This window comes from Sarcophilus harrisii, chromosome 1, assembly GCF_902635505.1.
Source record: "Sarcophilus harrisii chromosome 1, mSarHar1.11, whole genome shotgun sequence".
NCBI classification, from domain to species: domain Eukaryota; kingdom Metazoa; phylum Chordata; class Mammalia; order Dasyuromorphia; family Dasyuridae; genus Sarcophilus; species Sarcophilus harrisii.
The window spans coordinates 235,447,272-235,591,450 of record NC_045426.1 but is presented as its reverse complement, the minus strand read 5'-3'; positions in this window follow the sequence as shown (position 1 = coordinate 235,591,450).

The window sequence follows — 144,179 nt, the reverse complement described above, 5'->3', positions numbered from 1 at the left end:
GGAAATAGGAGAAGCTGGTGGTGGAACAGGAGAGCCATGAAGAAAACAATATAGTTTAGCAGTAGCATGATGCTAAAAAAGATAGAAATAAAAAAAGAGAGAGTCCTTTCTCTGTTAGATAAAAAGTTATCAAGACAGAACAAGAAAGAGACAGACAGACAGCAAGGGAGTGAGAGAGAAACAGATAAAGAATTACAGAGACAGAGATAAAGAGCAAACAGAAAAAGACATGCAGGGATAGATACAGTAAGACAGAAGCTGACAAACAATCACAGAGACATAGACAGAAACAATAAGAGAGAAATAAAGGCCCTGAGATGGAAAGAGAGAGTTTAGCCCCTGTGAGCCAGACCTGCAAACTCAGCATTGCTATTCTATCTAACCCAGACTCATAGAAAGAACCTGAGGCTAATGACATCAAATCTTAAGCTACATCACCAGTGCTGGGGGTCTGAACAAACTGAGTTTTCTTCCTGTTCCAGGGAAATAGGAAAATTGAAAAGGAAACCACATAGCATTTATCTGGAGATTTCATAGATTAAAGCATGAGTGAAGACATCACCTAAATCATTCTCTGATTCAATCCCTTTTTATTCACCTTGCTATTTTATTATTTTATTAAACACCTTTTTCTTTTCACATATGTAATGGGACAATAAGAGAAAATTCTGCCAACAGAAGAGAGGTCTTTAGCACTTACATGCTTCAGCCTCTAAAAACAGTGAGGCTATTATTGCCTTGGGAAAAGACAAGTCTTTTCTTTCTTCATCTTGAAGAAAAGGAAAAGGGGAAATCTCCTAAAATAGAGGAAAATAAGCAAACATAAATTGGTTTGAACTGAGTGCCTCTCGGGAGCATGGACATTCAATTTTGCTTTCAGTTGAGGATGAAGAGAGAGACTTAAAGAAAGTAGAACAGAGATGCTGCATGTGGAACTGCTGTGGAGTGCAGCCATCTCCACTTTCAATGAGCAGGTAGAACAATGTACAGCATCAAGAGAAGCATCCCATTCAGGAGAATAGGTAACACATGGTAAAGTTTATGCACCCTCTCAATATACAAGAGACCATAAGTGAAATCTAAAGTTTTTCTATTCCTTAAAGTTCATTTACACTTTGAATTTTTGTTTGCACTATTTCTAATTTACACTAATAAAAAACTAGAATGATCATTACTATTTGGTTTGCTTGAGTCTTCATTTGGAATTAGGGAATTGAAAAACTGTCAGACACAATGGCTAGATGTGTATGCATAGAAATAAAAAAAAAGTCTCTGCCTCAATCATCAGCATTTTATTTCAGCTGGGGTCCCAGAGTTTTATGAAGAAGAAATATATATGTGTGTATATACAATTATATACATATACAATAATATATATATATATATATATATATATATACATACATATTACACAGAGGGAGAGAGAGAGAGAGGCAGAGGGGAGGAGGAAAAGAAAGCATCCTCAAAGCAGAAAAAATTCAAGCCATGTGAGTGGATCTGGTCTTGTTTTTTCCTAATAGGTACTATTGTGGTACTATTTCTCTTTTCCATTGTTCCCTTTCTATACATATGCAGGGAAATCCATCTGTAGATTTTAGCTGAGAATGGCAATTAGAGAATAGGTCATGCCTTATGGGATGAGAAGAGAACTAGCTAGATGAGGCTAGAAAAACCCACCTTGAAAAGACAAGAGTCAGAAGAGGAGGGAGTACCAATTCTTTTCCTGTAGTAGCTCAATAGGTTAACCTTTATTTCCTCACCTTCAATCAAGCAAAAGTACTTCCAGTCCTTTGCTGTGACTGCCTCACTTCTTGTATCACTTCTCACAACCTTTCATTAAGTATCTTATGCTGGTCTGATAATACTCCTTGAAAGTGTATGTTTTGGTGTAGTTCTGGAGAGAGAAACTTCCTCCTCCTTCCTTTGTAGGGTTCTCCCCTCCACAGCTCCTGGTTTGCAATATTTCTCCCTCACAAACTGCCAAAATTCATACAGGGTTTAGCTATTTAAAGCTCCCATAGGCATGGTTAGTTTGTTTGCTCAGCCAACTGAATTGTTTCTTCCTGACTCAATCAGAGAAGTTTTCAAATCTTATAAAGGAATGTTACACATTGGTAATACATTAAAATCTCATCACAAATGACTAGATTCTCTTATTATGTTAACTGAGCCAAATAGGGAATAACTTTCCTTTAGTTAAGTATAGGGAAAATGTGGGCATAATTGGAGGGAATAGAAACCAGTAGATAAGAGGTTAAAAGGGAATAAAGCAGGAAATGAAAAAAAAGGCAGATATAAAGCCAAGTGCTGAAAATTTTTAAGAAAGAAAGGAGAATGATGGGGGGACTAGTATACAATAGCCAAAATGTTCTGTATCTATTAGGCACTTCAGAAGTATTTTGGTGAATGACCCAGGAGAGGAAAGAAGGAGGAGAGGAGAGAGGGAAAAAGGTAGGAAATTAAACCAGGGGAAACTTGCCATCATGGGTACAAATCACTTTAGAAAGACATTCCTGGATTTCCCCTTGAAGCAATGGAAACAGTGAATTTGGAATCAGAGAACCTGGGTTCTAATCTCAACTCTTTAATTCACTATCTGCTAGTAGTTGACAATTCACTTCAAATTTTATGAATTAAATTTCTTTATCTATGAAATGAAGGGAAGAGATTTTTTTAAGTCCCTTCCTCCTCTGGAAGTGGCAAGTCCCTTGAATATAATCTCAACCCCCTCTTATATTTGAGGCTTGTCAACCTAAATAGCCTCCTTTGTGAGCAGGTAAATTGTTTTTAACAATAATTAGTGGCATGCTTGAATTAAGCACCTTCAAGAAACAGAAAGTAAGTAATTACTGTAGAGAAGCAGGAAGAGAGTTCAGATCCCAAAGGCCTGCATTTTGTCTAGTAACTTACCAGGCTCTCAAGCCAAATTTCCTTCATAGCTTGATGTGAACCAGGTTCTTTCCACAATGGCATCTGTTTTGACAAAGTATTGTCTTTTCTATTCTTCCCTTCTATCCTTGATAGTCTGATATACTTGAATTCTTCCCACTGACCTTGCCTTTCCTCTTATTCACCATATTATTGTTTTTTTCAGCTTTTTCCTATGGAGTTTTAACTTCTCCACATTCCTGCTCATCACCAGTGCAGAATTCTCTAGGATTCTTTTTTCTCACCTTTGTAGCACCTGATTGTCCTTGCATAATCTCCTCTTCTACAATAATCTCAATGCCTTCTTATTGATTTCTTCTTCTCTAGGTAAATTCCACTGTGTGAACACCAGGTGTGTTACATTTCACCTTTATGCCAGGGTTCTTGAGTACCCTGAAGAGACAGCCCCTCACCCCAATACACTCCCAGTACACAAATTGCTTCCATATAGTTTGTGTGTCTACTTGGTTCTATCCAGATGTGGCTCACAGGGAGGTATGAATAAATATCTCTAAAGTCCTTCGACTACCTCTTTCCAGGGGGACATTTGATTCTGGTTAAGAGGGAAACAGGAGATTAGTGCCACAAAACTGGACATTCTACTCTCCTCAGAAAGGGATTACTGGAATAAAAATTATATCTATTGAAACAACTCCAATATTGTTAGTCAAGGGGAAATCATTTTTAAGTTTGACATTCTTGTGATTAATGAGGAAGAAATTATTAATGCTTCAAGCTATATCAGAAGTCACCTTCTTTCCCACTAATGCCAATTAATAAAGACTATGATAAGTAATAAATAAAAATAAATCTACTCAAATGACAGCAAACAGAAATTAGAAAAGTTATACAGACTAGAATTTACCAGACAATACACAGAGTAAAGAAATTCTCCCACTGGAAGCTTGATATCTCAGTTCAACCCTTTTGATTCCCCAATATCATCCCCACTCCTCAAAGTGTCTAGTATGGTATGCTAGAAACGGGGAAATGATCAAGGTGTGTTAGCTCTTTAACATATCAGCTTCTTCCTAGTCTTTCTGTAGGGAGTTTTCTCTCTGAAGAGAATCTAGGAACACATATTTTCTCTGTCAGTTAGAAGCCAGAAAAAAGAAGGATCTTTCCTCTGCCAAGCTCTCACCAACTCTCCCCCTCATATAAGCATAGAGCAATAATCAATCTGCACTTATGAAGAGAGTCTTTCTATGCAATTAGGCTTGATCTTGGTGTTATATCTATAAAGGAAAAGATGTTTAGAAGGGAAAAGTGATACTACCCTTTTCTCCTAATAATAATAGCTTACTTTAATGTAGCTTCATTGTAGTTTAGAAAACACTTTTTCCCATAACTCTGTGAAATTGATAGAAAATTTCTCTCTTTACAATTGAGAAAAATGAGACTCAATGATGTGTTTTCTTCACAATTACATGATGAACAAATAGCAAAATTTCAAATGGAAATCAGGTTTTTCATTACAATTCTAGTGTTTCTTCCCTCTATGCAACATTGGCTATTTCTAAATTGTAAGCTTCTTGATGACAAGAATTTACCATATTCATTTCAATGGTTCCATTTCCCCAAGGAGACATCTCCTTGTCACTCTTCAAAGATAATAGATATAGTCACTTTTGTGACTTCGTTTCAACCTTCACTGAACTGTTATTCTAAACTACATAGATAGTAGCTTTTTCATATCTTTCATAACACTTACCACAGTGCCATGCCTGTGGTAGTTTCTTAATCAATATTTCTTGAGTGAATCAATGAATGACTGTCATTTATGAATGTGGATGAAGTGTTTTGTATTTGTATTTTTGAGACACACTGACAGAGGTAGCTTTCTGAAGTAAAAAAAAGTCTAATAGATTAAAATAAAGGGAGACTGGAGAGGCAGAGAAACATATTAATCTGCCCTGGGCTTAAGCTTCAGAAGAAAGGTAGGAAAGAAAGAAAGAAAGAAAGAAAGAAAGAAAGAAAGAAAGAAAGAAAGAAAGAAAGAAAGAAAGAAAGAAAGAAAGAAAGAAAGAAAGAAAGAAAGAAAGAAATAGAAAGAAAGAAAGGAAGAAACAAAAGAATAGAAAGAAAGAAAGAAAGGAAGAAACAAAAGAATAGAAAGAAAGAGGAAGGAGGGAGTAAAAGAGGAAGGAATGAAACAAATAATAGTTAATTAGGAGCCTCGATTGGGCCAGGTATTTTACCATACTTTACCATACTAAACACTTTACAAATATCTCATTTGATCCTCACAACTATCCTGAAAGAAAGATTATATTATCTCCACTTTACACTTGAGGAAATTGAAGCAGGCAGAACCTAAGTGACTTATACAAGATCAAAAAGCTAGACAATATCTGAATCTGTATTTGAATTCAGGTCTTTCTGATTAAAGGTCCAGTGTTCTATCCACTGTGCAAAAAAAGCAGAACAAAATGGGAAAAGAAAAGCATTTTCAAGAAAAATTCTACCTGTATACTTTTATTAAAACTTTTGGAGTTAATTTTTCAGTGTATGTGAGAAGAGGGGGTTAAGTTATTTTCTTCTGACAAAATTTGTTTAGTCACGTTCAATTCTTCATGACTCTATTTAAGGTTTTCTTGGTGAAGATAATGAAGTGATTTGCTGTTTCCTTCTCCAGCTCATTTTATACAACAGGAACTGAGGCAAACAGTGTTAAACAGGGGTGCACAGAGTCATACAGCAGGTCAGTGTCTGAGGCCGGATAGTCTTGAGGATTCCAGATCTATTGTGCTACCTAGCTGCCCTTCCAAAAAAATAATTTTATTTCTATTCTCTTCTATCATTCAGGAGGATTATAAGATAAAGTTAATATGCACATCATAGAGTGGACACTTCTGCAGACCCCAAAGTCCAGAAAATATAGGATTGAACCCTGAGATGTATAGAGATCAACAATGTGATCATCAGCTCTCCTCAGGTTCAAAATCCTCAGTGGTGCAAACAAGGAGGATATTTGAATTAAGTTAGGGCATATTAGGAGTGAGGGAAGATTAGGAGCATAGCAAGGGAGAAGGCCCTAGGTCTAGTCCAGAACCAGAACTATTTAGCCTGTTTTACTTTAGGGACCTGGGAGAGCTGACACTGACTCCAAACAAAGTTACCCAGAAGAAAAGTAATTGGCAGAGACAAATACCAATCAGGACAAAAACAAAGAAATGCTTCAGCCTACAGGCCATAAGTGAGAGGGTAGAAAATGAAGGGAGACTGGAAAAATGTTTGGATGAGTTTCAGAGAAGCATCCATTCAGGCCTTGTAGGGCATAGCTATTCTAAAACAAACCCTTTGCAGTTCATCCATCACTCATTAAAAGTTCAGCAAATGAGCCTTAAGGGAGATGAATGACCTTTCATATTTTTCAATGAATGTTAGCAATGGTGTCTTTCATCTTCCCTCTACTGCTCAGGGCCTAAAATAATTCCAAAACCTCAGTACTCTTAATATGGAATGAAGTTTGAGGCCCTGCAGTGAGGAGCACTGGGAATGCTGAGCAGTAGTTTACGATTTCATCTGAACCAGGGCACATAGTCCCCAAAAATCAGGGCCAATTTTAAGATTTTCATGGCAGGTCAATGCATTGCTAGATTTTTATTTTAGGCCCTGTCACAGATGCTAGGTTGGTAGAAAAATATAGTTCCCCAACAGTGAGCTATAGAATTATAGTCTTCATTCCAGACAAGAAGCACCCCAAAACTCTAGAATCTTTCCCTCCCTCAAATCATAGTAAAGCTTGGTAGACAGAAATCCAGTTACTTAGGATTAGTGAAACTTGAGTAAATTAACTTAAATTAATAAAGAGAATTAATTTAAATGAAATAGCACACATGAACCAAACTAATGAAAATTATACAAATTATTTGGAAATTATATCAAAATCCTGTTTACATCCCCTTCTGAACATCTTTCTGCTCTATTCTGTGTAGTTTTAAGTGTTTTACTAATATTCTTTTCTTTCTTTTTCATTTACATTACTATCTCATCCATGCCAAAACAAAATCTTCTCAGAATAATTAATTACAATTATTTTTATTAATCTAGTTAAGCAAAACAAATTCATACATCAGTTGTGTCTGAAAAGATCTTATTCTGCCTGAATAATTCATCCCCTCTTGCCAACAAGTTGGAATAATATTTCATTTCATTGTAAGTCTTTTGAAATCATGATTGGTTGTCATCTTTCAATATTCTTTCCTCTGTGTTATGTTTTGTTGTACAGTCATGTCCAACTTTTCATGACCCTATAGGGTATGCCAGACCTTTTTATCCCCCACTAAATCTCAAAGTATGTCCAAGTTCATATTTGTTGTTTTCATGACACCTTCCATCTATCTCATCTTCTGCTCTCCCCTTTTCCTTTTGCTTTAAACCTTTCCCAATACCAGGGTTTTTCCATTGAATGTTGTTTTCTCATGTGACCAAAGTTCTTAAACTTCAGTTTCAGTATTTGACCTTACAATGAATAGTTTGAATTAATGTCTCTAAATATTGACTATTCAAGGGACTCTCAAAAGTCTTCTCTACCAACATAATTTGAAAGCATTGATTCTGTGGCACTTAGCTTTCCTCATAGCCCAGTTCTCATAGTTTTATATTGCCACAAACCTTTGTCAGCAAGGTGATGTCTCTATTTTTTAGTATGTAATATCTTTCCTTCCAAAGAGTATTTTAATTTTATGACTTTGATTGTCTTCTATAGTTTGTCTTTATTTCATTCTACTGATCTTTCTTTACTTTGGAAATTTGTTATTTTAACGATTTAATAAATTAAAACTTTTGTTCTTTGATTGATATGACCTAACCTTAAGCAAATAATGTTTTTCAAATTATTTTTTTTTTCTGTAAAGGCCAGTTTGTACTTGTTTTCACAAAGTTCTCATATGTGTCTTGGTGGGGGAACTCCCAAATATTTTGTGCATTATGTAGTTATTTTGAGTTGAATTTTTTTCTATCTTTTTCTTCTGGGTTTTGTTGCAATAAAAGGCTCTTGATTTGGGGTGGGAAGAACATTTTATATGCTCCTAATTCATTGAAGTCATTGTTTCAATTAAGTTTTTTTTTTTAACAATTTTTGGAATTCTCTAAGTAAGTCTTCATGACATCTTCAAAGAGTAATAATTTTTCCAAGAACTCTGGGAGATGACTAAAAACCATTACATTGAATTCCCAATCCCTATATTTATGCACACCTGCATTTTTGATTTCCTTCACAAGCTAATTGTACAATAATTCAGAGTCTGATTCTTTTTGTACAGCAAAATAATGTTTTGGTCATGTATACTTATTATGTATCTAAGTTATATTTTAATATATTTAACATCTACTGGTCATCCTGCCATTTAGGGGAGGGGGTGGGGGGGTAAGAGGTGAAAAATTGGAACAAGAGGTTTGGCAATTGTTAATGCTGTAAAGTTACCCATGTATATATCCTGTAAATAAAAGGCTATTAAATTAAAAAAAAAAAAAAAAAAAAAACAAAGAGTAATAATTTTTCCCCTCTGCCTGTGGTTTTTTCCTTCAAATTATATTTCTTTCATTATTGCCATAACTAGCATCTGTAGTTTTGTATTAAGTAAAAGTGGTGACAATGAACATCCTTGCTTTACATTTGTTTCAAAAGACAACTCTACCTCTTTATTTTATACTGATACTATTTATCATATTAAGCAATTCCATTTGTCACAATGCTTTCTAATTTTTTAAATGTAAATGGTTTATTATTCATCTCTATTTGTATAGCCATATGATTATTATTATTTTTGTTATTAATCTTTAGTATAACCTATTTATAGTTTTTTCTAATCCTAAAATATTCCTGTTTGAGATGAATAAAAACCAAATCACAGTGTTTAATTTTTTTAACATGTTATATTCTCTTTACTAATTTTTAAAAATAGTTGTATTATTATTCAGTAGATAGTGGTTTATTGTTTTCTTTGTATCCTTAATTTCTCCATGATTTAAGTGTCAGAATCATATTTGTTTTGTAATAGTGATTTCTTATGATTTCTTGAGGCAACAAGGTGATAAATGGAATAGAGTTCTTTTAGTCTTCAATCCAAGAAGATCTAAATTTAAATTCTGCCCTTATACTTACTAACTGTGTGACTTTAGGGAACTCATTTACCTTCTCAGAGCCTTACTTTCCTCAGGTAGAAAATGAAGGAGTTAAATTCAGTGAACGTTTAAATATTTCACTTTTTATAAATATTCACGGAAATTATTTAAATTTTCAGTATCGGTCAGAGGCAGAGCCAAGATGGCAGAGTAAAGGCAAGGAACTCACCTAACCTCTTCCCCAAACTACTCCAAATTCCTTTAAATAATGACTCTAAAAAAACTTTAGAACAAACCCAAAAAATACCCAAACAAGTCATAGTAGAACATTTTCCAGCTGAAGACAAATCAGAAGATAAGAAGGAAAACTCTATGATGTCAGAATGGGAGTCCAGTGCACAGACTGCACCAGTGCAGTCCCAGCCCCATGCCAGCAAAGGAGGGATGGCTTTAGGGACCTCTAAATCAGCAGCTTCCAGACTTTTCATCCCAGAGATACCAAATACAATTTGGAATGTCAGCAGAAAAAGTCTGTGGCAGGGGTTCTCAAATTATGTCCCGCGGGCCAGATGCGGCCCACTGAGGACGTTTATGTGTCCCGCCGGGTTATGGCAAAATCAGACCCGAAGTGCTGTTAGGCCTAAACTCGAGTTAGCAGTGCTGAGGCTGAGGCGGCACTGGGCTGAGGCAGCAGAGACAGAGTGTGAGGCTATACCAAGGTGAGGTGAGTCCCCAGGCCTAGGTGTATGGTGTAGGGAAGGGAGAGAGATGCAGAAGACAGAGAACTGATGGCCTTGTACAGTAACGGCAGCCACCACAACAGACAGGCACGGGGGATATACAGTGCATGCTGTGCATGCCACGACCACTGCAGGGGGAATTCACTGCAGCAGTGAAGGTCAGAAGCGGGAGCACGAAGAGCAGGAGAAAGAGTCCGGGAAACAGGCATCACATTGCAGAGGCAGCTTGGAGGAAGTTGGGCCTTGCAGTCTGTATGTCTCTATGTGGGCAAAGTTATTGCTGGTATATTGTTTTTTGTAGCACTGTATATATATAGATAGATAGATAGATAGATAGATATAGATATAGATATATAGATATATAGATATAGATATAGATATATAGATATATAGATATATATTGGTATTTTACTAATAGCAATTTGGAATCCCTAGGAAATTAGGATGTCAAGAAAAAGAAAAATTGACTCGGAGTGTAGGATATTCAAAGAACAGTGGACTTATGATTACTTTTTCATGCAGTTCAAGGAAAGAGCTGTACGTCTGATATGCCAGAATATAGTGTCTGTGTTCAAAGAATATAATTTGCGTGAACACTAAGAAACTTAACATAAAGATAAATATGATTGTTTGGTTGGAGAAGTGAGAAAAGATAGAATATTAAAACTGAAAAATACATAGACAACTCAGCAAAATACTTTTGTGAAGCAGAAGCAGCTAAATATTTCATCACTGTGAGCAAGTTTTCAAGTTGCCAAGCTAATAGCATGCACTGGCAGACCATTTGTGGAGGGAGAATTTGTTAAAGAATGCCTTCTCTCTGTTGCCAAAGAGATGTGTCCAGAGAAGGCCGATTTATTTAGTACAGTGAGTCTTTCAGGATCTACAATTACACAGACAATTGAAAAAATGGGAGACAATCTGCATCAGCATTTGCAAAACTCCATAAACAAAATTTCATATTTTTCCTTGGCACTCAATGAAAGCAATAATGTTCATGATTCTGCACAACTTCTAATTTTTATTTGTGGGACAAATGATTATTTTGAAGTCATAGAAGAGCTTGCTGCACTGCAAAGCCTCAAAGGAACAACTACAGGAGAGGATATCTATGAAAAGGTTTGCCAAACTATAAATGGTTTGGAGCTGGACTGGGCTATACTAGCCAGCATGACAACTGATGGTGCTCCTAGCATGGTGGGGTCTAAGAAAGGAATAATTGCTCTCATTAACCAAGAGATGGACAAACATAACCATTCTCATCCCATAACCATACACTGCCTCATCCACCAGCAAGCACTGTGTAGTAAATCACTGAAGTGGGACTCTGTTATGAAAATTGTGGTATCTTGTGTTAACTTCATTAGCACTAATGCATTAAATCACAGACAATTTCAGGAATTTCTGTCTGAGCTAAATGTTGAGTATGAAGATGTTCTGTATCACACAGAAGTCCATTGGCTGAGTTGAGAGAGAGTTTTGAAACATATCTATGACTTACTTCCACAGATTACAACTTTTCTGCTTTCAAAAAACAAGGAAATACCAGATCTCAATGATGCAGAATGGAAATGGCACCTTTCCTTTCTGACAGATGTAACAGAGCTACTCAACAATTTCAACATGCAACTTCAAGGAAAGGGGAAGCTCATCTGTGATATGCAATCACATGTCAAAGCATTTGAAGTAAAATTACGCCTCGTCATCAAACAAGTGAAGGAGGAAAACTTCTGCCATCTACCCACAACTCAAAATCTGTTAGCTGAAAAAGCGCTGATTGCATTCCCAAACAAAACATTTGTGGATTCACTGGAAAAATTGCAAAAGGAGTTCCAATTTAGATTTAGAGCTTCATCTCCATGAACAGAACATATAGCTTTTCCGTAACCCATTTTCTATTGACATTGAAAATGTGGATACAATTTACCAAATGGAACTGGCTGAACCACAGAAATATGACTCTCTGAAAGACACATTCAAGTCAATCAGCCTTCATAATTTTTATGCATCTCTCCCCTCTGAGACATATCCTCATCTCAGGAATCATGCACTCAAAACTGCAACCATCTTTGGCAGCACTTATGTCTGTGAACAGACTTTTTCTAGAATGAAACATTTGAAATCTCCAACCAGATCAAGACTAACAGATGCACACTTGCATCACTTGTTACAACTAGCAGTGACAAATATGGATCCAGACATTGACCATCTCATTAGCCAAAAGCAGGCCCATAGTTCCCATTGAAATACTGGTAAGTTTGTTGATTTAACTTTACTTCATTTTAAATATTGTATTTGTTCTCGTTTTGTTTCTTCACTTCAAAATAAGATATATGCAGCATGCATAGGAATTTGTTCTTGGTTTTTGTTTTTTCTATAGTCTGGCCCTCCAACAGTCTGAGGGACAGTGAACTGGCCCCCTATTTTAAAAGTTTGAGGACCCCTGCTCTGTGGCATCAGGTTGGAATTTCAGGATGCAATCCTGGTGCACCCTCTGGAAAACTATCCTGATATTCTAGAACCAGAGGGTAAAATAGAAATTTCAAGAATTCACCAATCACCTCCTGAAAAATATCCTAAAATGAAAACTCCCAGGAATATTATATCCAAATTCTAGAACTCCAAATTTGAGGAGAAAATACTGTAAGCATTAAGAAAGAAACAATTCAAATAGAGTAAAGCCATAGAATAACACAAGATTTATCACCTTCTACATTAAAAGAACGCAGGACGTGGAATATGATATTACAGAAAACAATGGAGCTGAGATTACAATTTAGAATCACCTTTCCACCAAAATGGAATATGATCTTTCAGGGGAAAAGATGGAAATTCAATGAAATAGAGGATTTTCAAGCATTCGTGAGGAAAAGGTCAGAGATGAATGTAAAATGTGCTTTTCAAATATATCTCAGGAGAAGCATAAAGAGGTAATCAGGAAAGGACTATCATAAGGGACTTAATAAGGTTTATCTTATGCATTCCTACATAGGAATATGATACTTGTAACTCAATAGAATTTCCTCATTACTATGATAGTTAGAAGGTGTCTATATATAGACAAAGGACAAAAGTGTGAGTTAAATATGAAGGGATATCTTTAAAAAAAGAAAACAAGGAGTGAGAGAGGAATGTTCTGAGAGGAAAGAGAGAAGTAGAATAGTGTAAATTATCTGCCATAAAAAAGGCAAGAAAAAGCTATTACAATGGAGGGTAAAAAAGGGAGAGAAGAGAGTGAGTGAACCCTACTCTCATCTAAATTGACTCAAAGAGGAAATAATACACTCAATATGGATACAGAAATCTATCTTACCCTGTAGGAAAAAAGCAGAGGAATGGGATATCGGAAGGGGAGAGGGTGATAGAAGGCATATTAGGGGAGGGAGTGGTCAGTAGCAAGACACTTTTGAGGAGGGACAGTGATGGAGAATAGAATAAATAGGAGATGGGGAATACAGTTAGCAATAGTAATTGTAAAAAGAAATTTGAAGCAAAGTTTCTCTAAGGCCTCATTTTTCAAACATAGAGGGAGCTAAGTCAAATTTCTAAAAAAAAAAAAAAAAAAAAAAAGAATCATGTCTCAACTTATAAATGCCCAAAAGATAGGATCTATGCCCAAAGAGTTGTAAAATCATGCATATCCTTTGACCTAACAACACCACTCCTAGGCATGAATCTCAAGAATTTTTTTTTTTTTAAGGAAAAGGAATTATATGCACAAAAATATTTGTAGCAACACTTCTCAAGGCAAAAAAAAACTAGAAATTGAGGGGATGCCCATCAATTGGGGAATAGTAGAATAAATTGTGGTATGTGATTATAATGAAATATTGTTCTATGGGAAATGAAGAGCAGGATGCTCTCAGAAGTACTTGAAAAGTCCTCCATGAATTCAAACAAAGTGAAATGTTCTGTGTACAAAGTAATAGCAATGTTCTGGGATGATGAGCTGCTAATTATTTTGTTATTCTTAGCAGTACAAGGATCCATGACTATTCTGATGGACTTATGACAAATCCTATCCATACTCAAAGAAGGGATTGATCGTGTCTGATTACAAATTGAAGTATTCTCTCTGTCTCTCTGTCTCTCTCTCTCTCTCTCTCTCTCTCTCTCTCTCTCTTCAGGAATTTTTTTTCTTTTAGGAAAATTCATATTTTCTCTCACTACATGACTTAGATGAAAATGTTTGCATAACCTCATATGTGCTTTCTGAATGAGGACTGAGGGTGGGGGTAAGAAAGAGAATCTTAAACTCAAAAGTTTTTTTTTTTTTCAAACAAATGTAAAAAAAATTCGTTTTACTTTAGAATTCTTAATCAATCTATGGTTCATTAGACAAATTATTTATTGAACAATAATCATATAAAATTGTTTTTTATGGTTGGTAAAGGACACATTAATATGGCAACTGAAATTCTATATTTTGAGAAAACAAATTTTTTTTATTGGTAGTCTCTACAGACTCTATTTCACTTGTTCAATAATGACTATTCCTGATTATGTTTTAACCTGAGTACCAATTTTAAAGTCCATATGGATTTGTCCTGAGTCATGTTTGTTTTTACAAATGACTTAATTGACATATGGAGATAATGTTTGTTGAGCTTATGCTTAAATAAAGAGTGTCATCTTTTTAAAAATTGTGTTAAATGAAACTGGGGAAAATATTAAAAAAGTAAATTTTCAGTTTTATTTCCACATAACTGGGAAAATTATTTCCAATAATTTCCTTTATTTCCTTTTCAACTCATGAATTCTCCTTTTTTTACTTTTGATTTTGGAAATTTAGTTTTCCTCTCTTAAAAAACTGTTAATAAACTATTCATTTTGTTAGTTTAAATCAAAATTCCTGGTTTTGTCATATCATTTTTAAATTTTGTTTAATCTCTTCATTTATTTTTCAAATTCCTATTTTTGTGTTTAATTGTTTTCTGTTGGTTTTTGACTGTTTTGACAGCATTCTCAACAGTTGTGGCATAATGACTCATAATTTTCTTGAATGAAATTACCTTATGTCTCTATTATTTGTCTTTCACCTAGATATTCATTTGTTTTAAATTATTTACTCTTGATTTAAGTTTGAATATCTTCCTCAAATGCATCTTGTTGATTAAGATTTGTATCGAATTACTATTAACAAAAGATATTATTTCTATTTTTCTAAATTAATTTTTATATTCTTATTTCCTAAGAATCAGAATTTATAAAGTTGCCATGTAATTACCATTTAGTAACAGCCAGAGATCTATTATATTTAAATTTTCTCAAATTCTATTTATGTCCTTAACCTTCATATTTATCCATTTATTTGATATTTTTAGGTCCAAAAGTGGTAAGCTGAGGGTCCCAATAATGGTATACTGGCTAATTTCACCTGAAATAATTAACTTTTCTTTTAAGCTATCTCTTTTAGTGCATACATGATAAGCATTGATGTGATTTCATCTTCTATTATGCCTTTAAATATATCATTTTTAATCCTTATCCTCTTTGACCATGTTTTTTTCTCTTTTCTTACTGAGATAATGATTTCCTCCATTGCTTTTTTAATGTGACCTAACATATAATATATACTGTTGCAACCACTCATTTCAGTTCTTTGTGAGTTTTATCTTTCAAATGTGTTTCTTGAAAACAACATATGGTTGAATTGTTTTCTAAAACATTCTGCTATCCTTGATTTTGTGAATGAGTTCATCCATTTGCCTTCATAGTAATGACTGTGTGTGCATGTTTTTCTTTACTTATTCTCCCTTTGCCCTGTGCTGCTCTCTTTATAAAGAAGAAAGATAATTATAACTAACATTTATCTAGCACTTACTATGTACCAAGCACCCCATTTTATAGATGAAAAAACTGAGGCAAATAGAGAATAAGTGACTTGTTTTTGCTCACAAAACTAATAAGTGTCTAAGAGAACAGATAAGTATGCTATTCTTATATTTAAGTGTTTTTTTAATTTGTTCTAATATTTCTTTTTGAATTATAGAATAAATTTTATTTGCTCTTTTTAATTTCTCAGGAAGTAACCACTTAGTTAAAAATTTCCAACATTGTTCTAAACTAATTATTATTCCATTTTTCCTCTTTTAGCAGCTCTAGTTTTAGTTCCAATTCCATTTCTTTTTTAAATCTCTTGCTTCATTTCTTCTTGTCTTCTTTGAGACCTGTGGGCCAAGTCATCATTTTGCCCTCTTGGGTTCAGCTTCTACTTGTTGGGGAGTTATTCTCTTCTATCTTTGTCTCTTTTATTTTATAACATTCTTAATTTATAACATCTATAACATTCTTAATTTATAACATTTATTTATAACATTCCTCAACTGTGTTCAGTATTTTCTTGTGTTTATTCATATATCAAACATCTATTTCTTCATACAAACTTTGTGCTTCTTGTCATTGTCCTTGGCTTCTTCCCCTGGGGGTCCAATGTAAAGATAGCCTTAATTTCTCTATTTACTTCTACTTGAATAATTCCCAGCTGGTTGTTGATTCCATCTTCTATTGGACAGGTCCTAGTCAAATGTGGAGACGCTGGGTAGCATAGTGGATAAAATGTTTAGACTTGAAGTGAGGAAAACCTGGGTTCAAATCATACCCTGGAAACTTATTGTGTAACCTCAAAGAAGTTATTTATTTTACTCAGCCTTAGTTTTCTCCCCTGAAAAAAGTGAGATAATAATAGTACCTCTTTTGCAAGGTTGTGAAAACCAATGAGAAAATTAAAAGTCTTTGCAAATCTTAAAGTACTATAAATACTATTTGTCAACATCATCATTATTTTATTATTATAGTTGATATTATGTTGGAGATTATTTTCATCCCAAGGCTATTAAAAGATCCTCACAACTGTGTGACCCCATTTTCTGAGCTGATCTTATATTTTACTATCTTTCCAAGTATTCTGAAGAGTGCAGTATCCCTCCCTGTTATGGGCTAGTTCCTTTCCCTATGATTACTCTGATAAATCAGAAATGATATTTTGATGGCTTCAGGACCCAAAAACCAGAGTCCTTCTTGGCTATAGTCCTCCAGGGCACAACTCAACCTGGCCCTAATACATCACCACTCATACCCTTAGAGGGTTCAGAACTTTTACAAAATGCAGTTTCCGCCTCCCCTCTCTGACTTTTCTCTCAGGATCTATAGGCTCCCAGATAGCTTTTTGTTAAGTCTTGAATTAGATAGAGAAGTTTATTGCAATTTTTTTTTTGGTCTCCTTGAGCATTATTCTATCTGGTGTCCTTTTAGATCTTTGCTGGGATGTATGTGACAGAACTGGGTTCCTTTTTGATTTTTCAAATTACTATTTTAACCAAAATCTGTGGGTGTTCCCACTGAGGGCCTTCATTCTGATCTTCCAACTCAATATCATTGGCAATTTCCTAACCATTTATGGATCAAAACATCCCACTGGTACTGCAAGTGGGCTTCAGTATTAATGGGAAGAGGGAGATCAGAAAGAAGGTGAGGGAGAATCTGTCCCTTTATGAACTATTACTAAAATTCTCTTTTTTTTATTCCACTGACAACTGGGTCAGAGAAGTTAAGAATTGTGATTTTAGAATAGAAAAGCTGTGCCTGGATCTTTTTTGAAGCCTATTTAGCACATGATCTATTCTTCTCAGAGCAAATCCCCAAAGGACTAAGCGTTCAATGTATTGGAAGTGGAACAATGTCATCTTACACATTTCATGTATTCAGAAATAGGGCCATGGTGGGATTTTTCTGTATTTGTGATAATAACAGTTTTTCTCCTGTAGCAAAATCCTGGTCTTCTTTCCTGTCCCTTAGCTCAGTCCTAAGTCCAGAGCTCTATTCACCTGGCAGCTTGAACTACAAAAGGATTAGACTTTGGTGGGAAGTAAGGATGGTGCTGACAGGGTCTTTTCCTGAACTCCAATAGCCTGAACTGCTTTCTTGAGTTACTGATCCAGTGATTCTGGAAAGGGATTTGTAGTTTATATCCCTTTTATTTTTGGATTATGTGTTTTAATGCTTAATTATTAAAGTAGTTTTTAATTGGATTTTATGGTCCACAAGTGCCTATTGCATTTTTTTAAAACCTTGAAACTAATGGACTAAGCTAAGTTTAGTCTTAGCTCATAATAACTCCCCTCCCTACTCTCAGAGTATATTTTTAAAATCTTCTTTTCCCAATTTTCATGCAAGGCTCAAGTTCAGAACAAGATTGTAAAGCAGGAATAGCAGTAAATCTAACCTTATGAAGTACACAGTACTCTTCTCACCTCTGACTCTGTCATCACCCTAGTGTAGTTCCTCATTTCACACCTAGACTATTACAACAGCCTGCAGTTTAGTCTGCTTTACATAAGCCTCTTCCTATCTCATTATGTCCAAAGTGTCCAAAATTCATCCACCAAAGTGACTTCCCTGAAGTACAGACCCAATCCTGTTATCCCACTCCCACCTCCAACACTCAGTAGACTCCCTTGGCTTCCTATAATCTCTAAGAAAAAATAAAAATCCTGTCACTTAAAGCTCTTTATAACTCGGCACTCCCCACCCTCCCCTCATTGCTGCTTTCCTACACCTCTCCCATGATCAGAAGGCTGTCCCGCCTGACTTGCTTCAAGTCCTAGATAAAATCCTTTCTTCTATGGGAAAAGAAGGAACAGCAAAGCAAGGCAAGCCCAGGACCAGGGTTGCATAGCTAGTAAGTATCTGAAGCCATATCTGAACTCTGATTTTCCTGACTCTAGACCCAGTACTATACTTCTCCACCTACTTGCCTCACACCTGTTCTAAATGTTCTTAATTCTAGTTATTGTTGTTGTTCACTCATCTCAATAGTGGAGTGTTTTGCCATTTCTTTCTCCAGCTCATTTTACAGGTGAGGAAGTGAAGCAAAAAAAGATTTAGTAACTTGCCCAGTGCCACACAGCTAGTAAGTGTTTCAGACTGGATTTGAATATAGGAAGAGGATTATTCCTGATTCCAATGTTTCCAGGTGAAAGAGAGATGGAGACAGAGACAGAGACAGATAGAGAGACAGACAGACACAGACATAGACAGAGACACAGGGACAGAGAGAGAGACAGAGAAATAGAGACATAGATAGAGAGGGACAAACAGAGAGACACAGAGAGAGACAGACTGACAGAGACAAAGAGACAGACAGACAGAAGGAGATACAGAGGGAAAGAGGAAGAAAGGAAGGAAGGAAGGAAGGAAGGAAGGAAGGAAGGAAGGAAGGAAGGAAGGAAGGAAGGAAGGAAGGAAGGAAGGAAAGAAGGAAGGAAGGAAGGCAGGAAGGAAGGAAGGAAGGAAGGAAGGAAGGAAGGAAGAAAGGAAAGATGATAATCTGCTCCCCAAATCATTTTTCTTTTTCCAAATACTGTAACTCACTGTATTAATTCTAGTCTTTTACATATCTTGTTTGTACATAGTTATTTGCATATTGTCTCCTCCATTAGAATAGTAAGTTCCTGGAAGACAGAGAATTTTTTTTTTTTTTTTTTTGCTTTTCTATGTGTCCTTAACACAGTGCCTGACACATGGTAGGAGCTCGACAAATGTTCATTGACTGATTGACATGAAATAATCTGAATGGACAAAGATCTTTTCCATATTTCTAATGTATTTCCTTCAGTCTGAAATTCTACTACTAGAAATTCACTTCTTTGTATCAAAAGTATCTAAGAATTCATTAATCTCTTATCAAAATGCAAATAGACTGGGAAAGTTAATTCCATTATTATAATTGCATATATACACATATATGCATACACATATACATACACATACACACACCCCTATTTCACTCTGGCTAGAAGTTCAATGATTACTCAGAGGACTGATTCCACTGCAATTTGATGCCCTCCCCCACCTCCCATGGGGTCACCATATCAATTTTGAACTTAGTGTGCACTCTTGATTAGCAGAGTACCCTGTCTCATCAGAACTCCTCATCTCAAAAGATCCAAAAGATCAACAAGCTTTGGCTTCCCCAAGAGCTGAGATTAGAGTTGTGAAACACTATAACTGATATTTAGATTGATTCTTATGAATCCTCTTCACTACAATCATGAGAAAATCATAGCTAGTGTTAGTCAAGACTCCTTATCAGAGATAAAATGTTCACAGCACTGAGAGAAAAGATTTACTCAGCAGAAGACGCAGGATTAATGATTACAATGGAAGAGGAAAAGAGGGTATAAGTGTGAACATTGGTGGAGAAAAAGATTCTGAAAAAAAAAAAAAGACAAGGAGGTTATATTTAGTTTTGCCTATTGCATACCCTGAGCAGCAGTGGCAGGAGTAGAAAGGCAGGGAGATAAACAGTGAAAAATAGCAGTTCAGGAGATGGTTTTACCCTTTCTTGGCAAAAAAAAAAAAAAAAAAAAAAAAAAAAAATCCTTTCCCACAGTCAGAAGGGAGGGAAATAATTTCATCTGTTATTCTAGAGGAGGCATGATTTTGATAAGTAAATCCAAATTTCTTCTAATGTGAAACAAAATAAACTTGTTAGGGGTGGTTGTATGAACAGAGAGAATTATTTTATATTCACAGATAGAATCCTATTCATTTTCTATTTTGGTATGGATGAAAAAACTAAGAAAAGATTAAGAATCCATTTTCTACTGCATGTAGGTTATATGAAGGTTATCTATAATTTGAAAAATCTGAATTTTTATCTTATTCATAAGGGGATACATTCTGCTGCACATTTCCACATCATAAAGAACATTTGTTATCTAATATTTTATCTACCAAATGTAGATAAGATACTAGAGTCAACATACATGAATCAAGCTAGAAATTTAGTAGAGCAAGAATGAAACCATTTTTTCTATTGAAACTGAAGCAAAATGATTATATTGAATGCAAGTTAATTCCTACCATAGAGAAAGGTACCTTCAAGTTAACAGAACCAAAGTTTTGGGGTTTGATTTGGTTATTTTATTCTTTTTTTTTCTTAGTGAGAAATAAAGTAACTCATCTAGTTGCATATGAAATCATAAGACCTATATTAGAATCCTAACTTTGCCATTTATTAGCTGTGTAACCTTAGTCCACAAATTTTCTGTTTCATCTACAAAATATACATTTTATTATTTCCATTATCAATTGTGTGTGGTTGTTGGGACCAGATTAGATTTCTATATGTAAACTATGAAGCATTATACATTTATAAAACATCATTATTATTAAATAACTGATACATGCTTATGTACATTTTGTTGTTGTTTAATCATGTCTGACTTTTCATGACCCAGTCATTTTCAATCATGTTTGACTCTCTGCGACTCCATTGGGGTTTTCTTGGCAAAGATACTGGATTATTTTGCCATTTTCTTTTCCATCTCATTTTACAGATGAGTAAACTTAAGCAAACAATGTTAAATGATTTTCCCAGAGTCACACAATCAATAAGTGTCTGAGGCCAGATTTGAAACTAGGTTTTCCTGCCTCCAGGCCTGGCATTCTACCTACTGCACCACATAGCTGCCCTTACAAACATAAATATATACATATATACATACATATGGTAGGTAAGTAGGGAAGGAGAGAGGGAAGAAGGAACAGAAACCAATAAGGTATTTATTAAGCATTTACAAGGTACCAGCCACTAGACTAAATGTGGTAGATGTGGAAAAGGAGTTTCTACCTCCAAAGAATTTATATTCTAGTGGGAGAAGATAAGGTCACACAGGTCTGTAGCAGAACCAAGATTTGGAACCTAGCCCTCTAAGCCAACTCACTTTTTGCTATGTCATCACCATAATCATGACCATCACCATCAATATCATCTTCATCATCTAATACCCATGATCTAAAATGTCGCATATTTTCTGGCATTTAAAATAAGGTCCTAAAAGATCCATTTTAATGACAATGACATATTGAGAAAATAGTCTTTGTCCTTTCAAAGAGCACATCCAAAATGACCATAGAAGATAATATTAAATATTGAGATAAAGAGACAGGACATTTGTCAAATTGTTGAAGATTTATGCTTTAGAGAAATCTAATGTCATGTTGTGAAATCATTAAGAGGATATATATGTTCTCTAGCAATCTACGGCACTATAAAGACAGTGAAATATGCTTGTATCTTGTTTGATGGCACTTGGTAAATATTGTTCATTTAGCAGACACTATAAATTGCTCACTGCCACAGAGCAAAAAGAGAATCATGCTTTACAACCATGAAGTAATCAAAAGGCTATATTTTAAAACTTGGAGGCCATAGTCATAAAATGCAATTTAAACTTAGACTTTATGGTATAGTCTTAGACAAGTAAATCAGATTTTCTAATGAACATCTCTGTTAATATAGATTTCTCATACGAACACAAGAGGAAAGGAAGAAAGGACAGGGAATAAGGGAAGTGTAGACAGGGAGCAGAGAAAACAAGCATTTATATATCACCTACTATGTATCAAACACTGTGCAAAATGCTTTACAAATATTTTCTCTATTATCACCATTTTATAGATGAGGAACTGAAATAAGCAGAGATTAAGTAACTTGTCCAGTATCACACAGTAAGAGTCTGAGGCTAAATTTGAACTCAATTCTTCCTGACTCTAGACCTAATTATCCATTGTGCCACCTAGCAGGCCCTACCACACAAAGAAAATTTTTCCCCCATTAAAAACATCTACACAGATTTATTCTTCCCAAATCTGAGAAAATAAAAATAATGATGTCTCTCTCTTCCTTCTGGTTAAACAAGCTTACATTTTGCAGTTCTTCCTTCCCATGACCAACTGGCAAGACTGGGATTCCTGTAAAAACAAGAATATAGTATCTAAAATGGGCAGTTTATTTCCAAGAATCAGAGACTACTAGTAGTAGTAGTAATTAGAAAGAAAAGAAAAAAAAAGGAGCAATAATATTAATAATGTTTATCACAGAACTTTAAGATTTGCAAAGTATTTTGCAAATATTACCATATTTGGTCTTCAAACACTATTTGAGATGTGCTATTATTGTGCTCATTTTACAGATAAAGAAATTGAGACAGGCAAAAGTTTAATTGATTTGCCCAAAGTCACACAGTATTTGAGGTCCATTTTATCACCTAGCTGATAAAATTTTTCAATGATTTTCAATTTTTATTGAAAAATTCATACTTGCATATCTTGAGATAGTAAAGGTTTTTCTCTTAAAGAAACAGATCATGGACTTCAGGTTGAAATAAATTATCTTGAATGATTATGAGATTGTTTCCCTCAGGGACCAAAAGACAATGGGACCTCAAGACTGTGGACTAAGCAGCCTTGTAGTAGTTTGTTTTTTTCGTTTGTTTTTTTCTGAAAGTAGAGGAAAGATCAGTTACTATCCCTGCAAGGGTTTGTTTTGTTTTAATGTTGGTTTAGCATCATGGAAATCACCTTAACTTGCTTCTGCCATATAGGGCAGCACTGTTACTCCAGGTTTATGCATATGTGGGCCCCAAGGGACACTTTCCTGAACTGTTGTATCATACTTGTTATGAAGGATATAGCTTTTATTTGAATTAATTCAATAACCATTCATTCTTATTGTTTAGACCACATAGTGGAGTACTGAGCCAGGAGTCAGAAAGACTCATCTTCCTGAGTTCAAATCTGGCCTCAGATACTTTTTAGCTGTGGGACCCTGGGCAAATAACTTACCCTGTTTACTTTGTTTCCTCATCCTTAAAATGAACTGAAGAAGAACATGGCAAATCATTCCACTGGCTCTTCCAAGAAATCCTCAAATGGGGTCATGAAGAGTCAAACATGATTGAAAAATGACTGGACAACAACATTAAGTACCTATTAAGTGCAAGGCATTGTGTTAAATGCTAAATCTTGAAATTATAAAAGACTATATTGGTGACCTAATCCCACCTCTCCTCCCAGCCCAGAATCCTTTCCACATCAGTCTCTAGATGAAGTTATCTTATTCTAATCAGATGTTTTGTTTTACAGAATCAAGGGAACTAACTTATAATTCATGACCAAAGTGTCCAAAACAATCTCAAAGCAAAGATGTTCCATGTTAACTTTTGTCAAATTCTACAAACACCAAGAAACTGAGAATATTTAAATTCTGTCCTGGATACTGGTCTTCCCTCTGACCTCTCCTATATTCATGCTATATATATGGTAAAGGGTCAGAAATATTGCAATATAATGATTAGAAGGCTTTACTCGGAATGAAGAATATCCAATTTATATCTCATAAATGTGGTTCATGACATCTTTTTGAGTTTCTTAGCCTTCCTCATCTATAAAAAGGAGAAATAAAATCTGTAGTATCTCCTTCTCTGTTGAGATAATGTATATAAAAGTAAAGAACAGCTAATGCTTTATATTTTAGCATTTACTGTGTGCCAGACACTGTGCCAAGTGTTTTACAATGATTATCACATTTGGTCCTCCCAACAATCTGAGGAAGTAGGTGCTATTATTATCTTTGTTTTACAGATAAGGAAACTGAGGCAAATAGAATGACTTTTCATGGATCACAAACAGCTAGTGTCTGAGGCCAGATTTGAAATTAGATCTTTCTGATTAAAAGAAAGGCCTGATTGGCTGTATGCTCAATCCATTGTACCACCTATATATAGTGCTTTATGGAATTTAAAGGTCTGTATATATTTTATTCATTTTCAGATCTCCAAGTGTTCCTGAACGATATGAAAACCACTTCATACTAAGACATTTTGAATTAAATACATAGATGTATAAAGTATTACAGCTTTGCCCTACATTGTCTAGAACAACTTAAAGCCTAACTATGACTCAGTTTAAAAAATGAAACACTCCACCCACCCAGAACAGTTAATTCATCAAAAATTTCTACTCTTACCCTATTTACTATCAGCAGAGGCTTTAAAGTTATAAGGGAACTTGATGATTACTTAGTCCAGTCCCCTGATTTTATAGATGTTATGGCTAGTTAAAAGCTACTGTGGTGACAGAACAGACCAAAACGCAAACTCAGAAGAGGACAATGTTCACAGAAGAAATCTCAAAGAATGAAATAAATTGGTTTCAGGCCCAAAGAGATTTTTTGGAAGTGCTGATAAAATACTTTAAAAAACAAATAAGAATGGTAGAAGAAAAACAGGGGGAAAAAATGAAAAGTATGCATCAGAGTCAGCAGTTTGGAAAAGGAAGGAAAAAAATTGTCTAAAGAAAACATTTCCTTAAACAGTAGAATAAACCAAATGAATAAAGAGATGCAAATGATAATTGAAGAAAATCACACATTAAAAACTAGAACAGAGCAAATGGAAGCTAATGACTTTGTGAGACAGCAAGAATTACTGAAACAAACTAAAAAGAATCAAAAATGGAAGAAAATGTGAAATATCTCATTGGAATAAAACAACCAATCTGGAAAATAGATCCAGAAGAGACAATTCTAAAATTATTGGCATACCTGAAGGCTATGCCTAAAAAAAAAAAAAAAAAAAAAAAAAAAAAAAAAAAAAAAAAAAAAAAAGAGCCTTTTGTAGCATTCTACAAAAGATCATTAAGGAAAACTGCCCCAATATTCTAGAAACAGAGGAGGAAATACTCATTGAAAGAATCCATCTATCAACCTCTGGAAGGAAATCCCACAATGAAAACTCCAAGGAACATTGTTGTGAAACTCCAAAACAATAATCTCAAGTTAAAAATACTGCAACCTGCCAGACAAAAACAATTCAAATATTAAGGAGCAATAGTCAGGATTACCCAAGATCTGGCAGCTTCTACAATTAAGGATAGGAGGGCCTGGAATACTATATTCTGCAAGACAAAGGACTTGGGTTACAACAAAGAATTACTGCCTCAGCAAGATTCAGCATCATCTTTCAGGGGAGGAAATGGAGCTTCAATGAAGTAAAAGACTTTCAATCTTTTATGTTGGAAAAAAAACAGAACTGAACAGAAAATTTAATCTACAAACATAGGATTCAAGAGAATCATAGAAAGGTAAATAGGGGGGAAATACACATTTAAAGATTGAAATATTTACATCCCTAGATGGGAAAACAATATCTGTAACTCTTAAGAACTGTATCTGACACTGGGGCAGATAGAGGGGGGAATCAAATGCACTGAGTGTGTGGTTATGAATGGACTCTGATGTGATAACATCAAAGAAAAAGACATTAAGGAGTGGGAAAAGGTCTGTACTGGAAAAGAGGAAAGGGAAAGTATAATGAGATGATTAGTTCACACCAAGAGGCTCAAAAGACTTATTACAATTAAGGGGAAAAGAGAGGGAGATGAGCATTGTCTGAAGCTTAATCTCATCAATTTTGTCTCTAAGAGGAAATGACATAATTAAATATGGTATGGAAATATATTTAATCCTATTAAGAAATAGGAGGAGAAAATGGAAAAGAAAAGGAAGGGACAGGATAAGAAGTCAGGGCAGGAACAATAGGAAAAAGGTAAGAGAAGGAGGTGCGGGTTGATAGAAGATAAGGTAATTGGTGGGGTGGGTTTAAAAAAAACACTACTAAGAAAAAAGGGGAGGGATGATAGGAGATAAGGTAGTGGATGGGATGGGGTGGATTAAAAAAATAACTAAGGACAGGGTGGAAAGAGAGAAAAAAAGCATATACATGAGAGAAAATAAAATGGAACGGAAATACAGAGCTGTATTTGTATAACTGTTAATGTGAATGGGATGGACTCTTCCATAAAAGAAAAACAAATAGCAGAATGGATTAAAAAACAGACTTTTACAATATTTTTACAAGAAACACATTTGACACAGAGAGACACATTTATTTAAAGGTATAAGACTGGAACAGAATTTATTATGCTTCTTTTGAAGTTAAAAAAAAAATATAGGGGTAACAATTCTGATTTCAGATAAAACAAAAATAAAAATAGATCTTATTAAAAAAGATAAGGAAAGAAAATACATCTTGATACAAGGGTTCAGTAAATAATGAAGTAGTAACAATATTAAAACTTTATGCACCAAATGGTAGAGCAACCAGACTCCTAGAGAATATTTTAAGCCAGTTGCAGGAAGAAATATATAACAAGACTATTCTAGTGGGGAACCTCAGTCTTCCCCTCTCAAAGTCAGACAAATCTAACCACAAAATAAACGAGAAAGAACTAGAAAGGAATAGAAAAACCTAGATATGATGGACCTCTATAAAAAAATGAATAGGGACAGACAGGTATACATCTTTTCTCAGCAGTACATAGCACCTACACAAAAATTGGTCATGTATTAGGGCATAAAAACCTCACAATCAAATACGAAAAAGGCAGAAATAGTAAATGCTTTCTTTTCAGACCACAATGAATAAAAATTATATTCAATAAAGGGCCAGGGTATGACAGACCAAAAACCAATTGGAAATTAAATAATCTAATTCTAAAGTATGAGTGGATCAAAAAACAAATCACAGAAACAATCCATAATTTCATCCAAGAGAATGACAGTAATGAGACAACATACCAAAACCTATTGGATTGAACTGCCAAAACAGTTATTAGGGGAAAGTTTTATATCTCTAAATAGCTACATGAGTAAAATAGAGAAGGAGGACATCAATGAATAAGGCTTGTAACTAAAAAAACTAGAAAAAAGAACAAATTAAAAAACCCCAATTAAATACCCAATTAGAAATTTTGACACTCAAAGGAAAGATTAAGAAAATAGAGACTAAGAAAGCTGTTGATCTAATAAACAAAACTAAGAGTTGGTTTTATGAAAAAACTAGCAAAATAGATGATCCTTTGGCTAATTTGATCAGAAAAAGTCAAGAAAAAAAAAATCAAATCACCAGCATCAAAAATGAAAGGGGTGAACTTACCATCAATGAAAAAAATTAAAGCAATAATTAGGAGCTATTTTGCCCAACTATGTGGCAGTAAGTCTTATAATCTAACTGAAATGAATGAATATTTACAAAAATATGTTACCCAGGTTAACAGAAGAGGAAATAAAATAATTAAATAGTCCTATTTTGGAAAAGGCAATTGAACAAGTCATTAATGAACTCCCTTAAAAACAAGTCTCCAGGGCCAGATGGAATCACAAGTGAATTCTACCAAGCATTTAAAGAACAATTAACTCCAATATTATGTAAACTATTTGGAAAAAATAAGTAAAGAAGGAGTACTGCCAATTTTTTTCCATGACACAGATATGGCACTGATACCCAAGCCAGGGAGGATTAAAACAGAAAAATAAATCTCCCTAATGAATAATGATGCAAAAATTTTAAATAAAATATTAGCAAAGTGGTTAACAAAGGTTATTATCAACAGGATAATATACTATGACCAAGTAGAATTTATACTTGGAATGCAGGGCTGGTTCAATATCAGGAAAACTATTACCATAATTGATCATATCAATAATAAACCAAAAGAAATCATATGATAATCTCAATAGATTCAGAAAAAACTTTTGACAAAATACAGCACTCATTCCTATTAAAAAAACAAAGCATAGGGATAAAGGAAGCTTTCCTTAAAAAAAAAAAAAAAAAAAAAAAAGTAGTATCTATTTAAAATCTACAGCAAGCATCACTTGTAATGGAGAGAAACAGGACACATTCCCAGTAAGATCAGGGGTGATACAAGAATCTCCATTATCACTATTATTATTCAACATTGTCCTAGAAATGTTGACTTTAGCAATAAGAAAAGAAAAAAATTAAAGGAATTAGAATAAGCAATGAGGAAATAAAACTATCACTCTTTTGCATATGATATGATGATATACTGAGAAAATCCTAGAAAATCATCCAAAAACCTGTTGGAAACAATTAGCAGCTTTAATAAAGTTTCAGTATATAAAATAAACCCATAAAAGTCATCAGCATTTCTGCGTATTACTGACAAAGTCCATCAGCAAGAGATAGAAAGAGAAATTCAATTTTAGATTACCATAGATAAAATAAAATAGTTGGGTGTTTTATCTGCCAAAACAAACCCAAGAACTATATAAACACAATTACAAAACACTTCTTACAAAAATAAAATTAGATCTAAACAAATGGAAAAATATCAATTGTTCATGGCTAGGCCAAGCTAATATAATAAAAATGACAATTCTGCCTATATTGGTCTACTTCTTCAGTGCCGTACCAGTTTAACTGCCAAAACATTATTTTATAGAACTGGAAAAAATAATAACAAAATTCATCTGGAAGAACAAAAGGTCAAGAATATCAGGGGAATTAATGAAAAAAAAAATACAAAGGATGTTGGCTTAGCAGTTCCAAACTAAAACAATATTATAAAGCAACAATAATCAAAGTCATATGCACTGGCCAAGAAATAAAGTGGTAGATCAGTGGAAGAGATTAGATAAACAAGACACAATAATTCAGACCTATAACAATCTGGTATTTGTTAAATCCCCAAACTCCAGCTTTGGGAATAAGAACTCACTATTTAAAAAATTGCTGGGAAACGGGGAAAACAATGTTAGAAAATTGGAATAGATCTCCATCTGATCTCCATCTCACACCCAAATGAAAATAAGGTCAAAATGGATACATGATTTGAGCATAAAAGATGATACCATAAACAAATTAGGAGACCAATGGATAATTGACTTATCATATCTTTGGAGAAGGGAGGAATTTATGACCAAAAAAGAACAAGAGAATTATGAAAAGCAAAATAGACAATTTTAATTACATTAAATTAAAAAGTTTTGCACAAAACCAACACACAAACAAGATTAAAAAGGAAGTTTAAAGCTGGGAAAAAATCTTACAGCCAGTATTTCTGATAAGGTCTCATTTCTAAAATATATAAAGAACTGTGTCAAATTTATGAGAATATAAGTAATTTCCCAATTGATAAGTGGCCAAAGGATATGAACAGACAATTTTCAGATGATGATAATTAAAGCCATTTATAGTTACATGAAAAAATGCTCTAAATTACTATTGATTCAAGAAATGCAAATTGAAACAACTCTGAGGCACCACCTCATACCTTTTGGTTTCACTAAGATAACTGGAGAAGATAATGATAAATGTTGGAGGGAATATGCAAAAATGGGACACTAATGCATTATTGGTGGAGTTGTGAAATTTACCAACCATTCTGAAAAGCATTCTGGATCTATGCCCAAATGGCTGTCAAAATGTGCATACCCTTTGACCTAGCAGTGCCACTACTGGATACATATCCCAAAGAAATCATAAAGAAGGGGAATGAACCCACATGTGCAAAAATGTTTGTAACATCTCTTTTTGTGGTAGCAGAGAATTGGAAAAGGAGTGGATGCACATCAATTGGGGAATGGTACATAAAGGTAATAGAATATTATTGTTCTATAAAAAATGATGAACAAGCTGATTATAAAAAGGTCTGGAAAGAGTTACAAGAACTGATGCTGACAGAAACAAGTAGAACCAAGAATACATTGTGCACAATAACAGCAAGAATGTATGATGACCAACTATGAAAGGCTTGGTTCTTCTCAACAGTTCAGTGACCCAAAGCAATCCCAATAGATTTTGGACAGAAAATGTCATCTGTGTCTTGAAAAAGATTTGAGGAGAAAAGCAAATCACAACATGCTATGTTCACTTCTTTTTTCTATTTTTTTTCTCTCTTCCATAGTTTTTCCCTTTTGCTCTGATTTTTCTGTCCCAACATGATTCATAAAACAATGTATATTAAAATTAAATAAACTTACTACAATAAAAAGGAAAAAAAAAAGAAAATTAGAATAGACCAAACAGAAGTCCATGACTCCATGAGACAAGAAATATTTTTAAAAAGTCAAAAGAATGAAAAACAGAAAATGTAAGGTATCTCATAAAAAATAAAAAACAACTATCTTGGGAAATATATTAAGGAGAGATAATTTAATAATCATAAATCTATCTGAAAGTAACTATCAAAAAAAGAAAAATGGAGAAGAGGAAAGAACTTAATTATTATATATTAAGAAATCACAAAAAAAAAAAAATTGAGGACCTTTTAGAATAAGAAGGCAAGTAAAAATAGAAAAAGATATCAAAATGAAAATTTCCAGGAACATCAGAGGCAAAATCCTGAGCTTTCAAAGAAAAAATAATGCAAGCAACCAAAAAGAAAGAATTCAAGTAACAAGGAATCATAAACAGTCACACAAGATTTAGCATCCACCATCTTAAAGGAACAGGGATCATTCCAAAAGATATACTTACAAAGAAAAAACTCTACCCCTATAAGAAAATGAAGGATCTTTTACAATGGACTTCCAGACATTTCTAAAGAAAAAAACAAAACAGAGCTGAGTAGAAACTTTGAGATGCAAACACAAGAATAAAGAAAAACATAAATGCATAAATATGAACAAGTAATTGGAAAATAATTTATAATTATGAGAGATTTGCAGTCTAATAGGGAAGAGGAATCTTGTAAGTATCTCATAAAGAACTGTGATGATAGCAAGTGTCATAAAGAAAGTCATATAAGGTAAATATCCTAAAAATGATTTGTCATGTTTTTATGGTCTTAAAATAAGAACAGGAAGTGAGGGGGTTGAGGGATACACTAGAGAAGAAAAAGGGAGGAACAGAGAGAGGGAAACTTGCCTCACATAAGATGATGATGCAAATAGAAGTTTATACAAATGAGGAAGAGGAAGCTGGTATCTCTTTAAATATCATTTTGAACTGATGCAGAATGAAGTGAGCAGGATCAGGAGAATTTATTTCTACTACATCAACAGCTTTTTAAAAACAAAAATTTTGAAAGAATTAAGAACTTTAATCAACCACAATTCTAAAGAATTAATGATTTATCATGTTTCTCACTTCATGTCAAAGAGGTTATAGATTGTATAGAGGTGCAGAGGGAGACACATTTTTGGGCATTACCATTGTAGAAATGTGTTTTCCTTGACTATGTATAGTTCTTTTAAGTGATTTGTTGTCATTTCCTCTCACCCTCTCCACAGAATAAAGGAAAAATGGGAGACAGGATAGATACCTCTTAATTGAAAAAAAGGAAAAGAATTCATGCAATAAACAAGTCATAATAAAAAAAAAACTAATTCATTAGAGAAAAAAATAATGTATCATTACTAAGATCATCCATACTATTGACATGCTGCCAAATTCAAGGAGATATACTAAGAATGGAACATGTATATTGAACCATATCAATCTGATTGTTGCTAATACATATTTAAATTGGAATGTTATTTTCCCTTTTGCAGAGTGATTTGAAACAACGTCTGTGTTATTTTGGAAAAAGGTTATCTCCTCAACCTTTTGTGACATGCTCCTCATTATAGATTAGAATGCATTTACTGAATGGAACCAAAAATAAAAGCTACAGTCAAACCCCATAAACTGGAGCTGAGCTATTCTGGTAAAGGTCTATAAACCCCATTTCCCAGTGGTTGCAGCTGCTCCTGTCAAGAGCTATGCTCTTAACTTCAGTTCCACCAAGGTGACAAATTAGCCCAGAGGCTGTTCACAGCAAAGGATTATTAGACATTCTTCCTAATAACATAGTCAAACAGAAGGAAAATAATCTTCTCATGTTGGAAGAGAAGAGGAGAAAAAAAGAAAGGAAGGGGTAATCTTCATTCCAAAGATTTGATACAGTAACCACTTCCCAACCAAATACCAGGTTGAGTCCTGAAGTCCAGTGTCCACAAGGTGTTCTTTTTGGCATCTCTGATATCCCGCCTATTCCTCATGCTGCCCTTACGTTCCAGAAAACTACAAAATTGTGCTATAATCTCACTGTCCACATGGCATTTCACTCTGAAATGCCTTGTTTCTGAATCTGATGGGTTTTATATTTAGGGAAATCTGTCCTAAACTTCCAGATTTAATCCATGGATGTCCAAGTGATTTCTCCTACTTGACAGAGAAAGAAATCCCCATCTGTCATCAATACTATGAGCTTGTAAATTCAACACCCATGCTGTGTTTCTGTCTGGAGTTTTCTACTCTGGATATCTTTTGCTATTATTCCTATAACGCAGATAACTATCTTAGTCTTTAAAAAAATTCTAGATAGTAACATAGATTGAGTGATGGACCTGGAGTTCTGAATTTCAAATTCTATCTCAAATATCTACTAGCTGTTGATACTAGGCAAGACTCTTAACATCTGGGCTTAAAGTACAGATAATGATAGCACCTACCTGACAAGATTGTTGTGAAGATCAAATTGCGTAAAATATGTAAAGTGCTCTATAAATGCTAGATATTATCATTGATTTTATTAGCATTATTAAAACTGAGGCCACATGAAATTAACAGCTATTCTCTTGCCTCCAATACTTCTACTGAATCCTCCAGAGACTATGTATTAGTGGATTGTTTCTACTTAGATTTAGAACTTCCATTTTTGATTGATTGATTATTGTCCTTCCTTCTAGAAGAAGGCTAAAAGGACATCACCATGTTGGGTCAAGACACAATCTCTCTGATGATGACTCATCAGACCAATACAAACTCTACTACAATCCAGGCATAAATAGTTCCTTTGACCATTAAATAGGGAACTGCCCCTCCATTTGCACATCTTGTTTCCTTTGAACTGTTGCAATTCTGTTCTGCTCATAGATCATTGTGCCTTCAATGATGTGGTTATTCCATGTTAGATGATCCTGTGCCAGTGCATTTGCCTAAAAGACTAATTTACAGAGAACTCAGAAAAGCTAAGTGCTCATACAGAGGTCAGAAGTGATACAAGGACACTTTCAAGGTCTCTCCAGAAGAGCTTTGGAATTGTTATTGTCAGTGTAGGAGCTGACCTTGAGTCTGTTTTCATCTTCATTGAAGATGTCTGACAACATTGCAGAACATATCATGCTAAAAAAAAAAAAAAAAAAAAAAAAAAAGGCATGAGAGCAAGTACACAGTCCTGCTTCACTCCATTGGTGACTAGGAAAGCGTGAGAGCAATTTCCATTATCCAGAATCCAGGCAAGCGTGCCATCATGAAATTGCTGTACAATACTGATAAATCTCTTCTGAGAATGAGCCCACTAGACCTCATTCACCCAAAACTTGCATTTTCTTTCCGTTTATCCTGCTGATGGGCAATTAGGTGGTGTAGTGGATAGAGCATCTGGCCTGGACTCAGGAAGAGCTAGTTAAAATCTGGCCTGAAAAACTTACTAAATGTGTGATCTTGAGCAAGTCACTTAAGCCTGTTAGACTCACTTTCCTCATCTGTAAAATAATTTGGGAAAGAAAATAACAAACCACTCCAATATCTGTGCCAATAAAACTCCAAATGGAGTGGTAGGAGTCCTTAATGACTGAAAAAAACAGCAATCCTGCTGTTGCATCTGAATGACTAGACTTCCAGAAAAAATATCCTTTGGAACATCTTAGATTCAACTTTGTAACTCCCATCCTAGGGTTAAATGATCTTGCTTTGTGAGTTCCTTAACAAAAACTAACATAGCTAACTAACCCCAGTCCATTAGATTATGTTTTTTTTCTGCCCATTATAGCCTTTTTCTTGCTTAGGGAACCATAAACAATTTAATAAAAATATTTTTCTTAGGAAAAAAAGTTATCCATCAAATTCTCTATGGTTCTATTTACCATTTCTGTGGCTTCTAAAATCAAAATGTCTTTCCTTGCTACTATTCCTCTCTTCCAATTAGAATGGAAATTTCTTGGCAGAGATGATCTTGCTTTAATTATTATTTTTCATATATCTTTGCAATCTTCTTGATATTTTGCACATGAGTACTTCATAAATGCTTTTTGCTCATTCATTAAAAACTGAACACAATTCCCATTTTGGTAAGAAGAAAAATAAGAAACTCAATTCTAAATCCCTGAATTCCTAATTTTCTCAAGCCCCAAAATGACAGAAAATTTCAAGGATGAGAAAGCAAGCTGTTTCAAACATAGGTTACACCTGCAATTTTTATTCTTTGGAAAATTTGTCTTTTCATGATATTTACTAACACATAACATCACCAGGAAGATACTGGTGTGAGAAATATAGGCTTTCATATCAAGAAGCAACTTAGGATCATTCAAATTTTCCATGTAGTTTCCCAATTGTAATCAAGACTATTCACTTTCTCTTTTCAAATTAGGTTTCAGTTTTTTTTTTTTTCCAACTTCAGCACCTGTCCATATTTTATGTACCAATGGACTAACTCACTGAGTAACCCTTCCAATTGTTTGTCATTGTCTGGTTGTAATTCATTTTTCCCTATCCATTTGGTTCTGAAAATGTGGATTGCTAGGCTATACTCTTTTATATTTCCAGAAAGCAAGAGCAAGAATTGTACAATAAGAAAAGATATGGAGGACTTGTACTATATTCCTTAACAGGATTACTTCACACAAGTGTAAGCAAAGACCTAATAAGAGCATCAAATTCACCAAATAATCCCTTGAAGTATTAAGTACTTTTGTTTATGTTTTTACAGTATATAAAATAATTTGTGTATATCATCTTATTTGCTCTTTAAAAATTACAAAAGGAAACTATAATGGGAGGCTAACCAATTAGGACATAGTCCCTAGAACATATTCAGTATCTCTTCTTGGTAGATTTTATAAAGCATCCCCAAATATTTTCTCCTTTGTTCCAAACCAACACATGGAGATTTGGTGAGCCTACATACAAGAACAAGTTATTGAAGGCTTGTGGTTGATTGAGGAGCTGAAAAGCTATATAATTCATGAGTTACTTAGTTGGAACTGAATGTGCATAGGAAAGGAGTGATCTGTTTCTCTGTTGGCCTTTTTGCTTCTTTTCTTTCCTGATGGTGAATGAAGCAATAACTGTTATGGGCTCCCAAAGAAAAAAGCAGAAGGTCCATCACAGTCATCAGAGGTCCCACCAGTAATTGTAATTAATAGTACAGTACTTTAGAGCAATAATGGCCAACAAAAGAGGAAGATCCTCAAATTGGAAAGACGAAGATGAATGATAGCTACAGAAACTGTTACTCCTAGCAACAAAGAAAAATACTGCTATGGAGTCCTGAAAAACACTGACCCACTGAGTCTATCAGGGGGCTACTTCTAAGAGAACCTCATGATGATGTCACAGAGGGAAAATAAAACAAAACAAAATCAAAAATATACTTATAGAGACAAGAGACAACCTCTTGATCATGTATATTATCTAAATATGTCCCTTGCTACCATTGTATTTTAATTTTACACCCACTCTTCTCAGGGACCTTGTATATGCAAAGGAAAACCATGTTTCATTATAGTGGGGATTGTTTGAGATTTAACCTTGCTAAACCTTTCCAGTAAATCTCTTTTCTAAAATCCAATAGAACTTTAGTAATTGAGTGATAATAAAAAAAAAAATACACCAGATATTGGCTTGTGAGCAGTAGAACTGGACTTCCCAGTCTCTGATGGTTACCTTTATAATTTTTCAAGAGTAGAAGTCAACCACTCTTTAAAACTTCAACCTGTTAGGAAGAATAGGAGTTGAAATAGTGAACAGAAAGGGAGTAGTACAAAAGCAAGGCAAAGCATTCTTTGTACAAAAGCAAGACAAAAAATTCTTAGTCTCATTTTACAAATAAAGAAACTGAATCTCAGAGAAACTATTATTGCTCATGTCATATACTTAGTTAATGTCAGGGCCAGAATAGAGTTCAGGTCTTCTGATTTCCTTGTCCAGATCTTTTTCTGTTATACCATACTGTTTCTAACCAGACCCATAATACTCTCAGACCATATTCAAATGTAACACATTTCATATTTCTTGTGGAATTTAATGCTCCCATTTTCCCCACTCATTCTCTTCTGGAATACTTCTGTATTCTTTTGTATTTGCCTTTGTCCCATTTTTGTCAGTTACCTAATGACCTGCAATAAAATTAAGATTCGAAAATAAATCCCTCATTTAACCTCAATTTGCTTAAGAAAACTTTTTGTCTACAGCTAAAAGGGATATTATGACAGTAAGTGAATAATGAGGAGAATTATTCATCTCACAGTTAAAGTGATTTTCAAGGAGGAAAGGTGTCATACAGACATTGGCCAGGTCTGTAACCACACATTTTTAAGGATAGAAACTGCAAAAAGGACATTTTTAATTTGTGTCAGGAGAAACTTAGTGACAATAAGAGTCATCTCAAGGTAGAATTGGCTAATTCTGGAGGCAATTGGGCTCTTTTTCATTGGAAATCTTTCAACAGAGGCAAAATAACCACTTGTTGAATATGTTTCAGTATCAATCTTTTAAGGTTAGAATTTGACTAAATGACTGGTCCCTTCTAGAATTCAAGGATTCTTTGAGTCTTTGATCTTTTTTATGAACAACTCATTTTCTTCTTTATAATTTTCATGCATTAATAACTCCTCTGTGGAGCCAAACAGAACAAGTGAAATCCTTCCTCTCTCTTAGAGAAATCTAAGTGGTGTAGTGGATAGAAATCTGAACTTGGAATCCAGAACACTTTATTTAAAATTCATGATCAGTGAATTAATGGACCCAATAACTAGCAATGACAATAGATTTAGTTCACACAAAACTTCCCATTTTCTTGCCATGTAGTCTGCTATTACATACTCTAGATCCCCAGATTCCTAGAAAACTTATCCTGTGGAACTTCTTGCATTCAACTTCCTGATGCCTACCTTAGATCTGAGTTATCTTGCTTTGCAAGTCATTAAGCAAAAACTAACATACCTAGCTAACCCCAGTCCACTCAGCCATAGCACTTTCTTTTTATCATGGTCATCTTTATTAATTATTCCCTATCATTGGAACATCTTCTCAAACACAAATACCCCCATAAACATACACAAACATATTCTCCAAGTCATGTTTTTCACTTTCTCAATTCTTATTTCTCTTTTGAAACATTCCAAAACATCCCACTGTTTTCCATGCTCTTTTGGCAATTCTCAGAGTTCTTTGCCTCATCAGGTATTGATTAATTTCCATTTTTCTTGCAATATTTATTTAGATTCATTTAAATGATCAAGACATTAAATTTCCTAATCCAACCATTCTTGAAAGTAATTTGGAACTATGTTTAAAGGGCTATAAAACTGTTCAAGAGTATCACTACTGAGTCTGTATCCCAAAGAGATCATAGAAGAGGGGAAAGGACTCACATGTGCAAAAAAGGTTTGTAGCAGGTCTTTTTGTAGTGGAAAGGAATTGGAAATCTAGTGATGTCCATCAATTGGGGAATGTCTAAATAAGTTATGATATATGAATACAATGGAATATTATTGTTGTATAAGAGCAGGTTGATTTCAGAAAAAAAATATATCAAGACTTACATGAACTGATGCTGAGGGAAATGAGCAGACCCAAGAGAATATTGTACACAGTAACAATAAAATTATGCGATGATCTACTGTGATGGATGTGGCTCTTTTCAACAATGTGATGATTCAAGACGATTCCAATAGACTTTGGATGCAAAATGCCATCCACATCCAGAGAGAGAACTATGAAAACTGAATGTAGATCAAAGCATTGTATTTTCACCTTTGCTGTTGTTGGTAGTGGTAGTGGGTTTTTTGCTTATTTTTTTCTTTCTCATGTTTTGTTTTGTTTTTTACCTTTTGATCTGATTTTTCTTGTACAACATGACAACATGACAAAAATAACTGCACATGTTTAACCTATACCAGATTGCTTGCTGTCTTGGGAAAAGGGGAGAGAAGGAAAGGAAAGAGTGAAATTTGAAACACAAAGTGTCGAAAAAGTAAATGTTGAAAACTATCTTTTCATGTATTTGAAAAAAGAAAATATTGTTGATAAAAAAGAGATCAAATTCCCTTCTGCTATTAATATTTTTCCTCTTGGGTTATCTGTCCTTGCTCAAAGTTCTTAACTGTTAAAACATCAATAGTTTCCTCATAATATAGAAGAAATAAGAAAAGCACCACAGCATGTTCAATGTATACTCTCTACTGAAATGATGTGTAGGACATAGATACGAATCACAGGAGAAAATTTCTTTCTTTTCAAATATTTTGGTCATTTCAAAATATTTTCTTTATATCCTCCTTTGCATTTTCTGACTTTTGATGGTAGTTCCTTCAAGGACTGGCCCTCAAAATCATCTGTCTCCTTCCAGAGTAAGAAATTTGTTTTTTATCAATTTCAGTCTTTGTCCTTCAAGCAACTTTTGGAAGGATAGGACTAATCTTAGCCAGACATTAACCCCTTTTCCTTTAGGCCTGGTAGCGTTTCCTTCACATTTGCGTACATTATTCCAATTCCTTCTTTCCCTAACTTTTATGGCTGAGTGTAAGTGTACAATAATAATGCTTCTGTCCTAGACAGAGTGCATTTCTGCTTTTCTAAATACCATATTTGAGGTTGAGGAGGGAGATACAGACTTGGGTTCTGTTTCCTTTTACTTAAGAATAGTTGAGTGAGCACCACTAAGTGAAGGGTTTGGGATGTAGCTGACAAATACTTTAGCAGCAGTGAAGGAATTTTATGTTTGCTCCTTGTCTTGGGTTGTGTTGTTCTTCCACAGCTTGGAAACTGATGGAGAAGGTGGTACTTAATGAGAGTTTTATGAATTAGAGACTAGCCTTCTCTGCTATTAATTTATTGGTTGTTGTATTGTAGAATTTTTGTCATCTTAGAACATAAAAACAATTATAATTTTTTCATCTCTCATGCATTATTCTTATTTTGGAGGTGTTGGAGAAAAGCTCTCCCATCACATTGTCCATGTAACCTAGAACATTGATATACTTTTAATGAAAAAATGAAAAAAATCCTTCATTTTCTAGGACACATAGGAATAGGGTTTCATAACCAACCAAATTTGTCATATTTCTTCAGGGTGCAACCTGAATAATAAACATTCTTAATCTAATTGGATTTTTTTCCTTTGTGGATGGTTAAGATAATAAATTCCTTTGAGTGTTTAAGGATCTTGGTTAGGAGAATCTTCAGCATTTCAAGACTTTGCACAACCAGCAAAATGTTATATTCAAACAGTAGCATTTGGAAGGTGTGTGTGTATGTATGTATGTGGATGAGTGCGTGTGTGTGTGTAATATATAGATTATATATATTCTTGAACAAGCACTAAACAACTTTTGTGATTCCATTTGGGGTTTTCCTGGCAAAGATACTGAAATGGTTTGCCATTTTTTTCTCCAACTCATTTTATAGATGAGGAAACTGGGGCAAAGAGGGCTAGGTGATTTACCCAGAGTCACACAACTAGCATGTGTTGAAGCTGAATTTGAACTCAGAAAGTTGTGTCTTTCTGACTCCAGGCCCAATACTGCACTATCTAGCTGCCCTACTAGCAACTTAGATTTATTTAGGTTAGGTTGACTTGAGATTACAAGGGGGCCAAGAGACAAGTCCCCAAAGTTTGTGGTGCTCTGGTAGGTGGGGGTTTGTAAGACAGAGAATGACTAGGGCATCTGGTCTCTTAATAGCCATCAAGATGGTTATCTGAGTTAAATAGGTACACTGTAAGAATCTTTAGGATAATACTGAAGTGACATTTGAATCCCTGGAAGCATTACAAGAAGTTGTTAAATCCTTTGCTTTATAGCCTCTGTTTCAATGCTCTCAATACTTTCATCACTACACCTTCTACCCTAGCTTCAAGGATTAACTAAAGCAGGCTCATATGAACCCTGTCAATATTTATGAAGATGATCTTAGACAGATTGAGTCTCCCTATTTAGTGTTTAGTCTTCTTTTTCAGTTTTGAAGAGTAATGTTCAAAGCTGTAAAGATAATATTAAAGACAAGGACAGGAATGTTTCTTTTAAAATGACTCATTTCAGAAGCCATTCCCAATATTCTTTCTCTAGATTTAAGAAAGTTAAATATATAAAAGACTACACAAATGATAAGAACATACATTTTAACTTGCAAGCAATCCTAAGGTCTTTACACAAACACTTTCATTTTAATGATGGGAAAACTGAAATCAGAATCTAAGTAATTTGCCCTGCTACATGACCAACAAAGCTGGAATTAGAAGCCAGTTCTCCTACTCCAGATTACTTTACTTCTCCAACAAAGGAATAAGAGTAAACTTTCCTCAACTTACTTTTATCCTGGCCCACATATCTTAATGAAAAACAATATTATCATGAGGAATTTACCCTCAGTATTTGAAAATCTTAAAAGAAAACACTGCATTATAATCCTGGCTACCCTAATAAAAATTGAGTGATACTATAATAAATTAAATATCATAGACCCATTAAAAACATTACAGATTACTGTACCTTCAGTTAGAGGATACTTCATATATTTCCAAACATTATATTCCTGCAGGATATAACCTAAATTAACCACAAACTAACCTTAACTATACTGTTGGGGAACATTGACACCAAATAAATCATTGCATTTTTCCCATATATTTGGAATGTCCTTGTGCTGTCCAATTTCTAAAAGTTCAGATACTTTAAAGTATAGAAATTACTAACTTCCTAGCCTACCCTCATTAAATTATTTCAATTAAGCTTGTTAAATATTTAGGCATTATGATGTGTGGTTCTTATCTCCCTCCTTACCCTTTTAAAAAAAATCAGATATTTTTAAAAAGAATATTAAAATACCTTAAAGTTGATGCAATTTCAGTTTCATTTAGAGCTTGGAACATAGTAAATATTTAATAAATATTTGTTTGACTGCTTTCAATGATTGTGGATTTTTTCATATGGTGTATATTATAGCCAGTCTTTTAATCATTAACAATGGATAGGAGGAGAGTTAGGAGGTACTGGATGGAAAGGAAGCAATGGTGAACAAAATTGTACACAGCTGATCTTTCATATATAACACACAATTATGCTTCTATTCATTAGCATAAATATTCAGAAACCTGAGAGGGTACTATATTGAAGGAAAGCAATCCCAACTCTTTTCAGGACAAAGGAACAATAGCTCATTGTATATAAATCTACAATATAGTACAAATCCACAATATGTGCACAAGTAGTAGTTTTTATATTTCTCTTTCCTCTACATAATATTATATCTGCATTAAGGCAAAATTACATATGTAATACCATATATAGTAATTGAAAAGATATATTTGTATATGTGTTCCCCAGGGACCCCAGAAGGAAACCTTTACCAGATGTCACATATTGCTCCAAGGGAGTTCAAAAGATTAATTTTCAGTAGAATGATTAGAACCACCTGACTTTTTTCTAATGACCTAGGAGAGTGTCTGACAACTTATGGATAAAGAAATTACTGAGAACTATGTTGTTTGTTTGTCCTTCATTCTTTTTTTTTCTTTTCTTTTCTTGTTTTTGTGGAGGCATTTGGGGTTAAGTGACTTACCCAGGGTCACACAGTAGGAAGTGTTAAATGTTTGAGACCACATTTGAGTTCAGGTCTTCCTAATTTCAGGGTTGGTGCTTCCACCTAGCACTGTCCTTTTGTCCTTCATTCTTGAAGAAGATCAATCATATCACGAGTGATTTTTTTTATTTTAATTAAAATGAATTTAAGTAAGACAAAGTTGCACCAAATTATCTGATTCACTCTTCCAGAGCCTTCAAAGTTGAGTTATAAGAAAAAAGTCTTATGATGGCCCAAAATCGATGGATGATCTTGGTATCTTTGATGTCTGATCAAACTCTAAGAGCTCCTCATGGCCTGATGGGAATAAATTGTTCTTATCCACCCATTGCAACAGAGAAAGTTTTCACATATTTGAGGCAGAAACTCCTTTAACTCACTAATGGAAGGCCAGTCAGTTACCCTCAACTTGGTTTAGTCTGTCTGTTGAGACATTTAACGGGTGTGGCTGCTATTCTTGCTACAGCTTTTTGAAGCCCCACATGAGAATGAGTGCCAAGAAGACACAGATGTATGTGATTAGATGTGAAAAAGGTCACACCAGAGATTTTAGTCCTCCTTGAATATCCTATATATCCTCCTATATAGAATACTCTTAAATGAATCTTATTGGGAAATTATCTTCTGCATGAATTTCTCTCCTTTTCCCTCTTGTATATGGATGCTGAAATGATTATTAATTTAAAAGACTTCTGGTGCCAAATGTAAAAACTGAAATGGGTAAGAGAAACTGATCAAGTGTCCTCATTTTAAAACTCCTAAAATTCTCATAAATAGTGTTCACTCAAACTTCTACATTGAAAGTACCTGGCACAATCAAAAATGCTTAATAAATGCTTATTGACAGATTTTTAGAAATGTTTCCTCAATACAAATATTAATGTATTTGTCAATATCCTAAGATTTTTATGAAAATGATATGCTGGGAAATAATATCTCCTAGGACTTTAATATCTAGAATAGACTACATTCTCCTGAGTTCTAAGACCTCATGTGTGCTATTTATTTAAACCAGATTAAAAATTCAAGTGTGCTATTTATTTAAGCCAGATTAAAAATTCAAGTGACCCATCAAACTAAGGCTTAAATCATAGATGTAGTCTCCTTTCATGTAGTCTAGGTATGAAAAACCACCAGACAAGTCGTTAACAGTAATTCCCCAAGGCTTCTGATCAATGGACCATAATAGCAGGACAAAGCAAAGTCAGGAAGAGTGTGCTTAACTGATTCATCATTGTACCCTTACTGCACTTCCGTACTATATATAACTAAATAAACCTCCTTTTGTTAATCATTATTTATGTTTCAATTCTGAATTTAAAACATTAGAACAACCTGCATTAGGTCTGACCTGAACAGATGAATATGGGCAATGAATAGAGTGCTAGGTCTGGAGTCAGGAAGACGTAAGGTCAAATTAAGCCTCAGACACTTAGTAGTTGTATGACTCCTGGCAAGTCACTTTACCCAGTTTGCTTCACTTTCCTCATTTGTAAAATGAACTGAAGAAGAAAATGGCAAATCACTCCAGAGTCTTTGCGAAGAAAATCCCAGGTTGGGTCACGATGTTTGGACATGATTGAAATGAGTAAACAACAAAAACAGATGAATACAGGGCTATTGGATTTAGAATCCGAGACCCTGGGTATAAATTTTGGCTTGGCTACTTACTACTATGGAACTTTAGACAACTCATTTCATCTCTGTAGAGAGACCTCAATTTTCTACACTATAAAATGAGATATAACCTAGATTAGATTGATAATCCCTCCCTTCTAGATATCAGTCCTATGAAATGTGGAGAACTTAATGCAGAAATAGCTCTCTCCCATAAGTTCAGTGCTGTTTCAGCAAGTTCCCTCATTATGGTCTCCCCTACCCTGCTATGGAAGCCAAAAAAATCATAGAATCACAGCTAAAAATAATATTAGAATATTAGAACTCATCCAACTCAACATCAAGAAATTCTCAAGGATCAATCTCCCACCACCTAAAATTGAGTACAAATTAAGGTATGTGAATCCAAATAGTTTATGAACTCACTTTATCTAACAATCTTGTTTAGTAAGATCTAAACAATATCATTGACAAAGAAGTAAATAAGACTTTTCAGTAAATTGTCAAAAAAAAATTTCTAAAACTACACTCCAAAATCAAAATATTTAACATAGCCAAATGTTTTACCCAATAAGGACCCATGTTTGCTTATCATTTATTTTCAGAAGATTTTGGATTTGATACTTTGTTGAACAAAATCATATCTCAGGGAATAATAGCTAATATGTATATAACTTTTCTAAAGGTTTACAAAGTTCTTTACATATATCATTTTATCCTGACAATCATGCTGGGAGGTAGATATTATTATCCTCATTTCAGAAAAACATTAGTCTTCTTAAAAAAATCAATACTACAAACACACACACACACACACACACAAACTTAGTTTCATAAGATTTGTCTCAAAGAGAAAAAAAACTAATGAATCTCAGTGACTGCAACAAATTGAGACAGAGACTCTCTTTCAGAGACAGAAAGACAGAGTATCAAACTATAGCAACAAATAAAAATGTACTTTAGTTCTGATGTTAATTAAGGAAGAGAAGCAAAAGGGAAGAGTAGGGGAGAGAAATAGGGAGAGATAATGAGATAAAAAGACAGGGACAAAAGGAGAAGACATAAATGAAATGATAAATAGAGAAAGAGAAAAAGACAGTGATAATATACAGGCAAAAATAGATTTTTTTAAAATGTATATAATTGAAAGAGCACTGACCAATTCTGTGATTTTTGGTCAAGTCACAATGTCTCTGAGTTAAAATTTACTTATATATAAAATGAGGGTGTTGAAATATGATGATCTCTTATTAAACTCTAATTTTCTATTTGTAGGAGAGGAATGATGAACAAAATAAAAAGAAATCTAGGGTAGAAGAAAATAAAGAAATGTCTTAAATTTATGCTTCCATATCACATGATCAAGAGGCACATACTATTCAGTGTGCTTGTAGTTACAAAAACAACAAAAAAACAAAATTTTCAATATTTTCAAAATCCTAAAGTTCAAAGATCTATCTCAGGGTTAGAGATACTGCCTATATAAATAGTAATAATAAAAAATAAAATATTTTTTACAAAGGATACATATAATTTTAAATAATCTACATTATCTTTTGTTATATTTCCTTCTCACTATCATATTTGAGAATGTTGTTAGAAAATCTTATACATTTAATATTTAGAGAAGCTGACTAATAGAGCTAATGTGTTTAAAAATAATTATTTTATTTACTGCATCTTTCAAACACAAATACCTATTTGAAAAAATTTGGAGGATAACAAGTATACCTTATTTGAAAAAAAAAAGAAAAGTCTAGATTTTCAAAAATATATAAATGCTATTTGAATGTATGATTAAAAGTGTCATGCTTCCCACTTAAAGTGTGAAAGAATGGATATCATTGAAATTTCTCTCTTTCTGTAGGTCCTAGCTTCCCACATGTCCCATTTCACCCAAAAAGTTTCTTGGCTTTTCGTCTTGTGATATCTGTATCTTTTGGTCATCTAACACCTAAAGAACTTCAAAACTATATTGCATTTTTACAACCACAAGCATAACTGATACAGTCTTTCCGTACTTATCTATTTGCCCCCAAAGCCAAAGGCTAGATCTTATATCTGATTCAGAAGTTTTCTATCCCTACCCTAATGCATCAAACTAGGCAATGGTGAAATAGGAGTCAAACATACATGAGACAATGACATGAAATGTAATCATTTCATGAGTTTAATTCTAAACACTTTATTGTTTTCCCCCTTAGCTTACTTCATATATTCCATGAAATGCCAGCATGGATTCCTATTTAGTTATTCGCAAACCCTTTGGGGTTTCACAACAATAGTCCAAGGGCTTCACATTGAAAATTCTGTAATGGTGCCTTAAGCAAAAAATAATTGCAGGATATTATGAGCAGTATATTAAATTACCCTGGGGGTTCATAACACATTTTTGTTGTTGTTGTTGACAAGGGTTCTTAGATTGTCGGCATCAGGCCAGACCTCCTAATTCTTTGCACTATAACAGCTCTGACCCTATTTCCCTCAGAGTAATGTTTTTATATAGATCACTGTCAGGATTTTCTCAGTTACCTGATGATGGCAGGAAATGAATATTTTTTCAAAAACATTCATACTCTAATGGCTCATCTATACCTGCGAACCCAACTATTCGCCATATATGTTTTTAAAGTTTTCAGCTTTTCCATCTTTAGTGGAGATTCATAAAAAGAACCTTCATCAACTATAAAAACCATCATTTATCAAGTTTATTGCTTCAGTAAGCCAGTTTTCAAAATTTACCTGACCGAACAACTTTTATATGGTTTTACTCTACTGTCATAAATTCATTTAAGAATCACTAGCACACAGTGTTTCACAAGAAGCAGAGTATATGATGCTCTTCCTGCCACATGCATATTACCTACAAATTTTTCCAGTTGATTGAATAAGATAGGCCTTAGACTATTTCCTTGTATTCTTTACCATGTAACTGTTTTCACCTCTGGCATCTCTGCAAGAAGCCTGCATTGCAGCACCTATATTCCAGCATCCCTGCAAATTACCTAGACTCACTACCAAAACTGGAAATCAGTTCTCCCATTTCACGGTCCTAGAGAATATCAAATTAATCATGCAAATAAAGAGGAGTTGTTAATATGTCTACTATAATAACTCTACAACTAACATCTGCTCACTCTGAAGTTCCCTGAATCCCCTTCATAAGTATTTGTTGTACACCTATGGATTATCTTTAACTGGCTGCCTTCCCAAGGTGGAATTAATAGAATGAACAGCATGAGTTTAGGATGGCAGGAGTAAGAGGGGAGAAGGAGGATGTAATATACTCCTGTGGAATACCAACAGTACATAAATACATTTTATAGTAGATAAGACCACAAAAACAAAATATTTCTAAAACTAAGAATCACAATCTCAAGTAAACCTTCCCTTCCCACCTTCTATTACTTTGTGAAATGCAATTTCCCAAACACTCAGGTCTTATCAATATTCAATAGATAGAGGTATTATGCACAGATGAATGTTTTAGCTATATCCTTTGCATCTAGAAGAATTTCCAAGTATGTAGTAGCATAAGGGCTGGCTGTGGCTTCCTAGTCTTAACTCTAAATAAAAATATTTTATTTTATTAAAACTTCACCTTACTCTGTTATGATGTTCATAACTGCACACTAATGTGAAGGTTTGCCAAGCCCTTTTCAGGGCTGCCCACCAACCCCTGATATCCTTCTTTATCAACTCTTATCTGTGGCCCAAAAAAATTGGGAAATGGACAAAACCAACTTGAGAGTAATGGACAGCCCTAAACTTATCTGTGAATTAGAGGGATGTCTACTCCAAACACATGCTGTTCCAGTGAAATGGAAATAATTTGCTCCAATAACCATAAAGGAATAGAGCTTAGTCAGACATTGAAGATGACAAGGTATCCTAGGCCATTGCTGGTCATCTTAAACTTTTGACCTGGCTCTGGACTTTAATGACTGAAGAAGTAAGAGAGAAAAGCAGACAACTCTGAACTCTACCTCATTTAAATCCAATTCATGTGCAAGTCAAGATTTTGACATAATAGGTTCTCTTTGAGAACAAAGGACAAACAACTTTGCTGTCCTCTAGGACCTAGGGAAAAGGAAATGAACAAGGTAACATTTTAAATTTTTTTCCAGCCCTCTGATACTACAAAGTCTTCCCCCTGCTTTTTTTTTTTAAACTATCCACAATTGCTGAACAGATCTGTAATCTTCTTGTTATTTGGGATGTGTAAGCAAAATGATTTTGCTGGAAGCAGATAGAAGTTCATCTCTTTAGAACTATAAGAAGTCTTTGAGATTATCTAAAACAGGGATTCTTAAACTTTTTACACTCTTGAACCATTTTTATCTGAGAAATTTTTATGAGACCCCAGATATATAAAATAGGTATACAAATCAACCATCTATTGATAGTAAATCATAATTTTGTGAACTCCACATTCAGTTACATGACCCCACATGGGATCTTGATTGAAAATTTTAAAAGCTTTGATCTGAAACAACGTGTTCTTTTTACTAATAAGAAAAAATGTGGCTCAGAGAGCTTACATTATTCTTCAAAGATGCACAGCAAATAAGTGGCAGAAAAGGGACAATAGTCCAGGTTTGTTGACTCTTAGGGCAACAATCTTTCCACTACACAAATACTACATGTGTTCCAAAGCACAGAAATCAGGATAAAGAATTCAGTGTATTTTTCAAAAACTCTGCCTTCTTATGTATTTACTTATTTTCTTTTTTTTTTTTCAGGTCATTACTATCCTTTTAGTCACTCTGGTTCACAAGTTCAATCAGTTTCCATGTCTTGTAGATTCTGCTTATGGAATATTTCTTATATCCATTCCTTTATCCCTACTATGCAGTCACAAACAAAATTCATCATCTCCTGGATGGAGTTGTGTAATTGCCTATTAATCAGTCTCCCTGATTTCAAGTTCTTCCCTCTCTAATTCATCATCCACACTACTGCCAAAAGAATTTTCCTAAAGTGCGTGTCTTTATGATTACCTAACTCAATGCCCCCAAATATAAACTCTCCTCTTTGGAACCTAAAGCCTTAACTCCATTATTATTATATATTATTCCCCTTTATACCTTTTTATGACGCAACTAAATTAATGTTTTTATGTTGCAAGAACTCAAAAGGAACAAATCAGCTTTAAGAAATCAGTGTAGGCCTTTGGATTTAGTGGATTATTCATTCTCATATAGGCTGACTTTACTATTTGATCTGGTTTTCTTTGCCATGAATGGAGGAATGCGAAGAGTTATGTATATTACTATATGTAGTTATTAAATATATATTCATACTATATTTCAATTAAAGCATTTTTGGTTAATGACCTATTAAACTCAATTTCATCAAATCCTGACCTTATATTTAGGATTAGCATGTACAGCCTCAGAACATTTGATATAGATGGCAGAATTTGGTCATTTGGTAACACAAGTTCATTTCCATGGCTTCTAAAAAGAAAGTATGAGAGAAATGTATTTATATCTTGAGATTGTTATAAATCAGTCCTTTTTATTCTGTGGAATAGGAATTGTGAGCTATATAAGTCAAATATCATCAATGGCTTAAGTCCGGAGCCCTCAGAGACCCAAAGGAACTACAAACATATCAAAGCAGGAGAGGAAATAAAATATTGACTGTTTCATCATTTTCTAACTACTCCTAAATACTTCTAAACTTTTCAATAAAAATTGGTGATTGAACTAATTAAAGTGAAATTAAGTAAGATTATGTTAGTAGCTATTTGCATGCATAAGGTAGAAAGTTTGCAGGTAGGCCATGGGAAGTATTAGTCAAAGCTTGGAGAGAGGATGATATTGCAGACTACAACAGATCCTGACCCTAATCTAATTTTATTGTTCTAGGAAATATGGCCACTGAAGACAGATGGGAGCTGGTGCCTTAGATTAGGTTTTTGGGGGGAATTGAATTATATGGTTTCCCCCACGCTTTCTGCATGCTTTTATATAGTGGTAATGTTTGACATTGCCATACAGTTCCATTTGTATAGTATAGAGTTACTGATGACAGCTTTTTGTTTTTTGATTTTGTTATTATGGCAGGGGTGGAAAGTAGGGGTAGATTGTATGGACATTAGGTGGGTTGTTCATCAAACCCTTCCTTTGAGCCTTTACACAGAAACCTATCATCCTGGAGTTTACATCATTCTTGCAAACAAAATGGAGTTTGTCACTGACAATTCTTGTATGGAGTTTAAACTGATGGTTCTTGGGTTATTGAAGGTTTTTTGAATACTTATTATTAGAAACAAATGTCCACTGAGCAACTAATTAGGAACATTCCCTTTTGTTGAATCCTGTTGATCCTTGGATAGATTAAATAAGATCATGAGTCTGTAAATTAAACAAGGTCAAAGTAGCCTCACTTTTTAAGTGAAAATTCTATTTTCAAAATATGCCCATGTAAGTTACTTCTACAAAAAGACCATTAATTTTTATTAGGATGTACTGCCACTGAGTCTCTCCTCCCACCTTTACCAAGTTCTAATCACTTGATTACCTCATTAGGAAGATTTGTACACTTCAGACCACCCTGATGGCTGTCTCACAAATGCTTCTATCCAAAATGATTATGGTGTCCAACAATGGACACCCTCTCAACCCAGGTTCCAATGAATATCTGAGAAATGAAGGACTTTAGAAGACATTCCAGTGCACCACTTTTTGGGTCTTTTGAATAGTCAGTGAGGTTCCCCTACAAGAAGTAAAGTCATCATTTATATGGATTCTTAGGTCTTATCTATGATATCATTGAATTATAATTGGTAGAAAACTTCAAGATATATGTTCCAAATCTTTTCCATTAGAGGGGACTATACCTAAAGTCTTTTTTCTTCCTTTTTTCTTTTTCTTTTTCTTTTTTTTTTTTTTTTTAAGACTATGACTTCATTTCTTTAAGCAACTCCCTGGTGAGGAGATTCCTTCTATCAAGGCAACTATTCAACAACTCACAGTTTTAGAGAAGTTCATGAGACACTAAAATATTAAACAAACCACTCAGAATCACATTATTAGTGTCACAGTGAGACTCAAATATATGCTCTCGACTATTAGGGTCAACTCTCTATTCACTCTGTCCCATTGTATTTCTGTTATTAAAAAGACAACTAGGCGGCATAAAGAATAAAACACTAGACCTGGAGTTGAGAAGGCCTGAATTTGAATATAAATTTAGGTACACTAGCTTCATGACCCTGTACAAGTTACTTATGCCCATCTCTGTCTCAGTTTCCTCATCTATAAAATGATTATAATAATAGTATCCACCTCCCAATATTGTTGTAGGAATGATAATATATCTAAAATGTTTTATAATCCTTAAATTGTTATGTAAATATTGACTATAATTTTAATGATTTGTTATAATATTATGACATATTAAGGGGGAAGGTTTTTTTTAGATAGAAAGCTAGCTTTAGAGTTAAGATCTGTGCCTAAGTTCCAATTTTCACATTTACTCACTGTGTCATTCTGGGCAAGTCATTTAAACTCAAGGCAGTATTCTGAGATTCAAAATTGCATTAATCTCCACTGATAAGAAAGTTTCCTCATGAGGGAATTCCCTTTATCTGTGCAATCATTGTTCCATTTTCTATTTCCATCGCTGTTTCAGTAGACCTATATATCTACCCCTTTAAAATTCCTTCCAATTGGAAATGGGAATTTCTGCGTGCTTAGAGAAGTTATCATCATATTCTTGTAGCTTTTGCAAGTAGGTCACTGAATACAGCATAGAGTCTTTAGTTGTTTTACAAAAGTTCCCACTGGAGTTGTGTGGAGTCTTTTCTGGGGAAGGTCAAAATACTGTATAGCTATACCCTCATTAACCCTTCTAACATTCTAGAGAGGTTCTCCTTGAGTAGGTACTTTCAAATCTCTACTTCAAAGATAAGGAAGTGAGGGCAAGCAATTAACCTAAGGTCATACAGGAAGGCCAGGAAGAGTACCTAAATATCCATACTCCCAAGGCAGGATATTATTTGCTAGAATGCAATAGCTATCCTCATTACCCTCTCAATATAAGTAAAAGGGAAAAATACATTGAGTTTATATTTTTTTCAGCCAAGTTTCATATTTCAAAAGACCCAAGATGGATATAAAATGCATCTACATCATTCTTAATTTTCCTTTTTATTTATATAAAGTTGACAAACTATTAATAAACATACTCATTTTCATATATAAAGAATATAATAAAAGTATTTTAAGTATATAATATTCTAAAAGTCTATCAAACCAAGCATTTCTATTATTTACTGCTATATGTATTTAAGTATATAACAAATTCAACACAGTAACTGTCTTTCTTATCTATGTTTCCCTTTGAAGTATCTGCTCTCTCCTATATATTTTTAAATCTTTTTTGATTATTTTGTTTTCTTTTCTTTTCTATTGACATGCCCATAAATATCTTTCCTTTCCCCACCTCCCAAAAAAAGTCATCCCTTGTAATAAATAAGGATAATAAAGTAAAACAAATCTATATATTGAATTTCAAAAAGGTATGGTTCTAGTTCATCACCTTTCTATCAGTTCATTTAAAAAAACAGATAAAAGCTACCAGTGAAAGCATCTCTAATCACAGGGTGGAATGATGCTACCTCATGCTTCCTATATTCACATAATAGAATTTATTATTCTCTAAATCATAGTCATCCATTTTGCTTTAAATTCTTTGCTATTACAAGAAGTACTGATATAAATATTTTATATATATGAGTCCTTGTATGTTTTCGAGATCTAAGATTATGACTGTGTCATTTTACCTTAAATCACCTTTCAAAGCAACTCAAGCCACTTGGCATGGTTGTAATTGTTGAGAATATATTCATTGGTATGTAGGCAAACGTCTAACAACTGACTTTCCCTTGCTGTTCCCCAAAAAGTACATGACACACTTTTAAATCTAATCTGCCTTATTAACATTTTTATCACTTTAAGTATAGATAATAAATACAATAATTATCAATCCCGGATTGATTTGTCACATTTTCTAATTTATGAAGTATAAATAAATGTAATGCCAAAGAAACTGAGCAAGACAAGAGATTAGAGACCAATTCAATAGTTTATTAAATGGAGAGAAATACTGGGACCAATGGATCCATGTTGATCCCAGGGCTAGACAAGACTATCATCTCAAAGAGTCTAGCCCCAAGTATTGGGGCAGCGAGCTTTTTATGGAATAACAAGAACAATGACATAATGGAGGGACCTAGGTGGGGACCTAATAGAGAGAAGTTACTGATATTCTAATGACATCTAAAATGGATAAATCTTTATCTTGTCAAACATTAAGAAGGAATGTCTCTAAAACCTTTATCTCAACCATTAAGAGGGAAAGGTTATAACCTAAGGCAGAATAATTAAATAGGACAATTTGAGAAACTGGGTCACAACATTAAAAGGGAACTTTGGCATAACATAAATACACTGAAAATTTAACAATCAGCTTTTATAAGCTACTGATTTTTAAATCTGATGAAATTGTTCAATTAATGATATGGTTCCAGTATCCCTAAAATTACCCCTTGTAATGAGCCCACATTTGCTTTCACACAGTTTCAATATATTTTTCCTAGGCCTACTCTCTAGGATCAAGAAGAATATAGGTCCAATTGCTCTTCTACATTATACTCCTTCAAATACTTGAAGATGTATATAAGATAATTATTCTTGGTTGAGTTTGTAAAGAAGATGATATATTCTCTTCAGCTTTCAAACTTGCATACTACTAGTAGCAATAATAATAATATAAATTTATAAGAGTATTGCCATTTAAAATTCTTGTTGTAAAGGCTATCTGCTTGCTATTCATCTACAAATTGTCACAGAATTTTTTCTACCGTATTCCCAACTGCCTCCAACTTTCTCTTGATGATAACATTGTATCCTGGAAAGAATGTGTGTGTGTGTGTGTGTGTGTGTGTGTGTGTGTGTGTGTGTGTGTGTGAGAGAGAGAGAGAGAGAGAGAGAGAGAGAGAGAGAGAGAGAAAGAGAGAGAAAGAATCTTACCTTTGTAAATTTACCTGCTGAAAAACACCTGAAGACCTGCTTCTCAATGATTACTATTTATAACTACCTTAAAATCAAATATACCATTTTTCTATATATTTGTATATTAAAACCACATTTGTAGCTAACTCTTAGGAAGTAGAAGGAATTGCCATATAATTAATCCAATTAAATTCTTTAAATGTTAGAAATAACTCATTATTTCATCCAGTCACTGCAGTCTAATTAAATCACATTGAAGGAGTAGCTCTCATTGATTGTGCTTTTGGGAAACTTGTGGATAGCAAGTTTCAATATGCTACAGTCCCTGCCTTTATGAACTAGTATAGAGATAAGAAAAAAGAATTCTTGGCCAAAGGCCAAATCATTGTGTCGGCCTTAATAAGTCATTTCTTCCTCAGAGACTAGAGCACAAGAGGAGGATATACCTAAAGATATAGGTAAAGGAATGAAATAGAAGAGATAAATATTATATATATATATATATATATATATATATATATATATATATATACATATAGAGAGAGGTATGTATATGTATATAGAGATACATTTATGTGTGTGTGTATCTGTGTATGTGTGTATATAATTTATATTATATATATGTATATATATATATATATATATATATATATATATATATATATATATATATTCCTCAGTAAAGTAGGAATCAGAGAGAATCTGCAGAGAGATTCAGAGGCAAAGAAGTTGAGGCTGACTTTGAGGATTTGAAAAAAGAATGATTGAAAAAGTTGTTGAAAGAATGTCAATAGGAAGTCAGTGGGGGCAAATAAAAGCATTGTTTCTTATAAAATGAAGATAATGTGAATTTTCAGTGGATCCAGTTATAGACTCATAAAAAGTCTATAAAGGCAAGATAACTGAAACTTGAATTTCAAGAGTTGGATTGATAGATTGATAGAACTGGGATTATTCCCTATAAGAACTGAGGTAATCTATAATCCTAATCCTTTTCCCTTCTCTAGAGACTGAGGTAGAGGTGGTGGAAGAAGGGGAGGGAACAGAAATATGGTTCTCATGTATTGGAGTAAATTTGTATATTTGTGATTATATCTTCTGAAGTAAATATTGTTTGTGTGATTTCCTCCAAAAGTATTCAGCAACATGAGACTAGGAGGTGAGGAAAGACAATTATGGATGAACAAGGTTTGAAGATTGGAAAGGCAAAGAATTCAAAGGGGAAAAAAGAGTACCTAGTTGAACTGTTTGATTGAAAGATCCAAACCATAAAAAGGGGGTAGGAGAAGAGTGAAATCAGGACAAGGTTGAAGGATTGAGAGAACAGAGAGAAATAAACAAATAGAGGTCATGAGGACAAAAAGATTTAGAAAAAGTGAGACAGAAAGATGTGGAAGATCATAATAATTACATAAGAGGACTTCAGAGTTCAAGATCAAGGGCAGAAATTGTCTTCCTCTTTTCTTATGTTTATATCCTCTGCATTTAGCACAGTGCCTAGCACATAGTATACTTTTAAATGCTTGCTGTTCAGCTTATAAATAATTGTGAGATTCAAAATATGACCACCTCTTCTGGGTGACTGAAGTGGAGGAAGATGCACAAAGGCTGCTGATAAATGTTTAATAGCTAGCTCTCTGGGGGAAAATATATATGCACCACAGACCTTTAAGTTCAATCTGCATGAATTAGCATTTGCTTCATCACTACCTTAAGGCCACACAATTAACAAAACAATAAATCAAACCCTGATTTGTAGCTCTTACTGATTTCTGAGATGGAAGTGCTCATGCTGAAAACTTAACAATGGGCTCTTGTGAGGTTGGTTTAGACTGGTTCCAGAAGACTCCCAGAATATGGGTCCTGTGAAATGAACAAGTTGTGAAGAAAAGATGTTTAAAGGGACATCAGCAAGTATATGGAAATCTCTAAATATGAAAACAGAGCTAGAATATCTATAAGCCAGGTTCTAAAATTCTTTAAAAATAAGGAAGACTGACCTGGAATCTGGCAGTTTTCAACAAAAAGACCTAGATGAGTTGGAATGAATGAAGTGAACTTCAAAAAGGAAAGGACATAAAATGATGGTAACAGAGGAAAAGAAATGTTAATAAGGAAAACTAGAAGTAGGCAGACTTTCCCTCTAAATAGTGTTTGAAGCATAAGAAAATGAATAAAATGTAGGCAAGAATGGCTTATCTTTTGGACAGAGCCAGATTAGGTCTTCTAGATTTGAAAAAAAAAAATTTTGAATGTAGTATATGGCAGATATTTAGGACTAGAAGAAGTGATGCTTAGCTATATAGTACATGTTTTATTATGTATTATTTTACTTTAATTATCTTTACACTAAGTAAAATATTGTACACAGCTAAACATGTTTTTTTTTCCCCCATTCATATGTAGAAGCAACTCCATTAAACTAAGGTCATATGAGCCAGGCTCACTGAAATTTACCTCATTCAGATAAGAAGTGGAGCTTTGCCAATAGAAGGGAGACAGAACTTACTCTGATTAGATAATTACACATAAATTCTTGTTAGATGAATCACCATGACTACCTAGAGATCAGAAAGATTGGAAAGTGAGTTTGTCCACCCTCTGTCCACAGAGAGCTTGACATTTTTTTTTTTTTTAGCACTAACATTTGTGGTTAGAAGTGCCAGAATCTTTATTCTGAGTTTTGGACTTGCTTAGCATCTAAACTTCCTTCTAAAATGCATTAGAGGATTTGAAGAGGGGAGATTCACAGACCATCTGCTGTTTTAAAGTGTGATATGAGGAATTCTAGTATTTGGGGCAATTTGTCAACAATGGAACAAGAAGGCACTGGGAAATGAGTTGAAATCTGGATAGGGATAAGAATGTGGGGGAAATGAGCAGAAAGTGTTTTCACCTGGGCAATTCATCAGAATTGTGAAGAGAAGAGCAAAAAGAGGTAGAATTTATCAGCCACGGAATAAGGAAAGACTTCTCTTTTCTAGTATCTTAAGATAAGTGACTATAGATCCACAAGCAGTTATATTGGCTTTCTATAAATTGTTACTACAAATGCAGAGATATGAGAGTAGAGACATCAGGAAAATATGGCCAGGCATTGGAATCAGTAAACATCTTTTAGGGGAAAATGGAGTTCTTTAAACATGTCTCAGAAGAAACAAATGGAAAGTCATATTGGGATGATCTACTCACTTACCAAACTTTCTTCCAGAAAACTGCCTGGCTCATCCTAGGTGTGTGACAGAACAGATTAATTTGCTTTTGGGGAGTTGTATGAATATGTATCAATAACATCTCTTTTGTTGAGCTGGAGCCCCCAGCTGGTATTCCCAGCAATTAGATAAAGTCTATTACTTTCTCTCCCTCCATATATTTGGCTGACTATATCCTCATCCGAATTTGCATTTAATTCCCTAGGGACCCTCACAGGCACACAATGAAGGATATCTTTGAGAAACCAATTTCTTCTGAAAACACATATCAAATAGAGAGAGTGAACAGAGTCTTAAAGAAATGAAAGTTGGAACATAGGCTCACATATTGGAATATAAAGTATAGCACAAGAGCCTTAGAGAGGTAAAGGATAGGAAATCTGGAGCATTGACAATTTCATACTTAGCCAACAGGAAGAGCTATAGCCATTCTGCCTCATGATTCATATGGTTTCCATATAACTGTGGAATAATAATACAAGCAATAATCTCTCTTGTCCAGGTGGCAATAATAGGGGTCACAATGAGCTATCTCCCACTGAGGCTGCCTTTTCATCCTCCTGTTTCTTACTAATTCTGGAGAGGACCACTCATTCTCTCCCCTCTGTCAGAGCAACTTTCTCACTTCTCACTTCTTGTGAAATATCATCTCTCCCTTCTCAGGAAAACAAGATTGTCCCTTTAAGAAAGTTACAAACCCTATAGTACTTGGATCAGAATTTACTGAGGATTTTTGTACTGTCCTGGGGACATCTATCTCAGCTGTGTTTCACTTTCTTGGGTAAGGTGCATGCATTCGCGCACACACACATCTAGAAAGACAAGTATTGCCACAGGAAGGAATTTAAATGTATGAGAAAAAATTATTTATCAGTTCTCTGCATTGTTAAACTCCCTGAACACAGAGAATTTTATCTCCAGTATCTACCATAAGCACCCTTAATTATTGTACAATAATTCAAAATGACTTTATTACATCATTTTGCTTAATTTTTCTCAGACTTGAATTTTGTTTTTGTCTTTTTGGTTTTGTTTGTTCAATTTTGTTTTATACTTAGTTTTTGTTGTAGTATTTGTTATTTTGTTGTGCTTTTTTTTTTTTTTTTTTTGCTTTTCCCACTGAATTTTTCTTCTACTGACGTTTCTTTATTCTTATTCTTGTATTTCAAGTATTGATAGAAACTAAAAAAAGTTAATCAATTTTTTAAAGTTTTTTTTTTAAACCAACAATAAAAAGGTGGTTTCATCAACAACAGGTCATGCTAGACTAATGTGATTTCCTTTTTTGACAGTTAAATCAATAGATCATAAAAATGTGGCATACTGTTTACCTAGATTTTATCAAAGCACTTGACAAATTCTCTCATAGTATTCTTTTGAGCAAGAAGAGGAGATGAGGTTAGATGATAACACAATTAGATGGTTCTGATCTGGTGGAACAACTCAACCCAAAGGGTTCATTAATTATTTATTATTATTATTAATTATATTTTTATATATAATTATAATTATTATTAATCATTCATTAATGATTTGTTGTTATCTTGGAAGGAAGTCTCTAGTAAATCACTCCAGGAATCTGTTCTATTTAGCATTTTTATCAATGACTTGGATAAAAGCACAGATGGCATGCTTTTTAAATTTACAGATTACAAAAAACCAGGAATAATCATGAACATGATGAATGATAAAGTAAAGGTCAAAAAAAAAAAAATCTTAACAGCCTAGAATGTTTTGCTGAATTTAATAAGATGTGATTTAATGGGGATAAATGTAACATGCTATAAGTGTATTTAAAATATCAGACCCAGCAGTTCAGGATGGAGAAGATGAAGTTAGATAATAATTCATCTTAAAAAAAAAAAAAAAAAAAAAAGGAGGTCGTGGTTTCAATGATCTCCTACCTAAATCTGAATAAACACTGTGATGTGATGACTCTTCTCAAAAGCCAAGGTAATCTTAAACTGAATTGTGACATAAAATTCAAAACTAGGGATCTCATAATCTCACTGTACACTATTCTGGTCAGATCAAATCAGAAGTATTGTGTTCTCTTTTGAACCTTACATTTTAAGAACTGAAGAGAATCCAGGTGAGAATATGTGTTTTGAGAATTAGAAGGTATGTAGACTAAAAAAAAGAAAAAAAAAAAACTTAGTTGGGGAAACATGTTAGTCATCTACAAATATTTGAAGACTCATTCAGAAGAGGGTTCAAATCAAATTGCTAACAACTTGAACTTTCCAAAAGTGAATGAGACTGCTTGTGGTGGATAATTTGTTATTGTTTGGTCGTTTTTCAATTGTGTCTGATTCTGCATGACCCCATTTGGAGTTTTCTTGGCAAAAAAAATGCTTGATTGTTTTTCTATTTCCTTCACTAGGTCATTTCTTAGATGAGGAATCTGAGGCAAATGGGGTTAAGTCACTTGCCCATGATCACACACCTGGAAAATGAGTATCTGAGGCTGGATTTGAATTCACAAAGAATAAGTTTCCTGACTCCAGGTTATCCTGCCCTTGGTTAGGAAGTGCAATACCTAGAAGTAAACTATATATTTTAAGAACCTAATAAGTCTTTCTAGGACAGAGAAAATCATAACTTTTATGTACAACTCCTCTTTAATTCATGGATTCTGAAATACCAAAGATTTCTGCCATGATCAGATGTTATGGGCCAGAACTCTGAACTTGAAACAAGGATTCTTACAAGGTGCTAAGTCAGTGGAATTGATAAAGACAATGGTTATCTAGTTTAGCATGATACTTAATAGTTCTTTAGTTTGGTATTGGTACTTAGTACTTAATATAGTTCTACAAGATTCACACCTATTATAATGTAATTATAAGAGAGCATATAAGCTGGAACAAACTCAATCAGAGTCAGAGCCAGAGAAGACAAGCAGACTGGAGGCAGAGCTCAAGCCCTAGGATTCAGAGAGAATCATTTCCATCTTCATCAGCCTCAGGATGGCTGGCCTGTCCTCCTGCTCCCCCCATTGAGACCAAGGCCATTCTGAAAGGCTCTCCAGAAAGCTGCCCAGCCCCAGGCAAGGAAACTAGATTGTGAAGGAGATAATAAAGGATTTGGATTTCAACACTTGGCTATTCTTGTGGTAATTACTCAGCTGAAAGGCAGGCTGCTCCAAGACCTCCAGAAAACCACTAAGAACATTACAATCAGACCTTTGTATTGCTAAAGGTGATTTGGAATTTTCAAAAGACAATCCAGTGGAAAACTGGGACACTGATACATTGTTGGTGGAGTTGTGAACGAATCCAACCATTCTGGAGAGCAATCTGGAATTATGCCCAAAAAGTTATCAAACTGTGCATACCCTTTGATCCAGCAGTGTTTCTACTGGGCTTATACCCCAAGGAGATACTAAAGAAGGGAAAGGGACCAGTATGTGCCAAAATGTTTGTGGCAGCCTTGTTTGTAGTGTCTAGAAACTGGAAAATGAATGGATGCTCATGAATTGAAGAATGGTTGGGTAAATTGTGGTATATGAATGTTATGGAATATTATTGTTCTGTAAGAAATGACCAGCAGGATGAATACAGAGAGGCTTGGAGAGAATTACATGAACTGATACTAAGTGAAATGAACAGAACCAAGAGATCATTATATACGTCAACAACGATACTATATGAAGATGTAATCTGATGGAAGTAGATTTCTTTGACAAAGAGACCTAATTCAGTTTCAATTGATCAATGATGGACAGAAGCAGCTACACCCAAAGAAAAAAACACTGGGAAATGAATGTAAACTGTTTGCATTTTTGTTTTTTGTTTTTTCCCGGGTTATTTTTACCTTCTAAATCTAATTCTCCCTGTGCAACAAGAAAACTGTTTGGATCTGCACACATACATTGTATCTAGGATATACTATGACATATTCAACATATATAGGACTGCTTGCTATCTAGGAGAAGGGGGGGAGGGGGGGAGGGGAAAAAACGGAACAGAAGTGAGTGCAAGGCATGATGTTGTAAAAAAATTACCCTGGTATGGGTTTTGTCAATAAAAAGTTACTATAGGAAAAAAAAAAAAAAAAGACAATCCAGCCAATCTTCACCTGTCTTAATGCTATTTGTACTTTTTGTCCCAAAATACATACTGATGGACAAACTCTACAGGTATGATCAGAGAAATGATTTTGACTTATGAATGGAGAGACACCTTATTGTAAAAGTCCTTAAGGAAGCATTTTATTCTACCTAATCAAATTATTTTACTTAATCAATAAATAATCAGCACAATAGGATCTTGCTTTCTATATGTCTTCCAGTCAATTGAAAAATAATAAGATTTGTTCTTATACAAATAAACTCAAATCTAAACTATTAGAAAAATATCAATTGCTCATGGATAGGTCAAACTAATGTAATAAAAATAACAATTCTGCCTAAATTTATTTAATTTTTCAGTACCATACAAATCAAACTGTCAAAAAATTACTTTATAGAACTAGAAAAAATAATAATAAAATTCATCTGGAAGAAGAAAAGATCAAGAATATCAAGGGAATTAATGAAAAAAATACAGAGGTTGATGGCTTAGTAGTACCAAACCTAAAACTATATTATAAAGCAGCAATTATCAAAACCATTTGGTACTGGCTAAGAAATAGAATGGTGGATCAATGGATTACACAACACAATAGTCAAGATCCATAATAATCTAGTATTTGACAAACTCACACACTCAGCTTCTGGAATAAGAATTTTCTATTTGATAAAAATTCCTGGGAAAACTGGAAAATAATGTCATAAACTCAGCATAGACCTACATCTCACACCTCAGACCAAAATAAGGTCAAAATGGGTACATGATTTGAGCATAAAGGATGATACCATAAACAAATTAGGAGAGCAAGGAATAATTTATAAGATCTTTGAAAAGGAAGGGATCTATGACCAAAGAACTAGAGAATATTAGGAAAGGCAAAATGGACAATTTTGATTACATTAAATTAAAATTAACCAACAGAAACAAGATTAAAAGGAAAACACAAAGTTGGGGGAAAATTTTTACAGCAACTGTTTCAGATAAAGGACTCATTCCTAAAACATAAAGAACTCTATCAAATTTATAAGAATGCAAGTCATTTCCCAAATGATAAATGGTTAATGGATATGATCAGACAATTTTCAGATGATGAAATTAAAGCCACTATAGTTATATGAAAAAAAAGTTCTAAATCACTATTGATTAGATAAATGCAAATTAAAATAACTCTGAGGTAGCATGTTCATACTTCTCAGATTGACTAAGATGACAGGAAAAGATAATGATAATGTTGGAGTCCTGGAAAGATTTACATGAACTGACACTGAACGAAACAAGCAGAACCAGGAATACATTGTATACAATACCAGCAAGAATGTGTGATGATCAGCTATGAAAGACTTGATTCTTCTCAATGATTTAGTAATCCAAAACAATCCCAACAGACTTTGGACAGAAAATACCATCTGTAGCCAGATAAAGAATGAGACTGAATGTAAATTAACACATGCTATGTATGTATACTTCTTTTCTGTTTTTTTTTTTTTTATCTCTCCCATGGTTTTCCCTTTTGCTCTAATTTTTCTATCCCAACATGATTCATAAAGTAATGTGATTCATAAAATAATTTAAAAACAAATAAATTTACTAGAAAAAAATAGTAAGATTTGATCCTATTTGTTTCCTTGTTAATACCTTCATTGAGGGTGTCCTTAATCTGTGTAACTAAGTTTCATAAACATTTCAAATAAATGAAAATATAGGCACAGATGATGATTATTTCAGCATTAATAAGATTGGGAATTTCCCCCATTCTCTTGATAGCTTCCTTTCCTTCAAATATTTTGTGAATCAATCCCTTAAATTCAATCTGACATGTCAGTATTGTAATGTGCCAGGCACTTTGCTAGGCACTGGTGACACTGGAATCATTTCCAGCATGAATCCTTTCTTTATACCAATGGTTCAATTCACATGATTTTCTCCATCTTTATATTTTTATTTCAATTTCTATGTCCCTTGTAAATAAATCTGCTACTTCTGTTTATGATCTCAAATACGTAGCTCTGTTGTCCTTCACAATAATTTTAATTTTAAAAATTATCTTTTTTCACTTCCTTACCATTTGTTACTCTTCTTCCATTTTCATCTTTAAATTCTCTTGGCATTTACAGTATTCCAATAACCATTTGAGTAAGCTTTGTTTACTTATATCTCTTGCTACACTTTCTTTAAATTGGCTTTATCCTCTGTTGCTTCTCTCTGATTTGTGCAACAAAGCAAATTTTGCAAATGAGCTTTGTAGTTTAAACCAGTGGTGCTTTTGACCACCATCTCTCTCTGATTGACAAATCAAGTAAATATTTTCTGACTAAAGTACTTTTTAGGTTTCTTTGTTCTTATTGCAACAATGGATTTATCTTAAACTTCTGTTTAAAAATTTTATGCAATATTGGTATCATTTCTATTGTCCATTAACTACTTCACCTTTTCATTTGTGTGTTAAAATAACTCAGGACTGAGTTGTTTTGATTGTATACCATTATTATTCTCTATATCTATATATCTATATTATTATGCTCATTATTATTCTCTAAAATTTTTACTAATTCTGATTTTGCTTCTGACATGTCCATTAATTAACTATATACAGACAACTGATTCAGGAATGGCTCCCATAATAAAAATGTTTCCTTTTTCCTGACTGTTAAAATATACTTAAATCTAATTTTTGTGATGTGTATGTTACTCAAGCTGTGTAGTACTTATTAATTCATTTCTTAAAGAGACTATTCATAATATAAAAACACAAGGATTCTTTTTTAGTCTTTAATGGTCTATAAGTCTCCACAAAACCCTATGATTCTATGTCATCACCAAGTGCTAGAATCTCAAAGACGATGACTGTGGAGTTGAAAGTCTTGAAGGTTCTACTACACTCGAAAGATTTCTTGTGACTCTTCTAGTAGAATGAGTCAGTTTTCCAAGGACTAAGCTAGCTTTTCAGCTTCATTATCCATATTGCTCCCCCTTCTGACTGAGTATAACCCCAGGTTCTGTCCTAGATTCTATTTTCTCTTTGCTCTACACTCTCTGAGAAATTTCATCAGCTTCATGAATTTAATTATCATCCCTAGGAAGATAACTTGCAGATCAATATTTCCAGTCCTTGTTTACTAAAATCCAGTCTCACATCTCAGTCTTTTGCACATTTTAAGCTATGTATCCTATAGGCATCTAAAACCCAACATATCCCAAAAGGAACTCCTTGTATTTTTCTCCAATTACTACTGGTATCTAAACATCTCTATATTTTTCTCAAGGATTCACTCATTCTAGTCATCTAAGTTGACAAATTCAGTCTTATTCTGTTTATCATTTTTCATCATTCTACATATTTAATTAGTTGCCAAAATCTGTCATTTCTATCTCCATAGTCTCTTTTGTATACATCACCTTCTCTCAATTTTTAGAGACACCATTCCACTTTAGGCCTTTATTACCCTTACCTTAGACTATTGCAATAGTCTTCAAATTAATGTCCCTTTCTTGATTCCTTTCTGTGACCAATCTATCTTTACACATTGGCCAAAAGGATTCTTTTAAAATGCAGCTCTGATATTTCACTTCTCAATTTTTTGTAGCTCTCTTTTAATTCTAGAATCAAATATAAACTCCTCTTACCATCTAGCCCCAACCTACCTTTCCAAACATATTATCAATTATTCCTCTTCCCATATTCTATAGTCTGGCCAAAATCTTTATCCTTCTCAATCCATAATCTGTTAAAATTCCCCCTTCATGTAGGATATGTTCTTTGACTCAGGGAAAGGAGTAGAAATAGATAAAAAAAAGAAAATAGCTTTGCCCAAAGATAATAGCCTCTAAAATAGAGGCCATGGACTCTAGGGGTATATAGCACAACCATAAGGAGTATTAGATCAGCCATCCAGAAAAGGTGGTAGATTGGCAACCCCAGTAAAATAGAAAGCTGGGAGAAAAGCGGAGAGAAGTTGCACAACTGAGCTACACTCCATTGATTTTACTGGGAATGTGTCTAGCTTCTTATTACAAAAAATGCTTGCTGATTTTAGATTTTTTAAAAAATAAATTTTCTTTCTATTTTATTTTAAGAATAACTCCATTTATTACTATGCTCTCTAAGGTTTTTAGTAGTAATGGGTGCTCTATTTTGTCCAAAGTGTCTTCTGCTTCTATTGAGATTATCATAAGATTTTCTGTTAGTTTTGTTATTGATAAAGTCAATAATGCTGATAATTTTCCTGATACTGATCCAGTGATGCATTTCTAGTACAAATCTTACTTTGTCATAGTGTATTATTATCTTGAAGATAAGTTGTTGTAATTTCTTTGCTAATATTTTTATTTGTAATTTTTGCATAAATATCCAATAGGGATCTTTCTCTGTTTTGGCTCTTCCTGGTTTAGGTATCAGCACCATGTTTCTGTCATAGAAGGAATTTGTTAGGATTCCTTTGACTATTTTTCCCAAATAGTTTTCATGGTTATTCTTTAATTGTTTGGTAGAATTCACTTGTAAATCCATCTGGTCCTGGAGATTTTTTTCTTAGTCGGTTCCTGGATGACTTGTTCAGTTTCTTTTTCTAAAATGGAATTATTTATTTAAGTAATTTATGTCATTATTTATTAATATGAACAATTTATATTTTTGTAAATATTCATCAGTTTCAATTATATTATCAGATTTGTTGGCATATTATTGGGCAAAATAGTTCCTAATAACTGCTTTAATTTCTTTGTTTGTGTTTTCACCTTTTTCATTTTTGATGTGGGTAGTTTATTTTTCTTTCTTTTTTAATCAAATTAACCAAAGATTTATCTATTTTGCTGAGGTTTTTTTTCCCATAAAACCAATTCTTGTTTTATTAATTATTTCAATAGTTACTTCAATACTTACTTTGAATTTTATTAATCTCCTCTTTGATCTTCAAATTTTCTCATTTGGTATTTAGTGGGGGGGGGATTCAGCTTGCCCAATTTGTTGATCTCCTCTTTCTTTATTTTATTCATGTAACTATTTAGAGATATAAAATTTCCCCTAAGAACTGCTTGGGATACATTTCACAGATTTTGGTATGTGGTATTTCTCTTGGATGAAATTATCAATTGTTTCTATGATTTGTTGTTTATTCCACTCATTCTGTAGAATTAGATTATTTAATTTTCAGCTAGTTTTTAGTCTATCTTTCCTGGGCCCTTAATTGAATATAATTTTGATTTGGAATGAATCAAATGATTGGAATGAATGATCAGAAAAGGAAGCATTTACCATTTCTACCTTTCTGCATTTGATTGTGAGGTTTGTATATCTTAATAATACATGGTCTTTTTTTGTATAGGTGCCAAGTACTGCTAAGAAAAAAGCATATTCCTTTCTATCCCTACTCATTTTTTTCCAGAGGTCTATCATATTTATGTTTTCTAAGATTTTATTAACCTGTCTCATTTCTTTCTCATTTATTTTGTGGTTAAATTTGTCTAATTCTGAGGGAGGAGGGTTGAAATCCCCCACTGGTATAGTTTTACTGCCTATTTCTTCTTGTAACTGGCTTAACTTCTCTAAGAATTTGGTTGCTGTACCACTTGGTACATGCACATTGATTCTCAATAACACTTCTTTGTGTATGGTACCCTTTAACAAGATGTAGTTTCCTTTTTTATCTCTTATAATTAGATCTATTTTGCTTTTGTTTTGTCTGAGATCAGAATTGCTACCTCTGCTTTTCTTTTCTTTTTTTTTTTTGCTTCAGTTGAAGCATAGTTTTACTGCAGCCTTTTACCCTTACTCTGTATGTACCTCTCTGTTTCAAATTTCCTATAAACACCATATTATAGAATTCTGATTTTTAATCCATTCTGCTATTTGTTTCCATTTTATGGGAGAGTTCATCCCATTTACATTCACAATTATGATTACCAGCTATGTATTTTCCTCCATTCTATATACTTTTGATCTTTCTTTCCACCCTATCCCTCCTAAGTAGTGTTTTGTTTCTAACTCATCCCACCCTCAACCTGCCCTACCTTTCTATTATCCCCCCTCTCTTTTCTTATCCCTTTTTCCTGTTTCTGCCCTCCCTTCTTTCTAGCCTCTCCCTTTTCTTTCCCTTTTCTCCTCCTACTTCCTTATAGAGTAAGATAAATTGCTATACCTGGCTGAGTGAATATGTTATTCTCTCTTTGAGTTAAAACTTATGAGATTAAGCTTCAAACAGGGATCATACCCCCTTCTCTTTCTTTCCTTCTGTTGTAATGTCTTTTGTGCCTCTTCATGTGATCTAATTTATTCCATTTTACCTCCCCTTTCCTCTTCTCCCAGTATAATACTTTTTTCACCCTTTAATGTTGTTTTTCTTTAATATCATTACATCAGAGTCAGTTTATATCTACACCCTTTATCTATGTCCCCTCGAATTGCCCTAATAAAAGATACATTTCTCAAGAGTTACAAATATCATTTTCCCATCTAGGAATGTAAACAGTTTAACCTTTAAGTTTTGTTTTTTTTTTCTTTCCTGTTTACCATTCTATGCTTCTCTTGAGTCCTGTGTTTGAAGATAAACTTTTATATTTAGTTCTGACCTTTTCAATAGAAATAATTGAAAGTCCCTTACTTAATTGAAGATCCATCTCCTACTCTGAAAGATGATGCTCAGTCTAGCTGAGTAGTTGAAACAGATTGTAATCTCAGGTTTTTTGCCTTCCAGAATATGGTATTCCAGGTCCCCCAATCTTTTATCACAAAAGCTGCCAGATCCTGGATAATCCTGACTGTGATTCCTCAATACTGTATTGTTTTTGTCTGGCAGCTTGTAGTAGTTTTCCTTGAGATTATAGTCCTGGAGTTTTGCAACAATATTCCTTAAGGGTTAGGAAGCCTTGTGATATCTCTTTCCAAAGGTGATTGATCCTTTCAATGACTATTTTGCCTTTTGCTTCAAATATATCAGGCCAGATTTCCTTTGATGATCTCTTGAAGAATTCTATCCAGATTCTTTTTTTTTTGGTTATGGCCTTCAAGTAGACCAATAATTTTTAAATTGCCTTTCCTTGATCTATTTTCCAGATCACCTATTTTTCCTATGAGGTATTTTACCAAATGCCTCTTTCTTGATTGAATAGGGTGAAAACAGCCCCATGATTGACAAATTCTTTTACCATGACAACCCAAAGAACAATATAAAATGGCCCTCAATCTTATATAGGCCCCTTGTGAACCTTTAGTAATGGTAACATGGTGAAGAAAAATGGGGAAGAGAGTGATTAGATTTATAGCTTCTATAATCTTGAACCTGGATTTTGGTATTCTAAATGTGAGATTTTTCTTTTGCCCTGACCAACGAGTGAAAATACCTCTGGAATATCTGAATTATATTAGTCTTGATAGTCTCACTACAAAAAAAACTGGAATAAAAGAAAGAAATTGAAGCTAAATAGAGGGGTAGCTTATAGATATTCCTTCAAAAGACAAAGAAAAAGTTGTGTAAACTTGTGTAAGAGTTGATTTTTGTATATCCCTTCTTTGTATAGGATATGTTCTTTGACCCAGGGATGGAGTAGAATAGAGAAAAGAAGAAAATAGCTTTGCCCAAAGATAGTAGTCTCTAAAATAGGGACCAGAGACTTCCAGGAGTGTGTAGCATATCTCTAAGGATTATGAAATCAACCATCCAGAAAAAAAATGGTAGATGTGGCAACCCAGGTAAAATAGAAAACTGGGGAGAATAACTACACAAATGGTATATTCTCCCTTTCACCCCCTTCCTCACTCCTGTTCAGAATCCAGTCCATCTTCAAGGTCATTTATACTAAGTTGTGTTTACTTTCCTGACATGATTTATTTTCCCAACAGTTTCATTCTTTACCTGAACTCTCACTGGTTTCTCTAGTACAATCTCTTTACCAACCTCTACTATTGCATATGGACTATAGAAAAATATTATATTATTCCAATTTTTTGTCCCTTATTTTTGAAAGAAAAGATCTTGGCTACTGGCAAAATATAGTCGATTATTTAAATTGTTTGACTTAATCACTATTTGTCTCTGTTTTGGAAACAAAGGATTTGTATTTCTCTTTCTAGAGGCAAAACATGGGTGATTCTCCATTGATGCTATGTTGCCTATATTCTGAGCAGTTTTCTTGTATTATTTTCTGATTATTACCTTTTTTTTCATTTACCTTAGTCTTCTGGGGAACCAATGATCTTTAACTTGTCTCTGTACTTCCTTTCTTCAAGGTCAATCATTTTGACTGATATGGAATTTATGTATTTTTTTTTAATGTTCTTGCCTTTAGCTTTTCTTCTGACAGGTTCATAGATTTAGAGTTAGAAGGGACCTTATATGTCATTGACATATGTCATTTTGCAGATGAGAAAAATAAGGCCTAGAGAAATTAAATAACTAATCCAAAGATCAAAAGTCAGTAAATGTTCTGTCTCCAAATCCTACATTCTTTCCATTTTAGTATTTCTCTATTCCAAATCTTTTAATCTCTCTTTATTTATTGGAGAAACTCTCTATCATGGATTCAACTTTATTTAACCTGCTTATTGAATTTTTAATTCTTCATAAAGAACTCTAAGCATTTTTTGTGTTTCTCTTTTATTTTGAAATATTCCTTACCTTTTTTATTGTTTCTCCAAGCTTACTTGGAATCCAGTATTTCATTGGGCTTTTGTCCATTTCCCTTTGTCTTGTAATATTCATTAAAAGAGTGTTATGTTATCTTTGAGAATATACCACGTATTCTTCCTTCAGGTTTTCAGACTCTCTGTTGATATATGTTTCTTTTCTAATCTTTATTGAATTTTTTTCTTGAAATCCTTAATCTTTCAGACTTTGTTTTTTAAATTTCCCATGTCACATACTTACTCTTTGTTTTTATGACTTTTTTTCATATGTGTATACCTCTATGAATATAACACAAAACAGTTCAAATAACTTGCTTTAGGAGATATAGAATTCACCACCCTATTTCCCTACCCTTAATAACCTTTTTAAAAAAACTAGAATATCATGAAAATTATGGAGGAGGATAGATGTAAGAATGAGTGAGAATCGGAATTTCTAGACTTGTATAAATGAAGTTTATCATCAAAACTTTTTGCTATCACTTTAAAAATAAAAAGTTATATCAATGCAATAGACTAAATAAGAAAGAATCAGAAATAACTAATTATATCTTCTAAACCTGACAACATAAATCACCAAGGAAAGAATTTCCTATTTGACAAAATATTTAGGAAAAACTAGAAAGAAATTGATAAAACTTAAGTTTTAAACATTTAAACAACAACTTGTACCACCTCCCACAATAAATCCAATAAATTACTTAACTTGAATGTTAACAATCATAACATTAAAAATCAATAAAGAAATAAGAACCAAATTGGTTATTTTCATGGATAAGGTTAGGAGATTGATTCCTAACCAAATAATAGAGATGATTGCCTCCAAAAAAAAGATGAATGGATAATTTTTATTAAATTAAATTGAAAGATCTTTGCATGAACAAAATTAATGCAACTAAGAAAAGAAAGAAAGTAGTTGACTGGGGGGAAATCTTTATTATCAAATATCTCTTATGGTCTAATATCCAAGATATTAGATAATAGTAAAATAGAGAAGACTAGAATCCACTTCCCAATAGATAACTGGCTAAAAATAGGAATAAATAGTATAAAGAGAAAAATTGTGAACTATTAATAACACATTAAAAATGCAATCAAAAAAATTCAAAGGTTTTACCCCAAAACCAGGAAAATGGCAGAGACAACAAAAGTTTAAAATAATCAGTATTAAAGGAGTAAAAACTAATAACTTGTTGGTGAAATTTTGAATTTATCCAACTACTCTAGAAAATAATTTGGAATTATGCAAAGAAAATAGCTAAACTTTCCATACTCTTTGACTTACAGATTCTACTTCAGGGCATATGTCCCAATAAATCTAATGAGAAAAAGAAGGCCTGTCCCCATCCCCTATTTACCAAAATGTATGTAGCAGCATTTGGTGTAGAAGTAAATTATTAGAAACAAAGTAGATGCAAATCAATTGTTGAATAGGTAAACAAGAATTAAATGGAGTATTACCGTTCTTTTAAAAACCAAAGAATATGAAGAAGCATAAAAAGTTTTAAAGTAATGCATAATGCAAAGTTCAACAAACAAAATCAAAAAAAAATATGCAAAATGCTACAAAAATATAAATGAAGAGGACAACAAAAAAAATGAAACCAAATGCTATAAAACTATAAAAGCTAAGCTTTAATCATTCATTTAACAGAGAGAGAGAGAGAGAGAGAGAGCTTCTACTATGTGCCAGCACTGTGTTAACTGTTGGGGATACAAAAAGGGAAAGAAAAAAACTGGCCTTAAAGAGTTTATAATCCAAGGGAGGACGTCATAATCTAATACACTGGTCCTAAAAGAGATAACTCCCCTCACTACTTCACAGTGGTGGAACGCTAAGGGTTGAGAACATACTAGATAGATAGATAGATATACTTTTGTAACATATATGTAATGCTGGGTATTTTTGATATGTTAGTTAATTTTACTTAACATTTCTTTTTTTCTTTTTCTAATTTTTTAAAGTAAAGAAAAATATATAGGAATGTGTAAATTATTTAATATAAAAGATGTAAATAAAATCAAGTCAATATAAATCAAATCCTGCATATGTATGTATAAACACACATAGAGGAGATTTTAGTTATTATTATTTCGGGTATAGTTTAAGCAGGCTCTAGATTTTCAAAGCACCAGATAGAATTTTAGTTTTGCGATCTGAAGGCAGATTTAAAACCTCCAGCATTGCTGTGAAAATACAAAAGCAAATATTCCCTTAGCTTATTACAACAATAACACGTAAGCTAAACATCAGTTTGAAAGCAGAACCTTTTCCTTAGTTTTTACACATTTCATTCAATTCTTTAGCTGCACACCATTTCAGAATGAAAAGACATCAGAAGATTGTGTATCCAAGGATCAAACTTTCTATTGTTCTTTGAATAAGAGAATATATTTGAGTACAGAGCTTTGCATAAGAATTAGTCATCTTCCTTGTATCAAGTCAGCTATTTTCAGCTCAGCATAGCAATCTTCGATTTCTTGGGTTGTAACTATGGCAATAAGATTAGATGGCATTCAGTAAAATTCATTTTACAAATTAGCCTGGGAGGGTGTCCATGACTGTGATAAAGGAGCAATGCAAACGCTATGGAAGAAGAGGGAAATTAAATCAGGTTTCAGAATATTCTTCAAAATAATGATTCTCAAAATCTTTCAATGCCATATGGCAGTTTGTGAGTGATTTACAGGGAGCTGAAATATGTACCAGTGGAAAATTGTGCTTGATGGATTCCTTTCCTTTTTTTTTTTTTTTTTTTTTTTTTGTTTGTTTGTTTTAAGCCACCACACCTCTCCACTTAAGAACTGCATCTTAACCTCCCCATAACTTCCTTTTTTCTATATGTGTCCATGAGTCTGTGGGTCTTCTGGGTTCTTTGATCTGGGATTTTTTTTAACCTCAAAATAGCAGTCAAACCAATTTCAAACACCTCCATTACAGTACACAGCTCATTATGTTCTAAAAAAAATTTTTTTTTGTTTAGTTCCAGGCCTCAGGCCATGTTATAATGAGGAAAGGAAAAAATACTGGTGTATATATTCTGTACAGTACCTCCATATTTCTAGTAAACGGTGCAATCACCACCAGTTTAAGTGAAAGACAGACTTTCATGTGTACAAATTAAAGATGGATTCCTGGAGCTTTAAATAGTTTGTCATAAAACATGGATTTAATCTTGTTTCATGGTGAATGTGTCTCCTGTCTTTTAACAGCTTTTTAAATAATAATGTGTATGGAGACATGGAAAAGGAGAGGGGGTAGATATTTTTTTAATATTTTATAAATGATTTTTTTTCTTTTCTTTATTAGCTGGCAGCTTCCTTTGAAAACACAGACTTGACAGAATTACCTTGTCAGGAGAATGTTGGGATAGATTTTTCTTTGACCAAGTTGTTCCCCAAAAACATAAATAAGGACTTTTATTGTTAGAAATTTTCAATGATGTTTCCTCCAAGACTTATCTCAAGGCCCCCTCTCTTACACTGATTCTCTTACTTGTTTGAGCTCATCCCTAAAGTTGAATGATTGGATGGATCGATGAATAAAAAACATGAATGAAAGAATGAAGAAAATAAGACATGAATGAATGATCTCAAAAAGAGAAATGAAAAGTAGTAGTATGACTTTACTTAGCCTGGTTTCTCCTTTGGTCTTTGGCCCTTTTTTGCTCCCTTAAGGGACTAGTTCATCGCTTCTAGCATTACACTAGAAATAAATATGACATCAGGTGACATGCTAGCATTTTGTCCCTCTGTGATTTAATTATGGATCTTCACTAAAAACCAAGTAACAGAGAAATTACTTCACTGGACACATGACACTTTACAAAAATTGCTTTTATTTCTCTGTAGGCAGAAATATAAGTTAGTGGGGTGGAAATCTTTTTGCTGTCACCATTGATTATCAAAAAGTAATTGTTTACAATTCTAAATGGAAACAAATGAGCACAGGAGTATAATCATAACCCATTTTCTTGCCAGCGAGGCATATTCTTCCTCTTATCCAAGCTCACACTAGTATAGCTGGAAAATTGTGATGATTTTTTAAAAAGGACTTATTCCAGAGCATAAAACAGATTTTTATGAAGCGTAAGCAAGTGATAGCAGTTACCATGTTAACTTTGAAGTCTTTTTCTTAAAAACAAGATTCAGCAACATTTTTAGTAAACCATAAATATTGAAAATAATAACTACTGAAAGGAAATTTTTAAAGCAAATTCTTAGAATCAATCAATTAACAAGTGTTAAAGGGCAGGTCAATTCTTCAAGAGCCTCCACAGCTGTAGATCATATCATCTGAAGGAGTTGCAGGGAAGCCTTTGCTGACATAGGTGTTGTGGACTGGGAATGAAATAAATTGGAGGCAGAAGAGGAGAAAGGTCAGACAATGAAACACTCTCAGTCAGAGAGGTCAGAGAACAGCAACTGCCTTTCAGTCTCCTTGTATCATTCTCTCACAAGAAGAGATCCATTCTGGGTTGGATCTCTAGCAGCCACTGTCAGGTGGCTCCTGTAAAACAACAAACAAGAATTTAAGTGTTCACAAAATGGCAGAAATTGAGCATATTCATTTCAACTCTCACTGTGAGCTTTGAATCGCAGATTCCAAAAGCTTAGCTACATTTTTCTTTCAAGGCTCTAAAAGTCTCCCTGATGGACTATAAGCAGGGGTGTGCTGATGTTTAACAACCAGATTTCAAAAGAGAAAAAACATATAACTGACACATTTTTAATTTTAATCTGCAGGATTAGTATTTTCCCCATTGTTTTCTTAAAGTGTAGACAATTAACAGAACAATAAATCTAACTCTAATTTATGTGATTTGTTGATTTCTGAGGAGGAAATGCTCAAACACAAAAATGTAATATTCAGCACTCTGAAGTCAGTTCAAACTATTTTCATCACACCCTACCACATACGTAAGAAATTCTCTAATGCCATAAACTCAGTACCAATGTGTTTACACTGTGTGTCCCCACCAATGTGTTTCCTCTCAAGAATATCAGTTGATTTATTTTTGTTTTGTTTTGTTTGTTTGTTTGTTTGCTTCTTGAGCTTTTTTCCCTTTTGATCTGATTTTTCTTGCACAACATGACAATATAGAAATATGTTTAAAATAATTGCACGTATTAACTTATATCAGGTTGCTTGATGTTTTGGGGAAAGAGGTAGTAAGGGAAAGAAGGAAAAGAATTGGAACCAAAGTCTTACAAAAAAGTGAATGTTGAAAACTATCTTTACATGTGTTTAGAAAAATAATGTTGAAATTTTAAAAAATAAATTAAAGCTTTTTTTAAAAAAGAATATCAGTTGAGAATCATTTTAGATAGCCAGATTTTAAGTAGCTTTTAAAAGGGGAGAGCATTTATGAAAGTAATATGGTAATAATAGTTGGTACAAAATATCCTTCTCTAAAGTTTGTGATACACTCTCTCACAATTACCTACAGATGGCTGAAAAGTGGGCATAAATTTAGCATAAGTGATAAATGGGTAACTCTAAACTCCTGGTTTGAAAAATCATTTCCTCCCATTTCTAGAATACTCAATTTTTCTTTATTTGCCTCACTTGCTACTTAACCTTAAATCACTTAATGGGTGCAGCCTCAGTCAAATTGAGATCTGTTAAAGACCAAAGCATCCAGGGCCATCTCCAGATCTTGATCCATATTTTGCCCCTGGACCCAATTGGCTTTGGAGGGTAAAGTAAGGCAGGTGACCTTGCACAGTTCTCCCTCACTTAAAGTCAATTCATTTGTATGTCATGGCATCTCCTCCCTGATGTTATGGTCCTCTTAGAGAAGGAAAGACAAAGCATCATTATCACCTTGACATAGAGTAGTTTCTTTGCTGGATTCTTTATGTAACCATTCACCTAAGTCCAGCTAATACTTGTCTTCAAGTATTGTGAACATACTGCCATAAGCTGATTTAGCACATTGATAAGAAGAACAACATCTTTCTTATTCTCCAAAGCTTGCAAAATCCTCCTTTAGTCAAAGTTAAAGAGGAATGGGAGTGAAGATACCCAATAGCAAAGAGCCAAAACTAAAAGCTCTCAGGGGTTTCAATTAGAACTCTCCATAATCTCTCAGATTTCTAGAATTCAATCCCATCTCAACTTGCTTGATAATTAATACATCAAAGATCACTGATCACAGAATACCATGATATATATAATAAGAATGAAGAAGTTTGAAATATTGCAAAAATTACCAAAATATGACAGAGACACAATGTGAGCACATGCTTTTTAAAAAATTGTTTCAATAGATTTACTCAATGCAGGGTTTCCACAAATCTTCCATTTGTAATATATATATATATATATATATATATATATATATTACAAATGGAAGATTTGTATATATATACATATACATATACATAATATCTATAAGGTAAAATAAATCAAAGCACAATAAAGTGAAATATGACTATATTCTCCAATATGTAAGTCACTTCTACTTCTCTTTCCTTTGACCTTCACAAAAAATAGTCTCTACCATAATTCTCTGTAGTTCATAGTTCTTAGATTTCCTCACATAAGTAGACTCTTTTAATATACAATGTTATATTCTCCTTTTATTTTTAATAAAATGTACCTATCTAGAGCCTAGGGTCCAATTATGGGATTTTTCTCACCAAGTTTCAATTATACCTACAAGGTCAAATTTCTCTCCTTGTGTTAGGACTTCTTATTCCTTGTTTATTATCCAAAGTTTAGGCATATAGTAATGGCATTTGAAATGATAGATTTGTCTACTGTCTCTTTTCTTAGATTTTTCTCAGCATCTCCTCTATTTTTTTTCCTTCTTCATAATTATTTTCTATGGTATCTAACTAGGAAGATACACATATATGTTTATATATTAGATGTGTATATCATATATACACATTATGTATTATATAAGTAATATATATAACATATTAAATACATATACATATATGTGAGAGAGAGAGAGAGAGAGAGAGAGAGAGAGAGAGAGAGAGAGAGAGAGAGAGAAGAGAAGAGAAGAGAGAGGGAGAGAGAACAAGTAGGAAATAAATTTTTATCAGCTTTTATTAGGTGTACTACATCTCTGCCAGGACCCTATCATCTCTATATTGTAAACCAATCATAGCCCAGAAATTCAGATCATAATCTTACTTTCCATCTTCTTAGACAGGTATTTATGTCCCAAATTAAATTTTCTCTTCTGTGTTCCTTTCCTTCAATGAGCAATAGTGAGGAAAATATTGTTCTGTGGTCCAATAGTCTATAGTTTCTAGACCCAAGCCATGATCATTGGTAATATTTTTTAAGCTCTTTCTAGAAGTATTATTTGTGTCCATATGTGTAGCCAGAAGTGAGTGGTTGTCTTATGTTCTGTTAAGTCTTGGAACATTCTCTGTAATGTATTAGATATGTGCTCTGGGAAAACAATAGCCCTCTCTGTTGTTTTTATCAGTTTACTACAGAGCTTCCTTAATTATGCTGAGCAAAACCTCTACAATCATTATTTCTCCATCCTTCTTCCTTTCACCTAACTACATGGTATCTGTACCATTTTAGGGAGTATGTAGAATTTTTTCCTCTTTAGAGTATCCAATTCTCTCATCTTCAGGAAGGACCTCCTTAAAAACTCTTCTGTAAGTGCCAATTATACACCTGACCTTTCCCTTTCCTTCTTCCTCCTCTCATAATTCTCTATCATCATGACAATGGTTAAGCTTTCCTTCTCCCATCATAGATTCCACCTTTAATTCTCTTTGAAACCTAAAAATTGTTTCCCTTAGGAACACTTCATTGTCCCTAAGAAATTAAAATGCAAGTAGACTTTGAGTTCTTCATCTTTTCTAAAAGGGAGATTGGACTATCCATGGGGTATAAAAAAATAGTGAACATTAATCCAAGTGACTTCTCTCTATGGTTAAGATTTTCAGATTTTTTTATTGAATTCTTGTGTGTATTTGTGCATCAAAGAATTAAAACTTAACAGCTGGTTATTACCTCTTTTTGTGGTAATTGAGACAATTAGAATTAAATTAAGGTTCACACAGGTAGCAAGTGTTAAGCTTCTGAGGTCAAATTTGAACTCAGGTCCTCCTGACTCCAAAGACATCTAGCTGCCCCTGATTGTTACTTCTTAATAACTTGAAAACTACTCAAATTCTTTTCTTTTTCTAAAACAAATTTCCATATTCTCTAGTCATATCTGTTTTTTCTTTAGCTTTGAAACAATATCCTGTCTGGTTTACCAACTTGCTCCAAATCACATTTACTTTATAAATTTATTTAACCTTCTATAGCTCAGTATCTGTTAGTTCAAATAATGAATCCTCTGAAGTAATAAAAATTATTTTAATTTTACATTGCATATTTCTATTGAACTAGAACTAATTACCATATTTTACATAATTATAACTTTAAATAGTACAATTTTGAATACAGGCAACCAGTTCAAGAGGTTCATTATTCACACTAATTGAAATCTGATTATAATTATTTCAACTACCTTTTCTTGCTTACCTAGCCTTGCCGTACCAACTACCATCTTCTTGTCTTTCTTGACTCTACTCTTCAGGTACCACTCCCTAAATATTCTTTGATCATCCTTAATTCACATTAATCCTTTTTAAAAATATATTCTCAATAAATCTTCTCTTACAACCTGTAAGTAAAATCCAGACTATTAAATACCTGAATGTTTCTCTTTTTCAAATTTTTCCCAATTTTGTTGAATTCTCTTAAATTTCTCCTCCACCAAAATAACTTCTGACCCATTTATCTAATCTGTACCCCTTCCAAATTATATATAGTATTTTTCCTTATTTGGAAGTACTTGCTTCCCTCTTCTCCTGAACTTCCTCTGAATTTAAATAAATTGATATTGAGGCTTTTGACCTGAGATATATCTTCAGGGATATGCTAGAGCCAACTTAAATCAATTCACATCTCTTTGTTAAATTTTTGAAGTGTGCCATGTTCTTTAATTTTTTGGAGAGCCAGTTTTTAACATTCATCAGTACACCTTTGCTTGCACCTTAATTTTAAAAATAGGTTCATTTCTCAAATATTATGTTCAAGTGCTCTCAAGGAGTTTACAATTTAATGTTCAACAGAAGAGGAAGATATATACAACTGTGACACAAAGAAGAATAAAAAAATTGTAAAGAAAAGACCCAGATAAGAATGCTAGGAATAATTTGAGGAGGGAAATTTTCACTTTCATCTGAGAAAATAAAGTTCATTTAATAAGGAGTAATAACTAAATTGACCCTTAAATGAATTTAAGGTTTAAACAGATTGATATCAGGGTCAAGGAACGTGGAGAGGAAAGAAAGAGTCCATTTCAGGCAGAAAGAATGATGTAAGCAAAAATCCAGAGATGAGACAAGGCCAGATAAAAAATGAAAGAATAGCCTGACTTTGCTGGAATACATGTAAGGGTTTTCTATGAACAGTGTGATGAAGGTAGCTTGGAGCCAAATCATGGAAGATCTTGAAAGCTGAGATCAATAGCCTATATGTTGTTTAATAGGCAATGAAAAGCCAATTAAAGGTTTTTGAGCTAAGAAGTGACAAGATCAGAGAAACTCATTAAGAAGATGAATTATTTTATTTGTAAATACACTTTCTTTAACCAGCTCTGTGATTTCTTCATTAGTTTCCAATGAGAAAATTCTCTATACTAATGCAGACTGACATCTGCTCTGCAATTGAAATACTTGTTTGGGTCTCTAAAAGGTTCTCTCTTTTACCAAAGATCACACAGCCAGTATTTATTAGAGGAAAGATTTAAACTTTAAATTTGCCTTACTTTACAATAATTACAAGATAAAAAATCAGAATTTATAGAATAGTTTAAATATTGATCAGATAAATGCTTTGCTTTGTGAAATTATTTATTATAAGGTTCCCTTAAATCGTGAGCCCTTTTTTATTAAAGCCTTTTTTTAATTTTCAAAACATATGCATGGATAATTTTTCAACATTAACCCTTGCAAAACCTTGCGTTCCAATTTTTACCCCCTTCCCTCCACTCCTCACATAAATGGCAAATAATTCAAGATATGTTAAACATGGTAAAAAAAATTATATGTGCATACATACTTATACAATTATCTTGCTGCACAAGAAAAATCAAATCAAAAAGGAAAAAAATGAGAAAAAATAAAATGCAAGCAAACAACAACAAAAAGAGTGAAAATGCTATGTTGTGATCTGTATTCAGCTCCCACAGTCCTCTCTCTGGGTGTAGATGGCTCTTTTGCTCTCTTCATCATAAGATCATTAGAACTAGCCTCATTGTTGAAAAATTGATCAAATATGATTCAAAATATGATCAAAATATGATCAAAATTATTATGATCATATAATTTTGTTGTTGACGTGTATCATGATCTCCTAGTTCTGCTTATTTCACTCAACATCAGTCCATGTCAGTCTCTCCAGACCTTTCTGAAATCATCCTGCTGGTCATTTCTTATAGAACAATAATATTCCATAACATTCATATACTATAACTTATTCAGCCATTCTCCAACTGATGGGCGTCCACTGTTTCCTCTACAAAAAGGGCTGCCACGGACATTTTTGCACATGTGGATCCCTTTCCCTCCTTTAAGATCTCTTTGGGATATAAGCCCAGAAGAAACACTGCTGGATCAAAGGGTATGCACATTTTGATAACCTTTGGGCATAGTTTCAAATTGCTCTCCAGAATGGTTTGGATCAGTTCACAACTCCACCAACAATGTATTAGTGTCTCAGTTTTCCCATATCCCCTCCAATATACATCATCTTAGCTAATCTGAGAGGTGTGTAGTGGTACTTCAGAGTTGTCTTAATTTGCATTGCTCTGATTAATAGGATTTAGAGAACCTTTTCATATGACTAGAAATGGTTTCAATTTCTTCATCTTAAAATTGTCCATTCATAACCTTTGACCACTTATCAGTTGGAGAATGGTGAGCCCTTTTCTAAGTTTAAAATATTATTTTATTTGTAAAACCTCCATTTACAATCAATAAATCAATCCACAGGGACTTATTAAGTGCCAACTTCCTATGTGTCAAGTCCTAAGCATACAAAGAAAGAAATGGGGGGGGGGGAGGGGGAGAAATCCTTATCCTCTAGATCTTTATATATACATTTGTTCTGTATACAAGATAAATGAAAATTAAATGCAAAGTAATTTTTGAAGGGAAGTTATTAGGAAAGGATCAAAAATTACTTAACATAATTTTCAGATACAAAATTATTTTTTAAAGGAAACTGCATCCAAGCTCCAAGTCTAAGGCCAAATGTTGGGTGAAATCCTAATTTGTGCATCATTTTGAAGTATTTCCATTGGAAATTGACTGACCTAGTGACATGCCTATAAAATTTACTAATTTCTACTAGATATCTTCAAGACCCCATATAGAAAAAATACATCTTTTTATACTGGACACATAAAAATGGATTGAGATCAATAGTTATATTTTGTTAGATATGGAAGTAAATCATTTAGTCCTCTCTCTGATGATATTTATGTATCTTGATTAATTACCATTCAAGGTAAATTGGTAGTTTATCATATGAGAAGCATTGTGGAGTATTGGCTAGAGAGCTAGTTTTGGGGTCAGAAAGACCTGGGTTCAAATTCTGCCTCTGACATGTAATGTCTGTACAATCCTGATCAAGTCACTTAAATCCAGTACTCTAAGCATCTTTTTGAGACTATAAATTGCTGAGAAATCACTGGTCTAATTGATGGAGTATGTTTCCTTATCTGGGAATTTCTTCTACCAATAAAATCCCAAATACAGTCCACATTCCCTATATGATCAAGAAAGAGCTGAAAGGAATTTTAGAGGTCATCTAGGCTAAGGCTCTCATTTTGCAGATGAAGAAACTAAGGACCAGAGAGATCAAGTATTTTGTCCAAACTTAAAGAGATCATAAAAGGGAGAAAAGGACCCACATATGTAAAAATGTTTGTAGCAGCTCTTTTTGTAGAGGCAAAAAATTGAAAAATTAAGGGATGCCCATCAGTTGGGAAATGGCTCAATAATTTATGGTATATAAATGTAATGGAATACTATTTTTCTATAAGAAATAATGAAGAGGCTGATTTTAGAAAAGCCTGGAAAGATTTACATGAATTGATACCAAGTGTAGTGAGCAGAGAACGTTGTACACAGTAGCAACATTATGTGATGATCAACCATGATAGACTTGTCTCTTCTCAGCAAAGCAATGAGTGATGCAAGACAATTCCAATAGACTTGAGGTAGAAAATGCCATCTATGTCCAGAGGGAGAACTATGGAGACTGAATATGGATCAAAGAATATTATTTTCACTTTTTTTGTTTACTTCTTCTTTCTCATGTTTTTCCCCTTTTATTCTGATTTTCTTTAACTTAACATATAGAAATATGTTAAAAATTATTATATATGCATAACCTATATCATATTGCTTGCCTTCTTGAGGAGGAGAGGGATAAGGGAGGGAGGGAGAAAAAAATAGAACTCAAAATATTACAAAAATGAATACTGATGATAAATGTACAAATATATTTAGAAAAACTGTACCTATTTAACCTATATTGAATTGCTTGCTGTCTAGGGGAAGGAAGTAAGGGAAGGGAGAGAGAAAAATTTGGAACACAAGATTTTGCATGGGCAGATATTGAAAACTATCTTTACATGTATTTTAAAATTAAAAAGCTATTATTCAAAAAATAAAATTACAAAAAAGAATGCTGAAAACTATCTTCACATATAATTGGAAAAATAAAATACTACAAGAAAAAAATTTTAATTAATTAATTTTAATAAGAAAGAAAAAAATTTTTGCCCTAGGTTACACAAATCTCAGAGAGAAACTCTGTCCTCTGGTTATTGGCTGACTCCAAAACTCAAGAATACCAGCATGAGCATTAACAAGATGATACTGCAAAAAGAGAGATCCCCAGGAATGGGATACTTGCTCCCTGAAGATTGGGATGCTACAGTAGAAAGAAAATGGAATATGTCAGAAATTTCAAGATGTTTTAAGGCTCTAATTTGAAGGAATGTGATGGAACTTTTGAATATTTATCTTGGTAAAGCCATAGAATATTATGTCTCTCTCTTAGGAATGTGTGTGCATGTTTGTGTGTGTGTGTGTGTGTGTGTGTGTGTTTAAGATAGGCAGTGCTCAGATAAAACTACAGAGATAAATAGGACAGGTGTTATATAAATGTTGACTGTTTCTTTTCTTTTAATTTGTGAATGTACTTACAGTGCCTCCAGAAAAACCTATCTCTGATTGCAGAGGAGCCTAAAGGGTAACAGGATATTGTGGATAAGGTTTACTCTCTCTTATATTCCCTCATACAGAGAACAATGCACAAAAAACAATCTTTATTTAGCTGACAATATAGAAGATCAGGGGGGAAAAGGTGATGGTTATCTATAACTGGAAAGACATCACTGTGGATTTTTTTTATTTGAGCAATTTAAATTTCTCCTTTAATCAGAGAGAAAGGAAACTCTTCTATTTTATTGAATAAGGGACATTTTCAGCATTATTCAACATTGGAAGGTCAAAATTTCTACCTGTCCTTGAAGTTGTCAGAAGTTTCCCCATTCTCATTTGTGACATCTTAGAAGTAAGAGGTTTTCTCTCTCAGATCTATTCTAATCTTCTCATTTTTTCCCCATTCATAAAAAAGGTCTCCTGGGAAACTTTCATGCAAGATATAGAAAATGGAGTTAGAAATGCAAAGGAAAAGAAATGGGAAATTTTAATGACAAGTTGAACTGACATCTACTATGCTATTGAATTTATGAATTGCTCTTAAATAAATAGGCACATCATTTAATTTACCATTCCTAAGAAACCTAACCCCTGTGAGTATTCAGCAACTTTGCCTTCTGAACTAACTTAGTTTTAACTTTTTTTCTCCAAATGTTAGCTTTTTCAGCTCTAGCACCCTTCTTTTGGATCCCCACCTCTCCTGATTGGCAAGGTTCTTGTATGAATGAGAATTCCTAAATTGCCCCAGCTTTGCTTCACTTTACTCCAAATTATCCTCTTGCAGCCATTTTCCCTTCTCTATATGTAATATTCTCTCGTTCCTTCCCCCACCCCAGCTCTCTAATTCTGGTACTATAAACAAGTCATTTCTGCCATTGCTACTAGGAAAAAAATGTGTTGGTTCAGTCTCCTAAGGCTCCATTCAGCATCCTAGAACTTTCCAAACCAAAATAGCACCCCTTGGATACCACTCATTATATCTGTCATCTATCCTATTAGAATGTATCCTCTTCAAAGGCAAGAACTTATCTCCCCTTTGGTTTCTTTTGTCAAATATATAGTGTTTAATCCATAGTAAAGAACTTCAAAAAATGTTATACCCTTCTTTCCTTCATTGTTCTATATCAGATACATAATTTGCTTCTTACCTAATTCTTTTTCTTTTTTTCTTTTTTCATATTTTTAATAATAGCTTTTTATTTTATTTTTTATTATAGATTTTTATATATAAAACATATGCATGAGTAATTTTTCAACATTGACCCTTGCAAAACCTTCTGTTCCAACTTTTCTCTTCCTTTCTCTCACACCCTTCCCTAGACGGCATGTAGTCCCATACGTGTTAAATATGTTAAAGTATATGTTAAATACAATATATGTATACATATTTATACACTTATCTTGTTGCATAGGAAAGATCAGATTTAGAAAGAAGGTAAAAATAACCTGAGAACAAAGAAACAAAAAAGCAATAGCTTTTTGTTTTCAAAATACATGCAAGGAAAGTTTTCAACATTCACCCTTGCAAAACCTTGTGTTTCAAATTTTTCTCTCTCCCTTTCCCCAATCTTTCTTCCCTAGACAGCAAGTAATCTAATAAAGGTTAAACATGTGCAATTCTTCTAAACATATTTCCATATTTATCCTGCTGCACAAGAAATATCAGATCAAAAAAGGAAAAAAGTGAGAAGGGGGAAAAAGCAAGCAAACAACAACAACAAAGGTGAAAATACTATGTAGTGATCCACATTCAGTCCCTATAGTGCTCTCTCTGGATGCAGATTACTTGGTTCATCACAAGTCTATTTCAATTACCCTGAATCACCTCATTGTTGAAAAGATCCAAGTCCATCACAGCTGATCATCACATAATCTTCTTGTTGCTGTGCACAATGTTCTCTTGATTCGACTCCACTTAGCATCAATTTATGCAAGTCTCTCTGGACTTTTCTGCCTAATTCTTTTTCTTGAAGACATGGATACCCAATTTTTCCTTTTCATTTCTGAAATATGCAACCAGCTCTCTAAGAGGGATTGAGGAATACACATTGAAAGAATCAAGGAAAAACCTTTAAATTTTCTTTTGAATCATAGAAACTTCAAATTCAGTAGCTTAAAAATATCAGTTCTATTTAAAATGAATATCTGAAGAAGAGATTAGGCAATATGTCACTAAATAACAAAATTGTGTTTTATTTGCTCTTAATACCATGGTTGCAGATTTCATTTGAAAGCCACCTTCCTCCTTAGAGAAAAAAAGAAACTCATTATGAATGTAAAGATTCAATATATATGTTCACAATAGTATTTCCTAATAAAAAAAATTGACAGTATTTATGTAACCTTTGGTAAATCACATCTTCCGTGAATATCTATAAAATAAGGTAATTAAACTAGATGACGACAAGCTTCTTCAGATCTCCAAATATAAGATACAATGGTAGTGTATTATTATAATTGTGCCATTATACTGCATAGTTTATATATTACATATGTAATATAAATTAGTATATTATATAATTTACGTATACAATATATTTACCTATTAATCACATATTATCTATAACATAATGTAGTATATTACATATATAACATACATGATAATAAATATAGTATTATATAATAGGTATTAGTTTTAAAATATCATAGCACTTAAAGGTTTATAAGACATTTCACACATATTATCTCATATGATTCTATTAACCTTGTCTGGAGATACTTTCAGAAAGGCCTGGAGAGACTTACACGAACTGATGCTGAGTGAAACGAGCAGGGCCAAGAGATCATTATATACTTCAACAACAATACTATATGATGACCAATTCTGATGGACCTGGCCATCCTCAGCAATGAGATCAACCAAATCATTTCCAATGGAACAGTAATGAACTGAACCAGATACGCCCAGAGAAAGAACTCTGGGAGATGACTAAAAACCATTACATTGAATTCCCAATCCCTATATTTTTGCCCACCTGCATTTTGGATTTCCTTCACAGGCTAATTGTACAATATTTCAGAATCCGATTCTTTTTGTACAGCAAAATAACGGTTTGGTCATGTATACTTATTGTGTATCTAATTTATATTTTAATATGTTTAACATCTATTGGTCATCCTGCCATCTGGGGGAGGGGGTGGGGGAAAGGAGGGGAAAAATTGGAACAAGAGGTTTGGCAATTGTTAATGCTGTAAAGTTATCCATACATATAACTTGTAAATAAAAGGCTATTAAATAAAAATCAAAAAAAAAAAAAAAAAAGAAAAAGAATTACTATCCTCATTTTACATGAGAAGAAACATTCAAAAAGTTTAAGTGGTTAATAAAATAGCTTTATATAGTACTTTAATATTTGCAAAGCACTTTACAAATACTATTTCATTTTGTTTTCCCAACAATCCTGGGAAGTTGATACATTATTATCTCTATTTTTCATATTTAGAAACTGAGGCAAACAGTGGTAACTCATCCAATGTGACCAATTTTGTGTTGATTGAATTTTATCTCAGATTTTGCTGTATAGTCTTTCTGTATCATCTCCATTGACCATATTATCTCTGACAGACATGTCTTTTCTGACCACTACCAAGCATAGTTTTACCAGATACATGTAATTTTTGGTTTCAGTAAGAGTCCTAGGCTGCCCTACTATGACTGTTTCATGAGAACAGCATGCTTCATAATATCTTTTAACTTTAAAGACCAAAGGCATTTAACTTTTTTCTGCATGTTTGGCTACAAAATATATACTTTATCTTTTTTCTAATTTTTTATTTTTTATTACTTGGTATTTGACAAAAAAACAAACATGAATATTTCTATATACAAAGAACAATGATTGCTTATGAAACCACATATAGTTACTACATTCATCTCATTTCCTTTATAAATGGAATAAATTCATTTCATTGGTTTTAAAATTATCCAGCTTGTCCATGCCTCTGAACCTTCTCCTGTGTATTATTTTAAAGCTTCATTATTACTATTCTTTTTTTACTTCTATTTTAATTTTGTCATCACTATCATTCCTGCCCCCCCCCCAACTATTCCCTCCACTTCATAAAATATGAGAACAGAGACAGGTCTTGCCTTTTGGGAGTTTACATTCTAATAAATGGAAACAGTACATCTAGGAAAACAAGAGTCAAAGGAAGTTACTAGGACGATGAATAGAACTGAAAATTAACAATGGCTCAATTGATTTGATTATAACTCCAGAATTAGAAAATGTGTAGGGAAGAAGAGCTCAGAAGAGGAGATAGTGGATGTGAATAATGGAGGGTGGTGGCAATAGTGTGAATAGGCAAAAGATGTGTGAATAGGTAAAAGGTACAGTCTAAATATAGTAGACCATATAAGGCACTCACTAATCAAGGCAGCAGAGTCCCAAGGAGAGATTTCCTAATTTGTAAAGATGAGGTTCTCCAAGGCATGATACCTGCCCTAACACTGAAATAACAGGGTTGCTGATAAGAAGATAGCCTATTTATAGTATGATGTATGGTTAGCTATACCTAGATAGTAGGCCATATGAGACATTCATCATTGTAATAGTGAGACACTAGGATGAGATGAGAACTCTGGAACTAAAAGGTTAGGTCATCTTGGGCTTAGCAAAGTTCAGAAATGAAAGTTAAATATTCAAAGTCCCACAAAGCATCTTTACTTTCAGGAAAACATAAAGCATGATAGGTTATTATTTCTTATTTGAAGTATTTGGTAATGCACACTTAGGGTTCTTCTGTGCTTAAAGCATTTCTTTCATAGTAAAAGAAATAAATATCAGACATCCAATATCTACTTTTTACAATAAGTACCTTTTGTAGAAGAGATCCTGTTAATTTCTTTTAGGGTAGATCCTAGACATGAGTCATACCTTAGCTTTATTTAAGAGCCTTTTCCTGGAACTCTAGGGGGAAGGGAACTGAGCTTGAGAATATAAGAAAAGCTTCATTCCACTCCAAAGTTAGCTAGTTGATGATAGTGGATAGAATGATAGTCCTGGAGTGAGAAAAGTTCAAATCTGGTCTCAAACTAGCTCACTACCTCCATTTCCCTCAGTTTCCTCAACTGTAAAATTCAGATAATAATAATAACTCCCTTCCAGAGTTATCATGAGGATCCAATGATAATTTATAGAGCTCTTAGTACAGTGCCTGGAACATAATAGGTAGTATATGTTGTTGTAGTTTCAGTCACATCTCCATTTCACCCCATTTGAAGTTTTTCTGGCAGTTATTAGAGTGGTTTGTTATTTCCTTCTCCAGCTTATTTTACAGATGAGAAATTGAGGTAAACAAAGTGACTTGCCCAGGATCATATAGATAGTAAGTATCTGAGGCCGAATTTGTATTCAGGTCTTCCCAACTCCAAACTCAATACCACCTACTTGCCCTAGGCAGTATATATGCTAACATTATTATTGATGCTGTCTATCCAGAATTGAACATAATTAACATGAGTATAGAACCAGACCCCATTGTGGGAAGGGCATACTTTGAACCATGGATATTATCTTGTAGGGATCTCCTAATCATTTCTTTCAGTTATATCTTCTCCAACTGCTTGTCTATCATCTCATTAGCATTTTTCACCTAAAATCAACTAGAGGCCTTGGGAACATGCTGATGGCTAGCGTCTCAGGTAGGTTTTTTATATTGTCAGCTATAGATATTCCTAAATTGCTTATCCCATTCCAGTTCTTTATACCATATACTTTATTTGGCAGTTTAGTCCAGATTTACTGATAAAGATGTTTGTAACATTTTTTTCATAATTTATGGTTTGTCTAATCCAATAATTTACATCTTTAACAATTATTTAAGAATACACACATATTGCTTACTACATCATACCACACAAGTACTTATATTAATTGAAAAATAATTTACTTAAGCAGTTCAATCACAAAATGGAGACTTAACACACTACAAAGTCATTTATCCTAAATTGACAAACTTATTCTTAGTGTATTATAAAGGTAAAAAACAAATTTATTTTCACTACAGTAGATATCTTTTTCTGACAGTCATCACTGATTGATCTTTACATAGCCTCCTGGTAATGGAGACCAGTAAGGAAACATTGCACCATCTTAAAGTGTAAATGTTTCAACTCTGATCCAAAATATGACAGAATCCATATCCAGCTTTGGGAAGTTTCATAGTCTGGGGGTTCCTTAAAATCCTCTGTTATAAGGGCATGTGAATATTCTAGTTACCAAGAAGAATATTCTTCCATTTTAAATACTGGATCACTTCTTAGTGATCCAGTTTGAGCAGTAAGAATCAGTTTCCCAAAACTCTATCTCTTATCATAGGATGATAGATTCAGAGTTAGAAGGGACTTCAGAGATCATCTAATTCAACCTTCTCATTTTATAGATGAGGCACCTAAGATCCATAGGAATAAAATTAATTTCTTAGGGCCATAAAGATAGTAAGTAGCAGAGTTGGAAGCTAGGAGGTGGGATTTGAATCCAGGACCTTTCCTCTGTTCCTTAGAAAGATAGATAATTGAATTAACAGAACGATAAAACCAGATGTTCAGATTAATCAATCTGCCTCCTAATTAGTAATGTCTCTCCTCATCTGCCATTTTTATGGCTGCCTGAAAATTCAGGCTCCCCTCTTTCACCTCTCAGGTATCTGCCCCTTGACCAACATATATATTCACCAGCCAGCCAGTTCTTATCTGATGTCTCTCAAGAAGCCAGAAGGGAGGAAGCCATTCAAATCCTAAAGGAAAACACATCACTAATACACATTTGCTCAGTGGAGATCTTTGCAAGTGCCAGGTGAGATGCCAATACTGGTTTTGAAAATTCGAACAAGCTTTTATCCCTGGGGGGAGGCTCTGCAGGTTAAAATTAAGATCTTTTGTCAGAATCATGGAAGGAAAGAGCTTCTGTTCTTCCCCATTTCTTTATTGAGCTGCCTGGAAAATATAAAATCTTACATAAATATTTACTGCTCAGGCAAAGTGAAAATAAATCTTTCTGCAAAGGTACAATCTGTTGTGGTACAGTGGATAAAATGCCAGGTCTAGAATCCAGTATCAAACACTTAATAGCTATGTGACCTTGGATAAGTCACTTAACCCTATTTGTTTAAGTTTCCTCATCTGTAAAATGAACTAGAGAAGGAAATAGTAAGTTAGTCCATTATCTTTGCCAAGAAAATTCCAAATGGAGTCACAGAGTCAGATGTGATTGAAAAACAGCTCAATAACAATACAATTTACTATGAATCAGTGAGTTAAACAAAGGCTAGAATATATGAGTAAACTGAGACTCAGAAAGATAAAAGTTGTTGTTGAGTAATGCAACTGAGTCATTCTCCAGCCTTTTATAATGCCATTTGGGATTTTCATGGCAAAAATACTGGAGTGATTTACGATTTTCTTCTCTAACTTATTTTACAAATGAGAAACTGAGGCAAATAGAATTAAGTGATTTGTCCAGGGTCACACAACTAGTAAATGGAACTTGCCTCAAATCACACAGTACAGCTAGAATTTTAACCCAGACCTTCTCACATAAAATCCAGTACCCTCTTTACCAAACAGTGAATAAAGCACCACCCTAGAGTCAGGAAGAGCAGAGTTTTTAAATATTACCTCATCTAGCTATATGACCTTAGACATCACAAATTGTGTTTGCTTCAGTTTCCTGCTCTGTAAAATTGACATGATAATATCATTTAGCTCCCAATTTTTCATGAAGACAAAATTAGAAGGAAAACAAAAAAAGTTAGGACATAAATTTACAGGTACTTTTTCAGATAAAAGGTCTTATATGAAAAACTTCGTCAAATTTATAAAAATACAAGTCATTCCCCAATTGATAAATGATCAAAAAATATGAGCAGACAAATCTCTAAAGAAAATAAAGCTATATATGGTCTTACTTAAATGTTCTAAATCTCTATAGATTAGAGAAATACAAATTAAAACAAAATTGTCAATTTTACTGAGCATTTTTTTGTTTCTTTCCCAGATCACAAGTAACTACACAATAATCTTCAAAGAAATTGCCTTAGCAAACAGCCTTATGAGTTCAAAAGGTCAGGAACTTTTAGGTTAGGGTGCTGATTGCCAATAAGCGGTAACCTTGAAGTAACTTCTTAGAAGTTGAAATGACCATTACCTAGAAAATGTGGTTGTTCAGGCAGTGGAGAGCAGGGAGGAAAATTACCTGTTTGACCTGTCCAACAGTTCCATAAAGGAACTTTCATCTTTCATGTCTTTATGTTTTAAGTATTAGCTTCCAAGGAAAATATAATGATAAGTATATGTTTTAAATATCTGTCAATATGTGTTTATTAGTCTTTTGTCTTTTAAAAATTTATTTTGTAGAGGAGGAAATAAATAGCTATCCTATACTGTTTACTTTGAGCATTGAACACCTTCTTAGAAAATAGCCTGTAAATCTCTTTTGGAGAAAACTTAGTGATGAGTCATATATACTCTGTCAAATCTGACCCTGTCTCATGAGATTAGGCTTCCCTGAGGACAGAATCTGATTACACAGTCCTTGAGCCAAGTCTTAGTAGAAAGGGTGTCTCAGCCCCCTGAAACCAGTGGACCACAGCAATAGATGTGGTTTTGTTAATCCACTGCTACAAAATATTCAATAGCTCACTACTGCCTGTGGAGAACAATTGGATAATGTAGTACATAGAGTACTGGGCCTGGAATCTGGAAAACTCATCTTCCTGAATTCAAATAGCCCTAAGACACTTACTATCTGTGTGACTCTGAACAAGTCACTTAACCCCATTTGCCTCAGTTTTCTCATTTGTAAAGTGAGGTGGATAAGGAAAAGATAAACACTCCAGTAATTTTCCCTAGAAAACTTCAAATATAATCATGAGGAACTGGACATGATTGAAAAACAACTGAACAATAAAATTGCATATGGAGTAAAGGCCAGACTTCTTTTGCTAAACATTCAAGACCCTACATCTTCTGTGACTATATTGTCTTACAGTTTTAACTCAAACTATTCACTGCTATAAATTCTACTGCCCTGCTAAACTGGAATATTCTCTGTCCCTTAAAATTGCCCTTTGCTTTCCCTCTTCCTCTGTTCATTTAAAAGCCTATTACTACTAAGTCTCTATCCCAAAGAGATCAAAGAAAAAGAACCTATAGGTAGAAAAAATTTATAACATCTCTTTTTGTGATGGTGAAGAAACATAAATCAAAGAGGTGACCATCAATTGACTGAACTAGTTGTAGTATTTCATTGTAATGGAGTTGTTGTTCAGTTCAGTTTAGTTATTTCAATCATGTCTGAAGACTTTCTGACTTCAGGCCCAATGCTCTATCCACTGTACTACATAACTTTCCCTACTGTATTATTAAAAAATGGTGAAGGGGTGGTTTCAGAAAAAAACTGGGAAGATCTATATTAATTTGTGCAAAGTGAACTGAGCAAAACCAGGAGATTACTGTATATAGTTAACAACAATATTGTAGCAATGATAAATTATAAAAGATTCAACTATGCTAATCAATAAAATGACTCTAGACAATTCTGAAGAACTCATGATGAAAATAGCTATCCATCTCTAGAGAGAAAACTGATGAACTCTGTATAAAAATTGAAATATATATTTTTTTACTTTTTTTTGCTTTTTGGAAAGACAGAAAAAATGTTTTTTTCATGATTTTACCTGCATAATTGATGCATTACTTGCCTTTTCAATGGGTAGGGAAGGGCCTGGAAGAAAGGTAAGTACTTGAAACTCAAATCTTTTAAAAAATTAAATGTTAAAAATAAATTAATATTTAAACAAAAATAAGAAGGGGAAGGAGAAGGAAAAAAGGAAAAAATGAAGAAGAGGAGGAGGAAAGAAGGAGAGAAAGAGGAAGAAGAGGAAAAGGAGGAAGAGAAAAAGAAGGGAGAAAAAGGAAGAGGAGGAGGAGGAGAAGGAAAAAGCAACAGCAATATCTTAATGAAATTTTGCATCTCACTGAATGCCTACCTCATTATCCTGGACACAGCAGGAACTTAGAAATTTTTAAATTATTATTTTATTGAATTTATGTTTTATTTAGACCAAAAGTTCCCCACCCTGTTTTCTGGGAAGAAAATATTGTTTACAATTTCAGGAATCACAGAATCTGTGGGGGAACATGAATTTAAAGGAACAGAGATTTTACCACTATGTTAGGTTCTAATTTTCACTGTAATCTATTTTAACTAATCAAGAATCAAGCTGAACACAATGTTTTTACCATACTTTTTCTTCAAGGTATAATTTTTATGTCTGGATAGAAAACTTAGACACTATATCTGAATAAACGAAAAAAGTATTTCTCCTTCCTCAATTGGACTTTATATATATGACCACTCTCTCTTAGGAATCATTCTGCTTTCTCTGCTAATTGACCTTTGCCCATAGAGCTGATCAACATATGCACCTAAGAGCTATGGGTAAATTAGGCTAGAGATAGGAATTGAACTAATGTTTATTGTAAAGTGGATCCATATGCATTTTAAATACTATTTGTCTTGTTCTACCAATGTTTCTATTGTTTTTATTGGTTGCTTTTTTAAATTTGTTTGGACTTTATAGGCTATTTAATGATGCAGTCTACACTGTTCTGCAAATTTAATACCTCCCCTCAAGTCCTGCTTAGACTCTAGAAGGCAATATTATTTCTCATTGAATAATCTAACTCTACAATGTCTTTTCTGAGCATAGCTTGGGAAGGAAAGTCAGGATCTTTGAATAACTAATCCCAAACCTGAACTTCACAGTCAAATCTTTGTATTTTAAGTATGATTGTTAATGATTACACTTAATATGGTGCCTCTTTTAATATAGAGATACAAAAACTACAATCCTAACACAAGAAAGCAAATCTGTGACCTCATAAATATCATTGGCTTTTGGCATTCCCAATGTGAGATCTTTTTTCAATAACTGATCTAATTGCTACTAGAGATATTGAATCATAGCAATCATGTTACATATATATTTTAATGCCTTTTGGAAGTTTGATTGAGGAAAATAAATCAATGAGACAATTAAAAAGATGGCAAATGTCCTGAAATTTTCTTTTCTCTTTGTCTTTGAAGTCTGCCTTTCCATTCTTTTCCCATTTTTATAGTGTAGGTGGAGAAACTAGGTGACTCATAATTATTTGAGTCTTCTGTCACAGATGCTGAGCCAATGTGGCAGCTGCTCAGTTTGAATTGATCATCGCAAACTGCAACACATTCTAAAGGACTGTATTTCTTGCAGATCTGGAACAAAATGGAACCAAGGTGTTGAGCATGTGAGACAAATCAGTGACCCAACATTAGCCCAGAAGGAAACTGACTGGGACTATTAGCTAATGTAGCATCCTAATCATGGTGAGGTCATGCTGAGAAATCTATCCCAATTTCTAAAGCTTTCTCTTTTTTTTCTTCCTGATTGATTGCTGACTAGACCTTTGTAAATCCCAATCAAAAAATGCCTTCCCCCTAATCCTTATAACCAGAAAGGAGGGGGTATGGGGGCAGGGTTTTTCCTCGGAAAAGGAGGAAGAGGAAGAAGAGAGAGAGAGAGAGAGAGAGAGAGAGAGAGAGAGAGAGAGAGAGAGAGACAGAGACAGACAGAGAGAGAGAGAGAGAGAGAGAGAGACAGAGACAGAGACAGACAGAGAGAGAGAGAGACAGAGACAGAGACAGAGAGAGAGAGAGAGAGAAGGGAGAGAGAGAAGATAGAAGGAAAAAGAGAGGGAAGGAAGAAGGGAAGGAGGAGGAAGGGAGGGAGAGGGGAGAGGAAAAGAGAAAAAGAAGAGGTGTGACAGAGTGGTGGAGCTATTGAATCTTGGGACAAAAATTCATACTGAAGCTATTAGTTTTAATCATTTCTTCACAGACTGAGGAAACTTCTGAAAAGTTATATACTCTTTCTCCAACTTTCCCATCCACGTACTTGCATGATAACAGGCACTTTTGCATGTGTTTATCTTTTTTCTTTTTATAAAAGCTGCTGCTTTTATCGTGATTTTGATTCATGTAAAAATCTATGCTTTATTCATAAAAGTTAAAGAAAAGTGAATGGAGGAAGTTCTGTTAGCTGGGTATACAAAGAATTTAAATAGGGTAGAGACCTAAATATCTATCTGGATGTTAGGAATTTTCTATCTAGGGATTTTGAGCTGTTACTTTATTAATGATTTTTTCATCTTAATAAACTCCATAAACAAGCAAAGAAAGGAATCATTATATTTTAGAATTAAAAATATACTTTTCAACTATAAAATCCTATTATAGATGAACCAGAATAAACTTTTTTATAAAAAGTTTCAGGGTAGAAGTACATTTATCCCATAATTTTGGACTTCTTGACAAATGCTGTGGTTCTTTGTCCTCAAAACAATTATGCAAACAATTTCAGAAATTGTTAATATGACGGATATGTTATTCACTTGTTTCAGTTGTGACTAACTCTTTGTGATCCCATTTAAGATTTTCTTGGCAAAGATACTGGAGTAGTTTGCCATTTCTTTTTTCAGCTCATTTTACAGATGAGGAAAGTGCCACAAACAGTACTTTAGGTCTAGGGAACTATTCAAAATGAAGAAACGATGTATTAATGTAGAGAGATAACTGCAGCTTACAGTATTTAGATTTTCCTGCAGTACTAAAAAGTTAAGTAATTTGCCCAGGTCCAAGTAAGCAATATGTGTCAGAGGCAACCTATGAATCCAGGTCTTCCTGTTCCTGAGGTTGGTTATGCATTTTATCATCTATCTCATAATTTTTTTTAATTTTAAATTTTGTTTTTATTTTATGAAATAAAACAAGCATTTCTATAACAGGATAATTTTTTTAAAGAATCATTGCACTTGAAACTGTAAATCTATTATGTGCAATTTATATAATAATGTTAGCAGGCAAATTTCTTTTTTCCATTTTTTTCCTTCCCTCTTCTCTGCCCTAAAGATGGCTACCAATACCTACAAACATGTATATGTATGTAGGTATAGCTATATCTATATGCAAATATCAATATAGATAATATGTAAAATCATTCTAGACATAATTCTATTTAGTTTCATTCATTTTCTATTTATTTTATTATCTATAATATTTTGAAAATTATACCTTATTTTAAAGAAACTTTATTTAAATCCCTTAAAAATGTTCATTGTATTTTTATATGAGCAGATATCTGAATATACTATGTGAGCAAGAAAGATCTAAAAATATGTAAGGAAAGATTTAATAAAAGAGAAATTACATGAAAATTAATTTTACACATCAATGATATGCATGATAGTTCTTGAACATGTGATAATTATCCATAAATAGTAATCTATTCTCATAAATTGACTAATCAGTATTTTTTTACACATTCATCCCAAATTTTGCTTTTTTTAAATTTTTCTTAGTCAGTTTTCAAATATCTATTAAAACCATTAATATTAACAATTTTCCTGATATTATTTTACTAGTGAGGCATCAAAAATAATTTTGGAGTACAGCAAATCTATGAAATTCATTTTAAGAGATTACCATTGCTCAAAACAAGCATAAAGATCAAACAGCATCAACCTAGCTAGTGATGGTTGCTCCAAGAACAAGAAAGAAGAATAAACACATCCTCTTTTCCTCCCAATGTAGGATTCAGTCTAAGAATAAAGTCTCTAAACATTCACAAGATCTTCTGTGTTAACCAAGTGGTATCTTGATGCTATCAAGAGGGAGGTAATAAAAGCATGAATTGTGGCAGAATTCTATGATGGATTAGTAAATGGATGGGTTTTAAAAACTTTGTAAAAGGACGAAGCAATCACCATTATCCAGAGGGAGTTAATTAAAAACAAGTTATGCCAGAAGAAAGTGCTCATCATTTTTGCAGATAAGACAAAATAGGAGTACTAGCTAATACCTCAAATGACACAATGGAGATCATAAAAGATCTTGGCAGGCTAGAATGATAATCTAACAAAATTAAATATATTTAACAAAGGGTATAAGGTACCTACTATCTGATGACTGTTGTGGTATGTCTTAGAAATGATAGAAAGTTTAGATCAAATATGATCTTTGATTTTGTGGAGCTTACAGGAGGTTAAACATACATTTTTTTTTAAAATGCTGGCTGTATTCCAGGAGTACAAATAAAGTATAATATGAAGGCTAATGTATCTTCCAATGAGAGAACTCAGAGAAAACTTCAGAGAAGACATGATATTTGATTTAGATTGTTTTAAATTGATAAGAATTTTTAAAGAATTTAAAGAATTTTTTTAAATTTCCTATAAAACATAGGAATAAAAATGAGTAAAGGCACAGAGAGAAGAAAGACTAGGATATGACCAGGGAATGGGTGATTGTCTAGTTTGGTTAAAGCACAAAGAATGTAGATGAGAGTGTTCTAAGATAAGGTAGAAATTTGGGGTGATGCTAGAATATGGAGAGTCCTTGAATGTTAATTTTAGTTAGCAGAAATGGAACATTAAAGCTTTTGTTCAGAGGAGTAATGTGTCCATCTCAAAAGCTAAGTCAAATAGACTTTTCTGATAATTGCAGGAAGAATGGATTGCAAGAGGAAAGAACTAAAGGTGAAAACAATTGTAACGAAGTTAATGCAAAAATCTGAGAGAATAATAATGAGGGTCTTTACAATGTGAAAGAAAATGGCAAAAAGAAGTTAGTGGGAGAGATGCCATAGTGTTAGAAAGGAGAGGTTTTGGCAAATGATTGGATGTAATAAAGGGAAAGAGTCAAAGATTATACCAGCATTTCAAAAATGGATGATTAAGTAGATGGTGATTCCACTTATGGAAACAGCAAAGGCAGAAGATAAGATAATATAGTTTGGTTAGACCATATTGTATTTGAGATGGCAATGAAGCATACAGTTTTGGTCTTATAGGCAGTTAGAGATGGAGGTTTAAATAGGAAACCAGTTGCATAAAAATAATTTTAATCAAATAAATGAATTAAATTGCCAAGGAAAAGAGTATAGAGAGAAAAAAATTGTCCAAGGAAAGAACTTAAGGAAATACCTTTAGAGGACAAGAAGACCACAAGAAATCAAGAACAATCAAGAATAGTGATATTGTATGATGATTATGTGTGAATAACTTAGCTATTCTGAGCAATACAAGATCCAAGACAATTCCAAAGAATGAATGATGAAAAATGCTATCCACTTCCAGAAAAAGAAGTGATGAGAGTGTGAATGCAGATTGAAGCATACTTTTCTTGTTGGGGATTGGGGGTAGGGTCTTTTTGGCCTGTGTTTTTTTTCACAACATGGCTAATATGGGAATATATTTTGCATGACTACACGTGCCTAGACTATAACAAATTGCTTGTCTTTTCAGGGAGGGATAAAGAAAAGGAGAGATTTTGGAACTCAAAATTTAAAAAAATGGATATTAAAAGTTGTTTTACATTTAATTGGAAAAAATAAATATTATTTAAAAGAACAATAAATATCAAGGGGAAGTGATCATTGATTTTGACCATTAGATCATGCATGATCTTTAATAGAGTACTTTAGATAGAAAAATTGACATAAATCTGGGTTGTAAGAGACTAGAAAAAGAGCAAATTAAAGAAAGATGGCAGTTAATATATGTCCACTGAAAAAAAGCATTGTAAAACTTTTTAGCAAAGTTATCAAGAGGGGAAGGATTCTGGGAGGATGGCAGAGTAGATAGGTAAATTTCAAGCTCTTCAGATTTCCCCCACAAATAGAAAAAATTTATGTCTCAGGGTAAACATGACTGAAAAATCAAGAAGACTTGGGGCAGAACAGGGGTTCTCCAGATACAACCAGATCTTCAGGATCTGAAGAAAGACCCTGGACTAAGTTTTAACTGGTGTGAAATTCAAATACCTCTGGGCTAGCTCTGCAGAAACATCAAGTGGGGACCCCTTCCACTAGAGGAGTGTAGCTGGAGCCTCAACAGGAACTACAGAAATTTTCACTTCCAGGACTATTTGTCAAGGTTTGAATCTGGGAAATCTGAATGAACTTCAGCTGATTGGTAACACCAGCCCCAGCTGTTGAGACACTACCCTGGGCAAGAAAGAACTAGCCCCCAGAGAATGCAGAAGCAATGGGGCAGGGATGCTGCTGGCTGTGGGCTCTTGCAGGAGGGTTGAGCTCTTGATTTGGGGTTCCTGGTTAGAGAGGAAAGCTGAAGGGAAACTTGAGGTATCATCATCCCACCCCAAGATTAGAGGTGCTTACACTAATACCTCTAATATTTTTTTAAATGGCAAAAAAAAGAAACCCACCATAGGATAGGACCAGAGTTCATCTTCATAGGACACTTTAATAATAATAAAAAAAAAACTTCTATCCCAAAGAATAACAGGAAATAGTTTTCTGCCCAGAGAGAATTTATAGAAAAAACTCAAAAAAGAATTCAAAAATCAAATAAGAGACATTGAGGAAAAAAAAATAAAACCCATGCAAGAAAATCAAGAAGATTGTGGGGAAAAAAAGTTAACCAACTAGAAAAGGAGATACAGAATCTCAAAGATGAAAATAATTCTTTGAAAATTAGAATTGGGCAAGGGGAAGCCAGTGAGAGACCAAGAAATAACCAAATAGATTGTAAAGAATAAGAAGATAAAACATAATATGAAACATAAGAAAAATGACAGATCTGGAGAACAGATCAATAAAAGAAAAATATAAGAATAATTGGACTGCAAAGTTGTTAATGGTAACAACTTAGCATCTGAATCATTACACAATATTATTTATCAAAGTTTAATTTAATGAATTAATTCTGAATTTGGTGAAGCTAATCATTCCACAAGAAATAAGAAAGTTTCTAAACTCCATCATGTAGATCAAAACTTCCTAAAGCCACATATGGAGTCACATAACTGAATGGAGAGGAGATGAAATTATGATTTATTATCAGTAAATATTTGATTTGTACACCTATTATACATGCCTATATATCTGAAGTCATGTAAAATTTTCTCAGGCAAAAAGGGGTCATGAGTAGAAAAAGTTTAAGAAGTCCTGATGTAGATTACTAACATCAAGATCAATGGAAAAAAATCTTTCTATGTGTACTTCAGAGAATAATTACATAAATTTCTATATCCTTCTATAGAATTGGGGATAAACATAAAATCATAAATGATTTCCAAAAAAATCACTTATGGATGGAACAGAATGGAGCAACAGCTTGGATGAAAAAATATGGGGCATTTTAATTGATTACAAACACAGTAAAACTCAATAACAATATGATATGACTATTCACAAAATTAATGCAATTGTAGGCTGAATTAACAAAACTAACATAAAGACTGGATAATGTTATGGAAGAGAGCCCTACAAGTACAAAGATCTTTGACACAAAGTTGACTGTGAATCTGGATAAGTCACTAATATCTTGGTGTTCTTGTTAACTCTCCAAGACAATAAGTTGCAGAAAAAGAAGTAACCTTGCATTGGTAGCAGGAATTTCCTCACTTGGGAATTCCCTATATCACTGAAATCACAAGTCAAATTCTTTTACCTACTAATGTAAAGATAGTGCAAATCTCCAGGAAGATAATAGGAAACTGCATCATAAATTTGTCAAGTTCCATGGAAATGTACACTATTACTTTGATCATTTGAGGTCACATGGGACAGTCACCTTCATTTTCTCAGTATTTAGGATTTGGAAAATTTGGGTCACTTTAATAAAACCACACAGAATTTTTTTTTTAAAAAAGACTCAGTCATAATGTTTTTAAGGAGGAAAGGCAGAGGCAGAGAAAAGATAAACATATATTTTAAAAAATAAACAAGAGGAAACAGGTACTTCTTACCATATGGTTTGTTTTAAGCACCCAGCTTATTGGATTTGATGACTAGAGCTGGCCTACTTTGGTAGTTTCTTATCTTAACTCCTAATCTGAGAGTTCCTTGTACTTAGGGAAAACCATAGATTTGATTTCTGTCTCTCTTTCTTCCTTCCTTCCTTTTTTCTTTCTTTCTTTCTTCTTCCTTCCTTTCTTTTCCTTCTTTCCTCCCTTTTTCATTTCTTTCTATCTCTCTCTACATACATATATATATATATATATATATATACACACACACATATATACACATATACATATATATATATATATATATATATACACACACACATATACATGATGTGATTGCAGGTCATCTTAATATATTTCATACATAGGCTATTAGAAATGTACCACTTAGGTTCTATGATTGAAGTATCAAATTCAGCAAGCCTGGTGTTGCAGCACATCATCCTCAAAGATGGTCATGTAAAGCCAATACTCAGAAGTACTGATTTCTTCTGTTGTTTCTTTTATATTTTTTTCTCTCCTCTGTTTCTGTCCCTCCTCCTCATCCCCTCACTCTTATTCACACATTACAACTGGGTCATTTGAACTTTTTTTTTCCATTCTTTGTGACTGTGAAAATGACCTAAACTTGCTAAAATCCTAAAAACTGAGAAAGTGAAGGTGATTTTCCCAGGCAACTATTATAGACTGAAACAACAGTGCATATTTCATGTATGCTGCTTCTGATGCAACCTACAATTGTGCTAACTTTTTGGGTAGCTATGTAATATTGCTGACATGCTAAGTTTGCAGTTAACTAAAATACCTAAGTCTCTCGAATGAGCTGTTGTTCACTACTACTCTGCACTGTAACACACAAACCCATAAGTGTATTGTGAATACAAATGCATGGATGTCTTCAATCAATCAGTGCTCCCAAGGCTGTTAATCCAACTCCTAAAGCTATCATTCAAGGGAACAACCACTGTGAAGAAGAGGCTCACTACCCCCACCACTAACAAAACAACAAAAAATACCAACTACCCTCAGCAGGTATATAAGCAAGTCTCCCTGAGGCATCAAGGGGAAAGATGGGCAACACAAGGCAGACAAATAATAATCATAAACTATTGATAATGATTACAGCTAACATTTATGTAGTGCTTACTAGGGGCCAGGAATCATGTCAAGCACTTTACAAATATTATCTTCCTGACAACCCTGCAAGGTAAGTGCTATTATTATCCCCATTTTATAGCTAAGGAAACTAAGTCGACCATATATGGCCTGCCAAGGCTTACATAGCCAGTAAGTGTCTGAGGTCAGATATAAAGGAAGGTCTTCATGACTCCAAGGCCAGCATTGTCTCTACTGAACCATTCAGCTACCTGTGCAAGCCATCGACACCTCCTTGACTATCACTTCCTCTCAAACTCTAATGGAGATAATCCAAGGCACTAAGTCTAAGATCTACAATAATAATAGTAGTCTTCCTGATTTACACCATGCCTTTGGCTCTTTCTCCTGAACCAGCATCTATAGAAGCAACACTTGTGGAGCCATAACATGGCAACTGCCTGCAGAGTGTCTACTGCCTTTTCATCAGCCATAGCTACTAAAAACTGAGAAAAAGCTGTAACAAACAAAGAGCTTGGGCACTATTAAATAGTTCAGCAACAGGGATGGATAAAATTTTAATCTTTGGAAATGACATTAGACAAGATACATTACCAAACCAAAAAAAAAAAAAGGTTTTTCCTTCTGATTTGCTGCTGAACCATTATGGGTTGTCTCTCCATATTATAATATGAGCCCTTGGGGAGCGGAGACTATCTCTATTTTTCTATTTGTATTCAAAATACTTAGCACAGTGTATATAATAAATACTTAATAATTTTTTTTCATTCTTCATTCATTCATTTATTAAATTAATAGATAATATCTCTCACAAGCTTGCAGGGACTAAGGGATAAAAAAGTGAAAAAAGCATTGGTATATATTTGAGAGGGGGAAAGAAAGGGAGGGAAGGAGGGAGGGAGACAGAGAGGAAGAGAGACAGAGAGACAGAGACAGAGACAAAGACAGAGAAATCACCTGCCTTTAAGGAGTCTGCGTTCTAATAAGATAAGACTATACATAAAATAGAGAGGTGTAATGTCCTGGTTTGCTTTCTGGAGGTCTTTGGACCAGCTTCATTTCAGCAGAGTAATCACCACGAGAATAGCCAGGGATAAAGTCCAAATTCTATATTGTCTCCTTCACAGTCTGTCTCTGCCTGGGGCTCAATTAGCTTTCTGGACTCTTTTCAGACAGGCCTTGGGCTCAGTGGAGAAGTGAAGAAGGGCAGACCAGCCATCACAGTAGTGGGAGATGGAGTGAATGTCTCTATTCCAGTCCTTGTTGGCTCTCATATACTCTATTATAATTACATTGTCTTAGGTATCAATCTTGTAGAATAGGTGTCAATTTTGTAGAACTATATTAAGTACTAAATACCTACTGAACTAGAGAACTATTAATCACCAGGCTAACCTAGATAACCATTGTCTTATCAATTCCACTGAGGTAACACCTTATGTAAGAATTTTTCCATAATTATGGCCCATTACAGAGAAGTGGCTAAGGAGAAGTGTTTTGGACTGGGAAAGTCACAGTGATAGTACGTAGAGCATTGATTAACATCCTCTTTCTAGGAGTGAGAGTATTGATTTGTAAGAAGGTGGATGGAAAAGAGTACAACAGCAGCAGAATAGCATGAAAAGGTGAAGAGTGGTATTATGAGTTTAGCTATTTGGGAAGAATTTTCACTGATCAGAGCACAAGTCTCCAGGGCATGAAGTAAGAGACAAGTTGGAGACAGGAAATATTGCATGATGATATCAGAAGAAAACATGTGGTATGATATCTTCTGTGAATGGAAATATTAATGAGGAATACCCTCTATAAATATTGATAGGCCCTTTATCTGCAATCCATAATCTGTGTAGTTTTAGAGAATTGCCTATAGACACTTAAAAGTTAAATAATTTGCTCAAGATTATATTGTGAAATCAGCAAGAGAGAGAAAGGGAGAAACAGAGAGACAGAGAGAGAGGAAATGAGGGTGGGAGGGAGGAAGAAAGGAAAGAGAAGAAAAAAGAGAGAGAGATCTATAAAGCATATATATACATCTGTGTATACATGCTATATATATATATATATATATATATATATAAACACATATATCACTTTGAGTTATTGTAGAAAGGAAATTTATGTGTATATGTATATAATGAACAAATATACTTCCTGTATATGTATAGATGTTATGTACATACATTTGTATATATGTCTATATACATATAACATGAATATATATATATATTTCCTTTCCAGACACATTAAAATTCTCATTGTACATCTTTCTCCAAGAAATAATTAATTAGATACTCTAGGAAAATCCACTAATTATTTCAGATCAAAAATAATACAATACAGCCACAAGCAAGTGTTAACTTTAGGGCCTAAAAAGGCAAATTATGCTTGGCATCTGTTTCCCTTCTCTTTCTTGTTATTTCTTTCCTTTTTCTTTCTTCCTTCCTTCCTTTTTTTCCTCCTTTCTTGATTTCTTCTTTACTTTCTTTTTTTTAATTTAGTACCACTTGCATGATGCAATGGAAAAAGTTGCTAAATTAGGAGCCCAAGGACTTGAAACCATATATTAACCAGAACTGCTCTTCATCACCTATGTAACCTTGGACAAGTTAATTGAACCCCTCAGGGTCTTATTTTCTTCACTTATAAAATTAAATTTGCCTAGATGACTTCCAAGGACTATTCCTGGTCTGTATTTATGATCTTATGAACAAAATCTTCAGTATTTATTTGCTGTAGAATTAAAATCTGGGTTGAAAGGGGGTAGTGAACCTGAGAGCTACTCCAATTAGCTGGCTCTATGACCATTTTGGGGTGCTACATTGAGCAACATTCCTTTCCACCAGCCTAATAATGTTGAAAGTCCACAGCTGAAGGTCATTCAGAGGAGCAAGAAAAGCAGGAGTAATAGAGCAAAACAGACCTAGAAGAATGCAGGCCCTGTCACCTAATTGAGCATGACAAATGTAGATACTTTGCTTAAGTTTAGAGCGTTGTTGGCCACCTAGTTTATTTGAACTCTAGTCTGACCTTAGACTGTGTTTACTCTGTTGTTTCTCGGATCTCATTAATGTCTCATGCGTAGTCATCCAAAAAAAAAAAAAAAAAAAAACAAACAAACCACTTTTCTTAATATCTTTTTCTTTATGCTGCATATTTTCTTGATACTTCTTCCCACACCTCAAAACTCTCTTATGCAAAGATAAGATGAACTGATATAACCACTGTTCCTGACCATGTTTACGAGTTAGCAACAATAGTTCCCTATCCCGCTACCAAAAAGAAGAAAAGATGTCTTATGATCAGACCACTTATTTATATTATTATAATTTCATTTATATTTATATTGTTATAATTACATTATTATAACTATTGAACACATTCTTCTGGTTCTATTTTCTTTCTTCTGCATCAGTTCATTTAAGTTTTTCCATTTGTCTTTGAATTTCTTATATTTGCCTTTCCTAGAGTGCATTAATATTTTTTCACTTTAATATACTATTATTTGCTTAGCTATTATCCAAGCAGTGGGAGTCTACTTTCTCCCCAGTTTTTTATTTTGACAAAAAGTGCTGCTAGGAATCTGTACTTTGGGGGCTTTTCTTTCTGTTTTTTACTTATTTAGGATAAGTGCCCATTAGTGATACTCCTGGATCAAAAATAATCAACAATTAATTTAGTCTCACAAAATAATTTTAAATTGTTTTCTAAGATGCTTAGAACAATTCAGAGACTTGTCGCTAGCATGTTTTCATTCAGTCTTTCAAATGACCCTCCAACACACTGATAATTTCTGTTATTATCTTTGCCATTCTGATGCGATTGAGGTAAAGTCATATAACTGTTTAATTTTCATGATTCATTTTTAGTGTATAGCAGTATTGGAGTGGAGTGGCATACAAGATTTTTCAATCATCCTTATTTATTCTCTCCCCAATCTATTATTGACTCAATCCCTAGATTGACTCTCTATTAAAAATATTCTGTCTCTTCTCTGGGAAGTCATAAAAAACAAATCCATAATTCTCTCCAGTTTTTAACTCTAAGCCAGAGATAGCAGACTGACAAAATGCTTCACTTTAAAATTCTTTCTTTCCTCCTCCTCCCTCTTCCTCCACTCCTAATAACTGCCAACCAAATACATTCCCAAGAAGTATGTTCAGACTAGCAAATGCCCTGGTTAACAACTGTTTATAAGAAAAAATAAACATTTAAAACAAAGAAAGGTAAACAGACTTTTAAGAAACAAGCTTTCCCCTCTCAGAGGAAATAGAGAATTACTATCTTGGGGTCTGTAGTCTGGGAAAGGAGTTTCAAAAACATAGTATCTTTCCTAACACAACATGTACCCAATTAGCCCATGTTGCCTCTCTCCTACTGGGAGGCCTTTCCTTTTCATATCTTGTCAAGACTGAATTCTTTGTGGCTGGCTCAGTCAAATTGACCTCCTTGCAAACAGGTCCACCAGCTTTTAAGGGCAATGGATGGAGGACTAAGGGAAAGGGGTTGTGTGTGTATGTTGAGTGAGAAGTTTGTTGAGCAACCTTTTTTATTTTTATTTTTTATTTTTGCCACTTGTTTTGCTATGTTTCTGTTCTTGAACTTCATAGACTTAGTCCCAAACACACCTTTGTTTATTATTATTTTTTTACAGTTAGCTTAGCACCTTATTTTGGTCCCTTTACTATCTCAGTGATTAGATCCTGGGCTTTCAGAGAATACTCCCTCACAAGTGAATTGCAACAACCATTTACATGGTTGTTGATCACTCAATCAAGTATTTACTAAAAATACCTATATATTTAGTTGTACTAGGTATTAATCTAAGTGCTGGGAATACAACTAATGAAATAATCCAAACTCCCACAAAGCTTACATTGTAATAGGGAAACAAGAATGAGATATTCAAGGTGTTTCAGAAGTGTTAGTGTAATTGTGAGCTATATAAGCTTAAAACTACATTAAGATGTGTAAAACACTACATATCTACTGGGATTGCTTTGGTATAGGTCAGTGGTGTCAAACTCAAATAGAGACACAGGCCACATATTGACTTAGTTTTAAAATGTAAGGATATTTATTCTTATATATTTCATTATTTCCCAATAACATTTTAATCTGGTCCAGGGTTCATCCTATGGAAGGCTCAGTTTGAACCTTAAATAAACAAAGGGAGTATATTAGGTAGAGATGAAGAGGAATTAGGAACAGTTAGCAGAAGATGCAGTGTCAAGTGGGAAGAATAAAAAGCACACTTTGGTGGAAAGTAGAAAAATTAATAAGGCAACTAGGCAGTATAATGGATGGGTCATAGAGCCTGGAGTCAAGAGTATCTCAGTTCAAACTAGTTGTGTGATCCTAGATAAATCAGTTAATCCTGTTTACCTCAATTTCCTCATCTGTAAAATTAGCCAGAGAGAAGCAGCAAACAACTCCAGTATCTTTTCAAAGAAAACCTCATGGGATCTCATGGAGTAATATATGCTTGAACAATTGAACAATAAGGGGGAGTAATATCCAAAGGATCCAAAAAGATAGTTTAGGGTCAGTTTAGGCTTTAAAAACTAAACACATGAGCTTAGATTTAATTCTAGAATAAGGAGTGATTGGAGTTGCCTGATTTGGAAAGCAATATGTTTAGATCTGCAAATAAAGAAAATCACTATGTAGCAGTGTGGAAGAAAACGGTCTGAAGTGGGAAAAGGAAGCAATTAAGTTGCTGCAGTAATCTAGGTACAGTGTGGGGAGGCCCTGAACTAAAATGTTAGCTGTGTTAGTAGAGAAAGGGGAATGAATACATGAAATATTATACAGGTAAAAGTGGAAAAAATTTGGTCAATGATTGTATATGTAGGATGTAACCAATGTTATAAATCTGAGAGTCCAAAAAAAATGGTGGTATTTTGGACAGAAACAGAGAAATCTAGAAGAAGAGCTATTGGGAGTACATACATACATACACAAACACATGCCTATATACACATGTGTATAAAACGTGTATACATATATCTGTGCATGTGTGCATCCATTAAAGCTTTGCAGTACATATATGCACGCTTTTCGTATATACACATATATCTACACACATACATGCATATATATGTATATATCTTCTATTTTTTACACATTGAGCTCAAAATGTCTCCAGGATATTCATTCTGAAATGTCAAATAGGAAATTGGTGACATGTGATTGAAACCCAAAGTGTCACTGAAGTTGTATATGCAAATCTAGAAGTCATTGACAGAGATTATCATTGAAATCATGGGAGATGATGAAGTCACCAAAGGAGACAGTGCAAAGAAAAAATTCTGGGGCTTTGGACAGATGGGGAAGACTGACAGGGTACATGATCTGGATAATGAATCAGCACAGGAAACTGAAAAAGGAAATGGAGAAACCAAGAGAGAGCAATGTCACAAAAACTGAGAGGAGTTATCAAGGAGCAAAGTATGGTGAATGGTGTCAAATTCAGCAGTAAGATTCAGAAAGATTAGATGTGAAAAAAAGGCCATCAGATTTCACTCAGAGATCATTTGTAATTTTGTAAAGAGTAGTTTCAGAAGCTAGAAGACAGACTACAATGAGTTAAAAAGTGAGTAAAAAGAAAGAAAATGGATGCAATGATTGTAGAAAACTTTTTCTATGAGTTTTACTGAGAAAGTAAGGAATGATGTGGATGGTAGAAGGAGAGAAAGGATGGCAGAGCCTGGTGAGGGTTTTTTTTTAAGGATATGGCAAGACTTGATTTTGTTTGAAGGCAGTAAGAAAGGAAGCAATAGATAGAGATTGAAGGTTAAGGGGAGGGTGATTGAAATGGTTATCTACTGGAGAGGACAAAAGAAGATGGGATCAAGCCATGTGGAGAAGGTTGGCTATATTGAGGAGAAAGGCCACCTCATTGTCAGACACGAGAAGTGAAGAATAGAATAAGGGATGATTTTAAGGTATTTTGAGATGAAGAGAGGGGGAGGAAAAAGTTCTTGATGAATTGGTTCAATGTAAAGTAAAAAGAGAAGTTTTTAGCCGTGATGAGGGAAAGAGCAGGGAGAAGTGCAGAATGCTTGCAGAAAGAGGAAAGACTTGGAGATGCTTTTTGTATGTAGTGACAGGGAATCAATTTTAGAAGAACAAAAGAACCAGAGAAACAGCAAATTATCAATATTCTAGCTTTAATCTTGAACTAATCAAATCCCTTCCTATATAGTTAGTATCTCCCTCAAGCCTACTTTTTAATATATTGTTTCACAAGAGAATAGCATCCTGAACTTTAGTATTTAGGTATGGGTTTGGGAGAGGAAGGAGAAGCCTTCTCCTAATATCTTTGCCTCTGCTCTCATTCCCATTCTATCCCTCCCCAAATCCAAACTAGTCTTTTCTGATCCTCTATAAGTCACTTTCATTGTACCTTTCAGAATCTCCACTCTATTATAAACCAATTCCACGGTATCCTTGACCTTTTCTTCAATTGCTCCTTCTGTCAAACATGCAGAATGCCATGAAAGGAGAAACAGCTGTGTATCTAAAGTTATGGGGGTGGGGAAAGGAAGGCAGGCAGCTGTCCCTGATTCCCTGGGCAGATCTAAGGGTCAGAAAGCAGCCTCTAACGTAGTACTGAATATTTTGTATATTTAAAACCATACTGCATGATGAAGAAAAGAACACTAAAAGAAATTAGTGTTTGAGGGTTAATGAGTCCCTAGTTATGCAGTAGGAGAAAATAAAACTTTATAAAACATGTCATTTATAATTGTCTCATTGTAAATGCCTTTCACCAGGAGAATACTCAAGTTCCATTAAATATAATACATGACTTTGTCTACCTGCAATAACTTATTTCTACAGATCATACTATTGTATAGGCAATACTAAGTTGAGTAGTAGGTATCCATTTGCAATGGTAGAAAGAGTTTCTTCATCAGTGATTCCCTTTCCCAATGAAAGCACAGATTTATTCCCCCCAAAAAGGAATTCCTATCATGTAATGCTAACCTAATAATAATAACATAGAAATTCAAATTAATAGAGCCCATCTAACCAAGAAAGATATATAGGTATAAATAAAATACATATATACCTCTGCATATATTTCACATAAAAGTAAAATAAGAAAATTAAAATAATGTTTCTTATAAATGAAATAAGCTGAGTTAAAAGAATATTATGCTCAATGACAGCAATATAAATTAAAAGAACAGACACACAAAAGTGTTCTGTGGCAGGACTTACTATAGCTGGTCCAGTGGGTTCAACCAAATCAGGCTTAGCATTGGAATTAAATTAGCCAGTCATAGGTCATCTAACAGTTAACAAAAGAAGTTTTGTGGAGCAAGGATATACAGAAAGGTTTCAATTCTGGTTCTGATAGATATGACCTTTCCTTCTTCCAACCTTTTTAAGTGATGTAAATGAAAGAAACACAAGTTATCAGAACAATATTCTGGCTTCTATGACAACAGGACATCTTTCAGGCTTGAGGAGGTTAGCTGTTTCTTGCCCTAAGTGATAAAGAAATTGTTTCAACAGCTTGGACCCTAGCATTTTAAACAAATTATATTTAGTCTATGGGATAACATTTCTGGCTGTTAAGAAAAATGTACCTGAATCTACAAGGTAGGAACCCTAGTAAATAATTCTACTACATCCTAACCTTTCTTGACAAAGTATTAAAAGGTTTATAGAAAATCTGACCCTTACTAACATGGTTTTAGGACTATTACTGGACAGCTCTTATTCCTGGTATCACAAAAGATTGACTAAACAATGAGAGACAGAGAAAGAGCATTTATTAAGCACATACTGTGCCATGTGCTATTCTTAGCAGAGATTTCTCTTCTCCTCTGTTCCTAATCTCACATCATCCAGATACCTTCTGCTACTATCTCTCCCTTTACTTTTTTTTCTATACAAGCTGGCCATTTTTCTTGCCAAAGCAAACCCTTCTACATTACAAGTGATCCCACTCCACTTTTTGGTTCTCCCTCAACCTGCTCTCTCTGTCATTTCAACTCATTTACTCATATTCAATTACTCTCAGCCTATTGGCTGCTTACCTTCAACCTACATACACGCTCAAAACAAAAACAAAAAAATCTCATTTAATTTACCCATCCCCATTAGCCATCATCTTACATCTTTTCTTCTTTTGTAGTTAAACTCTTTGAAAAAGCTGTCTATAATAGTTACTCTCACTTCCTTTTTCCTCATTCTCTTCCCAACTCACATTCTGACTTTCAATCTCATCATTTAACCAAAATGATCTCTCCAAAATTGCTTAATGATATCTTAATTGCTATCAAAGAATCAAATTCCTTGATAATTCCTCCCAGTCACCCAGATTTGCCATGAGGCACCACCTTGTTCTCACTCTAGCTCACCCTGCCCCAATCCAATCTGTTGCCAAGGACTAACAATTTCAATTTTATAACATCACTTGAATATAGTCCCTTCTCTCTCTGAACTGCCCCTACTCTAGTGCACGCAGGACCTCATCATCTCATATCTGGACCATTGCAATGACCTGCTGGTGAAGCTGCCTACCTCAGATTTCTGCTCCAACTCATCTTCCATTCACTTCCTAAAACACATATCTGGCCACATCACTCTCCTGTTCAATAAACTGCAATGGGTCTCTAGAACAGGGACTGCTTTTTTGCCTTTTTTTCCCTTGGCATTTTAGTGGGTTCTTTAGAGATACTGACTGGCTGAGTGAGTGACTTCTGAGATCAAATATGAACTCTTCTGTTTGCCTTTTAAAGCTCTCCACAACCTGGCTCACCTTACCTCTTCCTAATCTTCTTACACCCCACTCTTGACCATCTAGTGTTTGACTGGCCTTCTTATTGTTCCATAAACAAAACTGAATTCCAGGCATTTCTGCTTTCTGAATTTCACTCCTAGAATACTTTCCTTCCTTATTTTCACTTCCTAACTTCCTTAGCTACCTTCAAGTTTCAACTAAAGCCCCTTCCCTCCTTTTTAATCTTCATGTCTTCTGAGACCCACACTGCCATATATCCTGTATAGATCTATTTGGTACATATTTGCTTGCATATTCTCTGTCCTATTAACTCCCTCTCAGAGCTTTGCACTATGTCTATCACATAGTAAACACTTAATAAATACAAGATTACTAATAAGCCAAAAAAAAACCTTCAAGATGCTTATAATCAAGCAATAAATAAAAACAAACATTTATTAAGTACTTACTATATGCCAAATACTGTGCTAATTGAGGCTGACAATACAATAAAGGAAGCTGAAAAGTAGGGTATAAGGGACAAGGTACTCAAGTGAGGTAATAAAAAGTGTAAAAGTTCAGAGTCAGTGGTAGAGTTGGAAGAAAGTGACCATGGTTGTCTTCGAATTTTCTCAAATGGAGGTTCATGGAAAGGACTAAGCCATTCTAATCCATTTGTAGGAGAGGACAAAAAGACAGAACCAGGATGGGAAGGCAGCTTTGAAGGAAAAAAAATTTTTAGTAAAGATAGAAGAAAAATAAAGACCATCAATGTCATAGTGTTAAGGTTCCCTTTATAAGGCCACCAAAAGGTTCAAGTCCCAGGCTATATTCAAGACTTACAGTCCAGATTCTTCTTATACCATGCTACCAGAATAATGGGATTAGCCACCAAATGATGAGGTACAGAGGTACAGGTGATACCCCAAAAGTATATTTTGGTTACGGGGCCAGTGTTACTAGTCATCCCAAAGAATTTGTAAGCATAGACCTCTAAATCAAGGGATAAGGATTTTATTATGCTGCTAAGAATAGCTTAATTCCAAGAAGAGTTAATGAGAAAAGGAGGGTTTTTAGTAATTAACATAGAGAAATACAGGTTCCCTAGTTGAACTTAATATTACACTTTTAAAGAAATGTTATGAGATCAGAGTATGCCATTGACTGGCTGGCTAAATTCATAGAGAAGTTAGTCTCCAAAAAAAAAAAAAAAATAGCAAATTAGCAAAGATGTACACTTTGAACAAATCTTTTATAGGGAAAATATAACATTGGGGTTTTGACATCATAACTTGTCTTTCTGATTGAATATAGTAAAGGTGGTGTTTTTAGAGACCTCCATCTGGGGTAAGACTGTATTCAAAGTCGAGCAAAAAGTCCAATAAAAGCTGAGATGATCCCATCAGTGCTCTTTCCTGCTTGCCTCAGAAAGTATTATAACTCTATTAGTGCTTAGACTTTCTCTGCTAAAGTCCACATTGATATCCAGTTCCTCATCAATAGTTCTCAAAAATAATGCTGCAACTGGGTGAGCAGATACAAAGGGTGATATGATAAGAAACCCCAGATTTCATATCCTCTTTGGAAAGGCCAAATTCTGAATCACCTATGTGATGTTGGGGGCACTTCACAAAGGATATCCTAATATAAAGGGGCAATGATGAGTGGAATCAACAGCACCAACAATAATTATGCTATGGAATAGATGAAACTTTGAAGATAGGCACCATTCTTCTTCATGGGTCAAGATAGCTAGAAGATTATTAGCTTCTTGCATTTAGTCCCAGATAAGGTAGATATAGAGCCTTGCCCTGCACTAATCACCAGTACCTCTCCGGGAACCTTATGGTGCCCTGGCATTATTTTGCTCCCTCCTTATGTGCAAGCTAGCAAATTTCTCTTACTCAGAGGTATAGGATGTCAACCAAGGGATTCCCATTATTCCAAGGAAAGGTACATTCTTCATAGTGATGCAGAGATAGTTTCACCTCCCTTGGGCAGTTAGAAATAAAGGCAAAATCTAACATTTCTGTTTTGTAGTTTTCCAAGATTTTTCTGAAAGGTAATTGTCAGAAATATCCCAGGGAAAAGGAGACCTGATGTTTGAAGAGAATCTGAATCATTTCCTCAGCATATATAGTTCAGTTAGGAGCAGGGACCTTGAGTATTGAGTGACTCCAAGTAGGAGATAGGTCAAAGAGAGTCAACTAGACACTCTACATTTAGCACAGACACATATGAAAAACCTCCTTTTTAATTCTACTGAAAATATTTAAAAATCGTATTCCTTTAGGAAATTTTGTACAAGGAGAAAAAGAAACGGAGAGAGAGAAGAGAGTGAGGTGAGAGACAGAATGAGGGAGAAGGGAAAAGGGAGGGAAAGAGGGAGAGAGGGAGGAAGGAAGGAAGGAAGGAAGGAAGGAAGGAAGGAAGGAAGGAAGGAGGAGGGAGAGAGGGAGGGAGGGAGGGAGGGAAGAAGGAAGAAAATAAGGAAAGAGAAAGAAAGAATAGAGAGAGAAAAGAAAAAAAAAAATCCAAGTCCTGAGGGAAATGTAGTAAAAGTGGTAATAATACTTAAAAATTTAAAAGTACCTTTTGTCGCCTTAAAATCATTGTTTTCTCCATACCCTATGGCAATTAGCCTTAAAACCGACCTAAAGTAATGCCTTCTTTGACTTCAGAAGTAATTAAAATATTAATCCCAGAGAGGATTCCCTTTTAATCCTTTAGGGAAATGGCCAGTGAACAAGTTTTAGTTGGACATTAAGAGTCTATTATTCTGGAATGTTGACCTCAAACCATATTTTTAATATATTATTGCTTTTTTCTTATTCAAAATTATTACCAATCGCAACTATTTTTTTTAAATTTTAGGATATATACATATATATGCATTTATGTATGTATATATGGGTGTATTATGTGTATATATTTTTTTCTCCTGCTACATACACTTGTTTTATATGTCTTAATTCTCAATATTTTAATATTTTTTTTATCAAGAAGCTACATTTATTAATGTGATGTTAAGTGTATCTTTTAGGAATTGTTTGGTAGGTTTTTTTTAAAATATATCTTTGATTAAATTGTTCAGTGTCTATATAGATATATATCTATATAGACACTGAACAATTTAATATATAGACACTGAACAATTTAATCAAAGATATATAAGGTATATATATATATATATATATATGTGTGTGTGTGTGTGTGTATATATATATATGTATATATATACATATATATATACACACACCTTTTATTATAGCCCCAAAGTATGGTTTGAGCCAGATTCAGGATATAGAAACATGCACTTATGCAACTCTTGGATACATTTCGTTACCTTTCATAGTGTGTGACATCAAGTAAGACATCAAGATGAACTGCAACAGTTCATCTTCATTTGGGAGTTTCTGTAAATCAGAAACAATTCTACATCTCAGTATATTTATGAGAGGGCATTATTCTCCCAGTGGGAATGACTTCCTGGATCACTAGAAGTATGTTATATAGTCCAATAAAGATATACAGATTTTGAAAGTTCACCTGGATTTCTGCCATCAGTTTTGGGTAACCTTGAACAAAAAAATTAGTTTCAACAGTAACAATTCCTTTTGTCCAAATATCTGTAATCCAGTCTTTGTATTGTCTTGCCCCAAGGCATCTTTTTTCCTCATTATATTAACTATAAGCAGATTTGGATGAAGGGGAAGGGGAAGGGAAGAGAGAAAGAAGGACCAAACATGTAATTTCATTGGTATAAGTGTATCCTTGAATAGTTCAGTGACTAGAGTGCATTGAACCTGGAATTAGGTAAACCTGAGTTAAAATCTGGCCTCAGATACTTACTACCTAAGTGCACTTAGCCACATCATTTAAAACCTCTGTTTGTCCCAGTTTCCTCATCTGCAAAATGGGGCAAATAATAGCACTTCCCCTCTCTCCCAGGGTTTCTGTGAGGATCAAATGAAATAATATTTGTAAAGCACTTTGCAAAGCAATATAGCAATCTTAGCTGTTGTTGTTGTTGTTATTGCTGTTGTTGTTACCAACATTGATCAGCACCTGCTCTGCCCTTTATAGTTTTAAAGAATTGCCACAAGCCACTGAGAAGTTAAATGATTTACTCAATGTCATACAATCTATACTTGCCATAGGCAGGATTTGAACCCAGCTCTTCCTCACTTGGAGGCCTAATGTACCATGATAACTCTCTGATTTTGATAGAATTTGTTATAAATTGTATTCAGGGAAACAAACCAAAAACAATTACAGATTTCATCTAATTCATAAATATAAACTTTTAGATTACTCATAATATTATGTAACATATAGTGCTAGACATTCTCTAAAGCACTTTACAGATATTATCTGATTTGATCTTCACAACAGTCCAATGAGATACTATTATTATCTTCATTTTTACACATAAGGAAATTGAAGTCAGAGAGGTTAAGTGACAAAAAGGGTCACTTGTCGGACAGCTGGTAAGTGTCTGAGTCAGAATTCAAACTCCTCTCCCCTCAGTTCCAAGTCCACTGCTTCATCTGCTATTGTGCCAATTATTTCATAATCCCTTCCTAATTTCCCCTAATTTGGGGGCATTTCCAGCACTTCAGGTCAGTAATAATACTTCCTTTACATGAAAAACTTCTTTCTAATAAAACTCAAATAAACACTTTAAAAAAAAAATTAGGATAGTCTGAGTCATTCTATTGAGCACAGATGAAAAACAACTAATTAGTTTCTTTTGGTACTGGTTATAAATAGCATCCAATAACAATCATTATCAACCACTCTCAAAAATGTCGATCTTGTTTCCTCTTCCATGACATGAAAAACTTCAATGGAAAGGCTTGTGTCTTATCTTACTCTCTAAGTCATTTATCATTGAGAGCTATGGCTTCCTTAACCAATCAGCCTTAATAGACATTGGATTTGTTATGGGCAATAGGTATATACTTTCCATCCAGAAGTGTTTGACTTAACATTATCTAATTAGACAGAAACGGTAGACAATTTCCTTAATGAACAAAAGGCCATATGGGAGATTTTAAAGCTTTGTGCAGTTTATCCACTCCAGGCATTGATCATATCAATCTCCATAAATTTATTTTAACTCTTACTTCACGACATGCATGAAGATCATGTGTGAGCTTTTAAAATAAGAAAGATAAATCAGTATTTCTCCAAATACTTAATTTGCCTAAGGAAATTACAGAAATTGGAGATGTTTTTTTTTCCTGACAATTATATTTCTAATGAAAATACATTTAATATCCAAGGAATAAAATTAAGGAAACTACTTTAACCTCTCTCTAAAGCTGTTTCTTGGCACAGATGTTGAGGAATTTCATTCCATATTATCATTTTCTTTTATCCTTAATTCTATTTTTCCAAACATTCTTATACATCTTCTTCCAACATGTTTGCTTCAGTTTCTTCATCTGTAAAATGAGCTAAAGAAGGAAATAGGAAGCCACTATAGTGTTTGCTACTATAGTGGATGGACATCCATTTCTCTTCTTTATTGCCTATGGCTCTGGAGTTTGAACACTGTGATAGGGAAAGCCAGAAGCAGGCAGGTTATTTGAAATACTAAAGGTCTAGAGAGGAAGTTATTTAATCCCAAAAGACTGATCAGTATAGTGGGAACAAGTAAGTACCATAGCTCTGCTCAGAACCCAAGTCTCAATAGTTCAAAAAAGAAAGAAACTGACAGGTTCTAAAGGCATGAAGACTATCAAAGACAGTGAGAAACAAGTAGATCAGTAAAAATATAATTAGAAAATTAGGGATAATACCTCTTCCTTTCATTTCTTCATTCCTTGTCTTGCCTGAGGTTATGTTTCTTACTGAAGTAGGATAGCAAGAATTTAAAGTACCTTTTTCAGCTAAAACCTAGCTTGCATTAATACAAATAGAACTTAATTACAAATCAAAGACTAAGTCTTCCCAAGTGGAGTTTTTACAATCGTCCAAATGTAGTTATTCAATGACTCTCTGTGTGTGACCCCATTTGGGGTTTTTGTGACAAATTACTATAGTGGCTTCCCATTTCCTTCTCTAGCTCATTTTATAAATGAAGAAACTGAGGCAAACAGAAGTGACTTTCTCATGGTCACACAGCTAGTCAGTATCTAAAACTGGATTTGACCAATTAGGTCTTCCTGTCTCTAGGCCCAGGTCTCTATCAACTACTCTACCTACCTGCCCCAGGAATGGGGATGCAAGGGAAAAAGTTACCATTAAAAACCTTAAAGGATAAAGTGTGAGGTGGATTGAGTTATTTTATTTTGGGATATCAAGTGAACAATATAGCTTTACCTCTTAATATGATACTGACTGGGAGAAAATATAAACATATATAAATGTGGATAGAACACACACATACACACACACACACACACACACACACACATACACACATACACAAAACCACCATCAGTAATTTGGAGATTAGCTGAGAATAAACCTGGGATTGTGTAAGCAGGTGAATGAATTCTCTCCAAGATATAAAGGTGGACAAATCCCAGACTTACATTCTTGGGCAGAACACATCAGTTTTACAGATACTAATATGGAGACTTTGGCATTATTTGTTGGATCAGATGGAAGAATGAGCCATATTAGAACTGGAAATTTTAGTTAAAGTTTGGATTAGAAAGGTGAAGAACTAAGTAGTTTCTTTTACACATTACTCTAATTATCTTATGCTATTATATCATTTTTATTGTGTATGTCTTTCCTTGTGAATAAACAGTAGAAAAAATAATCTTGTACATTTTGAAATGTTTTGAAAACAAACAAGAATCCAGTTGTGCTAGCACCATCTAAAGATAGGTGACAGATAATTAGCCATCATATACTATTGTCTCTAGAGCCAAGAAGGTAGCATGGATAGGATAAAGAGATTCAAGTTGGAACATATAAGTAAGACCTAAATAGAAGAGAAAATCTTCTAGTTAAAGGTTAGATTCTCTAGATCCATTCAAAAAAGAACTGGAATCTATAGGAAACTGGTCATAATGGAATTTATAAAAGCATCACAGAAAGCTACAGAAATAGTTCTGATATACAAAGTAAAAAAAAAATCAGTCCATTCTTTTCTACAACTTCTTTGACATCATATGGACATCAAAAACCTGATAATCTGAAATGTTTATTATGTATATTAAATTCACTTAAAGCATCTGAATTGTTTTCAGTTGATCATTCTTTCCACTAATGCAAATGGCAAACTTTCTACCATCCAAAAGATGTTCTCAGAAAGTTGATGTGTCTGAAAAGGAATTACCTTAAAGCTGGTCCGGTAATAAGATTTTCCAAACTTAGTTAGACTTAGATGATAAATAAGTAGACCATAACTAGACATAAACAGCCAACAGTTCTCAGCCTAACATCTCTGAAAGTGGTTTTTAAAAACATTTTGATGTCTTTTTGTTATGATTGATTCCCTTTGTTATGTTATGAATTTTGTTTTATGCATTTAAACATATTATTCAGAGAAATGGTCCATGGACTTCCCCACAGTGCCAACCAAGAAGGTCCATGACAGTAAACTAAGGGAACACCTGCTTTAAGTCCTTATGACTTGGTAGGACCTGCAAGAGCTTCTGATGCATTGGGAATGTCTCTCAGAGTCTTGTACATACCTTCTACATCAAACTGAAGTATCAGAGAAGAACTTTATAGAGAAATATGACTAGCCATTTCCATATTTTCCTTCACTAATGTCTTCCAATGAATTGCTATGATGCAGAGATAATTCTAGGGTCGACAAAGTTTTTCCAGGAAGTAAAATGTATGACAAGCTCTATCAAGCTTGGAAGGCTTAGCATATAGATCCAGCAGTGGACTAAGGGCTGTCCTCTAAAGCCATAATCTCTATATCGACAGAACACAGTTAATTAAATATTCTATGTCTTGGAAAAGATTGTTACCCAATTTCAAATGTCCATAGCAAATTGGGCGTGAATAGCAACTACATTCGTAAAATGCTGAACAAAATCCATTATTTTTCTGCCACTGCACCCAAAAAAGGTTTCCATATTTCCTCCTTTATTGTAATTATAGTCTTCAGTAGCTAAACTTAGAAATACCGGAATCTTTATTATTCACATTTAGAATTTAGCATTATCATATCCCAACATTTTCTTCTGTAAATAGTTCTAAAATTAGATTTCTTATAAAAATAATGAATGTACTCTTTCTTCTAAATACAGCCTAATAATCTTAGACTGATAGGAAGCTAAATTGAGAGTTGTAAATGCATTGTGAATTTGGAAGTTCCCTTGCAATCATACCAATGGACCTAATCTTTCTTCCTCAGGATAAGATATTCCTTCCTGCTAAATGAGACCTTCCTTTTCCAGGATGCTGATTTGCACTGATAGCAGCCAGTATTACTACCCTCGCCTGGGTTGCAGAGGCCTGGGTGTGGATGTTAAGTGCCCTCTCTCTGCAAAGCATCCTGTGCGTCAATCTATTGTACTCCACAGTGTGTGTGTGTGTGTGTGTGTGTGTGTGTGTGTGTGTGTGTTTGCATTGGAGGCGGGGCATGGAAGAAACTGGAGCATGTGCTCCTGCAGAGAGAAAACTTCTTTCATTGAAATACCAACAGGGTACCAGCTGGAACAGCAGACAGAAGCAAAACATTCAACTGAAGTCACATCAAGCAAAAGGGGGAAAAAGTTTTGGCACCCAACAGAGCGAGGGAGGTGGGCCCTGAGAACAAATGCCTTTTCATTGATTCTGGAAAGAAAAATACATTTAAAATTCCTTGAATGGTTGAAATTGAATGGATAATGATGGATTATTTTAAAAGAATCACAGTTTCTGTTTTTATAATATGTGTACCCTGGATAAATTATATCCATGCATATGCAAAGAAAAGAGAGAAATAATTCAGTCAATTCTCCAGGTATATAAAGGAATGTATGAGGCAGGTCATATGCATTTTTCCTTGGAAAAGCTAACCAGTATGAGTACTTCAATTAAATACCCCTTCCTAGGGCCTATTATAAAATCTCAACACACTGTGAGATTTAGTATTGTGCGATTTGTTATTGTGTGAAGAAGAAAAGAAGGAAAGAGAAAGGGAAGAAATAGAAGGATAGAGGAAGGAAAGAGAGAGAGAGAGAGAAGTAATAGAGGAAGGAAGGAAAGAAGGAAGAAGCAAAGAAGGGGAGGAGAAGGAAAATTTATTAAGCACCTACACTGTATCAAGCATTATTCTAATCATGTATCACCTCATTTGTTTCCCACAACAATATGATAGGTAGATGCTATAATCATCCATATTTTATAATTGATGATACTGAGACAAAAACAAGTATCTGGCCCAAGATCAAACAGCTAGTAAGTATCTGGTGGCCGAACTGGAATTCAGGTGGTCCTGACTGGAGGCCCAGTACTTGATCCACTACACCACCTAGTGCTTCATTGTCTGGGGACAACTACAGATCTGATTTGAATTCCAATACTCCCACTTGCTACCTGTGTGAATATCACTTAACTCATATAGACTTCAGTTTGCTCATTTGTAAAGTGAAAAAAGTGTCCAAGGACAGATAATCTTTTATATGTCTTTCCAATATAAATGTGTGATCTTGTAATTCTACACAACCTCTCTCTTCCAACACATGATTTTAATTTGATAGGTGCTTAACTACTACTTTACAATTATTAATTGTATAATTAGCACTTTTGGCCTTGCCACTTACTAAAGAAAAAACGTGTTATAATGAAAAGAATATTAGTTAAGGAATCGAGAAGCCTGGATTCTAGGGCCATCTCTCCTACTGTAAGCTCCTCTCCTGATCTGATGTACGAATCAAGAGATTGAACCTCTTGACACTTTAATCCTTAATATGAGGAAGTTTCAATTCAATGATTTCTAAGTTCCTCTCTAGTATAAGCATCTCATGAATTTTTGCAGTCATCTGAAGACACCTTATGTCCTTAAGGACATTACCTTAAACTAACAAAGGAATATTTTACAGAATTAGATAAGACAATTACAAAATTCACTTAAAAGAACAAAGGATTGAAAATATCAAGTTAAATATTTTTTAAAGTAGAAATGAATAAGGAGGAATGTTTCCTGACCTCAAAATATATTTTAAGCTATCATAAAAAAACATTTAGTTCTTGTTAAAAAAAAAAACAGAAAAATATAATAGTGGAACAGACTAGGCAAGAATCACAAAAAAGTGTATACTCAGCAACCAAGTCTTTAATAAATACCAAAAAAACCAAATTTCCTAGAAAAGAATTACCAATTTCATAAGAATGTCTGGGAAAACTGACATGGCATATAATAAATTCTAAATAATTATATGACCTGAATAGTAAAGATTAGGTCTTTTAAAAATTAGAGGAAAAACATACCATGGGCTTTTCATCATTATGGGTAAAGGATGAATTCTGAACAGACAAGAGATAGAGGCAATTATGCAATATAATATAAATAATTTTAATTACATGAAATTAAAAAGCTTTGCAGAAACAAATTTAATCTAAGGTAAAAAGGTAAAGAGTAAAATAGGAAAAAATTGTATTAAATATCTCTAATAAGGACTTACAACCAAGTAACACAAATAATTGAAATATTTTAAGATAAAACAGCATACCAAAATAGAGAAGAGAAATGAACAAACAGTGCTCAAAAGACCAAATTATTAACTATCATTAGATCCTTCAACTCACCAGGTTTAAGAAGAATCCACCTCAAACCCAACAAAATGACAAATATGACATGATAGGAAAAGTTTAATACTGGAGGGGTATTAGACAAATACAGGGAAGCATTGCTTGTGAAACTTTGAATTAGTATAGTCCTTCTGGAAAGCAATTTAGAATTATTTTTAAAAAAGGGATTAAAATGTCTATACTCTCTTATCAAAAATTGGGCTGCTATTCATGTACCCCAAGTAGAGCATGACAAAGAATGTCTCCATAAATATTTACAGCAGCCCTTTTTGAAATGACAAAGAAATGGAAATAAAATCAATGTCCAATAATTAGGGAATGATTTAAGTAAATTGGGTACATAAATATAATGCAATATTATTGTGCTATAAAGAACAATGAACATATGAATACAGAGAAACCCTAAAAAGCAAGTGAAATGATGCAAAGCATAATAAAAGAAATCAGAAAAACAATATATACAATTACTTCAATTGATAAGAAAAAACCCATAACTCAATTAAAACATAAAATCAATTAATATTGTAAATTATTCAATATTGATATAAAGATGAGCTTGGAAACAAAGAAAAGCTGTGAGAATTTACCTCCCCCAGAGTCTTTGCAGATATAGGAAATCTTCCATAAATTTGACATCAGATTTAATTTTGATGGATTAACTTATTTGGCTGAATTTCTTTTCTTTTAATAACAAAAATCTTTTTTCATAAGAGATGTTTTCCTAGGAGGGGAAAAGATGCAAGAGGAAATATATATAATATAAAAAACAAAAGTTTTCAACAAAAATATACTTAAAAAAAAAAAAAAGCAAAAGAATTGTGAGGTTTGAAGACATCAGGTTACATATTCCTAGCTCAGGAAATGTGTATAACAGAGAAGCCAAGATTGTGTAACCACCATGCATATGGTTCACCACACATGTTCCCGGAGCATATCCCCTGACCTCTACCTTCTCATGAAAGTGTCTGTTGGCCACCCTCGCTGTAAAAGCTGTCTTTGACCAGGCCTACAGGTGGGCCTTAACCTGGGTTTACAAGGGTCACTTGCTTTGCAAAAATAAGGCTAATCCCAAAGCCACGATGTGAAAAGAATTAGTCAAATGGTGATGTACAATCCTGACGGAGGCAGCTATGGTGTGTGACCTTATTTGATGCAGATGACTATTACCAGCTGGAAGTGACGGGTAAAACACAGCTATATCCTGAGACCCATTTGGAAGCATACAATCTTAAAGCAAAGGAGTTAGAACTATAATCAAGAATCGCCTGTGGTGAAATTAAACATAATATTTCAAGGAGAAAAAAATCACAATCATTCAATGAAATAAAAAGACTTCAAGATTTTATAAAAAAAACCAGAACTGAACAAAAATTTGATCTCCAATATCAAGACCCAAGAGAAGCCTAAAAAGGGAAAAGAAAACATAAGGGACTAAATGGAGCCAAAGTCCCTTTTTGGGAAGATAATACTTATGATTCTTTAAAAATTATAACACTAATAGTACAACTAGAAGGAATATGTATGCATAGATGCAGGTACAAGTATGAAGTAAATTTGAGGGCATGGCATTTAAAAAATAATTAAGGGGTGAAAAAGGAAGAGTACATTAGATGCATGAGGAATAGAAAGGTAGAATGGAATTAAATTATTTCACATGAAGAGGCACAGATAAACCTATTACAGAGAGAAAAATATAGAGGATGGGCAATGAGCTTCATTTGAACCTTATTCTCAACAGGACTGATTCAAAGAGGGAATAATAGACACAATCACTTGAATATAGACATCTATCTCACTTGTCAGGAAAGTGAGAGGGGAGGAGATTAAGTAAAGGGTAGAGTAGTTGGAGGAAGGTAGGGGAGATTGACAGAGAGAGGGAAGACCATGGGAGACAGTAAACAGAAGCAAAAGATTATCAGGAGAGAAAAGGGTAAAAGGGAAGAGAGGACAAACAAAAAGAAAAACAAGATGGAGGGAAGTACATAGTTAATATTCATAACTGTGAATGGGAATGGGATGAACTCTGGTATAAAATAGAAGTGGATAGCAGAGTAAAGCAAAAACCAGAATCTACAATATGTTGTTTACAAGAAAAATCCTTGAAACAGAGAGACATACACAGAGGAAAGGTATGAAGCTGAAGCAGAATCTACTATTCTTCAGCTGAATTTAAAAAAAAAAAAAAAGCAAGGGTAGTATCCTGATTTTAGACAAAGCAAAAGCAAAAGTAGGCCTAATTAAAAGAGATAAGGAAGGACATTACATGCTGCTAAAAGGTCCCATAGATAATGAAGTAATGTCAATACTAAACACATAAACGCCAAGTGGTATAGCATCCACATTTTTAAAGGAAAAGTTAAGTGAGTCACTGGTTCATGACCAAATAAGAGACAGAAAGGATTATGAAATGTAAAATAAATAATTTTGATTACATTAAATTTAATTTTTTCCACAAATAAAATCAAGATTAGAAGGAGAATAAAAAACTGGGAAACAATCTTTACAGAAAGTGTTTCTGATAAAGGTCTCATTTCTCAAATATAGAGAGAATTAAGTCCAATTTATAAAAATATAAGCCTTTTCTCAATTGGTAAATGGTCCAAGAATGTTCTATCTACATAGGCTATCTACAGACATATGAAAAAGTGCTCTAAATCACTTTAAAGAAATTAAAAGAACTCTGAGATACTATCTCATACCAGATTGGCTTAAATAACACACACACACACACACACACACACACACACACACACAAAGGAAAATTATAAATGTTGGAGAGGATATGGGAAAATTGGGACACTAACCATTGTGGAGAGAAATTTAGAACTATTCCCAAAGTGCAACCAATCTGCATACCTTTTGATAAAGCAATACCACTATTAGGTCTATATCCCAAAGAAATCATAAAGGAAAATGAACTACCTGGGCAAATATATTTTAGCATCCCTTTCAATATTTCAAAATATTGGAAATTAAGGGAATGCCCATTAGTTAGGGAATAGATGGACAAACTGTAGTATATGAACATAAGAGAATATTGTTGTGCAATAAGAAATAATGCAGATTTAAAGAAATAATTTAGAAATTAAGAAATAAAGCAGATTTCAGAAAAACCTGAAAAGACATATATGTACTAATGAAAAGTGAAATGAGCAGAACCAAGAAAACTTGGTACACAATATCAGCAACATTGTGTGATGATCAACAATAAAAGACTCGGCTCTTCTCAGCAATACAAGATACAAGACAAATGAAAAAGGCTCACAAAAGAAAACGCTATCCATAATGAGGTAGAGTCTGAACATAGGACTGATGCACTTTGAATGCAGATTAAAACATGCTTTTTTTCACGCTTAGTTCTTTTTTGTGTTTTTATTTTTCCCCTTTTGATCTATTTTTTCTTTCTGCATAATGACTAATATGAAAATAAGTTTTGCATGATAACTTAAAATCTTATAAAAATTAATAATTGTCTTGACATATAATTGAGAAAATAAAATAAAATGTAAAAAACAAAAAGAAACATACAATATTGGCAAAGGGGTAATTGAGGGGTATCCAGCCCAGTTCATTATGCCCCTTTCCCACATATACATACATAATACATATATATATACTTACCAATCCATAACACATACTTTTTTTCCAACATTTAATTTCTTGATTTAGATTTTTTTTCTTAATCTTAATCTTTTTTTCTTATCTTTAATCTTAATGTTAATCTAAATATGTTAATTTCTACTTTTCTGCAATGGTTTAAGATGGTGCAGTACATAGAGATCAGGGTCTGCTCTCAAAAAGTCTTGCATTTGAATCCAATCTAAGACGCTTAATAATAGCTCTGTGAACCTAGGAAAGTCACTTAACCTCTCTCTCAATCTACTCAACAACAAAATGGAATCATAATGGCACGTATTTCACAGGATTATTGTGAGAATCAAATGAAATATTTGTAAAGAGCTTAGTACAGTGCCTAGCACATACTTATTAAATGTTTATAACCTCCTACTATCCCTCTTATTTTCCTGCTGCTTAACAGTGTCAGTGCTGAACCTATTCTTTGTATTTCCTTGTAGTGGTTCCAAATTGCTCAAAATAAACTGTAGAATTTTCATAAAGGATCTTTCTCCACCCCCAACCTAACCCATAATTTTGTCTTCCAAGGTGTATAACAACTTGTGAACATATGCAATAGTACAGAGTAAAAAATAAGAAAAAGGAGGACAGCTATTTGAGTGCAGACAGGAGGTCCTGAATTAAAATCAGGCTTCAAACATTTGGCATACTAGCTGTGTGACCCTAGTCAAGTCACTTAATGCCTATTGCCTTGCAAAAAAAAAAGGAAAAATTATTTTCTATTTTAAGCATCTTAAGGACAGAAAACTATCTCATCTTGGTCTCTCTCATAGTACCAGATTTACTTCTTTTTGTTGTTTTTGTTGGTCCTTCAGTTTTTAAGTTGTAAAGAAAAAAAGGAAAGAAGGAAGGAAAGGAGGAAGGAAAGAAGGAAGGAAGGAAGGAAAGAAGGAAGGAAGGAAGGAAGGAAGGAAGGAAGGAAGGAAGGAAGGAAGGAAGGGAAAGAGGGAGGGAGGTAATTTTTAAAAAATTAGAGTGATACAAGAAAATTATGAAATAAGAGTCAACAACTTGGAAGAAAGAAACTTCTAGTCACAGAAGTTGTCTCCCAAGAAGATGATGCTATGATATGCAAATGAATTGAATTTAAGTGAAGGAGGGTCATGCAAAGTCACCCTCCTCACTTTCTCCTCCAGAGCCAACTGGACCCAGTAGCAAAATGTAGAACAGGATAACTGGACATGACCCTGGATGCAAAGGGAGATCTTGATCTTTTTAAGCTAAGATTTTTAACAGGTCTCTGGTTGATGGAGGCAACACATATTCAGTGATTAAAGCTAGTTAAGGTTTGGTACATTTTTACTGAATGAGGGATGAGTCGTTTTCTACTGTGAGCAATGAGGCAAATGTATATGTCAGCTTTACCCAGATTTAAACCTAGCTCTGCCTAATCTTTTTATATTCCCTAGATAATCAAACTGAACAGGGAGCATTTAATTCAGGACTATGTAAAAACTAAAATTTTTTCAGTCTTTTTAGTATTTCCAACGAGTAAGTATTTTTTAAGTTGCAAACATTTTTCTGAAATGTGTCTCACAGTATGAATGGAAACATCAAGTCCTGTTCCTGGGATCTGTCCATACAGTGTACCGAAAGGTATGCATGAGCTTGCAATGTAATCAGCACAATGAAAAATTTTTGATGTTTCTGGAAAAAGTATCAGCATTAAGATTGTCACAGATGATGATCTGCTTCCTGAGCACAAACATTTTGATGGTACTTAAGTTGTAACTGACTCTCCATGAAGAATTATGGGGATACTTTGGAGAGTTAGCATGAGGGTGACAAAGAGATGAACCTGCCAGTCTTCTTGCTTTATGCAAGATAAGACAACAAAGTCTACCATTTTTAGTGAGGGAGAAACTCTATTGTAAAAAAGACATTTTTTAAAAGTGACCTGATTTTTTAATAGTGCCAGGAATTTTAATGAAATAGGAATTAATGCCTTCTTTTTATATGCAAAAGTTATAGAAAGGGATTATAGAAAATGTCAAGAATCATAGTTTTCAGATAATATATACAACTCAATAGAGATGTTGGTTTTATGAAATGTGAGATCCTTGTCTAGTGATTGATAGATGGCTATATTATTGAAGGAAATGAATCATGAATCTTGACATTCTAATTACTATTGAAACCAAAAGCAAGAATGAAGTTGCCTCTGAAAGGAAGGCTGGAATAGCCGAACCAGCAAAAAAAAAAAAATTGGGGTAAAACATTCTAGAAACTTGTAACAATCAACAAGATAGATCCATTTCACTTGAGTAAAGAGGGGATGCAGTCCAGGATAGACAGCATCCCAGCAAATCTGCAGCAAGTCCCATCTCAGCAAACTAGCAGGAAATCCTGAGCCTCATGGATGGAGAAGGCAAAGATCAACACCAGGATCTCATATGTGACTTAACATAGCCAGAAGAATGGGCAAACTCCAGCTGCAAGAACCACTAGGTACTTCAGTATAGCCCTAGGCAAAAAAAAGGCAATCTTTAAAGGTCAGTGGCCAAATAGAAATGTGCTTCAGGGTAGTCCTAAAGAAACACAGAAGCACCTTCATAAATAAGCCAAACTATAGCACTAAAGTGGCAGATCAGCACCAGGTAAGCTGAATAAGCTCTTTGGCCTCTGGCAGCACCATTCACTGACTTCTTCACCCCTTCAGTATAGCACCAGGTATGAGAGTCCTCTGTGCGTCTCAGGACAACATCAGTGAAGAACCAGGTAAATACCCAAAGCTTACAACCCCTGGCACAAGAAGCCTGAGACAGTGCCCCTTCCACCTTGGGAGGAGAGCTCAAATTTAAAAGAAAGGGAAAAGGCCAATGAACAAAGAACAAAACAACAATAAGAAAGAGTCTGACTATTAAGTGTTATTATAGTGACAGGAAAGATCAAGGCACAAACTCAGAAGAAGACAACAATGATAAAACACAAATGGGCAAAAATCCTAAAGAAAAACAGAAAGTAGTCTCAAGCACAGGGGAAAAAAAAACTCATGGAAGAGCTCAAAAAGAAGCTTAAAAATCATGTAAGAGGTAGAAGAAAATTTTTTTTAAAAAAATTAGAATGATACAAGAAAATTATGAAAAAAGAGTCAACAACTTGGTAAAAGAAAAAAAAACTGTGTAAAAAGTAAATTGGACAAAGGAAAAAAGAGATGCAAAAATTCACTAAAGGGAACAACTCCTTAAAAGTAAAATTTGTCTAATGATGAGGGGAAAGGGGAGTGCAAAACCTAACTGAGGAAGACAACTTCTTAAAAGTTAGAATCAGACAGCTGGAAGATAAATGATTCTAGGAGATAACCAATCAAATAAATTTTTAAAAATGAAACAATAGAAGAAACTGTAAGTACCTCATTGAAAATAAAAAACAGATCTGGAAAATATATTTCTGGAAAGACAATATCAGAATCATTGGACCTGAAAGTTATAATCAAAAGGAGGATCTGGACAGTATCTTTTTTAAAATTTAATTTATGGGGTATTTTTAGATTATACAGCAGATTCATTTTTAACATATTTCCATTTGAGTCATGTTGGGGAAAATAAATCAAAACAAAAGAGGAAAACCACAAAAGAAAAAACAAAACAAAAGAAAAAGTGAAAATAGTGTGCTTCAATCTTCAGTTAGTCTCCATAGTTCTCTCTCTGGCATTTTCCATTCCAAATTTATTGTCATTTCTTTGGATCACTGAATTTCTGAGAAGAGCTAAATATATGCTCATTTATTGTCATATAGTCTTGCTGTTGTTGAGTACAGTGTTTTTCCTGGTTCTGATGACTTCATTCAATATCAGTTCATGTACATCTTTCCAGGATTTTCTGAAATCAGATGTTATCACTTCTTATAGAACAATAGTATTCTATTACATTCATATATCATAACTTACTCTGCCATTCCCCAAATGATAGGCATCCATGGATTTTCCAGTTCTTTGCTACCACTACAAAAAGAGCTGCTAATAACATTTTTGTATATATGGGTTCATTTCCTTCTTTTATGAACCCTTTGAGAGACAGACCTAGTAGTGGCATGTCTGGATCAAACGGTATGCATACTTCTATAACCCTTTGGATATAGTTCCAAATTGTTCTTCAGGATCAATTTCACAATTCTACCAACAATGCCTTAGTGTCCTACTTTCCCTACATCCCCTCCAACATTCATCATTATCTTTTCCTGTCATCTTAGCCAATCTGATAGGTATGAGGTGGTACCTTAATTTGCATTTCTCTAATCATTATTATTTTATTGCATTTTTTAATATGACTCATAAGTGGCTATAATTTTTTCATCTATCATCTATATTTTTAATATCCTTTGTCCATTTCTCAATTGGGGAATAGTTTATAATCTTATAAATTTGAATCAACTCTCCATATATTGTTAAATGATATCTTTATCAGAATGATTGCCTGTAAAAAAATGTTTCACAGCTTTCTGCTTCCCTTCTAATATTAGATCTATAGGTTTTGTCATCAAAAGTATTTATTTTGTGAGATGAACTAAATCAGTTCCAATGGAGCAGGAATGAATAGAACCAGCTACACCCAGCGAAAGAACTCTAGGAGATGACTAAAAACCATTACATAGAATTCCCAATCCCTCTATTTTTGTCCACCTGCATTTTTTATTTCCTTCAAAAGCTAATTGTACACTATTTCAGAGTCTGATTCTTTTTGTACAGTAAAATAACTGTTTGGACATGTATATTTATTTTATATTTAATTTATACTTTAACATATTTAACATGTATTGATCAACCTGCCATCTGGAGGAGGAGGTGGGGGGAGGAGGGGAAAAAATGGAACAAAAAGTTTGGCAATTGTCAGTGCTATAAAATTACCCATGCATATAACTTCTAAATAAATAGTTATAATAAAAAAATTATTCATTTTGCATTTCATAATGTTCTCTAATTCTTGCTTAATCATAAATTTCTCCCTTCTCTAAAGATCCTAACCAGTATCTTTCAAGAAATTACCCAGGAAAATTGCCCTGATATCCTGGAACCAGAGTACAAATAAACATTGAAAGAATCCACTAATCACCTCAGGAAAGAAATCCCAAAATAAAACTTTAAGTAAATTATAGTGAAATTACAGAAATATCAAGTCAAGGAAAAAAATACTGCAAATAACCAGAAAGAAATAATTAAAATATTGGGAGCCACAATCAGAATTCAGAGTACATAGTAGTTACAACATCAAAGGATCAGACATCATGGAACATAATATTCTGAAAAGCAAAGGATCAAGGAGCACCAAAAAGAATCACTTACTCAGCAAAATTAAGCATAATGCTTCAAGGAGAAAAAATAGTCATTCAATGAAATAAAAGGATTTCAAGATTTCACAAGGAGAAGACTAGAATAGAACAAAATAAAATGATCGCCAATATCAAGACCCAAAAGAATCCTAAAAGAAAAGAAAACATAAAGAATTCACTAGAACTGAACTATTTATATACCTGCATGTGACAATGATATTTGTGATTCTTAAAAATTGTATCACTAATAGTCCAGCTGGAAGGAATATGCATGAACAGAGGGTAGGGATATAAGGTGAATTTTCAGAAATGATACAAAAATTAATTAAGGGATGAGAAAGAAGAATACTTTGGGTGCAGAAGGAATAGAGAGGTGAAATGGAATTAAATTATTTCATATAAAGAGGCACAAAAAACCTATTACAGAGGAGGGAAATATGGAAGGTGAGCTTCACTTGAACCTTACTCTCATCAAGATTGATTCAAACACTGAATAACAGACACAATCACTTGAATATGGACATCAATCTTACTTGAAAGCAAAGTAAAAGGAAAGTAAGTAAAGGAAGGAGTGTTTGGTGAGGAGGGGGATTAACAAAGAGAGGAAAGACCATGAGAAGAAGTAAACAGAAACAAAAGACTGTAAGGAAAGAAAGGGTAAAAGGGAAGAGAGGACAAACAAAAAGAAAAACAGGATGGAAGGAAGTACACAATATTAGTAACCATGACTGTGAATGTCAATGGAATGAACTCTCCCATAAAACAGAAGTGGAAAGCAGAGTAAGTCAAAAATCAGAATCCTAAATATGTAAGAAAACCCTTGAAACAGAGAATCATGCTAAAAACCATTACATTGAATTCCCAATCCCTAAATTTATGCCCACTTGCATTTTTGATTTCCTTCACAAGCTAATTGTACAATATTTCAGAGTCTGATTCTTTTTGTACAGCAAAATAACGGTTTGGTCATCTATACTTATTGTGTATCTAATTTATATTTAATATATTTAACATCTACTGGTCATCCTGCCATCTGGGGGAGGGGGTGGGGGGGTAAGAGGTGAAAAATTGGAACAAGAGGTTTGGCAATTGTTAATGCTGTAAAGTTACCCATACATATAATCTGTAAATAAAAGGCTATTAAATAAATTTTTTAAAAATGCTAAAAAAAAAAAAAAAAAAGAAACAGAGAGTCATGCACACAGGAAAGATATGGAGCTGGAGCAGAATCTACTATGCTTAAACTGAATTTAAAAAAAAAAAGGTAGGGTTGCCATCCTGATTTCAGACATAGCAAAAATAGATCTAATTAAAAGAAATAAGGAAAAAAACTACATGTTGCTAAAAAGGTACCATAGACAATGAAGTAATATCAATACTAACCATATATGCATCAAGTCATGTAACACCCAAATTCTTAAAGGAGAAGTTAAGTGAATTACTACTGGTTCATGACCAAAGAAGAGCTAGAGAACACTCTGAAATATAAAATAGATAATTTTGATTATATTAAATTTTAAAACTTTTCCACAAATAAAACCAATGCAGCCAAGATTAAAAGACAAGCAGAAAGCTGAGAAATAATCTTTATAGTAAGTATCTTTGACAAAGGCCTCATTTTTCAAATATATAGAGAATTGAGTCCAATTTATAATACCAGCCATAGCAGGTAATTTTCAAATGAAGAAAATGAAACTATCCCAAAATATGAAAAAGTTCTCTAAATCACTTTTGATTAGAGAAATGCAAACTAAGACAACTCTGAGGTACCATCTCACACCTATCAGAGTGACTAAAATGAAAAAAGAAAATTGGTAAATGTGAAAACTGGGACACTAAATGCAATGTTGATTGATGGAAATGTGAACTCATCCAACCATTCTGGAGAGCCCTTTGGAACTATATCCAAAAATAAACTGCGAAACTCTGATCCAACAATACCACTGCTAGTTGTGTTTCCCAAAGAAATCATATAATGGGGGAGGGGGAAAGGGAAAGACATGCACATGCCAAAATATTTACAACAGTCCTTTTTATGAAATCAAAATATTGAAAATTAAGGGAATGTCCATCAATTGGGGAATGGCTAGATAGGTTATGGTATATGAATATAATGAAATATTATTGTGATATAAAAAATGATGAACAGATATATTTCAAAAGAAATTTTGGTGAATTTTGTGTGAATTAATCCAAAGTGAAATAAGCAGGACCAGGAAAACATTATATATGGTATCAGCAACATTGTGTGATGATCATTTATGAATGATTCAGTTCGTATCAGTAGCACAATGACCCAAGACAAGTACAAAGGGTTCAGGAAAGAAGATGATATCCACATCCAGATAAAAAATTGATAAACTCTGAATATACATCAAAGTATACTTTTTTCACTTAATTTTTCTTTTTTTTTTTTTGAATTTTCTTTTCCTTTTGATTTTTTTCTTCTTTCATAACTGTGACAAGTGTGGAAATAGGTTTTATATAAAAGCACATGTATAACCTATATCAAATTGCCTACCATTTTTGGAAGAGAAGAAACAAGGAAGAGAGGGAGAAAAATTAGAACTCAAAATTTTGAAAAAATGAATGTTAATTGAGGTGATTCAAGGCAATTCCAATAGATTTGTGATGGTAAGAAACATCTGCATCCAGAGAGAAGACTGTAGAGATTGAATGTGGAACACAACATAGTGTTTTCACCGTTTTGTTTGCTTATTTTTTTTTATTCTTTCCCATTTTTCCCCTTTTGATCCGATTTTTCTTGTGCAGCATGGTAAATATGGAAATATGTTTAGAAAAATTACACGTTTAACTTATATAGGGTTACTTGCTTGCTGTCTATGGGAACGAGGGAGGGGGGAGGAAAATTTGGAATACAAGATTTTGCAAGAGTGAATGTTGAAAATTATCTTAACATGTATTTTGAAAAAGGAAAAAGCTGTTTTAAAAAAAATTATGTTAAATGCAGTGATCAAAGACAATTCCAGTAGACTTGGGATGGAAATGCCATCTGCATCCAGAGGGAGAACTATGGAGACTGAATGCAGATCTAGCATACTATTTTCATCTTTTTTTTCTTTTTCTTTCTCATGATTTTTTCCTTTTTGATCTAATTTTTTTAATAAAATGACAAATATGAAAATGTGTTTAAAATGATTATACATGTATAACCTATATTGGAGTTCTTGCTGCCTTGGAGGTGGGGAAGGGAAGGGAGGAAAAGAGAAAAAAAATGGAACTCAAAAATCTTACCAACAAAATTAAGATTTTACATATAATTGGAAAAAAATTCAGTTGAGAAAAAAATGAATGCAAAAGTTGTCTTGCCAAGTAATTGAGAAAAATACCATTAAAATAAGAGATTATTTTATAGATTCCCTCCCAATTAATATGAAGAAGCAATTATCAAAGAAAAAATCAAGCTATTAATTACATTGGGAAATGCTTCAAATCAATAATAATTATAGAAATGCAAATTAAAGCAATTCTGGAGTCCTATCTCATACCTAGTAATTTTAAAAAGTTGACAAAAGAATAAAAATGGCAAATGTTGGAGAGACTGGGGGAAAGTTACAATTATGCATTATAGATGAAGCTGTGAATTAGTATAGGTATTCTGGGAAGCAATCTAGAACTATTACCAAAAACTTGTGAAACTGTACAATTAATAAATTAGAGCCAATGATAACATTACTAAGTCCAAAATGCATAAAGAGATGCATATTTTCTTTGAGATACCTATATGGAGCAATGGATAGAAGCCCTGGCCTAAAGTTAGAAAGATCCCAGTTCAAATCCAGTCTCAGATACTTATTAGCTTTGGAACTCTGGGTGTTAGTTTATCTCAGCCTCAGTTTTCTTAATTGTAAAATGGGAATGATAACAATCCCTTCCTCTCAGCATCTTTCTCTATGTTGTGAGGATCAAAAGAGATATATTTGTAAAATGGTTGGCACTACATTAGGTACATAGTATATATTAGATAAAGAGTTTTTCCCTTCTTCCCACTATCACCCCTCCCTTTGCCAGAATTGGGCAAAAATATTTATAGCAGCTTCTTTAGTGATGATAAAGAACCAGAAAGTAAGGGAGTAATCATCAATTGAGGAACGGCTAAACAAGATATGATTTATGAAAGTGCCTAAAGAAGCAGATCATACTGTGATTGTCAATTGTTTTTCTAAAAGAATTTGATTTGACAGAACAAAATACTGCTTTCTACTAAAAAAAACTGTTCTATTAATCAAAAGTATTCAAGATTCCTTGTGTAACTTGGCAGAAGTAGGAGGATGGGAAATAGTGTGATGCAGTAACTTTTAGGTGTGCTAACCCTACAAATCTCTACCTCTCTCTGCCACTAACTTATCTCATTACTAGTTTTCTCTCTCTGGGTTCAAAGTCAGTGTAGCAGACATGCTGTGGAATAGTTTTAGTAAATCACAACAATTGTAAAAACTCTCTACTATCTAATCATTTCAGGTCACACCCTGAAATAATACTAAGAAAAATCTCTCTTCCCATAGACTGGATTCTTCTCTCTCAATCATGGGTAAGACAATGACCTCAGACTCCTACCAGAAACAAAGAACTAGCTATTTAATATCAATTCTAACAGTGTTGTTGTGTGACTGGAAATCTCTCTGTAGGCAGACTTTTGACCTCATCATTCAATTGAAATTTCTCTTTTCAAAGGTGCCAGTGGTATTTTAATTCCAAATCAAATTGTCTTCTCAATTCTTATCTTTCTTGACCTTTCTGCATCCTTTGACATAGTCAATTGTCCTCTTCTCATAGATACTTTCTGCTTTCTGATTTTTTTTATTATACTCTCTCTTTTCTGTCTGATTGTTCCTTCTCAGTCTTCTTTGCTGGACCTCCATTCAGGTCATATTCATTAATAGTGACTGTCCCCTAAGACTCTGTGCTGGAGCCTCTCCTCTCTTTACTTAATATTATTTCATTTACATTGAAATTGTTATGATGATTATATTTTATTGCACTTATCCAGTTCTAACCTCTTACATTATATCATCAATCATCCATTGGAAATCTTGAACTAGATGTCCCACAGTGCCTTTAAACTCAACACACCCAAGATTAACTAATCTTTTCCTTGAGTCCTCTTTTCCTAATTTTCCCTATCACTGCCATAGGTCCTACCATTCTCATAATTATCCAAGCTCACACATTGGTTGTCATCCTTGGTCCTCATTCTCTCTTACCCTTCTACATTCAATCACTTGTCAAGTACTATTGTTTCTGCCTTCAGAACATTTCTTCTAACTTTTCCCTTCTCTTCTCTAACATTACCACCAGCTTAGCACTTAAGAAGGACCAATTAGGTAGTTGAGTGGAGGACAGAGGGAAATGGGGAAAATCTTAAGGTAGAAAGAACAACTAGTAGACTCCTACAATAGTCCAGGAATGAGATTATGTTGACCTGTATCAAGATGGTGGAAGTATCAGAGAAGAGAAGTCAGGAATTACCTGAAATACTTGGAATGGGTTTCTATAGCATTCATAATATAGATTCTATAAGGGTTTAATGTTGGAGATGATGATACAATTACTACGAGTGATAAGATTTTTAAAAATGTATACCATTATCATAAAAAATATATTTTATAGGATGAAAATAAAAATATATAATATTTCATCCCCATATAATACAAATATGAGTTTAATTGGAAAAATTCAGTAATCTATATAAGACTACCATTTGCTGATCTTGGAAATAGGACAGAATTTAACTTGAATTATCATTAGCACTTTTAACAATCTCTTTACCTCTTTATTATCATGTGAACACCTTGTGATTAGCCATTTTTTGATCTAGTTTTGTTGTGAAGCTATTTGCACCACCACTTTTTAAAATTCTGGGGGGGATTTAAATTCTTTTTTTTTTAATTCTAATATATGTTTGTTCACAGTACAGAAATTTTTGTTAAGTTTACTATCATCTAGCTTTTTTTTTCTCTCCCTCCCTCTTCTCCCTTCCCATGCACCGAATCCTTGATAGTGGTCTTATAGTATAAACAGTAACCAAGTTTTCTCACTCTGCTATCTCATTCTTAGATGGTAATTTCCCCTTTCTTCTCTCTGCAGCATGCTATGAAAATTTAAGCTTATTCTAAGAGATGATGGACAGTCCTGCTGTGCATAACTAACATGTGCCACATAGAAAGATCCAGCTATTTATTACTTATTATTATGGGAGAAAGCAAATTCTTTTTTGGGAATATTTTCACAGAGCACCCCACTCTTGCAGGCAGTGCCTTCAAAGACCATAGGAGCTTATTTGAAATTATTTTGGTGAAAGTGAGGAAAGAAGGGTTAAGAGAAATGCTCATTATTAGTGATAAGAAGACTACATTGAATAATAGACTTCTGAGCCATCTTATTCCATTTCCTTTTCCTCATTAACAATTGAAGTCCCATTTGTGAACCATTTGGTGAAAATTTTCATGGCAATTAGATTAAATATTAGTGATAAGCATAAAAATTATTGTTTAGCTATATTTCATAGTCCATCAGAATTTTTATGGCTAGTGCAAACAGATGACAAAGAGAAGAACAAAGAGAACAAGAAGAAGGAGAAAGGAAGAGAAAGAAGGAAAAGGAAGAAGAAGAGGAGGAAGAAGAAGAGGAAGAAGAAGAAGAGGAGGAAGAAAAGAGAAGGAGGAGGAGGAGGAAGAAAAGAGAAGGAGGAGGAGGAGGAAGAAGAGGAGGTAGCAGCCAAAGTCATTAATAATAATTGTGGGAGAAGTCTGCTAAAGAATATGGAAGGAAATGGGATCATCTTCATTTTATCCTCCTATGCCCCAGTCTGACAGTAAGGTAATCCTTCTCTTTGTCAAGGTCATCCCTTCCTTATCTCTTTATGTCACTGTTTAAGAGTATAAAAATGTTTTTAATAGATCAAATCTGTGGACTGTGTCTAAGAATGTGAAATGTACCCAGGATAAAAATGAAGTTTTGCACTTGTATTCAACAAATCAGCCTCACAATTATGAGTTAAAAATCATGGTTAGAGAATAGCATTTTTTTTTCCTGAGAAATGTTTGCTGATTCTGACATGCTGCAAGTTTTCTATGAGTCAGCAGCATGATATGGCAGCCAAATAGCCAATATGATTTCAAGCTGTATTTAAAATATGTATACATATATATAGTTTTTAGGAATAAGGATTGTCTCTGCTCTGTCCTAGTCATATCACCTTGAATATTATTTTCAGATCTGGGCACAGCACTTAAAGATGAATATTGATGGGATCCAGTAAAGGATAATCAAAATGGTAAAGAATGTTGAATCCCCTGTCATGAATATTAGTTAGACGAACTAGGGAGTTATAGCTTGGAAAAGAAAGAAAAGAAAAGAATAGGGGAGGGGGAATATAGAAGGGGACCAACAGCTATATTCAAATAGTTAAAGATCTGATATGTGAAAGATGTATTTGATTTATCATTTTGGGCCCCAAAGGGCAGAACTAGTAGTAATGTTATGAAGATAAAGGCAGATTCAATTTTGCTGTCAAGAAAAAAAAAACCCACAAATATCCATAAGTAGAATGAACTACCTTTGGAGGAAATCAAGGTCTTTAAGAAACAGAGGATATTCTAGTGAACTTTCCTTTTTCATTATGAGTTAGACTCAATGTCTCTTAAGGCTCTTCCAACTTTAAAAATTTATGATTTTATGAGTTTGTGATTTGACTATTTCCAAAGAAGAAGGTCCTTTACTATCTACTGATTTAATCTTGATTTTAATTTCATATTAACCACTTTTGCTTTGTCCTTCCCAGGATGAAGATTTTTTCTGTGCCCAAGAAAACAAGAGTGAAATGGAAGTTTGTAGTTGTACCCCACATATGTCATTTATTGTCATCCTCCTGCAGACCCCAAGAAGAAGTCCATTTTATTTCTTCCCAACATAGCAAAGATAAAACAGTTTCTTAGGTTAGGAGGTAGAGAAGAATGGGGAAAAAATGGAATGATAATTCCCTTAACAAAATAAAAACAATGAAATCTTTTAAAGTAGTCTGAAGAGAAAAGCAAAAACATCTCAAACTACTTCCGAATGTGATAATCTACCAGTCTAGTAAATAGTGGAAGCACATATTAATGGGAATCAGAGGAATTTCATAAAACTTAGTTACTGCTTTACTCTCATTACCTCTATTCTAGATTCTGACATCTGATCATTAAACATGACCTTTTCTTTCCACTTAAATTTTGATATATAGAATAGATTTTTTTAAGCTCCTAAAGTGAGATGGTCCATACATATGCAAATATACACACACACACACACACACACACTCACACATACACACTTACACACACCCCACAATTCTATTGAATAAAGACTGCTTTTACTATATAGACTAAAGCAAAGGTATATAAAGGATATGAGATAAAAAAGGTATGGATGACAAAGGGATTGCTACTAACTATCCTTGAAATGTGAACATTCACAATTTTTTGTGTACATGGGGTCATATAACTTGTAAGGAGAACTAGGAGGTACCAGGCAAGCTGGAATATTAAAAATAGTAACTATTTTCCAATCTCCTTGGTTTATTCTTGTTCATCACACAAAAATTCCACCCTCACTACAGTAAACTTGACTTTCCATTCTCCTTTGCTAAAATATTATCAATGCCTTATACTCTAACCCCAAAGGTTGTATCTTACTAATTGTGAATAATTTTGCCATGTAGACTGTGTTTGGTTCTGAAAACAAGGACTCTGTGAAAACTGCTCATTTCTGTAATATTTTTAATATCTAAATTAATCTATTAGCAGCCATTAGAAACTGTTTAATTGCCAAAAGCAAGATACACAGCATCAAGAATTCTAGCTCTCTTGGTTGGGAGCTATTTCATTATGGTATTCAAATTCCACTGGAAACAGCTGTGTTTGAAAGAAGATGTGATGTCCTACAGATCAAAGCAGAGGATCTTATTCTCTTCACTTTCATAGATAGGTAGCTAGGTAGCTAGGTAGCTAGGTAGGTAGAAAAATGAAAGATAGACAGATAGATAAATGGATAGATAGATAGAATAGATAGATAGATATGGATGGATGTTCAAATAATACTATGTCTAAAATGGTACTTATTACCTTTGCTCTTTAATCTATCCCCCCTTCCAAACTTTCTTTTTTCGATTCCATGCACCACCATTCTTCAAATCTAAGGTGTCTATACACCTATCAGATTGGCTAGAATGACAGGGAAAGATAACGCGGAATGTTGGAAGGGATGTGGAAAAACAGGGACACTGATACATTGTTGGTGGAATTGTGAACACATCCAGCCATTCTGGAGAACAATTTGGAACTATGCTCAAAAAGTTATCAAACTGTGCATACCCTTTGATCCAGCAGTGTTTCTACTGGGCTTATACCCCAAAGAGATACTAAAGAAAGGCAAGGGACTTGTATGTGCCAAGATGTTTGTGGCAGCCCTGTTTATAGTGGCTAGAAGCTGGAAAATGAATGGATGCCCATCAATTGGAGAATGGTTGAGTAAATTGTGGTATATGAATGTTATGGAATATTATTAACAAAGAGAAGATCTAACTCAGTTTCAATTGATCAAGGATGGACAGAAGCAGCTACACCCAAAGAAAGAACACTAGGAAATGAATATAAACTGCTTGCATTTTTGTTCTTCTTCCTGGGTTATTTATACCTTCTAAATCCAATTCTCCCTGAGCAATAAGAGAACTGTTCAGTTCTGCACACATATATTGTATCTAAGATCTACTGTAACCTATTTAACATGTATAGGACTGCTTGCCATCTGGGGGAGGGGGTGGAGGGAGGGAGGGGGAAAATCGGAACAGAAGTGAGTGCAAGGGATAATGTTGTAAAAAATTACCCTGGCATGGGTTCTGTCAATAAAAAAGTTATTAAAAAAAAATCTAAAGTGTCAAGTACTGTCATTTCTCTTCTGTTTCATCTTTTCTTTTTTCTTTACTCACACAACCCTAACCTTAATTCAGGCTCTTATTACTAGTCATATAGACTATTGTAATACCCTCCTAATTGGCTTTACTCCTTCCAGCCTCTCCATTCTCCATGTGTCCCAAAATAATCCTCTTGAAATGAAGTTCTACCCATATTATTCCACTGGTCAAGAAATTCCAAGGGCTCTCTCTTTCCACCTGGATAAAATACGAAGTCTTTGGCTTGCCTTTGAAAGTTTATCATAGTCTAGTTCCATAGGAGTTTTTCAGATTTGCTTCACATTAGTTCTATTCATATAATCTACATTACAACTAGAGTGGCTTAGTTTCTGTTCCCTGAACTCATCATTCCATGTTACAACTCCATGCCTCTGTCCAACTGTCTCATATGCTTATCTCACCTCTTCCTTATAGAATTCCAAGCTCCCTTCAAGCTAAAGAAAACTTTTTTTTCAGTCCCCCTAGTTCTTAATATTTTCTTCCTTCTCAAATGAGCTTTTTTTTTGTAATTGGTTTACATGTTCTCAACAGAATGAAAGTTCTCTGAAGTCAGAAACTGTATTTTTGTATTTGCTAAAGATCCTACATTTTGACTCTAGTATCCTGGATATCATAGGTGCTTTTAAAATTGAATTAGATTTCATCAGCTTTTAGCCACTATTGTTTTCCTGGTTTGCAAAGAAAATATTAAAGAGAAAGAAGACAGCACAGTACCTTGCACATAGTAAGTGCTTAGAGGGAGGATGTGAAGGGGATTGCTCATATACATACACACAAAAATTGACTTAAAAGAGAAAATATAAAGTGACTCATTTCCCTTCCAGGTCCATGTAGACTCATAGATAACACCTTGCTACATGCAAAGAAGAAAAGAGTTTAAATAGATTAAACAAATATTGAGCAAACAGTATTTACCTTGAAGATTCAAACAAAATATCATTAAAAAGATGAACTGTGTTCATAAAACTGGGCTCAGAGGGAATGAGAATTCTAAAGATAATGACCCTTCATAATCTACTTCTAGTTTCCTGGCTTCAGTCTACTGCATAGCAATCAAATCCCTTGCTAAGAAGGAATGTTGTTTGTCCTTCATTCTTAAAGAAAACCATGAAACCAGGGAGATGATGCCATGGCATGAAAATAAATTAGATTTAAGTGAGAGATTTAAGTGTGCAAAGTCACCAGCCTCATTTTCTCCTTCAGAGCCATCTGGATCCAATGGCAAGATTATAGACCAGGACTTCTGAAGCTGGTTGTGGATGCAGTGGGAAGTAATTCCAGAAACCCAAGACACTTCAATCTCAACCTCTCTCTATCTCTCTCTCTCTGTTTCTGTCTCTCTCTTTCTTTCTGTCTGTCTGTCTCTCTGTCTCTCTGTCTCTCTGTCTGTCTCTTTGTCTCTGTCTCTGTTTCTGTCTTTACACACACACACACACACACACACACGCACACACAAATTTAGCCATTGAGCTGGAAGAAAATTTGAAATCATATACCATTGACATTTAAATATTTAAATTAAATTAAATTTATTTATTTATAAAATATTTTATATATTTATAAGTATATATTATATATAAATAAAAATAACTATAATTTACAAATTAATAAATTAAATATTATGAAATAATACTTTAAAATCTGAAAAATACTTCAAATTCATTATCTCATTGAGTCCTAACAACAACTATTATTAAACTAATATTAAATTTATTAATATGCCCATTTTCCAAAAGAAACTGAAGTTCCCAGAAATCAAATGGTTTGTCAAGTTTGGCAGAATCTTGTATCAAAAAAAAGATTTGAATCTATGTCTGTCCTTGACCCCACATCTGGGACTTTACTGACACTACTTTTACTACTTACTACCAATAATAATTTAATTGCTGGCTCAATTCAAGCCATGGGATAAGGAGAGAGAAGCTGAATAGGGTTTCAAGTATTCACTAAACCACTGAACTCATCTCTAAAATGAGAAAAGGGATTGACCCCAGAGAAGTTAAATAACTGTGGAAAGATACATGGCAAATGATTTAGTAGAATGTTCTTTACATTGATCGTGAGAAAGTTAAAAAAGGCAATATGAGGTCATGAATTTAGAATTGCAAGGGCCCTTGGAGGCCATATAGTACAATCATTTTATTTTATGGATGAGGAAACTAATGTCACTTTCTCATCACCTGCATACAAAGCAGTCAGATCTTTATGATCTAGAGTAACTCTCATATACTTTGCTGGTGAATTGCCATGGGAGTTTTATTCAGCTGAATCAACTTCAGAGATTCTCCACACCTATCCTTTTCAATATTCCTTTGCTATGGCCAAATCAGTTTCCTAAAAAAAAAAAAAAAAAAAAAACTATTGACCAATCCAACAGGTGTTAACTTGTTCCATTATTTAACATAAACTACCAAGGAACTAGTCTGAATCCAGCCTATCTCAAAACAACTTAAAAGATTCAGTTACTTGCTAGTGTCAAAAAATAGTAAAAAAAAAAAAAAAAAAAAAAAAAGTGATAAAGTCAGAAACTCTGAATTTATGTCCGACACTCTTTGCTCTATACCATGTCATCTTCTGTTACTGAACCAGAAAAATGGATGCAGAAATATATTGGCAATGCCTAGACAAAGATCTATCTCACTTTGTACTTTATGGGCAATTGCTTTATTTGCTTCAACCTTAACAAGAGAAGAACTACCAGAAAGAAGGGCTCTTGTCTTATCCTGTTGGTTATTAATGTAAAAATAGTTCTTTCTAAAGATTTGTCACTTATAGTTAGCTATTTGATGAGTTCCAAAAAAAGGAAGACAAGCTTGAATGACATTCTCTATTCCTGGATCATTCCTGGGCTCCATATTCTGGCACTGATGTAGCTACCACCTGACCTTTGGAAACTGATACTGCCTGAGGGTTCCCTGAGAAGCTGTTCAAATTCATCTTTAAAATATATGCCTTTAAAAAATAAGCAGGCCCTGTGGTGCTCTCTATGATGTCTCTAGAGAAGGAGCGATGTCAGGTTTAAAAGTTTTAAAAGACTTCAAAGGAACTCCCTGTACCTTTCAAATATAACAATGTAATTGAGCATTGAGTGAGGTTCCTAAAATCTTCTACTCTTGGTTTTTGGATCAAGTTCCATCTTGAGGTATCTT